Raw genomic sequence first — 144,179 nt, 5'->3', positions numbered from 1 at the left:
TTTACAACGGTTTGTATGATATGTGACGCCCAACAAATCGCATTGCTTCACGTAATGTTATGTACATAACATAATATTACGTATTTAACGTAAAGTTACTGTGGTTAGGGTTAGGAAAAGAAACCACGTACCTTAAAGCAGCCCAAAGTTCACTCGTTTTCACATGGGGCATGTTCACAGTTCTCACAGGGGAAAGTCCTGTGTTTGTTTGACTCATCCACTGCTCCAACCTGCCTGCTTATGCAGACTTTAGGTCTTTGTACTACCTCCTTCTTTTACACATTGGTCTTGTGATTGCAGCCTTCACGATTACGTGTGTTATATACAAATTGTGGTGCATTACTTTTCACAGGTATATGTACAAACATAGCATGATAACAGTGTGTTTTATTTTATTATCTGTATGAGCATAGGCACAACTTATAAACCTCGACTACAATTCTACAGCCCAGTTTCAGACCAAAGATTCACAACAAGATTAGTTGACATAGGCAACTACTTGCAACGCACCAGCAACGTTCTAAAAACCTACCAGTTCACGCCATTACAACTAGATGAGACGGTGTATCATCTCTAGTCAACAACTCTCTGTACTTCTGATCTGTAACGTTGACAGGAAGTGACCACCATGAGACGGTGTATCATCTCTAGTCAACAACTCTCTGTGCTTCTGATCTGTAACGTTGACAGGAAGTGACCGCCATGAGACGGCGCATCATCTCTAGTCAACAACTCTCTGTGCTTCTGATCTGTAACGTTGACAGGAAGTGACCGCCATGAGACGGCGCATCATCTCTAGTCAACAACTCTCTGTACTTCTGATCTGTAGCAGCGACCCATCGTCTGACACCGGAACACCGTGAGGACGGAAACAGAGGGCTCAGTGGGGACGGAGCACCTTCTGTGATCATTTTGACTTGACCAGCGGACTTCACTACAAGCTGATTGGCTGTTGAAACAGGTGACGTGCTTTATAACCAGTCGCTGGTGATTTGACCAGCTGAGCTGCAGGTGACACCATCAGCCGGTTTGAGTCGAGCTCAGAACGGCCACACTGCTGCAACTTTTCTCTGCAATGTTCTAAAATGGTTTCCTCACATCGTGAATCTTTGGTCTGAACTGGACTTAATGCACGTGAGGATGCCGACAGCCGAAAGAGAAGATCACTCATGTAGGTTAAATTAGTTGACATTAGTTGACATCTTGCTGGTTTTGTCTTAGAGCTGAGTCCAGATCAGCTGGAGGTCTGTATCCGTCCCACCCAGAGAGGCAGAGCCTGGAGGGGCCTCCTGGGCGTGAAGGGTCTCACCATAACAAAGCACATTCCCACAGTAGCACTGGCAGCTATTGTCAACAGGTCGGGGGATTGAAGGCAAATCCTGCCCTCTTTGTTGTAGTGCTGGTATGCGCTGACATCTGGATCAGCACACCCCGGCTGGGTGGGACCGGCTCGGGCCACTGCTCACCTCCCACGGGTCTTAAGACCAACAACAGGCTGCAGGCTGAGCAGCTGCAGGTGCACAGAGTCCTGCAGCCGGCCTCCAACAACAAACACACAGATGAGAAGGGATCCCACCTGATCACCTGCAGAACAGTATCCATACGTCCTTCAATGGTGTGAACTAAGTCTGGAGGTCTTCGAGGTAAAATGACGTCAGTGCAGGATGAACTGGATGACATCAATGTTTTATAGATCATAGAAAACCTAAAGTGTTTAAAATTAGTAAATTTAGTAGATGATTTGTAACGTGAGGGCACAAATGACTGATTTACTACCTTGAAAAAATATCTGTCACACATCTCCTGACGTATTGTGAAGACCTCCAGTGAAAATCAAGTTTCGAGCAAAATAATCAATCAATACATCGGCAAAACAAGAGATATCAGACGACTGTATAAAAAGATGGATAACTCGTCTCCACTTCCTCCCACTGTAAAAAATGAAGCCAAAACGTCCCTGATATGGCCGCTGTCATCTTGCACTGGTGATGTCATTTGGAGCCAGAGTCTGTAGTGGCCTCTCTGGTATCCAGTTACCGCCCAAACACACGTTCAACAGATCGCAAGCAGCAGCATTGATTGTGAGCACACCAATTGTCAATCATGATGTTAATCCCTTTCTATAGCACCAAATAATGAATTAAAACCAAACTTAAAAGACAAACGATCACTGGAGCACACACCAGCGTGACAAAAAGACATGTCCTTAGATTTTTAGTTTGGCTCATGCCCCATCTGCTTACATGGAGGGGGCAGGGTTTACAAACTATTCTGCAGCCAACCACTAGGGGGCGATTGAGATGTTTTGGCTTCACTTTTTGGGAGCTGTCCAAGCCACCAGGAAGTGTGCTGAGCTTTGGAGCCAATTTTTATGTTAGCCAAACGGTGGTGCTGCAGTTTCTGAGGTCCGTCACGTGATGCAACTGAGCCCAAAAAGATTTTACAGTGGGAAAGAGATGTCTTTTTTTGAGCATTACAACATAGGAGTGCACGATAATGTTGGCACGACATCGTTATCGGTAAATATCAGTATCAGCCAACTTGCTTTTTGTTATTTTGCTCAATGAATTAATATCACATACATTGAAAAGTATTGTATCTCATGTCTCCATCTGCTGGTGGGCCGTCACGATAAGAGTATGCATGTATAATTTGATGTTAATTCCACTACAGATGAGACTGTAGGGAGGAGAACAAAGTGCTAAAATGCCTTGTTTTAATATTAAGATTTGATTCATGCGGTCCGATAATGGAAAGTCTAGAAGAGCCATGTGATTAAATCATTTGATCTACATTCAAGTTAACGGAGCGCTAAATTGGAAGTCAGGTGGTGGAGGTCGGCCTCTCAGCTGAGCCCGGCCATGGTCGGTGGCCATTATTATTCTCTGGCACTGGTCTTTCAAACAGGGGAAGCTCACTTTAAGTTTACATTATAAAACTTGTCATATTGTAGCGAGGCAGTAACTTATAAAAGGAGCATTTAATTGAAGCTGTTTTTCAACCACACTCCATAGAACCACAGCAAAACACACCTCAGAGATTTTCAGATGGGTTTAACGGTGAAAATGAGCTATATGGCTTATGGAAATAAGGAACTCTGGACGGCACTCTGTCAGAAGACTCCACTCGCAAATATCCGCATGGGACTGAGCTCGAAATGCGAATCACTGTCAGTCACAAAGGGGTTCTATGGGGTGCCGTTTGTAAAGTGGCTCATGCTGAAAATAACATCAACATTTTGCCACATTTAGCTTCAAACAATGTTTAAAAAAGTGTTGTGAATTTTTTAACGTCACCTTTTACCACATTTACAGCAATATTTGTTAACTTAGAAATATATTAAATAGTTAAATCTAAATATTAAATGTGGCACCTAAATGTTAAATGTTAAATCTAAATATTAAATCTAAATGTTAAATCTAAATATTAAATCTAAATCTAAATGTTAAATCTGAATATTAAATCTAAATCTAAATATTAAATCTAAATCTAAATCTAAATGTTAAATCTTAAATCTAAATCTAAATCTTAAATCTAAATCTAAATGTTAAATCTAAATGCTAAATCTAAATCTAAATGTTAAATGTTAAATCTAAATGTTATGGGTGAACATACATTAGCGTGATAATAACTACCTAAAATAACAAAAAACATATTTGGAGAAATTTTATTTGACGTGTAAGTTGTTAGTGTCCCTTTGGATGGAATCACCTTGTTGTTTACAAATACTTCCGGGTAGAAAACCAGCAGAGTTTAGCTACATATATATATGAATATCTCACATTTTTCACGTTGTAATCATAGTCATGATGTTAAACGCATCCTAGCGCACGTTTAATGCAATGTAAATTCTTATTTTAATGTAAAATCAATAGTCTTCTATGAAATTTTAGAGGAAGTTCAGCCTCCCTTGTTGTCTCAGAGTGATTGCCCCTGTTCTCTGGCGCGCCTGCCCTATGGGCCCCACAATGCTGAATATCTGGGAACTCTCATACAGCGGAAGTTGAGCATTTTCGACTTCATGAGCCACCAAGCAACTTTTATAGGAATGAACGGGGGCCCGCCTCTGACACTGTATCCAGGTCTCTTAATACATCCATGGAGCTGTTGTGTCGTCCATCTTTATCACACAGTATATGGCATCAGAAGAGAGGCTGTATTTTGCACGCTGAGTTTTATTATCACTTCAGAGCAAACAATTTAAAGTCAAAGACAAACAAGACAAACAGGATCAGAAAACATACAAACCCAAAACCAGAAGGGCACTAGGAGAGCGCAGAACTCCGTAAAGACCAGACGCTCTATCTTGCAATGTCAACGAAAGGTGAAGAATAATTTGTGTATCTGCCCTGTGATTCAGATTGGATACTTCCTCGGCCCATGGTACACACTTCCACCAAATTTTATGAAAATCAGGGCAGTTATTTGTCTGTTATCTTGCTGGTAAACAAACAAAACAAAATGGATTTTCCCAGTAGGACTCGCATCACGTTTCCTGTGTGGCTTTGTATTAAATTGATTTTATTTCAGTATATTTTTTGTACAGTTCTGTCACCTTAAATTTACTGTGAAACTTTAACTATAAATGACCAGACGCAGCCTGTTTACATGTTAAATGCAGTCAGGTTTCATCAGGTTTTTTTCCAGCCCCTTCCGTTGTTGACTCATGCAAACAACTCTTCACACCACGTCTTCATCACGGTGACAAACTGACCCTCGGGGGACGAATTAGCACCCATTGAAGCCGGACTCATACACTGATAAATAAAGTCCTCGTGGCGGGCTGATAACTCACAGCTCCTGGACAGGAAGTCACTGCTGCGGACTTTCACATGCTGTCAACCACTCACCAATCATCCACAGACATCTCGTCAGCGAGTCAGATCATCGGGAGGTCAGACAGCAGCGGGGGGTTCTTGTCTTTACTTCCTGTCTGGAGGTGAAACAGTGGAGATGCATGGCAGCAGCAGCTACCTGTTGAGACGTGACTTTAACGCCACTTTAATTTACGTCGTCTCTTTGAGGTAATTAACAACCCGGCTGTTTGGTGACCTTCTGCCTGCTGTCAGTGTTAATGTGAAGAGACGTTTGTGCTCTGATTTAATGACGGTGTTTCTCAACAGGAAGTCACAAGTTCTGTTTGTACATACTTTTGCTTAGTTTTGAATGCTTGGCTTTTACTTATAGCGGAGGATTTTCACAGTGTTGTATTCGTACTTTCACCTCAGTTGAGGATCTGAATACCTTCTGTCGGCCCACCTGAGGGCTCACCTCTCTGCATGATGTCACCCAGCAGTGAAACGCTTTTTTTTAAAAAAGCCTGAACTTTAGTAGAACCCGAGTTCTTCTCCTGATGATAATGTGTGTTTTCAGTTAAGACCGGGTCAGTAAAATATTCCCATTCATGCCCTCAGTGACTCGTACACCACCCCCTTCACCTCCACCCTGTTGGTCCCTCCATGTTTCCTTCCTCTCCTCAGGATTTACTCGGATCTCCTTCAGAGCTGGTAAATCTAAATGAAATCCAAATGGTTTGTTTGTGTGCAGACCCTCTCTGGCTCTCTGTGTAAATGTCAGGAGGAGGTTCAGCCGCAGCCACCAAACACTGCTCTTTTCATTGTGGACTCTTTGTGGCCTCCATTAGCGGTGGGAGCCAGTGGCGGAGGACCGAGCCGGCTGTCATCTCTGATTGGAAAGAAACAGGAACAGCACTTCGTGTGGAAAGTGAACGCACGTCGCTCAGGAAATGAGATGTTGAAGATTTCACTCAACAATTGGTCAAGTTAAAGCTACAAATACACAAACCTCGAGGTCAATTTATGAAACACTCAGAACCGAGCGCTGCTGGAAATGTTTTGATATTCGAGTACCTGAATGATACTTTTCAGTCCCTTACTCTTAACAAAAGAAAGTTCTCAAATATTTAAAGGGGACCTATTACGCTAATGTTTTAGGTTATTACTTTTAGGTTTCAACACACATGTCAACATGATTTAATGGTCAAAAAACACTTTATTTTTCTCATACTGTCTGTGCTGAAACTCCTGTATTTGCCCTCTCTCTGAGACGCTCTGTTTTTGCAAGTTCCAAATTCAACGGTGCTTTTTCAGTGGCTTTTGAGCCAACAAACGTGGGTGTTTAAGCCAAAATACAATCTTTGCCTAACCATTACCAAGTGGTTTTTGTGCCTAAACCTCATCGTCCAATAATCGTCCAATCAGATGATTCGAGGCGGGCCTTCTGTGGTGGTCATTACAACAAGTTTACAGTTGGTAAACAATGGAGGAGAAACTGGTGGTAGTGGTTGCTGGATACCCAGAGCTATATGGCCCGACGATAGAGAGCAGGTTGTCAAACTGGCCCTGAGTCATCCTTAGATACGCCTGGAAACGTCCATCATGGAGGCGAAGCTCCTGGACCAACTGGTGGTACTCCCCATGATCCAGCCGCTTTTTTAGGGTCTCATGTACTGAAATAGTTATTATTGAATGAAAGAAGAAAAACAGCAATACAACAGCTGAATAATAACTTTTCAACTGAAGTGAATGTCACATTTCAGTAGCTCTGATGCTTAAATTCTAACTGTGACAGTGCATGTTATTATTTATTTCCTTTCTTGATGCTTCCTTTTGATTTTTGTATTTAATATGAGCTTATATTTTGCTCAACTTGACCCTTTGGACCTTAGAGGACTGGATATAGATGTAGACATGTGATATGTAGATATGTGGACATGTGTTGACCAGAGTCTTTGCAGAAATCAACACAATGACTCATACATGTAATCCCACTTTCAGTGTAGACAGGAAGTTAAATGTTTCTATATATTCTTTATTGGGAACTTACATAACAGCCAGTTCATTACGACACATTAATCATGACCCATTTCCCTGATTCATCCTTAGAGGAGTCAGATCTGCATAAAAACACAGTCTGGACATTTATTCTAAGAAACGAACATTCAACTTCATCACTGATTTAGAAATAAAAGCTTGATTATTCACACATTAGAAGATTTTGTAATTCTCTGGTTTGTTGAACATCAGATGAGCCTTCAGGGCAGATGGCTCATCCTGTTTGGCTTTAGCATTCAAGTAGAAAAATATGCTCAAATAGATTTTCTGAAAGTAAAATTTTAAAGTATTTAATCACTTAGCGCCTTTGACTTGGTCAGACTGCAACTCGTGCTATGATATGTTTATAGATACATCTTTTTTTAGCTCCCAGTAAACAGCAGTACACTACATGTTTAGAAGTAATGTCCACAAACTAGAATCACACCTTTTGTTTTTACAGTGCAGTCACTGCAGATTTCCCTTTGCAAAATGTATTCACATGTTGAGGCCAAAAATAAGCTGTACAGGAAACAGTGTGCACAGAGCTGTGAGCATAAACTGCGATAGCTAGTGTGGCTAACATCAGCAGTTCACTTGTTGTACATTTTGCATTTCTTTTTATCAGTACGATCACACACTGATAGCCGAGGCTACCACACATGGTGCCACCTGCTACTCAGTGAGCATTCACATGCACCAATGGAACAACCATCAGGAGCAATTTGGGGTTCAGTGTCTTGCCCAAGGATACTGCGACATGCAGACTGGAGGAGCCGGGAGCTGTCAATCTTCCGATTGGTGGACAACCTGCTCTACCTTGAAGTCACAGCTTAAATTTGGTTCTCCTTCTGCTCGTAGTTGTTTGATGCTACAGTTGTGCACCCTCCACCTCCCCATCATCACCGAGTCTTCGCAGATTCATCAGCCACATCAGCCCTCAGTCTCAGAGTCATCATCCACATCAGCCTTCAGTCTCAGAGTCATCAGCCACATCAGCCTTCAGTCTCAGAGTCATCAGCCACATCAGCCTTCAGTCTCAGAGTCATCAGCCACATCAGCCCTCAGCCTCAGAGTCATCAGCCACATCAGCCTTCAGCCTCAGAGTCATCAGCCACATCAGCCTTCAGTCTCAGAGTCATCAGCCACATCAGCCTTCAGTCTCAGAGTCATCAGCCACATCAGCCTTTAGTCTGAGTCATCAGCAACATCAGCCTTCAGTCTCAGAGTCATCAGCCACATCATCCTTCAGTCTCAGAGTCATCAGCCACATCATCCTTCAGTCTCAAAGTCATCATCCACATCAGCCTTCATTCTCAGAGTCATCAGCCACATCAGCCCTCAGTCTCAGAGTCATCAGCAACATCAGCCTTCAGTCTCAGAGTCATCAGCCACATCAGCCCTCAGTCTCAGAGTCATCAGCCACATCAGCCTTCAGTCTCAGAGTCATCAGCCACATCAGCCTTCAGTCTCAGAGTCATCATCCACATCAGCCCTCAGTCTCAGAGTCATCATCCACATCAGCCTTCACTCTCAGAGTCATCATCCACATCAGCCTTCACTCTCAGAGTCATCAGCCACATCAGCCTTCAATCTCAAAGTCATCATCCACATCAGCCTTCAGTCTCAGAGACATCAGCCACATTAGCCTTCAGTCTCAGAGTCATCAGCAACATCATCCTTCAGTCTCAGTCATCAGCCACATCAGCCTTCAGCCTCAGTCATCAGCCACATCATCCTTCAGTCTCAGAGTCATCAGCAACATCAGCCTTCAGTCTCAAAGTCATCAGCCACATCAGCCTTCAGTCTGAGTCATCAGCCACATCAGCCTTCAGTCTCAGAGTCATCATCCACATCAGCCTTCAGTCTCAGAGTCATCAGCCACATCAGCCTTCACTCTCAGAGTCATCAGCCACATCAGCCTTCACTCTCAGAGTCATCAGCCACATTAGCCTTCAGTCTCAGAGTCATCAGCAACATCATCCTTCAGTCTCAAAGTCATCAGCCACATCAGCCTTCAGCCTCAGAGTCATCAGCCATCGCCACCAGTGAAATGGTCATGTTTAATTAGGTTTAGGCAACAACTTGGTTAGCTTTGATAAAGATCATGGTTTGGGATAAACTTATGTACAGAAGTTAAAATAAGTCATCAACCTTTGGTGTCACGCTGGACACAAACAGCGGTCTCCTGGGTGAAAGTGTTTGTTTTACTTGTCTATTCACCGATTCCAAGTGTTCTTTGTCACTCTTTATGCTACATCACCTACACATTACTTAAACAACCCAGTAATATGCATGCTTATTACTCAAAACAACAATGGGCATGCAAACTGAGGTGATGACATTGTTGTTTTCCAAATGCTCCGTCTTACATCCAAGATGAGAGTCCCAAATGTAGAGCAGAATATCAGTTTACAAAAATATCCGTAGACATGTGGACAAGACCTGTGACTCTCACATCAGGTATTTCATCATCAATCAGTTTTGAGCCGTGCAAACGTTTATCTGCATCATCCTGATGCTTTAAAACAACCTTTAGGTCACAGACTTCTACACATGAGTTATATCAGGAAAAAACATCTTTGTGGCCTTTTTCTGTTTTGACGAGACTGAAAATGAGCTGCAGCTGTTTGTGAGGAGGTTTCATGTGAGTCTCACACAGAGCCCTTCAGTCCTGCTGCTAACAGCCATGTGACATTTGGAAGTGAGTGGAAAAGACGGGGCATGTTGGAAAAGAGGGAAGCGTGAAACGGGTTTGATCCTTGTTTAGTTTTTCTCGGAGATAAAGGACTGGATGCTGCCAGTCTTCTTCGTGCTCTCACACTTTCATTTACACAATGAGGCTTCTGTCAGTTTGTTCCATTCAGACTTTACTGTCCTGGAAAAGTCTTTAGGTTTATAAAAATGTTGTGTGTGACAAGTGTCGACGTTTTTAAAGCGTTGGACAGAACAAACACGCTGATGCTTTTATCTATTCTTAGGGTTTTGATCATGGGATCAATAAAAGGATTCATACTTTGAGGAATGAACTTCCAAAATTAATGTTAAAAATCTGCTTTGCAAAAGTTTTCAGATGAAGGAAATTCAACACGTGCACACACACACACACACACACACTGTGCGTGACATAAACTCTTGAGCCTCCATTAAATCAGGTGTGCAGCAGGTTTAGTTAAACCTCAGGACACAGCAGCTGAGTTCAGACTAAAACTCAGATTTAAAACTGCAGTTTAAACCTGAGAACACGGCAGAAACAGGTTTTAAGAGACCATGTGAACAAAGGTTTAAACTAAAGCTGATCGTAGAGCATCACACCAAGTTCAGTTAAAAGTGTTTAATTCTTGGCTTCAGTCAGTCGGAGTTTTCAAACTTAAAGCACCTCCATTTACTCCAGTAGAGAACTGAAGAGCAGCAAGTTTGTTTTTCTGAGTCAGTCTAAGTGATGAGTCAGGAAATAACTAATGATTTTTTTTGTCATGCTGGAGTCTCTACTACCTCTTTCCCTTTTCAGTATTTGCTCTGATCCCAAACTGCACATTGATCTATGTTTCCCTCTTTTTTCAGCAAGTGACATTGAGCTTGTTTATACCTGGTATTGAAATGTGTCTTGGACGATCAGATCACAAATGAACAACGCTAAATACAGGTGTAAAACAACCACCAAGACGCATTGTGATCCAGTCACTAGAACCATTTAAAGAGATGCTCTAGGACGCATTTAACCACATATGTTTTGTAGTGTAAATGCTAAAGCGGGTGGCACAGTGGTGCAGTAGTTGCCTCACAGCAAGAGGATTCCTGGTTCGTCCTTCTGTGCAGAGTCCACGTGTCAGCATGGGTTTCCTCCAGGTGCTCCAGCTTCCTTCCGCACTCCAAAGACATGCAGGTTAGTTGGTGACACTAAATTGTCTGTAGATGTGAATGTTCCTGACAAGGAGTAAGTCATCAATGCAGGGCGTGGTGGATGTTTTGGTTTCAGCACATTAACACTCTGTAACTTGCTCATTTTATGACGAGTTGGACAAAGTGTCGAGTGACCGTCAATCATTTTGCCCTATGGAAGGAGACGTGTTGAATTCTGATGATGGGGACATCTCCAACTGTACGGACACAACTGCTAACATGACTAGCTAGCAAGAGTACAGACGTGATAAGCTGGTTTAGATGGAGATAAATGATAGACACAGGTGTGAATGGCGATGTGTCACGGCTGCCCACTTTTGTTCGATTCACCAAAATGCATTTTGATACCAGGTGTTGACAGGCTCACAGTTTAAACACAGAAACAAAAAAATTTTTAAGCTTAAAATTTGCTTTAATTGTAGTAGAGTTGTCTTACCAGCAGTAGACAAAGGACTGAGTGTTGTTTGAAAGATTTCACGATTTGCAAATGTAGATAACAATACTGGAAATATACTTTAGGTTGATTTGAGAAATATAAAACAGAAAACAATCTTTGTTGTTTAAAGAAAGACCTTCTTGGTATATCGTTTGAATTTGTGAAGAAAACTCTGTTTCTCTGTGGTGCCTCCAACTGTGAACGAAGAATCCAAAAACTGAGAAAATTCTTGATTAACTGAAGTCATAGGGGCCCACGTTTAACAAAAGCAAAACTATGTCAAAACATCCATTTAAAAACACTCACAACTCGTGTTGGCCAGTAAACCAGCTGGGAGGTGGAACTTGAACGGAATGAAATGCACAATATTCCTCAGGTGCACTACTTGTCTGTGCCTGATACTGTTTATGTTGGTGTATTTTAAATAGTAAGGTTTTAGTGGAAATGCATGTGTTTGGGAAGTACTGAGCACATGACTGCATAAACTTAAACTGGAGAGAAATTATACTGCACGAGTTATGTGAGCATTTGTAAACTGATTTTTTTACATAGTTTTGCTGCTGTTAAATGTGGATCCCTATTTTTGCAGTTTTTGGATTCTACGTTCACCGAGCATGCAAGAAAAACAAAGCTGTCTTTAGGAATTCAACAAACACAGGGTGAGGAATTATTATACAAATGATCATTTTGGGGGCAAAGTTTTCCTTCAAATGTCTAAACACAAGCAGATGAACTTGTCTAAGTAATATTTTGATTTAACTCACACACTTTCTCACACACAAGCCTGGTGCTGCAGACACATTTTAGTTTTACCGTTAGATACCCAGCCCTACATCTGACTTATCTAAGAGTGAAACTGGTTTAACTCCACAGATCTCTGTGAGAGCAGCGTCTGATCTCTGAAGGCAGCAGCCAGTGGAAAAGACAATTTCTCCAGCAGGACCAATAAAATCTCACACAGCGTTTTTCATCTCATACTGTAAACAGAGCCCGTCCATCAGCTCTGCACTGATTTATTACTGCAGGAGAGAAACTATATATATATTAGGTCATTTGGCTCAGGCGAGGAATCCCATTTAGCAGCTGATAAAAGCATTTGGGATGAATGCTGGAGCCCCGGGGCGGCTTGGAGGAGTCCCTCACCTCATCTGGGTTCAGTCATTGAGCGCTCTCCACGGAGCCGTTTGAGACGGCCGGTTGGACGGCTGCAGGGGAAAAGTGTGGGCAGACTGGGACACGCGCAGATGAGCAGGATCAAAGGTTCTGCTGGCCGGCGTTTAACGCTGGAAAAACCATCGCAGGCTGCAGAAGAAAAGACAGAGAGAGGAGGGGGAAGTGGAGGTGGTGGTGGTGGTGAAGTGGAGGGTGGGGGTGTATTAATGGTCCACTTTATTGCTTTGTACTGTTAAAATTAAGAGCTCAGATTTCATGACAGCACTTCAACCGTACATGCTCGACTTGTTCTTCCAGCGCTGGTTTCAGTTTCAGTCGTCAGCGACCCGAAAAGACGGAGTCCACCAGACGGCTGCTGAGTGACTGAAGCTGGAGGAGACGACAGGTTTCACTCCGGATGACTCTCATTGTGTGGCACAGTCAGTACATCACGTACAGTCAGCGCACTGAGTACTGTGCAGAAGTGCTATTTTAAGGTACTTTACTTGAGTATTTCCATTTGATGCCACTTTATACGAAGTTTATACTTCTGTTTTACTGCATCTAGTACAGGCAGATATTGTACGCAATATTACTGCATTTTTCTTACTAGTTACTTTTCTGAAACACAAGCCCTTTTTTCACAGAGATCTCGCAATACTGCTGCAACGAGGACCCTTCGTTATGCTGGCTTTGCCCTCCCAGTGGTGGCAGTGTGGACAGCCGGAATCAGGCCACCTGATTCTGCCCGATTCTGGGGCACCATTCACTCCAAAGTTGTCGAAATCCAACACTTTGGCACTGACTTGTGGCGTCAGGGTGCATGTAACATGCAGATTTTGACACAGTGTCCCAGAACATCAACAACCAACAACAACCGGGGTACCTTGCATGTCATATGTGGACGTGGAATGTCCATGACCAAACCTCAATATGTGAAGAGGTCAGAGTGAGAATGTGTTGCCGACCCGGCCTGGCTAATTTAATCAGGCATGCCAAGTTCTGACTGATTCTGGGCTGGGTCGTTTTGGCTAACAGCACTGGCATAATGCTGCCTTAGAGTGTGAGTGTGTTAGATAGCATGGATTGGTGACTGGTCAGAGGATGAGGTCCTGATACCACGGAGACTAATCCAAATGATGTCACCAGTACAAGATGTCAGCAGCTGCCGCTGGGATATTTTGGCTTCATTTTTGGGAAGTGGGAAGAAGTGGTGATGCAGCGTCCACCTTTATAAACAGTGATTGGATGTAATGTGTACCACCACGGCGTCAGCCACTAGAGTGAAATATAACATACGGGTCTGGCAGCACTTTCTGAACTATAACAATGACACAGCACAGCAATAACAATTATTTACCTTCCCTATTAAATGGGGGTCCTCCGCTTGAAAGGGTAAGAAGCTCCTGGACCTCATTGTTTTCTAATCTGCGGACATTTTCGGCTGCTGTTCTTTGAGTTAGTTAGCCACTAACTGCTATCAGCTGCTTTTTGAATTTCCTGTGGTGGGTCGCACTTAACACGCCATCAAAACGTCACATCTGTCTTGCCAGCTGTCGTGTTTATGCAGACACCGTTTGGGCACTATTACTACCTCCCGTGGCATGGGACGTCATGGGAGGTAGTAATAAGCTACCTCGCTGAACTGAGAAATACAGGGGATTGTCTGTATCATTTAAATCCATGTTACTGTTGTCAAGATATTTTACTTTGAACCACAAATGTCAACCTCACACTGGTGCTGGGACAGAAGTCAGGAAATCACCGAAGTTATTGGGATTCATCCTCTGGGTAGACTCACAAGTCAGTCTTTAGACGCTTTGCTTAACTAAAGACTGATGTCTTTCTCCGTGATTTTGTGTTTAGATGGGCGGATACAATTTCAGAGTTTAAAAAAAACTCCCTACGTTGCAGAACCAATAGTAAATCTGCAGGGCGGTCCTTCGGTGGCTCGCTGAACTCTTGTGCTCGTAAACATAGTCCCACTAGAAACACGTGTAGCAGTACAAAATGGCTCAAGTCGCTGTAAGTCCTTCATTTCCACAATCTTGTGGACTGAGCAAACGTTTGATAAAACAGAGTTAAATCTCTCTGCATCCATTTTCAAGCTCTCTGTGTGTTTGTTGCTTTGCGGATGAGAAAAGGGGCAGCGCACATTTCCAGGAGGGCGTGTCCTTTTCAAAAATGCAAGAGGCGTTGCTTTGTTGCCGGCTGTTTTCTCCAGTGTGTTAGACACACTTTAGAAAGGAGTGTCCCCAGACTATCAGAAGGCGGAGATCTCTGATTGTCTGGTGGTGAGACTTATCCTCTGGGGATCATGAATGTGCAAAATTTCATGGCAACCTTTATAATAGTTGTTGAGATGTTTCACTCAAAACCACACATGTGAACTTAGTGGTGGCGCTACAAATGAAGTCAGATGTTGACCAAAGTTAGTAGAAGCTATCCTCTGGGAACTTTGAATAGCTACATGTCATGGCAATCCATCCAGTAGTTTTTGACATATTCTGACCAAAATTGGTTGAGCTAAAACCATTTTTGTGGAACACTTACATTGTTTGTAAGATGTGTAAGTATTTATGAATCTAGTTTGCAATGCTTTTTAAAAAAAATTAAAGCAGGATTAAAGAAGAGGGAGCAACAAACGAAATAGATCCTAACTAAAAGCAACAATTTCAATAGGTGTCTGGAGACATGTTAAGTAAATGTTTTAATCAGTATTTTTTTGATGAAAATAATTTTTTGAGTGTGTGGTACAAAATATATTTAAATCTTTTTAAATTCAGGATGAATGTGTTTCAAAATCATACTTGCAAACCAGTAATATTCCTCTAAATTACATTTTACATTTTTATTTTTATTATATATTTTGTTGTCCATTATGAGCAAAAAATAAGTGCCAGATGTTTTTTGCTCATTATTAAATAAGCATTGCATATTTGTTTTTATCAGTATGGAATTTTTCTTACTTACAATATATTGTTTTGCTCAATTTTAGTAAGTATTTTATTTTATTTTATTTATTTGTTTATTTGTTTATTTATTTATTTATTTATTTGCCATTTGTCTTTTCGCTCTTACCAGTGTATTCATATTATTTATTTGCAGTTCTATTAAGCAAAAATGATCCAGCATCACTCTGTGAAAGGAAGTCACCACCAGCTAAAACCTAAAGTGCATCACAACAACACTGAGGTGAATTTTAACATTAAATCTTAATATTTTACTGTATTGGAAGTGTGGAAATATAGACTGTATTGGAAAAAAAGCACTGTGAGTTTTATTTTTCATCATTTTACTGCAGTTGTACTGTGACAGCGTTTCCCCCCTGAGAGTGATGTCCATGCCGGTCGTGCCCTCACTGCTGTCTGACAGTCAACTTTTCACCCCAACACCTGCCAGTCATCCCGATGAGCTGAGAACAGAGATTTAAAAGTGTCCAGAGGTGTTAAAGATTCAGACAATCTGCAATAAACAAGAATAAACCTGCTGCTGGTGACTCAGACACGCTGCTATAATCAGACAGCTGTTAAAGGTGTGATTTTCCACTTCTGATGGAGCAAGGCTAAAAGTTTCCCCCTGCTTCCAGTCTTTGTGCTAAGCTAGGCTAACCAGATCCTGGACATAGATGAACCTGACATCCTTCCTGTCACTGACTGACCTCTGACTGAAACACAGCTAACATGGGGATTTCTTAAACTTCCTTTTTTGCATTTGTATCGTGGCTGAATATGAAAGATGATTTCTCTGCTCTTCATCTGTCACAGCTCATGTAAGATGAGCCGCTGCTGGACTTCTTTCTGCAGCTTCCCAGGTGACTTATCAATTGTCTGTTCCGTAATCCCGAAAATCTCATTTCCTAGAAGCTGGTCTGAGCCCCCGCAGACAGCCGGGAGCCTCCGAGCTAATATCATGAATATGTGGAACACTTGGACAGGTAGCCAGATCAGGAAGAGTGCAGCGTCTTTACTGTCACTGAAGCCAATAAGTGAGTGTGAGGTGACACTTCCCAGACTCTGTTGACGAACTGTCGCACCTCTTTAATTTTGACCCGGAGCGAGGCACGTTCGTCTAAATCCGCCCACGTCGCTGGTTTTCACATCAGTCTCCTCATCGTCTTCGTCCTCAGAGACACTCTGAACTAACGGACACTTGTGAGTCAGATGGAGAGTTTGATCATGTAAAGGCAGGGCCGGGTCTCAGGGGAAGGTTTATTCATTGATATGTTCACGACAAATTGAGGATTAAAAGAAAACATTTTATGGATCCTGCACGTTGCAGCTGCACAAACACAGGCAAAGAAGAACTATTTAAATTAGATAAAAAATAAGAAATCAAAGAAATTAGAGAGATGGCAAGTGAATTTTGCAAATATCTGTTTAAACAAAACCCAGTAGAAAAACTAACCTGGGGCTTCCCTTTATGATTATTATTATTTTTTTCCGGTACAGTGTGTGTTAAAGTGCATATGCCAGCTTGAACAGGTGAATTCTGGGATGGGATGTGAAGGATGTTATGCTGTCAGACTGTCGGATGTGTGGAGACAGGGACTTCCAGAGCCTGGGGGCAGTGCAGCTGGGGTTTATGTGGGGTTCGAATCAAAGAGTGCTGTCCAGGATGACACCAAGACTTTTGACGTGGCTGGAGAAGGGTACAGGGAAGCTGTCACTGATGATGTGTAGGACTTGGGTGCTGATATTGTTTTTGGCTTCCTGTCATTATAACGTGAGGCAGGGCTGTCTCTTAAATGTGAACTACCATTTGAATGCGTGCGGGGGAATGATCTTATTGAAATAAAAAATCATGGTGTATAACCGCGACAGCTGGGTGTGCCTGGTACTCACCGGCAAGGCCTGTTTACACAAGCAAAATCAATTCATATTAATGGTGTGGGTTAAGTAAATCCATGGGAGTTTTCACATGATCAACTCTGATAAACCGACCCCTACCCTGGACATCCAGAGTTTTCGCGAGAGCACAATTTATCACTCTGGCAATCAGTAATGATGCTCATTACCTATGCCCATGAAGCCGAGCTGCACCAATCACATCGGTGTATCTGATATAGGCGGGCCAGAGGCGAGCTAAACAGATGACGACAGCACTGTGACGACGAAGTCCGGAATCAGTCAGTAAACATTGCAAGATGTTGTTTGAACAAGTTAGACTTGGCTTTTTCTCTAAAAGAGGAACAGAAGACGGCGCTCGAGTCTTTCCTTTGCAAGAAGGACGTTTTTGGTGTTTTACTGACTGGATACGGCAAGAGTCTAATCTACCAGTTAGCTCCGCTGGTAGCTAAGTGTATACGTCACCACGTGTATTGTTCTGATTGCTCGTAGTGTTATCCAGTTGCGTGCAGTGATATTTTCAAATGCATGCTTGGTGCCCCTCGAGTTGGGCCATTTGCATTACTCATAGCCAGACCCTAAATCTTTCTAGATTTGGGTCTGGATTTCCAGGTTACCCAACCCCCACTAAGGTTTGCAAATGCTTCATTGGGGCTCGTGAGGCCTTCTTGATTTTAAGGCATGTAAGACCAACCCAGTCTCACTCCAAAGTCGTGGAAAACCAGCACTTGGTCAGTGGCTCCCAGTGTTAGACACAAAAAAGCCGTCCTTTCATGTCGGCATAATACGTGGCCGGTCACTGTTATTGTTTAACGGTGCCCCGCAGCACCAGGGGGAAACACGATGGAACAACAATGAGTTAACGTGGCAGAAGTCCAAGCAGGGCAGGCAGGAGGGGTGGTGGATGGGTCCAACAATCATTGACTTTCACTAGGGAGGCTGATGTTTGCTAAACCCCTACCACACGTGTGTGTGTTGGGTCAACGTAACCACGTGTGTGTGTTGTTTAGGGAGAAAAACATCCTTTTACGACGTTGTACCAACGCAGTGCTTTTATTTTGAAAGAGACTGTATGCAAACTGTACATTTCCTGTGAAAACAGAAGTGTATTTTGAAAGCAGACAATGCATGTAACAGGCAGAAGTTGACATGGTGTCTTTGTCCTTGGACGTCGTATCTCGATGTAGAAAACCCATGAGCAAAACAAAACTGAAGTTAAACTGATATAAAAGTAAACAATATAACTACCATCTCCTGATGAAGGTCACAAGATGGTTAAAAGCTTCCAAAACAGAACATGAGTCTTGTGTTGAACTTTGTTTTGATAAATTTCTGTTTCCAAGGTCAAACATAACAAACTTGTCATAATAATAAACAACAACATCAGGACTGGTGTTGAAAACATCTCCACATCGTAACACCTTCCTGCTTTTTATTGGTTTATTCTTCTTTGTCTAAACTGAAACAGCAGCTGAACGTCTCAGGTGACAAAAAGGTGAAGCTAGGGAGTCGAGTTTATTATCACATAATCTTTCCCTCGGTGTGATGGAGGAACAATCTCAGAGTCGTAAACACTGAAACCACATCAGGGTTTGTTTCTGAGGGTGTGCAATGATGGACTGTTTTTCCCTGAAGTTGATGGTGGAGGAGCTGCTGGACCGTGGTGGACCAGACGCCGTCTGTGTGGCCACATGGAGTCCCTCAGCCGGTTATTTTTCTTAATGGAGCTCCAGCTTTTAAACACAGCGGTCCTCAGAGGTCGGAGTCCTTTCAACACACAGGAAGAGATGAACAGAGGAAGACGAGGACCGACCTGAGCCTCTGAGATACAAAACTGTCTTTCTTCCTGTGTGTGTCACGGCTCATCACACTCTCCACCTGGAGGAATATTTTCAGAGGGGAAATACCTCAGAAGGGGCTCATTCATCAATAAGGAGCTAAATTTAGTTTGACATGACATCACCTCCACACTGACCCGGGACCAGCGCTGCGAGAGGGACTCCACTGGAACTAAAGTTAATGAAACCTGGAGTCTACCAAATGTGGAAATTTAAATTCTGTACAGTAATGACTTTAAATCTATCAGTGTAAAATACTGTATTTAAAATGAAAGTTTGCCATTAAATATTTAAACTTAAAGCTGCTCTGTGGAGTTTTGATGTTGTGTTTATATTCAGTGTTTCTCACAACATGAATCAAACATGTTTAATGCATTGCCTTTGTCATGAAACATTTGCAAAGCTGATTGTTGAAGTGTTTCAGATCCTACAGTGTGGATGGCCATGTTTACTATCTTGCAGTCCTCTTCTTCACTGCGTTTGTTGCCGCATTATGCCAGGGCCACACTGCCAACGAAGTGCTGCGAAGCACAGCACACCGAAATTCTCGCGCGAGCCCGTTCACATCAGACGCGCATTTCTCCACGCTGGTCGACAAGCGCTTCTGCTCCCAGCTGTTGTCTCTGCCACATTTGGGGCTGTTTTTCCATCATGGGTATCTCTCTCTGTTTGCGTGTGTGTGCCCCAACCCCCACCCCCTATAGCCGGCCCTCTCTCTCTCTCTCTCTCTCTCTCTCGTGTGTGTGTGTTCATCTCTCTTGCGCTCTGTTTAGATACCACTGACTAATATGTATATAAACACACACACATATATACATTGCATTTGTCAAACGGGGTGTTTTATTTTGAAATTTGTTTTATTCTGAAAATTGACCAGATGCTGTTGTTGTTCCTTTGTTTGACTTCCTGCCCGGCTTGACACGTTTGCTTGCGGCTCGCACAGAAAATAGACGCTGCGCGGCACGGCCGGTGCGGATGACACAATCGGTTAACATGGGCGCCGAAAGGAAACTGGCTTCACTTCGCAGCGCTTCCGCGTCCGGTGTGGCCCTGGCGTTATCATTACCACATTATTTGATATGATGTTATATTGCTGTACTACACTAGACTATACTATTAATGTTACATTGCACTTCATACCAGCTTATTCTATACTGGAGACTGTCTAATGCTGGGATCACTCCAGTTGCAATACAGCGATGGAACATCTTCAGACATCATGTTTGAACTTGGCCTTCATTTTGATGTCAACTGCACATTTTATGACTGCATCTTGCAACGCTGCGACGTTATCACAGTAAGAAAAAATAGTCCACAGACAGACAGACAGACTTATAAACCATGTACGATGCAGTCATAGTTTAGATAACAATGAAGGTCAAGTTCGAAGATGGGCGTGGTCAGAGCAGTGGTGTTGGAAGAAGAGAAAGGTCCAGTTTCCTCCAACTCTATGTCACTGGCCCACATTTGTTTTAAGTCCTGGATTGCTGCACCTCTGCCTGAGGGTTCCCATCACAAGATGGTCTCTAGTCTTTAAAGGGGAACTATACCCACTTTCAAAATTCATACGTTATTCCTATGGTTCAAGACAATTAAAGAGTTTTCTTGTAAACAAACAAATTTCTGCATTGTTTAAATCCAAGTTTACTCACTAATGGACATAGCTACTGTGATGTCACCCACTGGGTTGTGGGCTGCTGTTTTGAAGTCTTGAATTTGGCAACGTGGTTTTTTGGAGCGCGACGTGAGCATATTTGGATGAGAGGGTGAAGCTGTGGAGGAGCGAGGTGTGGACTAGTAGCGACGCCTCACAGACAGCTTGTCAATCCAGCGGCCTCACCTTTAAATATGTGTAACTTTGGGCCTTAATAAAATGTAAACTGGTGAGTTATGAAACAAAAAAATCACCCCCTACAGTTCGGACTGACTCTGTTTTGGAGCCAGCCTCAAGTGGACATTAGAGGAACACACTGGCTTCGTTTTTGGGCCTCGGAGGCTGCTGCTTGGCTCACAGTTTTCGTCCTCACTGCGTTTGTTGGTGCGTTACTGCAAAACCTAACAAACAAAATGGGGACAAAACAAACCACAGCACTACTAAAGGTCAAAAACTCAGTCTCAAAAATTATTAATCAATTTTAAAAAAGCTACTATGCAGTGATGTTTATCTAAAAAACACAGTTTTTAATATATTTTATGTAAAAGAAAATCTGGCAAAACAAAACATTTCACAACTCACCATGACCTCCCTGAAACCCCTGTTTTCTCTACGGGCTTCTGACATTGAGCTACTGTACACACACACACCTTAATTTGATTGGCTTGTGACTCTTCCAGCGTGCTGATTGGCTGTTGGACCCCCAGCTGCCTCTATTCCCAGCGCCCCCCAATCAGCAGACAGGAAGTAGAACCTCTTGATTATTACGGCTCTCTCCGCTGCATGTGGTTCTGATTTTGGACATGAGGCAAAGTGTTTTCATTGGCCGGTGGCGGCGCTCAGTTTCCTGTTACAGACACTCTTTTGTGCCTCGTCCTCTCCACTTTTATTTCCTTTAACATGGAGGTAAGAGGCCGCTCGGCTTTTCTTCATCCAGTTAATTGGGAGCCACTTTACCCCCCCCACCCCCCTCCCCTCTCTGCTCGTTATGACAGGGTTAATGGCTTTAGTGAGAGGGTACTTTTTACTGGTCCTGCTGGTTTCTGCTGGGCCTCAGAACCAATTACAGTAATCAAAGCCAATATGCGGACGCAGAGAGAGGAGCCACATGTGGTCGTTCAGGTGTAAACCAATCTATGGAGGCTTTCTTCTGCAGCAGAATAACTCCTTGTTTAAAACATATTTACGCTGCCGTGTGGCTCATTTTACCCCCACGTATGTAAAAACCTCCGACCAGGAGACTTTCATTAATACTTGAAGAGCTTCATGAAATAACTTCTTGGCATTACGAGTTAAAATAACCAGCGTTATAACAATCCAACCATCAGACAGAACATTGATATTGGACGACAAAGCGCTCTCTGCGTCGGCCCTGAATGTTGGTACTGGATGTAAACTGTGACTTGTGGAATCGTTAAATATGAACACAATCTTTAGTGATAATGAGCTGAGAAATGTGTTCACGATTAACCTCTTTAGCTCCGATTCTGTTTAAACGTCCCCCCTAAGTAGGCTCATTTTGATCCACAAGAGCGGAGCGGCTTTAAGGGTAGGTTTATGCTTGATCAGAAGTGGTTTGTACAACGTGTTGTTCAACCGCGTCAGCAATAGTGGAAGAAGGATTCAGGGGCCAGTTGCACAAAGCACCTTAACTTAAGATTTTCCTTAAAGTCCGAGTGAAGGTTAACTTAAATAAAATTGGATGCACTAAAAGTTCTCAAGTCTTCTCATTAAGGTTTCCTTAAAATGTTTACTCATGGATTTAAGTCTGTCTCCTCATCTTGGTCCCATATTTAAGGAATTGCTTAAAGTTTGTTGCACAAAGAACCTTAGCAACCAAAGTAAGGACAAAAGCATTAAGTACCTCTGACTCCATCTTAACCGCAACATGGTTGAGTTAAAAAAATTATTGAGAAATATTAAGGCATCTCGAGAAGAGTGACTGCAACCGGGAGAACGTGAAGGACACGCAGGAACTGATTTGGCTCTTTAAATTTTACCAGAAGTTATTTATGATTGTGACAGTCTGGGGTTGGACCACTCAACTTTCCAAAGGTGTGCTCTTTCAGCGCCTTAAAGTAATTCTAAAAGTAGTGTAATAAGTAACTTATTACTCTACACAGAGAGTAATATTGTAAAGCAACGTGTTACTTTTAAATTGAGGTAACAAGTAATATGTAACATAGTCCATTTTGAGAGTAACAGGGAACCCTTTTAATACACAATGAGTACTTTTACACAAAGTACTTCATGTCTCTGATACATTCTTTTACTTAACCCTTTGACACCTGGAGGGACATCACTTTTCTTGTGCTGCTTTCAGACGCCTTTAAACCTTTGAACCCTGAAAGCAAATTGGCGCAATTTCTTTCAAAAACATGGGGGAAAAGGCACCAAGCAACTTTGTGAGAAATGTCCCACAAACTGCAAAAAGAAAAGAATAGATTTTTAAAATAAGTAAAAAAATGGGAAAAATGAAAAAAAGCTACCGAAAAATATATAATTATTGTTATTACATATTCAAAATGATGACACAGTATTATTGTAATTTTTAAGTATGTTTTATCAGGTCATTTTTTTCTTGTTCGTTAGTTTTTAACTTTCTCACTCTTTTTTATTTATTATTTTTTTTCTAATTTTATCATTATTATTATTTTTTTCACAGATTTTCTTGTTTTTAATTTTTTTATTTTTTATTTTTAACTAATTTTATTTCCCATGTTCCATAAAGAAATCAAGCCAATTTGCTCAGGGTGCAATGGGTTAACCAAAGTGACCTCAGAAGAACTGTTCGTTGTCTTTCCCTTCTTCCTTAAATATCAGTCTGTGATAAACACGGAAAAGTTGATCATGTTAGTGCAGGGCTACCCAGAGCTTTACATCTGTCCCACAGACAATAGGCCTACACACTTATAAACAGCTCCTGGAAGAAAATAAATAGGTAAATAGGCTACTGCGCTTGTTGAGGTGGCTTAGCACCTCAGATGCAACCTGCTGCTGCACTCTTGAAAGCTGGCATAGAAAAGGCACAAGCGCAGCACCCAGCGCCTGATCTCGCGTTCTTTGATGGTTAAAGTCGCGGCATGTGTACGGCCCCTTAAACATGCTAAAACTTGCTAGATGTGTTGTTTAAGGTTCTGGTGAGACATGAAATAAAATCAAGGTTTGAGTGACAGGTTTAACTCATAGATAAGATTTTATACCTTTATCACAGTGACCATCATTTTATCTTTCATCACGACGATCGCTCTACAAAATAATCTACTAGGAATTTGATTGGCCACGACAGCAGTTTGGTTGATGACGCTGCGGCAAAAGTTGCGCCGGATTCAGCCTTTTGCCGATGATCCTGTGATGTTCTGTTGGAGCCGCACTGACTCCATGTGAATTAATTAGCAGGCTGCGTTCCCCCAATTTGTATAATTCACAGTGTAAAGACTGAAACTGCTGCACTGACAACCTGTCAGCTTCATCTCCATCCTCTCAGCTCAGAGTTCCCACGAATGACATTCGCACAGTAAAACAGTGCCAAGTCCGGACCTGCAGCACAGATGTTTATTTAGTCTGTCAGGTTTATTTTTAGACCACAGCGGGGTCAGAGGTCAACGCAATGAGGCTTATACCCTCAACATGTGTCAGGGAGAGGAGTCTGGAAAACCAATCAGAGGTGAGGACAGACCTCCGAAACCAAACAAACATCCTGCAGAGAGAAAATGAACTTCTTCTAGTGTTGTTTTGATCCTTCGCAGAACTGATTCTACACACAGAGAAGACACAGCTTCTATTTGCACTGTAAAAGCATTATTAAATTTGTCTCTTCAGCTCTGTTGGAAGATCTGCGGCTCTTCTTTGGACCACAGTTACTGGTGTATTTTGTTTGCAGACTGTTGGAGCCTTGTGTTGTGTGTTTAGACATCACTTAATGTGTAACTGTAACTGGACGACCCACTGACAGACCTGCGTGGCTGAAGACATTAAAAACATGGAAAAATTTGGTTTAAAAAAAAACAGAAAAATCCAAAAGCGCAACTGAAAATCAGATTATAGAAATATCTCTGTGGCACAAACACGCTGGAGATGAACTCTCGCTGATCTGCTGCAGCTGCTCCACCTTCATCTTTTACAGCGTATTCATACTCAGAAAAAACTGTGTTTACTGAAGACAAAGAAAAAACCTGCAGAAAGTTATTGACTCATATTTGCACCTACAGTGAATATCTGATACAGCAGCATGGTGGTATATATGATATATATATATACATATATGTTCCACATCAAGTCAGATGCCTGTGTGTTGTTTCCACGTAGCTGCAGCAGATCTGTGCAGAGGAAACTTTGTGTTCTGGGAAAGCCCCCGACCCTCTGACACATGTCCCCCTCCTCTGTAATTGCGCCAATTACTTTTCCATAACAGCCCTGAAACACTTATGTATGTGGTTAGAATAACAATTTCCACATGAAACACTTGTTCATTCATAAGGTCCAGCAGCGGAGCAGAGAGGGGGGATCCTCTGCAGACGTCACGGGTCTGAACGCCGTGCCGTGGAGACGAGCTGCAGTTACATCAGATATTAAAGCTGCTGCTGCTGCACGATGATGCTGATTGTTTCCTGAAGTCTGATCTGTGATCAGTGAGCGGCTGCCAGCCTGATGACCACCACTGCAGATTTGAGGCTCAAAGTCCTGAGTGTCTCTGGATAAAAACACTTAAATTTGTGTTAAAATTATTTAACAAAAACAAGCTGGACCAACATGAAAACTATTGTTGATGTTTCCGCTCTTTAGCCGATGAGCTCTGATGTCTTTGGCGACCCTCTGACCTCTCCTCTGGCACCAGGACAGGACAGAACTTTCACTTTTACGCAAGAAATACATGTGGCTGATTACTGTGAAATAAAGTAAAGTGGTGGTTTCAAATCTGAGGGTCAGACTTCACCTTAAAGAGCTTCAACTTCTTTCCGCTCTTCTATTTTAACTGCCATGTGTATGTTCTGTACACCACTTCAACTGCTTTCACTGCTCGAACTCCAACTGAATCCCAGGCATAATGCATTACTCACACTTCAACTTTTTCAGTCTTTTGTTTCAGCTTTTCTACTGTAACTGCTCTATGTGTGTTTTGACCACCACTTCAACTGCTTTCACTGCTTGAACTTAAACTGAATCCCAGGCATAATGCATCACTCACACGTCAACTTTTTCAGTCTTTTGTTTCAGCTTTTCTACTGTAACTGCTCTATGTGTGTTTTGACCACCACTTCAACTGCTTTCACTGCTTGAACTTAAACTGAATCCTCAACTTGATGCAAGACTCACACTTCAACTTATTTGGTCTTTTCACCTTAACTGAAGCTTTAACTTGTTTTAGCTCTTCTATTTTAAGTGCCAGGGGTGGGATTTGTCCACCATGTCAACTGCTTTTACAGCTTGAACTCAGATTGAGTGCCAGACTTAATGCAGCGCTCTTTTCACCTTAATCTTCAGCTTCTTTCAGCTCTTCTATTTTAACTAAAGTGTGTTTCGACCACCACTTCGCCACTCAAACTTCAACTGAATCCTAAACCTAATGCAGTGCTCACACTTTAACTTTTTTGGTCTTTTCACCTTAACTGAAGTTTTAACTTGATTCAGCTCCTCTATTTTTACTGCCATAAGTGTGTTTTGACCACCTTTTAAACGCCCCTCAGCTCCTCTATTTGAACCACCATAATTGTGTTTTCACCACTTCAACTTCTTTTGACTTTTCCATTTTTACCTCCATAACTGTGTTTTCACCACCACTTCGACTTCTTTTGACTTTTCTATTTTTACCTCCATAACTGTGTTTTCACCACCACTTCAGCTTCTTTTGCATCTTCGATTTTAGCTGCCATACTTGTGTTTTGATCACCACTTCAACTTCTTTCAGCTCTTCTATTTTTACCTCCATAACTGTGTTTTCACCACCACTTCAACTTCTTTCAGCTTTTCTATTTTTACCTCCATAACTGTGTTTTCACCACCACTTCAACTTCTTTCAGCTCTTCTATTTTAATCTCCATAACTGTTTTCAATGCCACTTCAACTTCTTTTGACTTTTCTATTTTTACCTCCATAACTGTGTTTTCACCACCACTTCAACTTCTTTCAGCTCTTCTATTTTAACCTCCATAACTGTTTTCAATGCCACTTCAACTTCTTTTGACTTTTCTATTTTTACCTCCATAACTGTGTTTTCACCACCACTTCAACTTCTTTCGACTCTTCGATTTTAGCTGCCATACTTGTGTTTTGATCACCACATTAACGCCTTTCAGCTCCTCTATTTTAACAGCCATAAGTATGTTTTCACTGCCACTTCAACCCCTTTCAGCTTTTCTATTGTAACTGCCACAAGTATGTTTTGACCACCTCTTAAATGCCTTTGAGCTCTTCTACTTGAACCAACATAATTGTGTTTTCAACACCACTTCAACTTCTTTCAGCTCTACTATTTCTACCTCTGTGTTTTTACAGCCATTTCAACTTCTTTCGGCTCTTCTATTTTAGCTGCCATAATTGTGTTTTGACCACCACTCAAACGCCTTTTCAGCGCTTCTATTTTAACAAACATAAGTATGTTTTCAACGCCACATCAGCTTCTTTCAGCTCTATTTTAACAGCCATAAGTATGTTTTCACTGCCACTTCGACTCCTTTCAGCTTTTAAATTGTAACTGCCACAAGTGTGTTTTGACCACCTTTTAAATGCCTTTGAGCTCTTCTATTTTAACCACCATAAGTGTGTCACTGCCACTTCATCTTCTTTCAGCATTTCAACACTTTTAAACATCTCAACTGCGAGCCAATGTTGACTGTTTTTGTTTTTTTTAAAGAACTGGAAATGGTTTTACAATTTCTGTTTTCATTATCTATAAGATTTTTAGTTGAATAAAGTTTACATTTCATTTCAGAACTATTGATTTTTATTTGCTGCCTTCTGTGGAGCACTTGGGTTTCGAAAAGTGCTTTATAAATTATCAGTAGTAGAAGTAGTAGTACATAAGCAAAATGACTTTTGACTTGAGCTCTTCAACCTGTGTGCAGTTGGCTGAATTCCCATCTGAATTTATAATTTTTTATGTGACAGGTCACTTCCATGTGTTCCCCCCTCACTTAAATAGAGATGAACCCTTCTTGTCGTCGCTCGGCATCTAACTGTGAAACATCCCATAATAAATCTTTAAACACCTGCATGTTTCCTTGTTCCTGCTGCTCAGTTTATATTTAGATCTTTGTTGTTTAAGTAAGTAAAAAACTGAACCAGCTTTGGTCCAAATGGGTCGCTGAGTCCGAACACGGCCCTGATGTCTGCTTCCTGTCAACCTGTTGCCACCTGTCCACTTTCACCCCACGACCGGGAAATGATGTCAGCGTGTTGTGGCATGTGGAAGGAGTTACATAAGTCTGTCATTTAGTAGGTTAGTGCAGCTATAACTCCTCCGTCAGCCTCCACCTCAGGATGTTTACAGAGTCCAGGTTTAAATACCTTTATTAATACCCCTCTGTCAGGATGACATCACTGTAAACAATCTGATTTGATTGGTTGATGAGGTGATAAGGCGTCTATTTATACTTGTCCCCTGTGCTGCTTCTTATCATTGTGTGGTGACAGCTGAGATCACACACCCATCTGAAAACACGGTGAGAGGCACGTATGGCCGAGTTACACCTGCTGACAGAGGGGAGGTCAAAGGTCACAGGGGTCATTGTCTGTCTGTAGCCTAGATCAAGATATCTAACCTCAATCAGGTTTAATTAGCTTTGTGAATGATTTATAAAATGTAGTGATTAAAGGAAAACAGGAAGTGAACAAAGGATGTTTCATTTGGGATTCTCATTGCATTTCAGGAAATTATTTAAACTATTAAAAATATTTACAGCTATGGAAGAAGTTCATAAATCTTAATGTGACTTTTTTTTTGTTTATTAGTCTGTTAAAAGGTTGCTTGTACGGTATATTGGGCATGAGCAGTGGTACTGGACAGGGCAATAATAACAATGCAAGGACAAGGGTTTATTTTAGTGATCTATGAACTAATAAAACCTCCAGTCTACAATGGAAACCAGAACAAACTGTTGACAAAGATCTGTCATCATGGTGAAATCAGAGGAAATAATCAGTCTTTGAATCATACAGCTTGTCCTCAGATAAGCATTTGTTCTGAGGCTGAAGATACATCGGAGTTTTTACCAGAAACCAAAGTGATATTCTGGTAACAGTCGGGGGGGTGGGGGTCCATTAGTGAGGAGCGCTGACAGACTCTTCCACCCAAAACAACCGAAGAACTCTATCTAAGCTGTAATTTCCAAATATATCCTCGCTGTCCTCCTGATGAGCTCATCTGTGTTTTTATCTCTGATCTATTTCTATTATTAACCGTGTCTCTGATACAGAATCTGTCTCTGCATCTTCTCCTTCCTCGGTTCAGTCTTTAAGATATTTAACAAACGAGCTCAGAGACTTTAAACTCCCTCAGTTTTGACAACAGCACCGAGAGTGAAGACAGAGCACTAATTGTCCAAAGAAAAAGAAACTGTGTTCTTTGGCGTCTCTCCCCGTGTGTTCAACGCGGTGTAATGAATCTGTCTGTATCCCCGTCCAGCCCTCTCCTCCACCCGTCATAACTCTTCTCCAGAAGCTCTCTGATCTGTGAATTATTCACCTCAGCTCTCGTATTTTATTTTGAAATTCCGGCTCTACCTGAGAGCAGGAAGAAGACTGGGTCCAGGATTTTCGGCAGCAGCGAGGGCACAATGAAGTTTTTAAATATCGTGTGTTTTTTTTACAAAAAAAGGCTGTTCAGAGATGACTGTTCACACGGGACTCGTATTACCAGGGGACCTCATGTGATGTAAAAATGAAGCCCACACAGTCTGTTTATCGCAGCACATTTACACGGCATAAGCAACGTCTGTATTTTACTCTAATTTACAAATATTATTCCCCGAAAATGATGCTCAGCATCATTTGTACAGTGTTAATCTCCTTTTCTACTTATTTTTAATGTTGGTTCAAGAACCCATTCTGCCAGACATTGCATCGGCATCTAGGGTGACCACATTTTCATTTCCAAAAAACACTCGGCCAGCCACGACATAGCCTACTTAAATGATACTCGCAGTTTACTCAAAGATGCCTTATAATTTTAATATATTTAAAATTTACATGTATGGATAGAAAATTCAGTTATATTACAAAATAATATCTCTCAAAGACAGAAATTCAGATAGGCCCCAATAGGGACACATACACACACTAGAGCGTGGCGATCCGAGCCCGATGGTACCCAACGGGTCGGCCGGGTTTGGTCAAAAATGTAGCTATAAATTGTATTCGGGCTCGGGTCGGATTTGGTCAGCTTTCAGTGAAAATGTAGTTTAAAAATAAATAAAATCCTATTGTCTGTCCTGTTTATTGCTTGGGCACTGTTATTTACGTGACAACACTGAACATAACACACACAGACAAACATTGGCTGTTTGTTTCTACCTCTCTCCTCGCTGGAAGTCTCGGACCTCCAGCCGCCCGCCTCCGCCTTGATTAAATGCTAAAAATAAAATAAAAGAGGGAGACAGGTTTTTCCTATTTTATCTTATTTTGTTTTATTTCTCCCTCTCCTCTCGCTAGAAGCGTCGGACCTCCCGCCGCCCGCTCCCGTCTCAAACACGGAGGTCTCCCTCTCTGCAGCTGAGCACCCACGGCGCACGCCCGGCCTGTTAAATAGCCTGTAACCGTAACAACTGTGTGACACAAACTCAGTGCTTTGGTCATCAAATAATGTCGGGCTCGGTTCGGGTTCGGACAGAAATATGCTGCCCGTGCCGCACTCTAACACACACACACACAAACACACGGAAAACCGGACATTATCATCAGTTTATAAAAACCCCCTGGACGCCCCGGACAGGACGTGAAAAGTGGACATGTCCGGGCAAAAGAGGATGTTTGGTCAGCCTATCGTCATTCATCTCATCAACTTTCGAGATTTCACTCTGAGGGATTCGAGCTTGTTCTGTCTGCAAATGGGTCCACATGCTGTGTCGCGAGAAAAGCCTCCTGCAACCAAAATGCAGTCGAAATTGTCATTTATAATTTAATATGCCCAAGCGCCCAACCACTTTTCAGACATAAGGCCTAACAAACGTGGCTTCTGTTTAATCCCTGATTCATGTTTACGTGATACTCACACGTCAACCAGCAATTATTTTCATTGCTAATTCACCCATTTTGAATATTATCAGCCCATTAAATGGACATTATCAGTTCTTATCATTACCATGACAATGCTTCAGATGTGGCAAACTGCACCTACCAGTAGGCCAACATTGTGAAACAGTCACAGTTGTTGTAGGTTTCTTTTTTGTTAGGTTTAGGGGCCAAAACTCTGTGGTTAGGTTTTGGAAAAGATCGTGGTTTTGGTTCAAATATGTATGTTTGTTACATAGTACATTCAAGTTGCAACTAACAAATATTTTCATCTTTAATTCACTTATTTGTAGTATTATCAGCCCATTAAATGGACATTATCAGTTGTTATCACTACCAGTACAAAGCTTCAGACGTGGCAAACTGGCCGACATTGTGAAACAGTCATAGTTTAATTAGGTTTCAGTTTGGTTTGTTTTAGGGGACAAAGCTATGTGGTCAGGTTTTAGAAAAGATCATGATCAGGTATTTTGTTACTTAGTTACGTTAAATTTTGGTTTTACGCAGGACACGAACAGCCGTCTCCTGGGTCAAAGTCCTACTTTTTTTTCCCACTTTTCTACCTCCTCCCTACTTGGACTTCGTTGCTCTTTTTACTACGTGACCTGACTTCCCCCTTTGCTCCCAACGTAATTACTAGTGGCTGCCCTACAATGAATGTAAAAATAGAAGGTAGAGTACAGCCATTATACCTCAAATCTGTGTAACTGATAACAGCCATTTAATGCGCTATCACTATTAATCATTTAAATCTATAAAATGTCCAGATATTGTGAAAACTGCCCAAAGTGAAATCTTTGGAAGTCTTGTTTTGTCCAGCAATCATTCCAAAAATCAAAGATATAAAGTTAATTTTGATATGAATGTGATGCTGTCATCAGAGAGTGTCCAAATAAGTGCAAATGCTTTGTATCTAAATTAATTTTAAGTACAACAAGTCACTGCTAGTGAGCAAAAAAGGATAATACAAGATGTTTGTTTGATTGTTGAAGAAACTTTCAGGGAAAAGATGATGCACAGCTGTTTGTAAATGTTTAGTCTCATTTTTTAAACATTTGCTGTCGTCTGTAATTAAACATCGTGTAGTGACAGATTAATTCCCTTGGTTTGGATTAAAATACAAAACAACTGCGAGATGAATTTAGATAAGATCTTAATGTGAGTTGGTTCGATTGAATCCACCAGCAGGACCCACTGGTTTAAACTAATCCCACTTTTGTTCAATAAACTGAACCAGTAGATTCTCTCTCTTATCTGCACGTTTGTTTTCCTGCAGAGCTGTAATGAAACTCAGTGTTGGCTCTTGCAGCCGTCCTGCAGGCTCCAGGACGTCGAGTGTGTGTGTGTGATCCACCCCGGCTCGGGTTACTCTCTCTGGGCGTGGAGCTCCGTGCTGAAAGCTCCTCTTCCTTGTTGTGATTGTGAGCAGGGAGAGGCTCGGGGTCCGGCTCCAGGATGCTGAGGCTCTGCTGACTTCTGACAACATGTCATCATGTTGTTCCACAGAGTACGAGTGGAGCTGCATGAAGACAGAAACACGACTTGAGAGTTTAAAGTCCTGAAGACTGATGAGGGTGGATTAAAGATGTCGGGTTTCTGTTGATCAAACGACAGAATCATATTCAGATGAGTCCAGACTGCAGTCAGGGTTCATGTTATTGCGCAAAACTGCACAGAAAATTTAATAAGATAAGAAAATGTAACTAAAATCTGCCTTTTAGGTGATGCAGAATCCTGTAAGGCAAAGCTGACATTTTGTCCTGAAGGTGGCGCTGTAGAAAGCTTGTGCAGAGTCCAAAATGAAAAGGGTTGGTCCTCTGAGGAGCGTGAATGTGCTGTGTACATTACTTACAATTCTGCACCGTAATTTTGGAGACACCATGTTGTGGAGCAAAGTGTTGATCGAGGAAAACTTGTCTTGATGGCGGCACCAGAGCAAAGTTGAGAGATCAACAGAATCATCAGGATTCATCCTCTGGAGATCATGAATATCATATACTCCACTGCAGAGGTCCCACATTAGCGAATGTTTCCAGGTGTTAAAGGAGTTCTGCATGTTTTAAAAGTAGTATAAAGCCTTTGGTGTCTTCAGAGCATTAGTGGCACAAGGCGCTTGCGGACTTTGTAAAATCCAAAAGTCTAAATTAATTGAAAAAAAAGTAGACGTAATAATTTCCAAAATCCACAGCATGTTTTTATGTACTGAAATATTCTGCTTCAATCCATACTTGACAGCATTCAGTCTTTCAAAAACAACTTTTTTATTCCGACTGTCGACGGTCGAGCAGCAAACAGCACCATAAATTACATGAATCAAAGAAATTTGATTTAATAAAAATTAGACTAACTAATTTAATCCGATGCATCACTCAGCCTTTAGAAGTATGCTGGACGTTACAGCAGCCTACAAGCATGCTGTGTCAATAAATCAGCTCAGACACTGTTAGAAATGTAGTATTTAGCCTAATAACATCATGCTACAGCAGTAATAACGTCAGCTTTAGTCAAATGGCTCTAGCTCTCCCAGTAAATGTCATCACTAAGAAGGAGTTGTAAGATCGAGCTGACCCACTCTTAACAGCAGGACCACCAGGATTACAGCGCCCCTCCAAGCGCCGCAACCGTCTGCCAGACCGTCATATCTAACTTCATTGTCTGCCCTTGTCAGAAGCACACAAAAATTTCCGAGAAGTTATGATAAAATAAAAAATATTACAGACTATAGAATAGGACTGACAACCTCTCCAATGTTTCATGTCAGTTAATTAACACTATTTGTCGTCTTTTTATAATGCTTTTTTTTTTTTTTTGCTGCTGCGCTGCTGCTGCACAAAAATCAAATTTTAATCGTGGCCCATTTTTCGATTTGCTATTTTTGATATGAGCATAAAATCAAAAAATGAAAAAACAAACTTTTTTGTTTTTTGATTTTAAATTGAAAATGGAATGAACGAATGATACACGGACCTGTGACGCTGATTTGAGCACATCCTAAATGTCTTGTTGACCAATCAGATTGCTTGGTCGAAATAATATAGTTTTGTATTTTTCATTACTTTTTATTTTTATTTTGTTTTAAATTTTTGTTTTCAATTCAGTTTAGTTTGTGTTAGTTTCCAGAGTGGGTTTGTTCCTTTCAGTTTAGTTTTTACTGTGTAAAAATGTTTAGTTTTGGTTCGTTTCAGTTTTAGTTTCAGTATTAGTTTATATTGTAATATGGCGTTATTCATCAGGGACAAGAAGTTCAGAATAAGTTTTATTATACAAACACAACACATTGGCAGTTGATTCACAGTTACGTAGACATCCCATCTCAGTAAACATATGCACCAATGCCTCCTCAGGCTTGTGTTGACAAAGTTGACCAAATTAATTAAGTCTAACACTAAAGATATTTCCTGAATGTTTTATTCTCCCTTAGGTAGTTTATTTTAAGTACACAATATTGTCTGTTAGTTTTTGTTTTGTTTACTTTTCTAAAGTTTAGTTGTTGTTTTTTTCCAGGTAACAACAGTAGCTATGTTTCCATCCAACAGTGATTTGAATCATTGGGAAATGTGCATTAAAAGAAATATGAATCCTGTGTGTTTCCATTAAATATACGGACTTTGGTGAAAACTACGAACTCGCGCGAGTTTTCCGCAGAACCGGAAACAAAACAAGTCTCGCATTCTTCTTCTACATTTTCTGGCGGTTGGCAACCAGCTTGGAAATGCATTACCGCCTTCCCGACCCGGAGTGTGGATATCACCATGGAGAGAGGTGCGCTACGTCAGACTCAGTTCAAACATAACTGTTACCATCTCCCGTTTTGCAAATCAACATTTTTTTCAAATCAACCAAAACCCGGCTAAAGCGAGCATATTTTAGTTTGTGCGAATCAGGGGATTTTAATTTGAATTTTGGCGTTTCCATCATAATTTTCCGATGCGATACTTCTAGATGCGCATCTAAACAGGCTGATGGAAACATGGCTACTGTTTTTTCACACCTAGTTTTAGCTTTAAGTTTAGTTTTACGTAACTATAAGAACCTTGCCCCAGAGGGAGCTGTGTGAAGTCAGCATCAGTTAAGGGGTGAAGAAAAAAAAAACACGTATCGATGTGTACGTTTTTTATGCAGAAATCTTTACAAATTTTAATTTGTAAAGTAGCCAACGGTGTCAGATAACAGTACATTTCCCTCTAAGGTGTACGTAGCATGAAAAGAAAAGGCTCAAGTAAAGTAACAGTATTTTAATGTTGCCTCCATGTGATGTTGAAATATCAAAAAAAAATTGTTCCTGACCAGGAAAATTCACGAGTCAACTCTGAAAGTTTGCGATGGTTTTGGTGCACAATTTGCTGTCTTTGACGTCATATACACAGAAAAATGGCAGACGAACACAAATGTTTGGTTGATGATAAAAACCTTATTATTGAGTCACGTATTGCCTGTCAATGCTCACATCATTTGTAATAGAGTATTATGTTATTTGCTGTCTATGAGGAGTGACCTGGATTAGTCAGAAAAGTTATTTATTTGTGTTAACCCTGATAATAATTCACATAAAGCAGTATTTCAATGATTTTAGTGAAAGTACAGCCATCAACATGTTTAAATGCTCTGAGCAATAAAATACAACATCCTTCTCTTTGTAGAGTCCGTGTTGTTTCCACATTACAGCATCAAAGCTCATCAACACACTGAAGTTGGAAGCACAACTTCTGAACTCTGGAACTGGGAACCATCTGAGGAGCATGAAATGAAATTTGAAGGGTGTGTGTGTGTGGTGTGATGTGTTTTTTAAATACTGGTATCTTTCCAAGCTTTGTCAGTTTCCAGTTTCATGTCTGACTTTAAACTAAAAACACTGAATGTATTTAAGATCTATGAACTCAAAACTGTGAGATCTGAGTCACAGACAAGATACCATGCTCTCTTGTTTTCCCTGCAGACCAGTGAAAACCGTCCACTATCTTTAAAAGACAGAAAGATAAAGTATTTTTGTACCTTTGTTCCATCAGGCAGCAACACAGGTGAAGTGATTCTCTGATTAACACCTTCAGTCAGCAGCGAGGAGCTCATCAGTGGAAACAGCTGCTGGAGCTTCAGTAACCAACACACACTGATACTGATGTTGATGTTCAATAAACTAGATTAAGATTAAATTTTGATTTATGATGAAAAAGTGTCTTCTTGGAACTTTTTTATCTGATAAAGTGTCTTTTTAAGATGCACTTTATTTCTGAGACCTCAGCACAGATACAGAATCACTCTCAGCTGGTGATAACAGATTGTTTTAATCAATAAGATACTGAGGATATGAATTAAACACCGTGCCTTTCCTTTTTAAACTCGCAGCCTTTGAGCAGGTTGGAGGTGTTTTCCGTCCTGATTTGTGTGCGGGCTGCGGCCGTGAGAAAACTCAGACTCGTGTGTAATTATTTCCACTTTTACCTTCCTCAAATTATTTTCTTCATGTCCTCAGACACACAAAGCTCCTACAGTCAGAATTCCTCCCACTTCCTGTCACTGGATGTGTTTTACAGGATCGCTGCAGGATGAATGGCTTGTTTCCGTCCTTCATCATTTACCCACAGGGAGGATGTGGAGGGCCGGCGGGGCCACAAATCCAACATCGGCCATTACACGAGGCCCCGACCTGGTTAATGATGACAGAAGTGATCTGAAATCAGTCAGGATCAATCAGCAGAGTCAGGATTGATGAGTTTGTTCTGGTTGGAGACCAATATGTCAGACTGACGCTGGCCTTTTATGAGCATCAGTCATCACACATGTGGTTGAACTGCCAGTGTGACCTCAGCTACAGTAATATATTCTGTTGTAAACAAGGTTTTCTTTGTGATTTTTTTTTCAGATATCTGTTTGATTTTTTAATTTGACAGTTTTCATTCTGCCTGACTTTAATAGTTTGCCAAACAACAACAGTAAAACACAAAAATATGGTTTTTCTGTCATTTCTGGGACCTTATTGGTACCAGAGGCTTTAACATTCACTACACCCTAAAACATTAGCACTGCATGTTCACAGTTTAAAAAAATAATAGTGGCAGATTTACTGTCAAAAACTTTTGAAACAACACTTTGAAATCTCATTTCTGTCAAGCCCATTCATGTCATTTGCATGTTTTGTCAACTGGAATGAACTGTCGCTAGCTGATTTTAGCGAAACTTAGCAAGTTAGCTAATGAAGCAGGCTAATGGACGTGGCTACAAACATGAGTCAGCTAAGTATTACTATCTGTGGGGTTACATGTATGTTAGAAAAATACTTTTTCAGGGTAGACACGTAGACTACATCTGGTGTAAAAACTTGCCCCAGGGATGACGTATTTCTGTACGCTGACGCAGACGTTAGCATCATGGTTCCCTCTCAGAAAGCCTATGGGATATTTCCATTGGATTTTTGATTATTGCCAGGAAAATAGCTTTGTAGCAAACAAATGTTCATGATACTTCCACATTTTGTTCGCATAGATCATCTTCACAAATGAACACCACTTTTATCATCACAGGAGCCTAAATATATATTTTTGCTGAATGTTTGTCATTCTTTCATTTTGTACAGCACTTTGGTCAACTGCGGCTGTTTTTAAATGTGCTATATAAATAAACTTGATTCGATTGGATTTGATTTAACATGACAAGACTGTTACTGTGCGTTCATGAGAAGGGTCCATATGAACGCCCCCCTGTTGGGGTATTGAAACTTTTGGAGGGCTCTGAGTTCACAAATTCGTGTTCATGATTTCCCCTCACAAGTTCCATTTGAGCGCAGCATCAGGCCAATATTTGCTCAAATATCTAAAAAAAAAAAACTAAAATTCTGAATGTCCCAATGAACTGACATTAATGTCCTCACTGAGAAGATGCGGCATGTGCTCGCAAGCTAACGAGTAGCTTGCTCACCAGCAAACACGGTGTAAATATGGCACCTGTATTTTTTCCCAAAATTTACGTGACTTTGTGACAAGCAGCACTTCGTTTTAGTTCTTTGTACCACAACTACGTCCCTTTTTCTTTCTCATTTAGTCCGACAATCATGATGGAGTTTTGGGGTAATTTCCGCCCTCACTGTGTGTAAAATACAGACTTTAAGATACAAACTTTATGCAAATGAGCATCACTGGTCAGTCCTGCATGTTCTGGTATTGCAAAGCGATTCCCTCGTGTCCTGATTGCACGGTGAAATACCTACTGCTCTAAGTTCAAACTACCAGAGGTGTTCAACACAACCTGCAGTCTATCCTTCAGACCTTCATCAGCTGTGTGAGTTCCAGTGTTGAGAGGATGATGAAATGAAGGGTGGACAGTCTGTTACCTCTCATCCTTTTTTTCTCTGAGGAACAGAGGAGTCCATTGAACTGTTGTTCTGTTGTTTCTCTCAGATGTTAACACCTCACAGTCCAGTCGTGACTCTCAGATGAACCTTCTCTGGCTGAAGAAATAAAAATAAAATCTCATGACAATAATATTGAAGCTCAGCAGGTTATAGTTGAAGTGTCCAACGTGTGTAAAAACAAATCATAAACACTGGAGCTTTGGCTTTACTTTGGCTCTCAAAGCTTTAAAGGGTCAATCAGTAAATATTTTATCATAAAAGTTTCAGGTGGGATTGTGACAAGAAAATAAAACAGTTTTTATGGTATCGCATACATGGTCAGAGGTCAAGGTCACTGTGACCTCATCTGTCTCATCCTTATGAATGCGATCGCAGGAGCACTATAAGGGATTTCTTTTTTTTTGTAATTCAGCACAAACATCTATCATCTATCCAGAGTGAACTGACTAGATTTTGGTGGTCAAAGGTCAATGTCACTGTGACCTCATCTGTCTCATTCTTATGAATGCAATCTCAGGAGCACTGTAAGGGAGTTTTTGTTTGTTTTTTCTCAAATTTGGCACAAATGTGACCTTACATCTGTGACACAAAAAAGATGTGGTCACATTTTTGTTAATGTTATTACCTACCATAATAGTTACTGTATAATTATTCCAGCTCTTGCTGGTCTTAAGACTTTTATTCAGTCTTTATGGACTTTTCTTTTGGGGCAATACCCAAAACCATCAGTAGGTGGCAGCAGGGCATCGGGCAGCTGTCTGCAACTCTGTATTGTACTCTTGTAAGCTCTCCCGTCGTTCTGCTACGAGAGGTCACTGTAGCAACAGCGTAACCTTGTCCTGTCTGCTCATTTCATCCTTCATATCAGGATAACTGTTAGTGTGGTCGCATGCCTGAGACCTGCAACACATCCGTCTTATTCTTGTGAACGCAATATGTGAAAAACACCTCCAGGTATTTTTTTTTTTTTTTTCAAATTTGGCACAAGCATCCACTTGGACTCAAGTATCATGTTCAAACAAATGATCACATCTTAAAAGATGGAACCATCTAATATTTGGCATTTATGCCTCCGCACTGGCGATAGCCATGGCCAGGAACATAACGTTTACAGGTTGCTGTTCCATCTGCCTGTCTCGTAAATGCTCAAAAACACTTTGAGGGAATTTCTTCTCTTCAAATTTAGCCCAAACGTCCACTTGGACTAAAGGATGATCTGACGTGATTTTGGTGGTCAGAGGTCAGCGTCACTGTGTCCTTGCATCCATCTCATTCTTGTGAATGTAATATCTGAAGAACACCTTCAGGGAATTTCTTCAAATTTGGCACAAACATCCACAGGGTGAATTGATTCAAATTTGGTAGTCTAACGTCAAGTTCATTGGATGTAAAATTGAACAAAAAAAAAAAAAAAAAATACTGACTCACTGTTGGGACTGTGGTGCATCAGCAGCTCATTTGTCTTTTCTCCTCATTTTCACTTTTCGTCACTGGCAGCATTTTCTGACCTTTTTAGTTTTAAAACAACTTTTGGGTGCTCTGGTCTCCAGCAGGACTGGAAGCACTGGGACTTTAGGAACAGCATTACACACAACATCTCTGAGGAGCCTCAGAGTCCCTGCAGGCTGACGTACAGATGATATTTATAGCCTGTGGTTTGGTGAGCTCAGATGAGTGTGCCTGTGATGAAGAAGAGGCAAGCTGACTGAAAGCTCTGGATGAAGTGACTCAAGATGACACAGGATTTGGCATTTTGAGTCTAACAGTAACCCTCTCTGAAGAGCCAAAATCTACATGCACACTTTCTTCTTTCTTTTCCAACTGTACCCTTCACCTATATTGGAACTGGTGGTCCTGGTTTCGGTGTTGAGTTTTCGGCCCACAGCTGGAGGTGCTGCCTTCAGACAGCAGGAGGTCCAATCAGGAGCCAAATTTGGAAACTGAGAGCCTTCACACTACAGGACTGACGGGGGAAACAGATTTTGAATGTGACATTTGACACACAGAGATAAAATACATAAACAATAAAGTCACTCTTAAAGGTTGAAGCCTGTCATGTTATGTAATGATGGAGTCGACTGTCCATCAGTGTGGGCACTGGCGTCATCTCAGCTGTCAGCTCTCTGTTGTAAATGAGCTTCTTCTTCAGTCTGTTTGTGTCTGTTGCTTGGAGAGTTTGTGCGAACGTCATGAGGAAGAATCTGCATAACATCTCAAAGCTGCATTAATAGATTTTTCTTTGGTCTCTCGGGGGCAGAAAAACTGCACAACAAGTTGACAAACGGTCCTGACATCAGTGCTGTCACTTAATAACTGTCTCATGAGATTTGAAAATTTCTAAGAACCCTTTTAGCGACTTTATGTGCAGACATGAGGAACATTCTCCAGGTGCACGTAAGAGCACACAACTAATGCTGCACAACAGACAAAAGAAAACATTATATTCCTGTTCCAATGTCCAACAAAATCAAACACAAACCATAAAAAGCTCCACAGTCTGAGAGCACAGAAACGCTCACTCATTGATTTGAATGAGCATCATCATGTTATCAGAGTCACAGTTACTGTACTTTCATTTTTATCTGCCAGGCGTAAGTCTGGGGTGGATCATGTGTTTGGTTTGGCTGTCCGCAACTAATCTCACAAACTACTGGACCAATCAGCCTAATATTTTGCATGCACATTTATGACCATATGCCCTTACAGCTCTTGTAGGTTTGGTGATTCAGAATTGTTGAAAAACCTGTTTTATTGACTGTTTTGTACCATCATTGACTCCTCACTCCTATTAACCAGCCGTTATGGGTATTGAGTCCGTAATTTCTTTTAACATTGTTTGTTGGTTTGGTAATCTGAGCCTATAAAACAAGAACAAGTTGGAAAAAGTGGTCAAGTTGTGCTGTAGTATCACTGGTGTTACTTTTAATGACCTACAGCATCTGTATGAAGAGAGGATAACCTCTAAAGCTCAGTCGATTGTCTCAGACTCTCAACATCCTCTCTATGTTGACTTTCAGATGCTTCCATCAGGGCGGAGGTTTCGCCTCCCTAAATGTAGCAGTAAGCGTTACAGATCATCCTTTGTCCCATCTGCTATCGCTTATCTTAACCAGCAGTGACAGCTAATTGTCCATGATTTACCCCTGACAGTGTGTGATACTGGATTCTGTGTTATTTATTGTATTGTCTGTTTTGTTGTAGTCATGACTACTGTCTGTATCTCAAATTGCCCCTCCGGGACATTAAAGTTTACCTTACCTTATGGGCTGCAAGTTTTCTGGAAATCTTCTTGGCTAAAAACAACAAGCCTTACCGTGTGTTTTCAGACACATTTTGGCCTTCGCTGTCGCTCAAAAACTGAGATCGTTAGAAAAGTTTTGTCTCATTTTGAACCAGAGCATCTGCTGATTAGTCCTATACCCGGTATCTTATGATCCAATAAAGTTGGGCATGATACGAGACTACTTCCTGTCAACGTTACAGATCAGAAATACAGAGGGTTGTTGACTAGAGACGATGCACCGTCTCATGGTGGTCACTTCCTGTCAACGTTACAGATCAGAAGCACAGAGAGTTGTTGACTAGAGATGATACACCGTCTCATGGTGGTCACTTCTTGTGAACCGGCAGGTTTTTAGAACGTTACTGAACAAAGCATTGCAAGTAGTTGCCTGTTTCAACTCGTCTAGTCGTGAACCTTTGGTCTGAACTGGGCTTTACACTGAAGAAAACTTAAAAAGATTCTCAGGCAATTTCTACAGCGTGTATTTTTCCATCATTTCTAAGCAGAGTTGTGGACCAAGAGACTTACATGTGTTTGTGTCTTGGTGTTTGGCCTGTAGAGCCCCACAGTCACACAAACATTCATTTAAGGTCCCCTGTCTTTAAAAATGAGTCTTTAACTTTAAACCTTGTCTGCAGGTCCTGATTGTCGCCTTAAAGCAGGCGGAACATGTGACTGATGAGTTTTATTGCAGGATTTCTTCATATTTAGTTTGGTTTATCCTCTCACTGATTACACGGCGGCCTATTTGTGTACATGGACCACATTAGCTTCTTTTTCTGTCTCCATGATCTAGTTTATTTTCTCTGAACTCCGGCGTCGGACAGCAGCTCTGTCTTTCTTCTCCCCATGGAAACTGTCCTCCACAAATTAGCTATCCAAACATCATTTCCAAAACGGACAAATTGAATAATTCGGCCCCAATTAGCAGAACAAACACACACTTTCACGCATGTTAATGGGATTAACGAGCTGCACTTAACCGTCTGTTGACATTTCCGTCTTTAAACCAACATCCTCTCCTGTAACGAGGCTGCATTGATTAACTGCTAACGGCACACACACGCTAACAGAGCTAACTGAGCTAACAGAGCGGGACACGTCCAGCTGAAGTCCCTCCAAGAACAACCGGTCAGTGTTTGAAGTGCGAGTGAGCGTCCGGCAGACCTGAACAACAACACAGACATTTCCAGGCCACCAAAGAAGAAGAAGAGGCTTAAACGGGCTGGTCAGCGTGGAAGAATCAGAGGAGAGCAAATACAACATGCTGATTAATTTACACTTTAAGGTGGAGCACTTAAAGGGGGAATTACTTTACTTCTTGGCCTGGAGTCCAAAATAAAAAAAAGAGAGGAAAGTCCTGAACACAAACTGCTTCTGTAAGACACAGTAATCATAATTTTTAGCCTGTATGTGTTGACATTTAGTCACCGTCCCAATTAAAAGTGTGCTGAGTTAGCTATTAGTAGCTCCTCTTTGCAAATACTCACGAATGTACAGACAACTAGCAGTGAATCACTTTGATACTAAAGAAAACTTAAAAACATGATGATTTCCAGGCAGGTCTTTTTATCAGTGATTTCTAAGCAGATTCATGGGCATTTATTCTGGTTGGACATCAGATATTTTGGAAGTGTAAGTCACACTAAATGATATCGATATTCACGCCAGTGTATTCATCGAGGCCTAGTCCACACCTTTATGGGTATATTTGAAAAGTAGCTTTGAGTTTGAAGGATGCTGCGCTTTAGCCAATCACAATGGAGGAGGCGGGGCCGAGACGTGCAGGTATCCCCAGGAAATGTGTACCTACAGAAACAGCAAGCTCCGCGTCCATGGCGACCGCTCCACCCAAAACGCCATCTCGTCAACGTGAAAAAAAATATTTTTTCCAGCGGATGTCTTAGTTACAACATGATTGAGCTAACTGGAGTAGTTTCATGTCGTATCCGACAACAGGAGGCTTTTAACAGATGACGTCCTGATGTTAGCTTTGCTGCTGCTGTTAGCTGTCCCTGTCAGCTGCAGCCACTGATGCTTTCTAGACATCGTGATTTCCCAAAACTGAATAAATACCACACATAGCAACACAAAACTGCTTTGCTAGCTCAATCATGTTGTAAGTAAGATATCCGCTGGAAAAAATATTTTTTTCACGGACCGTTTATTGAGTTACTGAGTTACTACAGACAACGCTAACGGGGCTAACAGCTAACGGTTAGCCCAGCTAATCTACGATAACCATGTTATTAATTACAAAACGTGCACACAGAAATAGTATTGTTCTATCATTGTGTTTATATGTATATATATATATATATATATATATATATATATATATATATATATAGCTAAACTCTGCTGGTTTTCTACCCGGAAGTATTTGTAAGCAACAAGGCGATTCCCTGGGGGCATCGCCGGAAGTGAAGGGGTTGAGCGATCCCCGAGGCCCCTGCACTTCTGTTAGTCGAAAAACTACGGGCAGTAGTTTACTGATGGATTTCCAGATTGCCCAATAATAAACATGAAAGTGGCAGAGGACTTTTATTTTTGACTAAATTTATTGCATTTACACCATAAATTGGTGTATAAAGATTCATCAGAATGCTGAAAATTAAGTTTTTGGTGATCAAAGTTTTCTGGCAGAGGACTCCCAAACCCTCCCGTGTAAAATGTGTCCCCACCAATGTTGAAACAAAACCTACATCCTTGCAGAGGTGTTGGAATGAGCTATGGAGGTCACTGCTCCAGGTAGCCTTTTGGTAACAGCCTTTTTTCTTAGGCCCCTGATTGGCCAACATCTTCTTTGTGTGGCTGTAGAGTTACGATTATTTTGTCTCCTGTTGGTGTGGCATGCTCTGGACAGTGCTTCAGTTTTGTTTGGTTTTAGTTTGTTTGTTGTTTTCATTTGGACAGACATTCATAACTATGCTTGTGTGGCTTGGATTTTTTTTTTTTTGAGAACAAAGGAGGGAAAAAACCCTTTTTCAAGAATATACGTGTCCGCGTGGACTAGACCTGAATTAAGAGAAGGAGTGCAATAATCCACCTCTTTGCCTTCCCTTCAACTCTGCAGAGCCCCTTTGTTTTGTCTTTTTTGTTATAGGATATATATATATATATTTTTTTTTTTATTATTCTGTTTTATTTTGCCTTTATCTCTTATCTTTAGCACTAGCTCTTTAATTCTGTGTTTAAAATTGTATTTCCAGTCCTTTTTAAAACTTAAATGTCTGTTAAGAAACTGCCTCATGTACGAAATGCATGTCTTTTGTGTCAATCCGCTAATGTTAGCATGCCAAACTAAGATGCTGCACATGGTAAACATTATGCTTTGCATCAGCATGTTATTGTGGACATGTTAGCATGCTGATGTTAGCATGGCCCCAGACTTTTATTTTTGTTTGTTTTTTATAATTTAGGTGAACTGACCCTTTAATAGTACAAATGCCAATTCTAAAATCATTTACGTGCCTCTGTGTTTCATTTGGTCTTTAACACAGTTGCAATACCAGGTTTTGGCCACCAGATGTCACCATTCCGACTGACTGTAACGCTATAAAATAAACACTTTGTGGCACAAACGGTCGAGTTCTTCAGAAAGCTTTGTTTCCTGACTTTCTGCACAGAAACAGCAGAAAATGATTCACCTCTCATAACACCCTGTGTGTGTTTCCATCTCTTTATAAAGCTGGCCTGTAGCTGGTCATGGTGATCCTCTGTAAAAGCTGTTAAGGGTTTGTTGATCTTTGTGATTACATGTCATCTTGGCTCCGGCAGGTCCGACGATTCGTGGGAGGTTCTGAGAAACATTAATTCGAGGGAAAGTGTTTGGCTGGTGTGAACGGAGCTTTTAGCACATTCCACTGCAGCAGAACGTAGACGTGGTCTGGGTTCAGTCCTGGTTCGTCCCCGCTCCGCTCTCCTCCTGCAGGAAAACTGGGCAAACTTAAAGCCAGTCAATCAAATGCTCTGAGTCTGAGTCAGCAGGTTGTGGATTCTGCCATGCTGCTGATAGCTGAGCTGGCTTTTACTTCTCACACTGAAGAAGAAGAAGAAGAAGAAGAAGAAAGGTAGTTTTGTGTTTGAAACATGCTCTGTCTTTTTTCTCTGGAAGGAACCCGTTCGGGGAAAATCCTGAAGTCCAACTGTTGACTGAGTGTTTGAAAAAGATGATTTAACATTTAACAGCAGTTTCAGACCTCGACTCTATTTTATGTGACGAGTTTCTTGGTTGACCTTCTTTCTCGATTTATATAAGACTCATTGTGACAGAGAGGAAACAAAACTTCAGGGCTCCAGTTTGAATTTCATTTTAATTCATGCATTCATTATGATTATTTGTTAATTTAAAGGAATACTTCACCCACCAAATGACCATTTGTATATCAGTTAGTCACCCCTCGTTATGTTGAATTCATAAAGAAAACTTTGTTTTTCTTCATATGCCTCCACAGTGAACTAAGAATCCAAAAACGGAGAAAATTCTTGATGACTTGAAGTCATAGGTGTCCACACTCAACAAAAGCAAAACAAGATCGAAACATCTGTTTATAAACTCTCACACAACTTGTAAAGTATAATCCAAGTCTCATTTATCCAACCATATGCTCAGTCTTTCCCAAACACATGTAGTTTTGCTGAAACAAACTGAACTGAAAGAGAATCCTATCCTTTTTCTCTTCAAAGCAAAGCTCTGTTGACAAAAACAGTAATTTTTTTTTGGATTCACCAAAATCACACAATAACACAAAGAAACTATCTGATCAAGGCAGTGGTAGAGCAGTCGCTCCTGTGTTCAGTGCGGTAAAATGACAGAGGACAATGGAGTCTGGCTTTGAAGACAGCATAGATAAGTTTCACTCTCCATTAACTTCCCTGTCAGAGAGGGCTGTCTGTTTGGGAAGTACTAAGCATACAACCAGATAAATGAGACCTGGAATAAACTTCACGACTTGTGTGACAGTATGGCCCTTTTCACACAGAGATGGTGCTATAGAGGCACTGCTTAGTCCCATCTTTATACGTCTTTTGCATTTTTACACAGAACCAAACGATGGTGGCATCATTCCGAACCAGTGTGTGATTTTAGACAGCATGCTGGCATCGCAGAGCCAAAAGAGGTGTGACGGGCTTGACGTTTAACACAACAGCATCGGCCTTTTGTGTGACATATAACATAAGTGTCAGCAGCACTTTATAAACAATAACAATGGTATTAACATGGCAATAATAATCATTTACCACCTCTGTTATATGGTGGCTGATCAGGATCCTCCTGGGCACCTCCTGTTAGAGGTGTTCTGAGCACGTGCCACTGGTAGGAGGCCCCGGGGCAGACCCAGAACACGCCGGAGGGATTATATATCTCATCTGGCTTGGGAACACCTTGGGGTCTCCCCGGAGGAGCTAGAAAGTGGAAAGGAGAGGGGGCTTGGCCTGCTGGCCCCGCAACCTGGACTGGGATAAGCGGATGAAAATGGATGAATGGATGGATGGATGGATGGATGGATCTCCTCCTCTGCTCAGAGGGTAAGAAGCTCCTAAACCTCATTAATTTTCGAATCTGCGGACACTTTCAACGGCTGTTCTTCGTCTTTGAGTTAGCTGCTAACTGCTATCAGCTGCTTTTTAAACCTACTGCGGAGGGTCACTAGGGTTGAGTTGGTTCTCAGTAATACCAGTTCGGTTCGGTACTCCGTCTTGGACTGGGTTTTTTTTTTTTTTTTTGAGACCCACCGGACCGCATATTCGGGCAGAACGTACGCAGAGCTGACGTCCGCAAGCCCTGTGCGCGCAAAGCACGACCGCGTGGATTCCGCTCTGTGCACCAGTGTCACACAAAAGACTGCTCGGCATGTATTTTTCACAGGCCTCTACTCGAAGAAATCAAAGAATGCGCCACTATGGCAACACTTTGGCTTTGAGCCAGACGAAGGAGGCAACCTTTGTTTGCACTGATTGAGTAAGCTGCAAGATTTATTTATTTTACTGTCACTCTGTTGTCCTATGGTCATTTTTTTTATTTTAAATGAGTCAATTGCGCCCCCGAGTGGCAAAAATCGGGTATTACCGACTTGATGCGGTTTTTCACGAAAAACGGACTGTTTTTTTTTTCTCATACCGACCCAACCCTAAGGGTCACACACATAACAAGTCGTCAGAGCACCACAGCCATCCTGCCAGCTGTCCTCTTTATGCAGACACTGTATAAACACTGTTCATTTAATTCAGTTCAATTTTATTTATACAGCCCAATATCACAAATCATAATTTGCCTCATAGGGCTTTACAGCATATGACATCCCTCTGTCCTTTGGACTCTTATAAGGAAAAACTCCCCAAAAACCCCTTTAATGGGAAAAAATGGCAAAACCTCAGTAAGACCAACTTGAGGAGGGATCCCTCTTCCAGGACAGACAGACGTGCAATATATGTCATGTGTACAGATCAACATAATAGATGTACAGCAATTCATACGACAAAACTACCGTCCGTAGCAGCTTAAGGCAAGACAACTCTGTCTCCCCATACTGCAACTGTACCTTATATATAGAGCGGCGAGGCGGCATAACAGCGTGGTATTCCAGCCCTGAACAGGCAGTGTAAAAGAGGCATGGCTGTTATGATATATTTTTGCTGTTGTTAAATGTGAACCCCAGTGATTTAAAATCATCAAGAATTTTTTTTAGTTTTTGGATTCTTCGTTTGGAAGAAAAACAAAGTTTTCTTCCTGAATTCAACATAACACGGGGACAGTAACTGATATACAATTAAAAACTGGGGGCGTGAAGTATTCCTTTAAGGCATTAATAAATTTGAGATTTGGGCTTTTGTCTTGTTAAGTATTCAGGTGTTTCTAAAGGTGTAAAATGTACAAAATACATTGCAAATACCCCTAATTTGTACCCCACTCAATTAAGATGTAATTTGAGTGGTCAACAGCAAATTTGGTTGATGTTCGAGGTGTCCTATATTTTTACAGAAACCACTTTTATAACTAGTATTCAGGAAAAATTGTGTTGAGTGTCAGGTTTGTTTGTTGTTGTTTGTTTCCAGTACTGTGGTTTTCTACTTGCCCTGTGGCTCAGCAGTGGAAGAAGTACTTTGGTTTGATGTTTTACTTTAGTAAAAGTATTGGCATTTTACTTCTCTTTAAAGGTCCAGAGTGGAGAGTTTAGGGTGATGTACTGGAAGAAATCGAATATAATTTTCATAATTATGCTTTCAGTAGTGTATGATCACCTGACACTAAGAATCATCATGTTTTCATTACTTTAAAATATGTTCTTCATATCGACATAGAGAGCGGTCCTCTTTCGCGGAGCCCGCCATGTTGTTGTACAGTAGCCCACAGCAGACAAACCAAACACCGGCCCTAGAGAGGGCCTTTTCGCGCTTTTACGCCCTGACTCTGGTTCTGAGGGTTGGACCTGACCATAGTCTGCTCTCAGGCTCAGCCAGGTTTACTGTTCTGTGGTCTGAAGGCTTCGTGCATCCTCCGGTCTTCCAAGAAACTCTCCTTGGGCATCGAGAGGAAAAAAGCCTCAAGCCACAAAATCCACAGGGCATAAAGGCTCTTAGTGTCGGAGCTTCAGGAAGCAGCTGGCAGGTAGGGATGAGGACAGGCCGAGTTCAGCGTGGTGATGGAGGTGGAGGAGGTGGAGGGGATAACTGTCCTGAACAAGGGAAAAGGTATTATTGAAAAACCCACTCTGAAGATGTTGTGGTGGCAGCACTGAGAACTGAGTCCTGACTTCTGAAACCACTGATGAGAGACGGGATGTCTGTGGCTCCTTTTAAACCCTGAAAGAGACGGTACATTTAAATTTGAGGGAACTGTCTGTAGAGTCTGGAGTGCATCATTTATCATATTATTTATATTTATTTGTCGTTTTACAACACGGGGTTTCACAATAACATGTAGGTTTTCGCCCCTTCACGCCACACACACACATATATAGAGCATAAATATTTAAACTCTCTGACTGCAAATACAGTCAGCCAAAACATTTAAACCACTGACAGGTGAAGTGAATAACATTAATCGTCTTGTTACCACGCAATGTTTTAATGGAAAACCTGCTTCTGGCATTCATGTGGATGCAACCTGATGTGCACCACCCATCCAAACATTGCAGACCAACTACACTTCCCAGAGGAATGTGACAAAGACCTCAAACCTCCCAGATCCCAATCAGATCAAGCATCCGTGGGACATGCCGGTACCCCAGAAGTCCCGTGTCCACACGTTGACAAGTCAGAGCCGAGTCAAATCCACGGTGGGGCCACTGATCTGTCGAGGCGTGAACATGGGGGGCGTCCTGTGGTTTCTGGCTCCAGAGGTTAGCGGCAGTTCATTTGAGTCCTGTGGGCTGTGAGGTGGGGTACTGGAACATCCCATGGAAGCATGATCAGATTGGGATCTGGGGAATTCGGAGGCCAGGTTGACGCCTTGAGCTCTTTGTCACGTTCCTAAGGCCATTCCTGAGCAGGTTTTTCCCATGTGGTGTGGAGCACTGTCCTGCTAGCGAAACAACTGCCATTTGAGAGTGCCAGTGCCATGAGGGAGTGTAGTTAGTCTGCAATGGTGTTTGAGTGGGTGGTGCGTGTCAAGTGGCATCTACATGAATGTCAGGGCCCAAGGTTTCAGGGCGGGGGTGGTCATCCAGAAGGAACAAAGAGAGGTTGACGAATGCAGTTTGAATGGTAAAAATCAAGCCACAGAGATCAATGTCTGATGTCAAGAGAATTGTCTTGTCCGCAAAGGTTTGAAGGAGTATACCAGAAGCTGAAGCTGTAGGTGAGTGATCTTGACATATTAGGCTCTTGACCTGGGGAAAATGCCTTGAACATTTAACCTGGAAAAAAAATTGCTGAGAACATAAAACCGTTTGAAAAGTCTCTTTAATGTGTCATATTAAGAGGACACTGAGCTGGTAAGCATAGAATCCTGGGAACATACACTCCTGCGCACTGTTAGTTAGCTCATTAGCTTGGTGGCTAACGAGGCTAAGATGACAATATTAAATTTTAATCCATAAAGTAACTAAAGTTAAATGTAGTGCAGTAAAAGGTGTGGGGATATACCTGGCCTGACTGTACATCTGTATCTCTAGAACACATAGCAGGAATTTCTTCAAATTTGGCACAAACGTCCACTTTGAGTCAAGGATGGACTCATCTGATTTTGGTGGTCAAAGGTCAAAAGTCAAGGTAACTGGGACTAACTGGGTATCTCAGAACATCTTGAAGGAAATTTCTCAAAATTTGGCACAAACGTCTTCTTGGAAATAAAGATGAACTGATTAGATTAAGGTGGTCGGAGGTTAAAGTCACTGTGACTTTACATCAGTCTCATTCTCGTGAAAACGATATCTCTCGTACAGGTAGAGAGAATTTCTTCAAATTTGGCACAAACGTCCACTTTGAGTCAAGGATGGACTCATCTGATTTTGGTGGTCAAAGGTCAAAAGTCAAGGTAACTGGGACTAACTGGGTATCTCAGAACATCTTGAAGGAAATTTCTCAAAATTTGGCACGAACGTCTTCTTGGACTTAAAGATGAACTGATTAGATTAAGGTGGTCAGAGGTTAAAGTCAGTGTGACTTTACATCTGTCTCATTCTCGTGAAAACGATATTTCTCGTACAGGTAGAGAGAATTTCTTCAAATTTGGCACAAACGTCCACTTTGAGTCAAGGATGGACTCATCTGATTTTGGTGGTCAAAGGTCAAAAGTCAAGGTAACTGGGACTAACTGGGTATCTCAGAACATCTTGAAGGAAATTTCTCAAAATTTGGTACAAACGTCTTCTTGGAAATAAAGATGAACTGATTAGATTAAGGTGGTCGGAGGTTAAAGTCACTGTGACTTTACATCAGTCTCATTCTCGTGAAAACGATATTTCTCGTACAGGTAGAGAGAATTTCTTCAAATTTGGCACAAACGTCCACTCTGAGTCAAGGATGAAGTGAGGTGAGGTGGTCAAAAGCTTAAGATGCTGGTTTCACAAATGTGTTATGAAAATATATAAAATGATTTTAAAAATTATTAACCAGTTTAACCAGTGTTTTTGTTCGCGCTGATGATCTCAACATAGATTTTTTTGGTTTGTTTTGATTTCTGTGGCACCAAACGTCCATCAGAGACGGATCAAGTCTTTACTCCGTCACAGCAGGAGGTTATTATTCAACATTTTCTCAAACATCCTCAAAAGCTTTAAAGCAGAGTGTTCATTTCTGTGTGGCTTTGTGTACCTCATGAAACATATTTCTTTCACAGAGGGACGCCTACAGTATTTCAAACATTTAATGCCGGGCAGCCAGTTATATTTAACGGCCTCTGACTTGTTGGCGATACGGCGCTCACAATGAGCTCCACTGGGAAGCACTAACTTTAACTTTCTGTGGAGTCAGAAAACCCTGAGAACGCTTAAACGTATTTCTTTTAATTCCCACAATAAAATCGCCGCAGTGTATACTGAGCTTTTTTGTATGGAATTGATTTCTGAAGCTGTAACCTGTTTCCTGTCAGAAGTGCTCTTTAAAGAGCTGCTCACAAATAATGGAAAAAGTTGCAGCTAAGCGAGCGCTAATAGTTGGATCCGGCTCATAAACATGCGGCTGTATATTAGAATTTAATTAACCATCAGAATCACCAGTTTGAGTCCCATTTTTCTGCTGTTTGCTTTGGAGTGAGCCTCACATACCGAGCAGTGAAGTCAGCTCAGACTTCATGTATTTGTAATGATTTTACATGTTTATGACTGTGACTCATTGAAAAGAATGTTTTCCATCACTGAGTGAGGTCTTTTGCTGCAGCCACCCACTGCTCCGTCTCCTCCAGTCCACACACACCCAGTTAACTCCCAGTACCTCCACCTCCTCTACTGTAACTCCAGTCTGCTTCCCAGCATGTCGCCTGACAGCATTACTATAACAAGCTTCCACTTTTTAACTGAAAACTGCAGGTAAGAAAACATGTTGGCACAGTTGGGCAGAATCCAACTCATAACTTTATTTATACGCCACCTTTGATGCATGTCGGTGCAGCTCAATACTAAAATCTGCTTTTAAACTCATCGTGCAGCAGCACTCCAGTTTGGGTCTGCAACCAACAATTATTTTAATATTCAATATAAAACATCAGAAAATAGTGAAAAATGCTCATGTTGATATCTTCAGATGTTTTGTTTCAGAGAGATTTAATGAATTATGTTCAGACTAAAGCGGCAAATTATCACATCTTTAAAGATGGAACCATCTAATATTTGGCATATATGCCTTCGCGCTGGCGATAGTCATGGCCAGGAACATAACGTTTTCAGGTTGTTGGTCTGCCCGTCTGTCTCATTCTCGTAAATGCAATATCTCAAGAACACTTTGAGGGAATTCAAATTTAGCCCAAACGTCCACCTGGACTGACGGATGAACCGACTAGATCTTGGAGGTCAGGGTTCAACGTCACTGTGACCTTTTGTCTGTCTCATTCTTGTGAACACAATATCTGAAGAACATCTTCTAGGATTTTCTTCAGATTTGGCACAAACGTCCACTAGGACTCAAAGATGAACTAATTAGAATTTAGTGGTTGAAGATCAAGGTAACACTGACATCTCATTTTCATGAACACAATATCTCAAGAGCACCTCAGGTCAAAGTCACTGTTACCTTACATCCATCTCATTATCATGAACGTGATATCTCTAAGACACCTAGAGGGAGTTTCCTCAAATTTGGCACAAACGTACACTTTGAGTCAAGAATGAATGAATTAGAATTTGGGGGTCAAAGGTCAAAAGTCAAGGTCAGTGTGACCTCTTTTGTGTTATCTTTGTGAACATGATATCCCATGAACGCTGAGGGATTTTCTTCAAATTTGGCACAAACGTCCACTAGGACTCAAAGATGAACTAATTAGAATTTAGTGGTTGAAGGTCAAGGTGAGATTGACCCCCTCCATCTCATTTTCATGAACACAATATCTCAAGAGCACCTCAGGTCAAAGTCACTGTTACCTTACATCCATCTCAAATTTAATGAACGTGATATCTCTAAAACACCTAGAGGGAGTTTCAATGTGAGATCTTTTGTGTCATCTTTGTGAACATGATATCCCATGAACGCTGAGGGATTTCCTTCAAATTTGGCACAAACATCCACTTGGACCCAAGGATGAGCTGGTTAGAAATGGTGGTCAGAGGTCAGCGTCACCGTGACTTTGCATCCGTCTCATTCTCTTGGACGTGGTATCGCAGAACATCTTGAGGGAAATTCCTAAAATTTGGCACAAACGTCCACTTGGACTTGAACTGATTAGAAAGGTTAAAGTCACTCACTACATTTCCATGCACAGTTAGGTGGAGCTACAGCTACAGCTCGAATAGGTCATTTAATTGTAGGGAACTGATTTTTTGACTGAAGTATGTCCGACCCCTCTACGATAGATGGAGATATGCCCCCTTTCAGCTTGTTAGTACTGGACCTTTTTCAGGTTGATCTATTACCTCACAGACCAAACAATGGACAAACAAGTTAGCCATGTATTTTAAAATATTTCACTCTGACACAGCATGAACTGTGTCTCCTCGTCCGTCCAAAAAGTCACGGCTCTGGAGGTTGATTTCACTAAACTGATCATCAGATTAGTTCCCAGTAACTGTCTGTTCATCCACTGATCGATTATTTCACAACTTAAAATGTGTTTTTTTTTTTTTTTTAATCGGTGGACAAATCAGGAGACCTCTGGCGATTGCATAAAACACCTTAAATTAGATTCAATGTTTGGTGTATCATTAACAGAACTTTGGGATTATTGTTTGATAGCGACATAGAAACTTTTTTAAGCAGCTAGGTTTGCTGTACTGTGACATTTTGCCATATACATGGTTTGTTTTGATCCTTGCTTCAGCAAAACTCCTCCAGACACTGATAAAAACGCCTGAAACATCTTCATATCTGATGCTGCAGCTGTAATGATTCCATGTCTACATGTGTGGCAGGTATAATGTTCACCATCTTACACCATGTGCTAATCAGCAGGTAACAGAGCACAGCTGAGGCCGATGGGATGCTTCGACACCACTCACTGAACTAACTGGTGTCACCTGTGTGAACTTTGTTTTCTCCATGTGCTGCTTCACCTTCATGTGTTGGAGAATGCTACCATCATGTGGAGAGATGGTGCAACAGCAGCAGCACAGTTTGGGTGAACACTCAAATGATATCCCTGTCAAGGTAGCGATCTTATATTCAGAAGGACACATAATCAAATGTGCTCAAACGCTCCTCCTCTCACCAATAAATTGATTTAGTAAATAAATAAATAAATAAATGCTACAACAGACAACCACGCACTGCTGTCTCACATTATCATCAGCACATGCAATCGTAATCATAAAAACAAACATTGCCATAACTATCACTTCTGATTGGACCCCATTACCCCCAGTTTGGTCTCCCAGTTTGTTCACCCCATGGCTTGGTGTTGATCCCTATAGAGGGGTCAAAGGTCAGGTTGTATGGCGATTAGAAGCTGCCAAAATTTACTTATGCAATTAAATGTACCAAATTTAATATTTTAAAATAAATGTTAATATTGATCAGTTGATATGATGTGACATTTAGATTTGTTTTAATTTGCTTTTGTATTGATTCCCTTATTTCTTTACCTATTTAAATTTTTTAATTGTAAATTCTTAAATGCATTTTTTTTTAATTTAATTTTTTTTATTATTTTTTAATTTATTTATTTAATTAATTTCTCAACAGCTTAAACGGAGTGGTGCAGGGATGACATTCATTTGCAGGTAGCATCTCCCGGGTTCATTCAACAAAAAGCCAGTGTGATTTCTCCATCAGATTTGGATTATTATTATTACTACAGGTATCTAAAACAAATGTAAATGAGTATGTAGTCTTTCAAAGTAAGTGGGGCTTAACTTTTTTGTACAGTGGTTGACCAACGTCTGAGCACATAGATCACTTATGATGACTGTTAATTTAACTGGTGACCACTAATATACCTGAAAACTACAGCTACTTTTATGTTAGACACTGTCAAACCTGAATTTAACACAACTAAAATCACAAATACAAATATTTGGCCAGTGCAGAGGTCAAGGATGAAATTAAAGTTGATGAAGACACCATAGTGATAAAACCTGCATTTATACTGATCCCTTTTGCACAGGAAGTTGTTTTTTTTTCTTGCTAAAGCATCACATTTAAGATTATTTGATTTCTGGTGGAAAACAGGTTTCCAGATTGAACAGGGCTTTTTCACAGAACTCATTTTGACTCGTCACAGGTGTGTGATGAAATTAACGATGGCTGAATTCTATTTAGCTGCTTCTCTTGGTGCTGTTCATGCTGCTTCACTGAGCCACCATTAATGTTATTAAATACTCGTGTGATTTTCCTACTGTGACAAGTTTAAAACGTGTGCTGTGAAAAAGAGCCTGCTGAAGAATGTCATCACACAGTGTCTATTAATGTTAATCTAACGAATCTTATTAGGACGATGTAGGTTCAATAAATGTATTTTAAATGTGTGTATGTAACGAGGAGGAAGATCATAAAAAATGAGGCAGCTTTGTTTCCATTAGATTATTTTTATTTCTTCCCGCAAAAAATGAAAAAATGCTTTTAGTAGAAGGTGTTTGGTCTCTTGGTGGTGAAGCGGGGTTTGTGCTGGCGACGCAGAACCCTGTGAGGCAGAGGGAACTTGATCTTGGAGTCCTGCAGGAACAATCAGAGACGACATACTGATCAGTTTCAGACAACACACATGTAACCAAACAGTAAACTTCCTGTTTCAAATCTGTCGCCAGTTTCAGAACCGCCAGGTTTGAAGATGGAAGCTGGAAATCTGGAAGAGGAATCTGGCTTTTTGTCTGGCGGGTTTTTAAACTGGAGCTGACAAACATGGAGACAGTCCAGAGAGAGACCCGCTGACCACGCACCCACACAGTCAGGTTCATATGAAGACAGGAGGAGACTCACGTGGAACTGCTTGATGGCAGGTCTGCGACACTTGTTAGCAGGGATGACCTGGACCTTCATGATCTGGATGGAGTGGGCGCGAGCACGGTGGCGAGCTCCCATGTCACGGTCTGATGGACAGAAAGACACGAGACGCTTTAACACAACTGGACCTTCAAATCAACATGGAAAACCAGCCATCGACACGTACAGTTACCATGACGACCAGGCACTTTCATTAACAGCTGCGTCCTGTTTCAGTCTTAGTTTTGAATTAATTGGAGGACAAATAGCCAAAGCTCCAACGAATGCTTTTTAATCTTTTTTTTTAGTTAAACAAACAATAAAGTGCCAGAAAAATAAGTAAAGGGACAAATCCACAGCACAGACTCTTCTTTCAGCTGACTGTGTCTGAGAAATGGCTAAAATTCTCAAATTAGCTTTAGTGAAGCTCCAACAGTCGACAAAGAGTGTGATACTTATTAGTCAAATTGGGGCTGGGTGATGTGGAGAAAATCATATCACAATATTTGATACCACATACATCACTGACAATATCGCAACGACATTATAGTGTTGGCTACTGGTGCTTTCACCAAATATTTACACAGATTATTTTATGTCTGTGTTAAGCTTCTTCTGCTCTGTTTAGTTTAGTGAAGCTTAAAAGAATACTTGACCAGCAACTGCTCACCATGTTACCCTGAATTCATGAAAAAGACAAAGTTAACTGCTGAGATGTGGCGTGTCTCGAAAGTGAACGAAGAATCCAAAAATTGCAAACATGCTTAATGCACAGGGGTCTGCGTTTAACGGCAAAACTACATCAGAACATACGCTTACAAACTCACACACAACTGGTGCAGCATCATCCAAGTCTCATCTACGCAGTGCTTCCTTAACACGTGCATTTTTGTTAACGCGTTAGAATATTAACCCCTCTGCACATCAGGATGAAGCCACACAGGAAACTGCACAGGCTCAGACTTGTTTCTGTATTTTCAAAGGCTCAGAGGCAGCCTGTATGAACTGAAAATGTCTAAAAACCGAAATAGTGGTGTGACTTAAATCAGGTAGGGGAGTGAAATGTGGTTTCATTAACTCTAAAATTTCTTGCCCAGACTCGTTTACAACAGCCAAACTGATCCAAGTTAAGTTGAAATTTCAGCACAGTGACCAAATACTGAATCAAGAAACATTATCGCCCCTGGAGATGACTTCACAGACCCCTGATCAGCTGACATTTATATCAGTTTCTTTTTAAAAATTGCACACCTTGATTCTGCTCAAACTGATGCTGCTTTGCTCTGTTGTCTCTACCTGGTCAGATGACCTGTTTCTCTCCCACTACCTGCAGTAAATCTGTGTTTGATGATGTGTGTGAGTGTGTGTGTGAATACTCACAGCACTGAGTGACGGCTCCAGAGGTGGTCAGGTCCCTGTACTCTCTGTACATGTTGTGGGTGCCGCTACGAGAGTCATAACGCAGCCAGATACCGAAGTTCTTCACCTTCAGAGGGGTTTTCTCGTGGACCTGAACACGTTCAACGACAACAGCAGGACGTCAGTCATTATTCAAAGTACACAGAAAGATAGGGCATCAAATTGTAGTGCAGCAGATGGGATGTAAGATGTCATGTCGTCTGTGTATGTGTGGGTTCCTAAAAAGTGACTGTCCACTGCCAGAACAAAAAAAAAAGTAAGCATGGGCAACAAATGAATCCTCACACAACTTTGACCACGTAGTCTTGGCACTAATTTTGATATGATGACACTGAGAAGACCAAGAGACTGTGTATATTTTCATGTAGCATATGAAAGTCAAAAGGTAGTAGAAGAGTCAAACATTTTTGGTGGCATCATGTTCCCAATAAACAGCCAATTTAATCCTTTAAGAACAATCCTGAGCCTCCAGACAAAGTTCAGTCTGACGAATTATTTCTGAATGAGTGATGCCAGCATGAATTTTTCTACCTGAACAGGTCGTGTTTGGGTGAGCAAGTCCGAAAAAGAGGAAGCAACTTTGTCCAGGGAGTTGGAAACTGGTCTTGTCACATAAAAGTTAATGACGTTATTAACAGAGACATTATTTGTTGACCCCTGAATTCACTTTCAAAGGCACTGCAGCGTCAGAGAAAGGCGACAGGGATCAGTTTGCTGTTTGCACACCAGACAAAATCATACCACTGACATGATATGGCCTTTGGGTTTGGGTGCAGATTGGTGAAACAGGAGTGACGTTACAATCCTCTGTGGATTTAGGAGACTGACTGTTACATTTCTGTTGCATATACATTTGCGTGTGTTTCAACAGGAAGTAAAGTGACTTATTTCACAATCTCTTTTCATTCATAAAGTGCACGTGCTTGTCAGTATGTGCTTTTTGCTCTAAATGTGACATTTGGTAACTTTAAACGTGTGTAACTATGTTGATAATTTTACACTTTGAAGCTCAAGTTTGAATTATTTTCATTTATAAACTGAAGTAAGACAGGCGACGAGGAACTTAAGCCTTCAAGAACAAACCTGAGTTCAGTCTGGCAGAATTTCTAATTGAGCAATGACAGACTTAACTCAGAGAAACAGAATACAACCTCGTCAGAAATGTGTCTTCATAAAGATTACAGATGCTCTGGTGTCTGAGACGGCGTCAGTGCGGACAGCACAATGTGACTGATGCACGTTAAATACACTTCATTTGTCACTGCCATTGTAAAAGTAAGACTTTATAGCGCCACAAAATCCCTGACATGTTAGCTTTTATAACAATGATTCCAATGACTCCTGTGCTGAGATGTCTACACTGATACCTGATCGTGAGCAAGGCTGCAAAGATTCACGCTGGAGACCGAAGAATTATCAGGTGATGCTTCAAACGGCAGGGTTAAAAACTGGTAAGATTTGACCACCAGTACAGGCCTGACGTCTGTGTGGTTCAGAGACCTACCAGGCCACAGTAGACTGTCTCTCCAGATGCCTTCTTCATCTTCCTCAGCTGGGAGACGAAGTACCAGAAGCGGGACTTGGCGACGACATGGTTGGGCGCGAAGATCCTCATCCGGTACAGAGGAGGGGCAGGGTTCTTGGCAGAGGGCAGCAAACGCCCAACGACTTTGTACTCCCTAAGCTGTAATCAGAGAACAGTGTGTTAGGATGCGAGTACATAACATGAACATAACGGAGGCGTTCAGAGATGATCTGTTGACCCTTGAATTCACTTTCAAAGGCACTGCAGCGTCAGAGAAAGGCGACAAGGATCAGTTTGCTGTTTGCACACCAGACAAAATCATACCACTGACAGGATATGGCCTTTGGGTTTGGGTGCAGACTGGTGACATTAAACTCCTGTGTGGAGTAAGTGAAAAGTTATTTTTAAAAAGTTAAACGACAACACTTCTGACATGTCTTTCCTTCTTTTCTTATGCTTCTATACGTGTTGAAAAATATAAATAAGATATATTCTACAACAAGAGAATTAACTTTTGTTTTATCATAAGTTCAGCAACTGTTTTATCAAGTCTCGCGAAAGGTGCACACGTTTTGCACTCTACTATACATCTTTGATCTGTGACATTTACTTTACACGAGTGAAGGTTTTACATGTCTAAGCATGTTAGCAACGCCAAGTCTTCTGCAAAAACTAGCATCCCTACCAAACTAGCCTGCACATAGACCAGCGTTAAGGTGCTTTTCAGCTTTAAATGCTTAAAATAAACGGTATTAAAAAGGAAGCATCTCAGTATAACTAGCCAGTTGTCCCATGTTAAAACACACGGCACCGGGAAACACACTTAGCAGCTAGCTAACGTTAGCTTTCAGTACGGCAAAGTTATCTAAACGTCCAGGCTAATGGCTCATCGCGCGCTGCGTTTAACGGACAGTTTGGAGTAAATACGAGTATAGTTAAGAATTTCAGGGAGTTTCGACTTGTCTTTTACAGTCAGTGAACATGTACGACATCATGCAGGGCTCTGTAGCCGTCACACTTCATGCCACCGCTGTCCACATGGTGAAGGGGACGCCATGTTGTAGCCGCAAAACTCACCGGCACGAAATCACTAAAATATCGCTTTAGGTTGGACATTTTGAGAACGTTAGTACATAAATCAGACAAACATGACGTTATACAGCGACATCGGCTCAAACAGCCCGTTTGTTATAAGCAGGTATCGGTAAATAAATGGTTTTACGTACGGTGCCAGACGCCTTCATGGTGTCTCTCGCTCGCTGCCACAGTAAAAGAGGAAGCAGTAGGGCGGAGACTGCGCACGTCAAATCGACGGAGGGCCGCGAGGAGGCGGGACTTCCGGTTACAGGGCTGCTGACATCATGAAGATGGTTTCAGATTCGTTTACAACGGGACAGTGTTATGTCCATAATTCTGTTATTTATTATTTATTCTATAATGATAAAAAACACAGAATTACTTATGTAGCTGTGTCATTTATTTATTGTATTATTTATATTTTATATAATTTTTTGTTTGTATTTTTAACAACTTTTTAATACATTCAGTGTGAAAAGGTAAAATACAAAAGTTTGTATATTGTCCATTTTCAATGCAAAGAAACAAGCAGCAAATGTAAAAATAAATACACATAGATTCATTCAAACAAATAGATATGTCTCTCTCTATATATATACCTTGTTATTTTGTTTGAATGAGAATCCGTTTTGCAAAAAAAAAAAAAAAAAAAAAAAAAAATGTTTTCCCGTTTCACTGTTTTACCAGAATCAGAGTCGACTTTATACGCAAAGTATGAAAACACGTGCAAAGATTTTGCAAGTGTAAGTTGCTCTTGAATGTATTTACACATACATAGAAATACAGCTGAAAATAAAAGGCCAACTACTCCGTACTAAGACTGGAAAAAATAAACAAGAACTGTTACATACTGTTTTTATTTTCAAATTTTAATTTGTACCTTATTGTCAGCCAGTTATATTTATAACAGTAGTATTAACCTAATAACATTTCCAGCAATGTGTACATTTGGTTTTGATAATCTTTATTGTTTATGTTTTAGCTTGTTGTATTTTCTTTTTATTGCACTTTATATGTTTGCACTCTTTCCTTCTTTTTACTGCAACTTTTAGACAATATTTTCCCTCTGAATGAATATAGTTTTATCTTAACTTTAATACACTTATATTTGACACATGTCCGCAGTAAAGTTATTGCTGAGGATCATGACAGATTAATGGGAGGGTGTAATCCAAAACAGAGCTGAACAGGTCATGTGTCATGTAGATGTTAAACTAGTACAAAGAGTCCAAAGGAATAAATATTAAATGAGTACAGTGCAGTGTGTGTCTAAGGAGTGGTTTAAGGATTTTAAAATTGTATTAAGGCTTTTACTTCAATGTCGAGCGCCAATTTCGCAACTTTAAAGAGGAGTAACAACATTATTAGTCTGAGAAATGTTCCTTTCATTTTACGACGAATCAGAAACTAACTTCAGCCTCTAGTGAGCTAACTTTAGCAGTTTAAAAATAGCAAATATTTGTCGTCATGGATATGGCATAAATAACACGAATAGCACCGTAGATAACACTTATAACATGACTGGGGTTGTTATATAAAATGTCATATTTTCATAATTAATATTTATATTTTTACACCAACGTATGAATCACTTCCGGTGTGTGTGACCCGGATGTTAACGGAGTGGACACGCCGCACCGCTGCTTCTGTCGTGTGAGTCCGGCCGACATGCAACTGATTTCTGGATGATTCTCTGCTGCTCCGCGATGAGTTGACGGGGGAGGAGGAAACGTTGCCCGATTGAGTTTTCATTAAGGTGAGTTTTTGATAATGTGCTGTTTGTTTTTGTCGCGTTTATAGCTTTATAAAAAACGGCTAACGTCAGCGGAGTTTGTCATCGTGAGATTTTCGCAGCGATGATGTGATTGAGGTAACGTTACCGGAGCGTGCTAAACAAGGAGAAAGAAAAAACACGTTTTAACTGCTTTTATTTATCCCACACTGTCCGTGTGAAGGTTGGTGAACGCTTCCCGGTGTCGACTTTGGTTTTAATGCTTGTTAAAGTGTCAGGATTACATCAGCAGGCGGGCGAGCTCAGGAGCTAGCATGCTAACGCTAGCTTGAGTTAGCAGCAGTCAGCTATTTTGTATGGGAGTGAAGTTGTTAGCATGTAGCACTGCGGTGGGAACTTTTTGAGGAGTGGTCGGACTGTCACCCACAGCCCAGGTCATACATGTCGCCATTTAACCGCTTAAATGTTCAGCTCGTGTGTTTTTATTAATGCTATTGACGTGATAAATGTGACATGGAGGCTCAAAGTATTGACGCTGTGTTGCATCGTGGGATGAAGATGAGCTGTCAGGATGTTTTCTTCCTCCTCTCCATCCTCTGTTCACACGTACTGTGATGCAGGTGAAAGGAAACAGCAGCTGTCAGTGGTGACTCGTCATGTTAGAGGCATTTGTGGCATCAACACAAACCAGTGCCAATTCACTCCATCCATGTCAGTCAGCTCACCTGGATGACACTTTGTGTCACGCAACCAGGTCACAGCAGCCATGTTGTCCACCTGACACTTCATTGACTTATCTCCAGGGGTGGGAGAAGTATGTAGAGCCTGAACTGAAGTACCACACTGTGGAAATACTCCAGTACAAATAAGTCCTGCATTCAAAACCTTACAATAGATACAGCAATATAAGTTTTATGGTATGAAAACTGCCTCAGAAATATAGAATTATTTTTGACCCAAGGCCTTTAAAGGAATCTAAACAGACGGGTTTTGGGGGTTTGAACAAATACCACATTATAATTTAAATGTTACCCAGTTTTTGTAATTGAAGTGTGTGTAAAAAGTCTGAAAGACAGTTGTGGAGAAATCAAGATGTGTGCGCACAGGTGAGAAAGGCGTGTCTAATACATATATTAATATATTTTATAGATATATTTTGGCTTTTTGCTTTTATTAGATGGGACAGTCTAAGCATAAAGGGGGGAGAAAAAGAGGTGATGACATGCAGTTAAGGGCCACAGGCTGGAATCGAACCACGGTCGCTGCGGCAAGGACATTGCCTCCGTATAGGGTCGCCTCCTCTACCTGCTAAGCCACCGAGTGCCCTGTCATATAATCTTTTAAGCATTGGCGAGTGACTTCTGTTTTTAATTTGGGATTAGGGGAGGTATGCACATTTAAACTGTTATATTATGTGTTTATTTTACAGCCACAGCCATGTAAAACCAGGAAAAGTCATGGAATTTTACAATCACATTTTTCAGGTCTGGAAAAAAGTTAAAGTAAAGTTCCACTGATTGTCACACACCTGAGTGTGTGAAATTTGTTCGCCGCATTTGACCCATCCCCTGAGGGAGCGGTGAGCAGCAGCGGTGCGGTGCATGGGAATCATGTGGTGATCTAACCCCCCAATTCCAACCCCTGATGCTGAGTGCCAAGCAGGGAGGCTTTGGTGTGACCCAGCCGGGGATCGAACCCACGACCTCCCAGTCTCAGGGTGGACACTCTACCACTAGGCCACTGAGCTGGTCATGGAATTAGTAAAAATCTCTGAAAGTTAGGAGTGAGGGGGAAGAAATTTGATACAGCTTAGTATCGCGATATTTTTGTGTGGCAATATCGTATCGTCACACAGTGTCAAGTATCATTTTTTTTTAATTATATACATTATTAAAGGTGCTGTATGTAAGAATGTGGCCAAAACGGTTACTGCACTCAAATTCAAAATACTGCCGCGAGTCGTGTCCGCTCCCCCTCCCCTACAGATTCGAGGTTGCTGGACAGCGGCACGCTGGAGACTGATTTGTTTGCCCACGGGCGGCTGCCGTGGCAGGGCCGCGTCGCCGCGTCCTTGATCTTCGGTTTTCCAGCGGACCGTTCGAGCAAGTCCGGCTTCTCTGCTGCTAACGCCGCTGCCAGGATACAGCTGAGGAGGAGCCGGCTGCTAATGCTATGTACCGGGACACTGCTAATGCTAATGCTGCTTGCCGTGCTGCTAATGTTTGTTTCTCAAAAAAAAAACAGTCGGGTCGATGACCCACCTGCACATGGGCTACAATGTATGATCGAAAATGAATAACAGTTGAAAGTATTCGAAATGTCCATCCCCGTCTAGCTATGATGCTAGTTAGCCAACTTTGGCTAAAGCTTACCTGTCGAGGAGAAGAGTAGCCACTTCGACATCCGATTTCAAATTCTTCTCCGCTTTAAACCGTCTCCACCGTTCAAAAGCATCTCCTATATAGACCCTCGCTTTGCCTCGAGTTTTGTCTTGGCGTTTTTGGGAATCATAACGAGGTCATTTGGGTTTAGTCGCACCGTCAGCCATTGTAGCTCAGTCGTAACTGTAACTGATGCTGAGACTCTACTGACTGCGTGACTGGTAGACGGCGGTGGGTGGCGACAACAGGCCAAAACACAAATTCAAAACATAAACATGATTTGCAGACCGTAAAATTTTTTTTTAAAATGCGAATATTCTGGCTGTACTATTGTTGTCGGTGAGATCAGTATGTTATATGAACATTACTCCTTAGTCTCTGCGACATATTAGGAGGATTTTACGACTATTTGCTTTAGATTTCTTACATATAGCTCCTTTAATATTACAAATACAAATTAAACTTTAGGTAGCCAACTAGAATAATATCATCAGTCGCTTTATCAGTCCACTAGACACAGTTTGCTGCTACAAAAAAAAATGGCTGAAGTGAGATGAACAAAGTGAAAACTTTTATCTTATTAGATAAAACAGATGTTGACAAAGTTCATCTTTGGGGACATAATTTACAGTTGGAAAAAGGTAATAAAAAGCAATATAATTTATCACAACAGTACTCAGCATATCGCAACACATTTAAAATCACAGTAATATTGTATCGTGACTCAAGTATTGTGTTAATATTGTATCGTGGATCCTCTGGTGATTCCCACCCGTACTGAAAGTCATGGAAACGTTTTTTGTGTGTACTGAAGTTAGTACAGTAATCTTTCACGGATAGTCTTCCATCTTATGTAACACATGCATCGATTTGTGATATTTTGCTCACCATCACCTGTGTTTCTTGATTTTCCCACCACACTCCGTCTCTCTCTTCATGTACGCCGACTACCTGAAACCAGCCTGTGTTTGAATTGAGTTTGAATCTGATATGTTTGAAAATCGCCCGGCAAGTGGCACAAGAGACACATTTGTCATTAAGGGTCCTTGAAAAGTTTTGAAATGTTGTCAGTTAAAAAGAAAACATGCATTTTTCATTTAAAAATCACCAAAATTACAACACATATCACAGACACTAACTGTAAAAACAGAATTGAGTATTTGATTTTCAAATTTCTGAAAATGTACAATATTTCCCTCTGAGATGTCGGGGTGTAGAAGTTTAAAGTGGCATCAAGGGAAAATACTCAACCTTGACTTTGTACTTAAGCGAAGTACTTGAGTAAATGTACGTAGTTACATTCCACCACTGCTTATCACACTCTTCTTTGAATAACTGTAAGCAAATGTTGGTCTTTATTCAGCACTAGTATCATGTTGAATTAGCCTCTCATGCATTAAGTCACACAACAAAGCGTTAGTTTTTATGGCAGTCTTTAAAACATCTCGTAGGAAGTTAAACCCACCGTACAGCTGCTCTGAAGATATTTCCAGATTCCTCAAAGGCTCCTCTAACCATCTGGGTTAAATAATGTTCTGTTTACTGAACGATGAAATATATTTTTAACCTTTCAATCAGGTTTTGACTGTTAAACTGTCGGGTGGAGGTTACCTGGAGGGGAAACGGTCCCAAACTTGAGAAACGGGTTAAAAATGTGTTTTGTGTCGGGATGAGAAGCAGATTTTTTGAGGGTTTTTGAAATACTCTCAGAACAGCGGGAAGTGCTGCTGAATGATTTTCTGTTTTTCAAACATTGTTGAGTATTTGTCTTTTAGAGATACTGATGTGAAGTAATGTTAATACACAAACTGGGGTATTAATTCGACCACATAATGTTCCCTTAGTTTGAAAACCTCAGATGAGATGTCACGTCGCTGTTCTTCATCTGTGAATTACACTTTCAGTGGTGGTGCTGTGATTCTGCAGGTGTCTGCTCTCTTGCTGTTAAATAAGTCGTGTGTTCGGGGTGAAACCAGCATTTAAATCCAACATTTTCACAGACTGCATGCTAGTTTCACCCCCGACTAGGACGGCTTGATTACAGCAAAAACACAGTCACAATTATACGATGATTAAACAAAATTACACTGGTAAAAGGTTGTTTTTTTTCATTATTTTTGTTTGAGGTTAACTAAACATGATGCAGCCTTGTGTAGAGTCAGTTTGGGCTTTTAGGACAGAAAGGGGTGCACTGGAAGAGAAAGCGAAAGCATTGTTGCAGAAGAGAATGGGATGCAATAATTGTTTATTAATCTCAATTATCTTGTTTTCATAATCGCTGGAAGCCAAAATCATAGTGAAAATAAAGCTGGATTAATTCCCCAGCTCTACCCCAGACTAACATTTTCTTATTCAGACAGATTCAAGGAAACTGTAAACATCTGTGGGATTATTAAAATATGGTTGAAATTAAAACCTGCTGTTACATAACAGGTAGAAAAATAGACTCTGTAAATAAATTATTATTGTGTTGTCATGATATATAGCATAGCAGACGTAGCAGAGATGAATGCTCTCGGTATATTTCACCTCCGTTTTTTTCCCCGTCTTGTTCCCAGATGAGAGAAATCTGTCTGCCAGCAGCAGAGAGCAAAGAACCAGCCTTGGAGGAAAGCTAACCCACGAATGGCCTGCCAGTCTGTCGCTGCAATCATGGACGAGCAGGCCCTGCTGGGGCTCAACCCGAACGCCGATGCCCGCTACAGGCAGAGGGTAGGACGCTGCTGCATTACACTGTTTGGATTTCTTTGTGTTGAAGCAGTGAGCCACAGGCCGAGGGCCAGTAGGGGCCCACGAAAGGGTTAATCTGGTCATGGATGGTAGTTCTCTGGAAGTTCTCTAAGTTTTGGTCTGTTTTCACTACAAACTACAAATTCAAACTACAACAATGGTGGACAGTAAGGTGTTAAATTAATAAAGATAACTGTATTTAAATAATTAGCTGCCCTTGTTTGAAGTGATGTAACACATCGGTTTTGCTCTCAGACCTGTGGTAACCCTGATTGTTTGTGTTTTTCTGCCACCAAAGGAAAACAAGTTACTACACATACTCAGAATGTTCTACTCCAGTATTTGACATATCGTTGACTTCATCCCCAGGCGTGTTTGTTAGAGTATTTTAAATCATTGCTTTTTCCTATCAACTGAGGAATTTAGTAAAATTAAAGTTGTTTTTGTTTTAAAGGAGGGGAAAAGTTCAGTTTTCAGTTTACATGCAGACAGAGCTGAGTGTGAAAGCCTTTTTCACTGAAGCCAGTTTGACTGGTCACAGTGGGAAAATCCCAGGTGTTGCTGTTAGTGACATTAAAGGTCCTGCACACCTGCACAGTTTCTGTGTCTGAGGCTTTGTTTACATGGATACCGATACTAAAAAAAAGGCCTTTTATTTATCCCGTCTAAAAAAAGATTCTGGGTTTACACGATCAGTTGTGAAAACGACATCCCTGTTTACACAAAAACACAGAAACAGCAACTTTTTGCTGCAATTAGCATGCCAGGCCAGTAGGTGGCGATATGCCATATGGCGCTAGTGATAAAAAACAATGATAAACTACATTTTAGCCTTATGTAGCATAGTTAGCACTTACTAATATTTGGCACAGCAGATGTCTTTGTGCGCCGATGTAGCGGTGGTGTTGATGCAGCAGTGCTAAGTTAATTTGTAATCTCGTAAGTAGTCCCAAAAGTGCTAACAAAACGTAAACAACCCAGCACATATCCGCCATTGTTGTTGTGGTTCCCGGGCGCCTAATGGGCATGCGCGAACTGGGTTGCAACGTCATCGTTTTCCAAAAACTGTGTCTATCCTGTTTACACTTCTCCATAGAAACGGATATTTTAAAAAACTTTCACTTTGGAAGCCGTTTTTGAAAATCTCTGTTTTCTTCGAGGAAAAACGCAAAGATAGATAACCGTTTTCAGAAATATACGGAATCGTATGAACAGGGCCTTAAACTGAAGCAAGTGGATGGAATTGACCCTCGGCTAAGTCCCGCCCCCAGAGGCAGACTGGCCAATCATAATGTAGCATCAGGCCGGCTCAGACCAGGGTCCGTCAACAACACAGCTGTGCTCCATCATTTCAGATTTCCTTCATTTTCAGGCTGGTTTTGTGGATTTGGAGTTAAGTATTGTGCCTGGGGCACGTCGTGTATTAATGATACTCGTTACCTGGAGAGGTTGGAAAAAGATATACGTTTCTTCCCTGTTCCAAAACCAAAATCAAACCCTGAAAAGTGTAGGGTTAGCTAGCTAGCTACTGAAGATATAGCCTGCTGAATGTACACACATGCTGCTTTTGCTTTGTAATGATTATAACAGTGAAACAAAGACCGACCCTGCTGTACAGGAACCAGTGAAGGGAAGCAGGGAAACTTTGCTCATATTCAACCAGCTGTGTGTCATCACAGTGTGCGCAGATGAATATTGATGCAATTATAGAGATTATATAATGATGGATTTGACAGTGAAATGACTGTATTTTATTGATGTGTGTGTTTGTTCAGGCCATGGCATACTTTGAGCAGCTGAAGGAGTCTCAGGACGCCTGGGAGGTTTGTGCAGAGGCCCTCGCTAAAGGGATTTACAAGTGAGTGTCACATCCACGACACAGGCTTTATAATTCATATGTAAAGCTGAAATCATTCTTGCTGCTTCGATACAGAATGATTTGACTCTCGTACAGTTTCAGATGTGTTAAAACTATTTCATCTGTGTATTATTTCAGTGATGACCATGTGAAGTTCTTCTGCTTCCAAGTTTTGGAACATCAGATCAAGTTCAGGTGAGGAGGAGGAGGAGGAAGAAGCTCTGGTTCATGATCTGTTCTGCAGAAACGTGTGTGATTTATCTGAATAATCTCAACATTCTTACTATCCTTTGTTTTTTGCAGACATGCTGGACTGAGTGCAGTTCAGCAGCAGCTCATCAGAGAGACTCTGATGAAGTGGCTCCAGTGTCAGGTACGACACGACACGATATGGTGGAAAATACTTATTTCCATTACCAAGATTATATATATTTTAAAGAAATGATCAAATATGCAGTTACAAACTTCTGTAATGTTGTACCAAATAAATGTAACTGAATAAAAATATATGATTATTTGTAAGATACCTCAAAATGAGAATCTCCTGCCAGCTTTTGACGTGTTTCGGTCCCTTTTTGTTGACTGCAGCTGATGAACGCCCAACCTGAGAAGCCGTTCATCAGGAACAAGGCCGCCCAGGTCTTCGCCCTCACCTTCGTCATGGAGTATCTGACTCTGTGGCCCAAATTCTTCTTCGACATCCTGTCCCTGGTGGGTCTGAACCCTCACGGTGTCGACATCTACCTGAGGACACTAATGGCCATCGATGCTGAGGTGGTGGACAGAGACATCCTCCACTTACCTGACGTAAGATGTTCTCTGAATACTTGGAGAAGTTGTAATTTAAGCTGAGAGACTCTTCTGATTAATCGTACTGAATCTTTCCTTCAGGAGACTCGTAGAAACACCTTGATCAAAGACCGCATGCGGGAGCAGTGCATCCCCAGCCTGGTGGAGTCCTGGTTCCAGATCCTGCAGACCTACCAGCACTCCCACCCAGAGCTCACCTGTCAGTGTCTGGAGGTGGTCGGAGCGTTCGTGTCATGGATCGACCTTAACCTCATCGCCAACGACCGGTCAGTCACCTCAGTCAGAAACACAAGAAACAAACTGTGGGGGTTGATTTGAATAAACAGACACAGCAACACAAGATTTATTCAAGTGATTATTGATTATTTTCCTGATTGATAGAAAAATCATTTTCATAGTCCCAACAGATCCACTAGCATCACTGGCCATTTTTGAAACACTAGATTTTCTGTATTTGTCCAATGGAGGTGTAACAATGTATGAAATACTTTTTATTAAGACAGTTTTACACTTAAATCATTTCATGAAGTCACATGAAGAAAGGTGCGTACTAAAGCTACTTTAAGAAAGTTGCACAAAGGAAGTAGCCTAAAAGATGTGAATCAAAGTCGTTCAAAGAAGCTTTCATACAAAAGTCACACAAAGAAAGTTGCACACAAGAGGCACCTATAGAAAGTTGAGTAATTAAGTGGCATATAGAAAGTTGCACACTGTAGTCGCAAAAAGAAAGTAGAGTACTGAAGTAAAGATACTTGTGTACAAAAGTTGCATAAAGAAACTTGCGCACCATAGAGTTGTATAAAGAAAACTGAGTAATAAAGTCATATAAAGACAGTTGCACACTATAGTCTCATCAAGAATGTTGCACACTAAAAAGGTGGAAAAAGGAAATTGCATACCAAAGTCACATTAAGGAAGTTGTGCACCAAATGGGTGCATAAAGAAAGTTGTGCACTAAAGTTGTACCAAGAAAGTTGCGTAATAAAATTACATAAAGAAACATGCATACAAAAGTCGCATAGAGACAGTTGCGCACCATAGAAGTGCATAAAGAAAATTATTTATATAAAGTTGTATCAAGAAACTTGCACTCTGTAGTCTCATTAAGAAAGTTGCGCACTAAAGAGGTGCAAAAAGAAAGTTGCATAACGAAGTCACATTAAGGAAGTTGCGTAAAAAAGTCACATAAATAAAGTTGTGCACCAATGTCGTATAAAGAAAGTTGCACAAAGGAAGTAGCATAAGAAATGCATACCAAAGTCACACAAAGTTATGCACCAAACGGGTGCATAAAAAAAGTTGTGTACTAAAGTCTAACGAAGAAAGTTGCGTACCAAAGTCACATAAAGAAAGTTGTGTAATTAGGTGGCATAAATACGGTTGCGCACTAAAACTGCATTAAAAAAGTTGCACAAAGGAAACAGAGGTGCATAAATAAAATTGAATAATCAAGTCGCATAAAGAAGGTTGTGTAAGAAAGTTGCACAGAGTCAGTAGCATAAAAGATGCGTACCAGAGTCGGAACAAGAAAGTTGCACACTGAAGTCATGTGAATAAAGTCAGGCGGAAACACACAGTGTTACAGCCCAACTGTGGAAACTAAATTCTGGTGTTTCATGTGTGTTTCTCATGTTTCACTTTTCATTTAATCTCTCCGTACAAACGACTGACTGACATCAGTTTACAGTTTTTTATTGGTAATCATGTAGTGTTTTCTGTGTTCTCAGATTTGTGAATCTGCTGCTGAGTCAGATGTCAGTGGAGGAGCTCAGAGAGGAGGCCTGCGACTGCCTGTTTGAAATAGTCAACAAAGGGATGGACCCTGTGGATAAAACCAAGCTGGTGGAGTCTCTGTGCCAAGTCCTGCAGTCTGCTGGATTCTTCAACGTGGAACAGGTTCGACCTGTCAGAGCGCCGCTTTATTTCAAATATTGGTAGTGACATGAAGACTAGAGAAGAAGAAAAGTGGTAATGAGATCAGCTGGTGTTGTGTAATAATGAGGAATGACATGATGATATCTCATCATAATGTGAAAAGGAGCGTTAATACAGAGTCATTTCATACAACAGTTTTTGTAGTTTGTGTTTGTAGCTTAGTGCAGATACGAGACAGAAGGAGTCCAGGTTTACTTCAGAGCCACATGTTTACGTTCACACCCAGAGTTCACATGCATTTCCTGATGCCGTTTATTTCCCTCTTCCCGTCCCGTCAGGAGGAGGACGTGGACTTCCTGGCCAAGTTCTCGCGGCTGGTGAACGGGATGGGTCAGAGTCTGGTGCTCAGCTGGACCAAACTGATCAAGTCCGGTAACGTGAAGGACGGCACGGAGACGCTGCAGGCCATAGAGAACAAAGTGCCGCTGCTGCTGCAGCTGCTGGTACACGAGGACGACGACATCTCGGCCAACATCGTCGGCTTCTGCTACGAATACCTGCATGTCCTCAAACAGGTGAGGAGGCAGTGTTACTCACCCTTAGTTAGTCCAGTCATCTGAGATTGAGCTCTCTGTGAGTTATATTTGAAATAGTTATTGTTGTTGTTTGTAGAAATATGTTTAACACATGTGTTTTGTTTTGTTTTCGTAGCTCCCCCAGCTGACCGACCAGCAGAAAGCAAACGTTGAGGTGAGTCTTTGATTATAAACGATGCTGTCAGGTATTTAATCGTCTGTTTGAGGTTTAGAATAATTAATACCCCTGTCTGTTCCACCTCAGGCGGTCATGCTGGCCGTCATGAAGAAACTGACGTATGACGACGAGTACAACTTTGAAAACGAGGTGAGTTTTATTCTCAGCAGCTGACTGTCGTCCGTTTTTCCCTGAGGACATGAAAACAGCAGCAGATCTTGTGATTGTGTTTGTCAGGGCGAAGACGAGGCGATGTTCGTGGAGTACAGGAAGCAGCTGAAGATGCTGCTGGACCGCCTGGCTCAGGTGTCTCCTGAGCTGCTGCTGGAGGCCGTACGGCGGGTCTTCACCAACACCATGCAGTGAGAGCACACTTCTATTCATTCGTTCATTAAAAGGGAAGAAGAGTTGCCAGTGGGTAAAGAATGTGGTGTTTTGTGTGTCAGGAACTGGCAGACGGCTCCGTTCATGGAGGTGGAGGTGGCCATCAGGCTGCTGTACATGCTGGGTGAAGCCCTGCCTGCATCTCACGGCGCTCATTTCTCCGGGGACACGGCAAAGACGAGCGCCCTGCAGGACATGATGAGGACGGTCAGTCACATCACTCATTAATTCATGTTCTGTTCATTATCAGCTGCGCATTACCACATTATGAGATCCTATGTGGCCAAAACTAAACAGTAACAGATGTTTTGTCTTATTGGATCCTCAGCTGGTGTCCTGCGGCGTGAGCAGCTACCAGCACAGCTCCGTCTCTCTGGAGTTTTTCGAAACAGTCGTCCGATATGATAAGTTCTTCATCGTGGAGCCTCAACACATCCCCAATGTTCTGGTGAGTGACTCCAGGTGTGCTGTGAGAGTAACTGTCACCTGTGTGTGACTGAACACGTATAAAGCTGTGTTGTGTTCACTGTCAGATGGCATTTCTGGACCAACGAGGACTGAGACACAACAGCCCAAAGGTCCGCAGCAGAGTGGCCTACCTCTTCTCCAGATTCATCAAGACTTTGCAGTGAGTCCAGCTTCAGTCGTCTCACACTCACTAAGTGGTGTGACTGTGAGTGTGAATGGTTGTCTGTCTCTAGAGGCCCGTTTCCACTGAAGAAGTTCCTGGTACTATTTGGGGGCAGGAACTACTACAGGAACGTCCTCTCACTCGGCCCTCTCAACCGCCGTGTCTCCACTGAGAGAGCGGAGTAGGAGGAAGGTTCCTGTAAAATTACTGGGCTCTGGATGTGATGTAATTGTTGCGCGACCATTTTGACCGGGGCGACGTAGGGGCGTAGGGACGCCGTTAGCCGTTAGCCGTTAGCAGTGTCTGTAATAACTCAATAACTCAATAAACGGTCCGTGAAAAAAATAATTTTTCCAGCGGATGTCTTAGTTACAACATGATTGAGCTAACTGGAGTAGTTTCATGTCGTATCCGACAACAGGAGGCTTTTAACAGATGACATCCTGATGTTAGCTTTGCTGCTGCTGTTAGCTGTCCCTGTCAGCTGCAGCCACTGATGCTTTCTAGACATCGTGATTTCCCAAAACTGAATAAATACCACACATAGCAACACAAAACTGCTTTGCTAGCTCAATCATGTTGTAACTAAGATATCCGCTGGAAAAAATATTTTTTTCACGGGCCATTTATTGAGTTAATGAGTTATTACAGGCACCGCTAACGGCTAACAGCTAACGGTTAGCCCAGCTAATCTACGATAACCATGTTATTAATTACAAAACGTGCACACAGAAATAGTAATGTTTGTTCAATCATTGTGTTTATAGACTTTACAAACACCAGATTAGTCCAAACGGTGATAGTGACGTGAAAAATGTGATATATATACATGTATATTGCTAAACTTTTTCACAGTTGAACAATAACTCCCTTCCGCTGCACGTCGGGGTTCCATTCCCCTGTCAGGAGTTATTTTTCAACAGTCACCGGCTCACTATACATTATCCCTTATGGAAGGAGCTGAGGTGGTTGCTGTGTTTCTGGCGTGTCTCTTCGTTTACATGGCGGAGGAAGCTATGAATGAGCTAACCCTCATCCGCTGTTGCCAACTCCTCAGTAAGAAAAGTAGCTATTGGCTGTCCTAAAAGTCGCTAGAAGTCACTAAATGACATCATTGCCTAATTTGCATAATTGTCCATATGCATGTAATTGTAATGGCTGCTGTAGGAATAACGTCATGGGAGAGACAAAAACTGAGTAAAAAAACACCCTGAATATGTTTAGAACTACAAATGAACCTTCTTTCAGTGATTTATATTAGACAAAGAAAATTTTACATTTACGTCCCGTCCTGACTGTAAACCAGGTTGGGATCAGCCAGCGGCGGTTCCTCGCATGCGCGATTCACTTGCAGTCTGGACGTGGATGGGTTAACATCTCCTTCTCTGACTGCTGCTGGGAGGGAGGACTGGGCCGTCTGTGAGTGCTTTGGGGCGAGGGAAGGGCCCACGGCAGCATCCGCTGCTCGTTGAGAAGAATAAGAATGATACGTGCTCTCACAACAGAGTCTCCAGAAGTCTTCAGTAACATCAGAAAAAGTCACTAGATTTGTCTCTAGTCGCTTTTTTGAGAAAGAGTCGCTAGAGGGGTCTGAAAAGTCGCTAAATATAGCGACAAAGTCGCTAAGTTGGCAACACTGGCCTCGTCTGCTGAGTTTTAAAAATGCCGGCTATTTTGTCGCTTTCTGTTGACGTCACATCCCGCCTTGAGTATATCCAATCAGCACCAAGTAATCCCCAAGCCCCAGCCAGGAGTCTCTCGGGGCCGTTCTGAGTACCTACTCCGAGGCAGGGACTTGTTTAGCCCCTGTAAAAGTTCCGGAACTCTGTCCTTCGGGGGTGGTTCCTGCGGTGGAGACACGCACCAACGGCCCCGGCCCCGTAAAATTACCCCGAAGTTCCTGCGGTGGAAACGGGCCTAAAGTCTGAGCCCTGTGATAGTCTGGTGGCCTGTCCAGGGTGAACCCTGCCTCTCACCCAGTGTCAGCTGGGATGCGCTCCAGCCCCCCCAAGACCCCTAGCAGGATAATTAGTCATAGCAAATGAATGAATGCAATTCCAATTTTGTCCAATCACCACAACTTTTCAGTAAGTATGACCAGTCGCTGTAGTTTCCCGGGAGTTTCTCCAGTCATAGCAGTCCCCCAAACTCACTTCCTGTTTTTCTGGTTGTGAAGATGCAGACATGTACGACACAAACGCCTCACATATGTAAGCGTTACTGCTAAAGGTCGAGCAAGGCAGTTCCCTGATGTTCTGCATGAAAGTGGGGGTGAACTGTTTTGTACTGTGTGCAGCGTTGTGGTGGAACACAAACAAAAGTCATCAGTTGACAAAACACTATGATGGAGGCTGTTGCATATAGAGTACACATGCTGAAAGAATCAAGGTGAGTTAGATTAAATATGTTTAAATCACAAACTCAGTGCAAACAAACAGTGCAGTTTCATTCATACTGGAACAAGTTGCCTTCGGTTTGTAATGAATGACACCAAAAAAAACAACTATTTGTGCAGTTTTCACAAGCTCTTGCAGATGCATTGCAAAAAAACAAATCATGCCTAAATACAGAGCAGCATGCATTAGAAAAGAAGCAGTGACATCAGACATTTGTGGCCACAACAATCCCAAAAAAGACAGCAAAATCCTGAAGGGACCACGCACAACTGTAGTTTGGATTTTTAAAGATTATCAAAAGTGTTGATTCAATTTTATGGTCATTTTTCTTATTTTGTAATTCTCTTTTTATCGGTTTATAAAAGCAATATGGGGGGTTCAAATTTAATTTTGATTAAAATAAAAACTTTAACGAGTGATAACGGAAATAAAAATGACACCATAAAATAGGGAGAGAGAATAAATAGCAAAGAAATGGACTGTGCTAACAAGGATGTTGAATCAAGACATGCATGTAGGGACAGTACAGGGCTGCTAATCATGCCACAATAAAACCAGGTCTAATGTTTGAGACACATATTAAGCATTTTGTTACGGTCATTTTTAGAGTTTCAACAAGATCAGCTTCAACAAATTTGTATAAACTGCACAGCTGCTGTATGAAGCCCCAAAACAGTATTGTGCACACAAGATAATAACTGCATGAAAACAAAATAATTTAATATTCTGATGCCAAGATATCTTGTGTGAACAACATAATAACCTTTGGGCACAAAATAACAGGATATATTAATAATAAGATGTCTTTTGTGAGCGAGCTAGTAACTAATGCGCACAGGATAACAACCCAGGTTTATCTTGATATTCAAATTTCCTATGAGCAAAAGAAAATGACGTAGTGTCTTTATCGTACAAGATAAGTTTGTGTGAAGAAGACTGTAAGTTGTTCACACTGAGTTATTATTAATCTTGCTAGATTTTGTGTAATAAAGACAAGATACAATCATAATCTTTCTTTAGTGAGCCAAATGCGACAGAAACATTTGTTGACAGCAGTGAAGGATCCATTGAGATGATTTAGTTATTTTCCTGACTCTTCTGGTCTTGACGTTGGTGATGTTCTGTCAACAGTAAACACATGAATGCCTTCATCGAGGACATCCTGACCAGGATCCAGGACCTGCTGGAGCTCGCTCCTCCTGTAAGTATCAACATGTCAGCATTGATTCATCCACTGAGTGCTGTTCGTCCTATCTGCATCATCGATGTGTTTCCCTGTCCGTCCAGGAAAATGGCTTCCCAGCGCTGCTGACCAGCGACGACCAGCTATTCATGTTTGAGACGGCGGGCATCCTGATCGTGAACGGAGAGAGTCCGGTGGAGAGGAAGCAGGCGCTGATGAGGGGCCTGCTGCTGCCGCTGATGGACGCTTTCCGCCTGCTGCTCGCCAAACTGTCACAGGAGACGGAGGAGGAGAGGCAGGCCGCCCTCGCCGACTGTCTGAGCCACGCTGTCGGGTTCGCCAGGTGAGGATACAGATCTGATCCAGACATTTTAACTGATCGCTCAGAGATCTTTACCACAATGTGTCTCTGCAGCACCTGAAGGTTTGCAGCATCAGAAGCTGAAAGCAGATCATTTACATCAGTGTCTGAGAACAAACGGCTGAACTCTCCTCTCTGTCTGCAGTCGCACCAGCAAGGCGTTCAGCAACAAGCAGACGGTGAAGCAGTGCGGCTGCACTGAGGTCTACAGAGACTGTCTGCAGACCTTCCTGCCTGCACTCAGCTGCCCCGTCCAGCGGGGGACGCTGCGCAGCTCCGTCCGCTCCTTCCTGCACCGAATGATCATCTGTATGGAGGAGGAGGTGCTGCCCTTTATTCCCGCCGCCTCGGAGCACATGCTGAAGGACTGCGAGGCCAAAGACCTGCAGGAGTTCATCCCGCTCATCAGCCAGATCACCGCCAAGTTCAAGGTACTCACAAGAATCACCGCAGAGACAGTTACAAGTTTATAATCTGATAACCAGCTGTGAGGCCGCAGGGTGATTTAACAAGCCTTTTGTCCTGTTGCCACGGCAGCGGCAGGTGTCCCCCTTCCTGCAGCAGGTCTTCATGCCGCTTGTGGTCGCCATCTTCGAGGTGTTGGCCCGGCCGGCGGAGGAAAACGACCAGGCGGCAGCTCTGGAGAAACAGATGCTGAGGAGGAGCTACTTCGCCTTCATCCAGACCATCACAGGAAGTGGGATGAACGAGGTCATGGCCAATCAGGGTGAGTTATATCCCAATCACTTGAGTGTTTGTTTGTGGTGATCTGAGGTTTATTGTGTGCTCTTAATGTGGAGCTGAAACTGCAGAACTTCTGGTGTCCATTTAAAAAAAACCAAAATAACATTTTAACATTTATAGTTAAAGAAAATAGGTGGATGTTGTTTCCCTCGGACAGAGTCAGGCTAGCTGAAGTCAGTTTCCACTTGCTTCTATACCTATTGTTTTATTCATAAGCGATTATTAAATAATCACAAAGACTAAAGTTAGTGTATGAAACTTGACTTATCTTTGAAAAATGACCCCATTTTATCTGCCTTGTTCTCAAACGCACAGCAAACTGCACAGTACATTGTCACAGTCTTGTCCACATCCTCTAACTCCACCCATCTACACTGAAAACGCCCGCTTGCCTTTCAGCTCATAAACGTTGTCTTTACCTGCCGCCATCTTCTCACAAGTGCCTTATCAGTACTGTGCATGTGCAACTCTCGACAAAGATGAGAAAGAAGCAAGATGCCCCACTCCTTAGCCACCTATATCATCAGCTCGGGAAAATACAATGTGTTTAATCCTTTTTTTACGACTTACCTGATCAGGCAAGTGACTGGCTAGATTTACTAGCCAGATGTAGCATTTTACATTTTGCATTTTACACCAGGCGATCGAGTCATGTTCTAGTCTTTATGCTACGCTAAGCCAACCAGCTGTACAGACAGCATCTAACTCTCGGAGAGAAAGGGAAGATGAGGATTTCATAAGGTATCAGAAAACTGTTCATGATTTAATTTCTATTATTACCATCAGAATAGTAGTCCACTGTAACTTAGAATTATGCAGATTTTGAAATTAAGTCTAGACCTGCTCAACCTGCGCCTCAACGACCTGAGCACCCACGACGAAGATGTGAATTTTTTTTAGAGGTTCTTAAAGTTTCAAAATTCTTTTTTTTTTTTTTTTTAATAAATTTTAGGCCTTAAAAGCTTTTAAATAGTCTCAGTTTTGAATTTGTGAGGTCTTAGGGCCTGTCCCAATACCCACACTTCCCCCAGAAATACCCATTTGCACTTGGTTGTGTGCGTTCATGTTTAGGCTAGTGGTGTCCTAAAACAGAATTGAGGTAGTTTGACTGTTTCCAACACTTAAAACCTGCCCTAGATTCCAAGGGAGCCCCGACCTACACTTTCAACGAAGTGGAAGATGAAATTTCCCAGAACACCTTGCAAGTCAGCAACTTCGGCAAGTTTTGGAAAACAATTTGTTACTGTACGATCGGAATGTAGGCTATACAAACAACAGATGGTTGGACTAGCGTAAACTCATCAGCAACTCTGTTGAACACAGCGTCAAAATATCGACTTAAGCTGGAATTCCACTGGATGCGTGTCCGTTGCGGAACGGCAGCGCTGGTTATCTGCTGCGTGCTCCGCCATCCGTCAACACCCACCGGTTGCGTATGCTGTGCGGAGCGGTGCAGCTCCGTCGGAAGACATCTCGGTGCACCGCCATGATTAACATCTCCTCATCCATGGTGTTCACGGGGTGAAATGACGTCTGAAAACCTCTGACCTGTTGACTTCAGGCCTGTCTCCGCCCATTATGTAGTTTTCCAGGTGTAGTGCAGGGAAATATGATCCGTGTGAACACTGTATTTTATTTTGAAAATTAATCGGGTGTTTTATTTTATTTCTGTGCACGACTTCCTGCCCCGCACGATCTGCTCTGTGCTGAATTGCTGCGTTGTGCTCCGGCGTCCAGCAAAAATAGAAGTCCTGCGTATCTGTTGCGGAGGGCTCTGGAGCGCCGCAGCTGTGACGGAGCTGGAATGCAGCACAGCCACAGCTGGTGGAAACACACACATTGATTAGAACTGAATCCTATCGGCTCCGCTGCCGTGCCGGAGCGCAGACGCAACCAACACGCATCTGGTGGAAATTGGGGGTTACCTGAACAAAATCGATCAGAACTATAAGACATCGCAGGCGCCTCCTGTTTTCAGCATTTCTTCTCTGTTGATTCATCAGACGGAGAAGAATGAACATAGCACACGCCACAACACAAGCGCTGGAGCTGGCATTTTCATTGCGTCGCTACTATGCGTGACGATTTGCATGAAGTGCTGTCTCATTTCTTAGGGAAAGATCTCCACCCTGATATTTCTCACTTCCTTCATCAAGGGTTATCTCACAAACGAAGGCACTCAATACCAAGTGGAAGATTGAAGGGGTAGAAATGGGACAGGCCCTTAATCACATCTTACGTAGTATCTAATTTTGTTTTTGTCAAATGAGTCGAGCTCTTCTGTGTCAAAGTCCTCATTTCACTGAAACCTAATACTGTCTCTTTGCTTTATACCTGCACTGACCTGTTGGCCTAACTCACTCTAATAACCATATTCCTACAGTAAAGCTACATCCTCACGAGGCCACTTGCGTATATATTATTTACCTTTATACTAAAATTGCAGTGATTGATTAAGAAAAAGATTTGTCCAAAAATCAGTCTTAAATCTGGTTTAAAATGATCTTGAAAAGGTCTTAAAAAGCATTGGATTTAAGTGTCTGACACCTGTAGACACCCTGTTTCCTCTGCAGATTAATTTAACTGATCGTCAACATTCTCGCCACAGTTGGAAGTTATTTGATGTCATGTTGAGTGAGCGTTTCGTTCTTGTTTTTCAGGAGCAGAAAACATCGAGCGAGTTGTGTTCACCATCATCCAGGGAGCCGTGGACTTCCCCGATCCCATCGCGCAGAAAACCTGCTTCATCATCCTCTCCAAACTGGTGGAGCTGTGGGGTGAGAAGTCAAACTGGTGGCGATGATTTTACTTTATTGTCCCCGTCAGTGTGTCTTTGTTTTTACGTTTTGTTGTCCTCTGATGAAACCTGCAGGAGGTAAAGACGGCATGGTGGGATTCCCTGACTTCATCTACAAACACATTGTTCCTGCGTGTTTCCTGGCTCCTCTCAAACCGACCTTTGACCTCTCGGACGCTCAGACAGTCCTGGTGAGTTCCTCTGCCAGAGTCCAGCCGACAAACACAGGATTTTGATTTTGTTTCTCACGTCTCTTGTTTGTGTTTCAGACGCTGTCGGAGTGTGCGCTCACGCTGAAAATGATTCATCTCAAAAGGGTAAAAACAGTTCTGAGAAAAGAAAGTAGAATAATGTTGAAGTATTACTTATTTATTTGATATATGAAGGAGTTTGTTCCCAGTTGTTGAGTTGTATTTGTTCTTTCAGGGGCCGGAGTTCATCCAGTTCTTGCAGCAGGAGTATTTGCCCTCTCTGCAGGTGTCACCTGAAATCTCACAGGTAAAACATGAGACCACTCGGGGGAAAATCAGTGAATTATCTTTCTGATAATGCGCTCCAGCTTGGGGGCGTCATATTGACCTGACAGATATCAGACTGGGATAGAAACTTCATTTAACTTGTGCTCTTTACATTAGTGCTGAGTTCCAGAACAGAACAAACATGGCCGCCGATAAGGGGGTAAAAAGGGAAAGCTTTCAGGGCCCCAGCCACCAGGAGAGGCCAGCAGTAATAATGATGGTTCCAGTTTCTTACGTTGTGAACTTTATTACAGGAGCTTTGTCAAGTGCTTCAGCAGCCGGACATCAAAGTCCTGAAAAACTACATTAAGGTACGAGTGCATTTACTATAATCAATAAAGAGATTGATTGATTTTCAGCTTTGATATTTGATTTATCTATAATCCTCCTCTGTCTGTGCAGGCGTTCTTTCAGCGAGCCAAGCTGTAGGAAATAAAACTGGAAGTTCACGTTGGACTGAAAGGACACTCACAGGAAGTGGATGCACTCGCCACTCACACCAACAACAACAAAAAAAAGGACCTTAGCATAGGAGCTGCTTTTGCACTTAAAAAGTGAACGCATAACAAAATCTGTCTAAAGTCGGGACGTGGACAGAAGCTTGGCGGACGGATAAATCCCTCCTGCCGCTGATGAGACGAGCTGTCCACGAGGACTAAAGGAGCTCGACTGATGATCAGACACGTGGAGATGTTTTGTGGCGTCGAGTGGAAAGGGCTTTTAGAGGTAAACACAGATCTGTGGGAGAGGACGCGGCCTGTCCGGGAAACATTTGGTAATTATCCTGAAAACCATCTGAACACCTGAAACGAAGCTTTACCCGAAGTCGAACCTTCACGTAAGAAACCACATTTCAAAACTAGAGTTGAGGTTTATTTGGATGTTGCCACAGAATGGACAGAAAATAAGGGCTGAATTGTTTTATTTTTATTAAAATGTGGCATGAGTTCTTTTCTTTTTTTAATGTGTTGAGGATTTTATGTTTGAAGTGAAACGTTCATACAGCCCGAGTCGATCTGCCTCTTCCTTTCAGGTTTAGTTCAAAACAGACTTAATTTTCCCTCAAATCTTAATTTAACATGAAATATGATCTCAGCCACTCTTTATATTTGTGACCTGATGGGATGTAGATACTCACATTTCAGCCCCTTCATGATGAGTTTGTGTTGAAATGGAAGACTCGATGAAGTCCACGGAGTATTTTTGTTTCCTGGAAATACGACAAATATTTTTCAGATGGAAATGGACTTAAAATGGAGGAACAAAATGTAAATAAGAGAATAAGATGTTAAAAAGTGTAAATAAAGTTCCGAGGTCTGTTTTTTTTTTTAATCTTCATTCCCATCTGGAAACTAAATACGGAAGATCATTTCTGCCGGAAAATGAAAAAAAGGAGTTAAAGTTAGAAATTGTAAAAATACTCATTGAGTCAGAAGTATGAGACACGACATCAAAGTTCATATACGGCACATCATTTTGATTTTGTATCGCACAAATTTGACTTACAGACCGAATAACAGTGACGTCATGTCAGCAACAACAAACACTTCCGGGTAGAAAACTGGCAATTCATTACAATTGTGAAGAAATGTAAAACTTTCGTCGCAAGCCGTAACTGTAACATTTAAAGATATATAGTTAAACATGGCGGTGCGACCTTTGTTATCAAATTTGATAAACCAAATCTACTGAAGCACACGAGCTAAACAATATCCTGCTGTAGACGAGGCAAAACGTGTTCTATCCATCTAGAAATTCAATATCTGTGTGAGTGTATGCTACAACTGAATATTTCGTCTGCTTTACCTTATATACAAACCAATTGAGGCAGTGATGGACCAGCAACGCAGTCTTTGTAAATTGACCGTTTTAGTCGGTGGACTCTGGTGGATTCGATATAACGACTAGGGGTGTGTGATATATATCGGGACGATAATGGGACATTTTAATAATATGCATTATTCTGCTAATTAGAATCGTAGCTGATAAGCGTAGGCCATTCAACAATACCCCAGAAAATTTACCTGTTTTTCACAGCCTAGTTTTGGTAGGTATGGAAGAGTCTGAACTGTTAGCAGTTAGCGTTAGCAAGTGATGTCAGTTTGATTTGGTTCGGTCAGACCTATGGAATAATTAATCATTCATATTTTCTCACTACATCTTTGCCTTTCTTATCCTCAGGTGATATAAACTACAGGTTATACACTTATTTTTAAAATACAAATATGCGTAATTATCGGTTATCGAATCGGTTGAAAAATCCATATCGGTGCATCCCTAATAACGACCTCAGTTACTGGTCGGAAAAGACTAATATAATATTCTAAATGTAAAGTACACTTGAACTGATACTGTTTTTTTTGTGAGCTTTTTTAGGTGGCTAAAAATTAACTTATTGAGGCAGAGTTTTCTCAGCACCATTTCATTTTTAATGTACGTGATGCAGGGGTTTTCTACCCGGAAGTTATTGTAAAAACACATTGGGATTCGGTCTATTAAGGTGAAATTGTGACTTCAATAGTCACAATGTTCTGTTCGTATCATTTTTCTGACTTGCTGGTATTTTTGTTTATCATAATTTATATCTTTTAAGACCATGCAAATCTCAATTGTGACTTAAAAAGTGAAACTTATTTTCTTTTTATACTTTAAGTTTTCATACTTTTGACATAACAAAATTTAAGTATCTTAAATTTTGACCCTAAATCTAATTTTGACTAAAGTTAAATATGTGTTACATAACCACAGAGTCAGATTTTTTTATTTATCACAATTTTTTCTATAATTCTTTTGACTATTTTGACCACATAATTTTTACTAAAAGTCAGAATATCTTTTTTATATATATTTTGACTTTAATAACTCATAATTTGATTCTTAAAAAAGTGAAGTAAGTAAAAAAAAGTTGTATTTAAAGGTGTTGACTTGGTCGAACTGAAAATTGTGACACAAATTGTGACACAAGTCAAACATTTTAATTTGAAAAGCTTTGACTCATAATTCATAAATCTGACTTTAAATGTCATAATTTTGATTTATTATATCATAAATGTGACTTGTTTGAGTATTTTTATTCATCTACACTTTATCTTTTTTCTTTTCTCGGCGGTGATGAGCTTCCATATGATCACATGAACTCATCGACAGGACTCATCCGTGTACAGCTCGTGTAAAAACAAAATGAACTTGCCCGTGTACAGAAGCAGCTCGATTTAATTTTGTATTCAAGCATTTGTGACAATTCAGGACGACCGACTAATTGATTATGCAAACACTTCACTGCGATCAATACTGTGAAGGAGCTGTAAGGAAACCAATCAGTGTGAGATGACGAGATCCGACTGTAAAAACTCCAAAAACTGTGTCTTATAATTTTTTTGCTATTTTAGCCGTTGACTCTGTACAGACGCTTCTGTTCTTTAAAACCTTTGGATATCGTGATGCCCCGCTTGTTTCGGTCTCGTCAGACATCTCAGTTACAGGAAAAGATTTACTGGTTCCACTGTTAAAAACAGTTTGTGACGTTAAGTGCATTCTTTGTTATTTGGTTAATCTGATTTTACGATGTTTCTGAGGCTTTAAATTTCTTCTATTTTCCCCCAAACTTTGGAGAAAGTGCCTGAAAATTTTGATTTTAATTATAAGTGACCAAACAGGTGTAAAGAAACAAAGCTAGTTTGGAGTGTTGTTGTTCTACTTTTTTCTAATTGTCAACAAATTACACTAAAATGGAGGCAAATCACAATTATATAAGTTCATTTATTTTTCTTTTTAAGGCTCAGTAATTTCCTTAAACAGCTGGTCACAGTAATTTTTTTTTCTTCAAATGTTACTGTAACCGCAGGAAGTAGGGTTTTTGCTGGGGACTATTTTAAGCAGCGGATTAATCCACATTTGGATTTAGACATTATTTGTTAGCAGTTTGTTTGGCTCTGTACATGGGTTTTGTTGATAATTAGAAATATGTAAAATATCACTTAACTTAAATGAATTTAATGATAAAGGATGAAATTAAGAGAAGCTCTTGTTCTGAGGGAACACAAACACAATCTGACATTAACTTTAATCTTGACCTTGGAAACAGTAGTTTGACAAAATAAAATTCATGTCAAGGTCCCCTGCCTGCTAAAACTCCTGACAAAGTTAATAAGTGGACCTTTACTTGAGACGTTTTTACCAAACACATTAAGCTAATGTTACGAAGTTATGTGGACATCTCGTCTTATTTTTGGTATTTCTTTGAGACTATTTGGTTTTATCTCTTTGGTTTTGTATCGATCAGTTTAGCCTAGCTTAGCACAAAGACTGAAAGTCGGGGGAAACTGCTAGCCTAGCTAAAGGAATAGTTCAGTATCTTGGAGAAGTATCTCAGAATGAGATTTTGAATTGGATGTCAATGTAACGTCTGTGTGGAACTGGAGCCAGGACTTGGTTAGCTTAGCGTAGCTTAGCATGAAGACTGGAAGTGGGTGGAAACTGCTAGCCTGGCATCATCAATAGATATAAAAATCCAACTTCAAACAACTCCAACGCAGTTTGATTTATTGAGCTAGGACTTGGTTAGCTTAGCTTAGTTTAGCATAAAGACTGGAAGTGGGCGGAAACTGCTAGGCTAACTTCATAAATAGAGATAAAAATCTAACTTCAAACAACTCCAACACAGTTTGATTTACTTGTGAGTGCTATATGGAGTTAGGACATGGTTAGCTTAGCTTAGCATAAAGACTGGAAGTGGGTGGAAACTGCTAGGCTAACTTCATCAGTAGAGATAAAGATCCAACTTCAAACAACTCCAAAGCCATTTGATTTACATGTGAGTTCATTAAGGTGCTAGGACATGATTAGCATAGCATGAAGATTGGAAGTGGGTGAAAACTGCTTTCCTAGCTCCATTTTAAGAGACAAAAGTCCACCTTTAAACAACTCCAGAGCGGTTTGATTTACCTTTCAGTTAGGACATGATTAGCTTAGCTTCACTTAGCTGAGAGACTGGAAGCGGGTGGAAACTGCTAGCCTAGCTCTATATAAGGAGACAAAAATCCACTTTCAAACAACTCCAAAGCTATTTGATTTACGCGTGTTCAGCATGAAGTTGGACATCTTTAGCCTAGCTTAGCTTAAAAACTAGAAGCAGGGGGAAACTGCTAACGTAGCTTTATTTTAAGAGATAAAAATCCACCTTCAAACAGTTCTGTTTGATTTACAGGTTGTGTTTAGTACGTAGTTAGGAGAGGCTTAGCTTAGCTTAACTTATCATAGCTTGAGAGTATGAGTTTAAAAACAGGTCACTAATAAGTTCTTTATGCCTCATTTTTGTAGTTGTCGTTTGTTTAATTTTTACACAAACAGAAATGTAAAAGCACAGTGTGAGGGTTTAGGCTGACAGCTGGAACCATTTTGTGCTAAGCTAAGCTAAGCTAAGCTAACTACATCCTGACTCTCATCCTGACAGCAGATTGATATGCATCTGAACAACAAAGGTATATTATTATTGTTGTTCTGTTATACATACTTAACGCTTTAATATTTTTCCCAAATCTTGAACTATTCCTTCTAACGTCTCTTGAGTTTTGGCTCAGTTTGGACTCCGTACGAATGCTAATCTGTAACAACACTAAAGCACCGACACACACTGGGCTCAGGATCAGCACTTCCCCGCACTTAATTCACCTGTTAACTCCTATAAATCAACTTGAACGACAGACGTCCCCTCATAAACACCTGAAGTGGTATTTTATTGTGATTGTGTTCCTCATCGTACCGTCGTAGTATTCACTCAGACACTAGAAGTCTTCTTCCTCAGTAAACCCACTAAAGTAGAATCCGCTGTTTTTCAAAGGACGTGTTGAATGAAATAAAAGTTATTGATGAATTTTCAGATGGTTACCGCCTGGTTTTATTTTATCTTCAGCAGGCCGAGGGGAGAAACTGAGGTCTGAGTTTCTTTGCCAACTTTGCCAGATTGATGACTTTGTTCATTGATGGTGAAACGTGTTGATCTTGATTTTATTTTTTTCATATGGAGATAAACCTTCTGTTAGAACATCTGTTAGAATCAATAAAGTGTTTACTAATCATGAGATATCAGACTTCTTGTTTTTATTTATTGATCAACAGAATTCAAGGAACATCCATGGTTCAGAGATGGTCTTCTGCAGACCTGGGTTGTTTTATTCTTCTCGTCCCTCTCCTGCGCATCTGTTTGAAAACAGATGTGTGACATACTCCTTCGTTTTAAAATGCACCACACCAACATTTAGACTTATTTCTAGGCATCACGTAATCAAAGTTAAGTTGACCAAGCCAAAACTCAGTGCACTGTAATGGAGTACAATGGTGTTTTAAGTGACCATCTTTATTCAGATCACAGATTTGGCATTAACACAAAAAAAAAACATTTTTTCAGGTTAGAAATTAAATTTTCTTTTTCGATCTCATTTTCCCATCAACATAAATTCATTCCAAACCAACACACACACCAAAAAAAAAAGCAAGAATCATCTGCTTTTCAAGATCCCTGTCCAGGAATACCGGACATCATGACATCCTCCCCGTTTAGTGTAAACAGTCTTTAAGCGTCGAGTTGTGCAGCTTCAACCTTTAATCACGGCGATTGGTCGCAGTTTGATCGCCTTCTTACTGATGCCAGCGTCGTGACACGTGTTGACAACATCCGTCACATTTTTGTACGATTCGGGCGCCTGGAAACAAAACGAAACAACTTCAGATAACACCAATCCTTCATCGTCTACATACAGATGTTTAGTGCCAAATAAAAAACTTAAAATTGACTCAAACAGGAAGATTGTTCGCGTAACATCCGAAATTTAACAAAACTGTTGCCATGAGCCAAAGTATTAAAAAAGCTTTAGTATCAGCGCCACATTCTGAGCGTAAATCCAAAATATCTTCCTCACCTCCTCCATGACCAGTTTGGGTGAAGCCACCCGGATGGCGATGCCCTGATCAGCCAGTTTGTCCAGGACGTCCTGGAAGTCCAGGTTCCTGCGGGACTTTGCTCGGGACAGAGCGCGACCCTGAAACAGACGAGGAAGGAGTCAGGAAATAATTATATATTACGATACGATACGGTTAGGGGTGGGCGATGTGGCCCTAAAATAATATCAAGATATTTCCGGGTATTTTTGCGATATCACTTCTCTACGTGTTGCTGATCAGGTGTATTAAAAGGATGCTAAGTTGCTCTTTAATCAGAACAATGATGTCATGTGACTAAAATAAAACCTGCAGACTGATGACTGTAAATAAATAAATTTAAAGACTCGTACCGCTCCGTGACAGGTGGTGCCGAATGTCTCCGTCATGCCTTGTTCTGTCCCGGTGAGGACGTAGCTGCAGGTCCCCATCGTCCCTCCGATCAACACCGGCTGACCTGTGAGCTGAAAACAACGACAAACTGTCAGTTCAGATCTACAGCGGCACATTTAAAGCCTCGTCACATGACACAGTGAGGAGGTGTGTACCTGGTAGTCTACGGGGATGAGTGGGTGGTGTGGGGGGAACGCTCGGGTGGATCCTTTGCGGTGGATCAGCAGAGTCTTCTGCTTCCCATCCACGATGTGCTCCTCCACTTTGGCGATGTTGTGAGAGACGTCGTAGATCACGTGCATGTCAAGGTCGTCCGGCGTTGTGCCAAACACTTTGGAAAAGGCCTGGAAATAATTACAGTTACATGTAAAGCTTCCTGCACTGAATAATTACCCGTCAGTCAGGACTCATGTCTCCAGGTGTGTTTACCTGTCTGGTGAGGAAGGTCATGGACGAGCGGTTGACCCAGGCGTAGTTTCCTGCAGCGGCCATGCCCTTCAGGTAGTCCTGTCCTTCCTGTGACGTGATGCGAGCGCAGGCCAGCTGACGGTCGTTCACAGTGATCTTATCTCTCTTCATCGCCTTCTCCATGGCAACCAGAGCGTCTGTCAACGACATTTATCCATTTAATTATTTCTTTTAACAACATCTGGACCTTTTCAGACTTTGTAAAAACCTGCAGAAACCCTCTTTGTCTTTGTGAACAAGCTTCTCTGACCCCTTTAAAAACTCGTCCTCCAGCAGGTGTGTCTGTACCTGTGGCGACCTGGTGTCCGAGCCCTCTGCTGCCGCTGTGGATCATCACACACACCTGGCCCTTGTGGTCGATGCCCATCTTCTTGGCGGCGTAGTCGTTGTAGATCTCGTCCACCACCTGGATCTCAGCGTAGTGGTTTCCTGCTCCCAGCGTCCCCAGCTTCAGCACAACAGGGGAACACGGAGGACATGAATCAGGCTGCAATGTAACCACTCTGTCCGAACCGTCAGTTTTCGTCCACTTAAGTGTTTGTTTTTGTCACTGACAGGCTCAGATTGTTATTCTAAGTGTCTGACAACATTATAGAAAGGATCCCTACAGAGATAGAGCTTTGTGTTTAAGAGTAAGATTCTTTAGTTTAACTAGAAACAGCCCTGAAATCACCATCACCAAACCCACCAGACTCCATTTAAATAAACAGTGATTTAAGTGTGTATAGAGGCAGCATGTCTTCACATCTAGCTGGGTGAGTTAAGGGTTAATTTCAACCAAACCAGAGTTGATCGTTGTTGGAAGAGTGGAGAGACAAACCAAGACAATTTTTGTGAGTTTTATTTTGTTTCTGTCGACTTTAACTGAAGTGTGTTTTACTGTGATTAAATTACTCTTTATTTAAATGGAGTCTGGTTGAAAGGAGATCAGGACTGTCAGATTTGCACATTTTTATATGCGCCTGTGTCATTTTTCTTGTGTTTTGGATTCCTAGCAGCTTTATACTTTGTTAAATTGACAATATGAGAAGTCAGACTTGTAGCAGAGTTTGTGCTGAAAAAAAAGGACACCATACAAGCGGTGTCAAGTTTAAAATGTGCTAAAGAAAGATTACTATTAATAGATCAAAAGATGGCAAAAATTAACTTAAATGAACCAGCACTCTGGTCTTACAGACTTTTTCAGACTTTGTAAAAACCTGCAGAAACTGTTTGTTTTTCTGTTTCCATGTTCGAACGACAGAATACGTTTGGTGTAAATGAAAACATGAGCCCCAGGGGCTGCTGGGATACCTGCGGCAGGCCTCTCTTCTTGGCCTTGGAGGACACTTTATTGGGGTCAGCCTGCAGCATCCTGCCGTACTCCTCGCAGTGCTCCTTGTCCTCGGCCCAGGCGTAGCCCTCCCTCAGAGACCAGTCCACGCCCATCTCCAGAGCCTCCTCCAGGTCCCTAAGGACACACAGGTGAACAGGTAACACAGGTGAACAGGTGTGAGAGGGTTTATTCTGTGGTCTCAATCCCGGAGGATCCCTCCTTACTTGGCCCCCATGGGGATGACTCCCTTGGATCCGACGCCCACTGGGATGTGGTCGAACAGCGACTGGGCGAGCTGCTCCTTCACCGGCTGAACGTCTCCCTCGTCCAGGTTCGTCCTCAGAAGACGGACACCGCAGTTTATGTCAAAACCGACACCGCCTGCAACAAAACATCACCAGTTTGATATAATTCCCTCTTAAGTCTTAGAGACTTTTTAATATCTAAAACAAACATCAGATAAATTTAGAAATGTTTCTCGCACCTGGAGACACCACAGCATTGGGGTCGCCCATGTCGAAGGCCGCCATGTTTCCGATTGCAAATCCATATCCAGAGTGAACGTCAGGGAGACCGATGGATTTCTGTGCATCAATTAAACACAGTGTGAACATCACAGGTTTAAAGACATGTCATCTTCAGTCTGAAGCTTCTGCTGTCCAGTTACAGCAAAATGCAAAAAAACATCTTGCAACCTTGAACACATTTTCACTGATGAATCTCGTGTAGTCATATTACTTACGTGTACGATCCCCGGCAGCGCTGCCACGTTCCCGATTTGTTTCATGGCTGGAAGGAATCCTCCCACACCTGAGGAGACACAATACATAAGGTGAAACTTCTGGGATGATTTCAGTGGGTTAATGAGATCAGGTGAGGCACAGCTGACCTCCCCCTCGACAGGCGTTACGAAGCTCCTCAAACATCAGTTTCTCCAGAGCGTCGTTCACGTAGAAGTTTCCCTCAACCTGAGAGAAGATGAAGAAATCAGTTATGTGTTGGTTTTAAATGTTCATGTGGACTGGATGATTGTTGAGCTTCAATATAATAAAACCTGTAATGTTAATATGTCATTTTCATGGTCGGTCCAGTTGAAGCTGCATTTCATTCATGAAATATATTACTTATTTACAAAACAACATGTCTGCTATTCTTTGTATAGGTTTTACTCGTGTTTTTGAACACAAATCTTTAATAACCAAATGTATGTCATCCTTATCACATTTTTTATTTATCTTCAGTGTTTACAAAAAGATAAGTTTTCATCTCAAAAATAAAGAATCCAGTCTTTGCTGATGTCAAACCGAAAAACTGTTAATTAATATTTAAGATGCCTACATAGCCGTATTATATGTTATATGCTGATTTACAGTACAGGCCAAAAGTTTGGACACACCTTCTCATTCAATGCGTTTTCTTTATTTTCATGACTATTTACATTGTAGATTCTCACTGAAGGCATCAAAACTATGAATGAACACATGTGGAGTTATGTACTTAACAAAAAAAGGTGAAATAACTGAAAACATGTTTTATATTCTAGTTTCTTCAAAATAGCCACCCTTTGCTCTGATTACTGCTTTGCACACTCTTGGCATTCTCTCCATGAGCTTCAAGAGGTAGTCACCTGAAATGGTTTTCCAACAGTCTTGAAGGAGTTCCCAGAGGTGTTTAGCACTTGTTGGCCCCTTTGCCTTCACTCTGCGGTCCAGCTCACCCCAAACCATCTCGATTGGGTTCAGGTCCGGTGACTGTGGAGGCCAGGTCATCTGCCGCAGCACTCCATCACTCTCCTTCTTGGTCAAATAGCCCTTACACAGCCTGGAGGTGTGTTTGGGGTCATTGTCCTGTTGAAAAATAAATGATCGTCCAACTAAACGCAAACCGGATGGGATGGCATGTCGCTGCAGGATGCTGTGGTAGCCATGCTGGTTCAGTGTGCCTTCAATTTTGAATAAATCCCCAACAGTGTCACCAGCAAAACACCCCCACACCATCACACCTCCTCCTCCATGCTTCACAGTGGGAACCAGGCATGTGGAATCCATCCATTCACCTTTTCTGCGTCTCACAAAGACACGGCGGTTGGAACCAAAGATCTCAAATTTGGACTCATCAGACCAAAGCACAGATTTCCACTGGTCTAATGTCCATTCCTTGTGTTTCTTGGCCCAAACAAATCTCTTCTGCTTGTTGCCTCTCCTTAGCAGTGGTTTCCTAGCAGCTATTTGACCATGAAGGCCTGATTGGCGCAGTCTCCTCTTAACAGTTGTTCTAGAGATGGGTCTGCTGCTAGAACTCTGTGTGGCATTCATCTGGTCTCTGATCTGAGCTGCTGTTAACTTGCGATTTCTGAGGCTGGTGACTCGGATGAACTTATCCTCAGAAGCAGAGGTGACTCTTGGTCTTCCTTTCCTGGGTCGGTCCTCATGTGTGCCAGTTTGGTTGTAGCGCTTGATGGTTTTTGCGACTCCACTTGGGGACACATTTAAAGTTTTTGCAATTTTCCGGACTGACTGACCTTCATTTCTTAAAGTAATGATGGCCACTCGTTTTTCTTTAGTTAGCTGATTGGTTCTTGCCATAATATGAATTTTAACAGTTGTCCAATAGGGCTGTCGGCTGTGTATTAACCTGACTTCTGCACAACACAACTGATGGTCCCAACCCCATTGATAAAGCAAGAAATTCCACTAATTAACCCTGATAAGGCACACCTGTGAAGTGGAAACCATTTCAGGTGACTACCTCTTGAAGCTCATGGAGAGAATGCCAAGAGTGTGCAAAGCAGTAATCAGAGCAAAGGGTGGCTATTTTGAAGAAACTAGAATATAAAACATGTTTTCAGTTATTTCACCTTTTTTTGTTAAGTACATAACTCCACATGTGTTCATTCATAGTTTTGATGCCTTCAGTGAGAATCTACAATGTAAATAGTCATGAAAATAAAGAAAACGCATTGAATGAGAAGGTGTGTCCAAACTTTTGGCCTGTACTGTATATTTAATGTTGTCATATCAGTCGGATCCACCCTTTAATTCGGCTAACCATTCATTGCTAATGGTTGCATCACTGAGCTACGTCAGCAGATTTTAACTTTAGTTTGCGGCTGATTTCCTGGATAATATGTATTGATTACTATGACTTTATTATTGTAACTATTCCAGAAGGGAGTTCCTGCCTGGTTAAAGTCCACATAACTAGCTAACATGTGCTAACTGGCTGCACAGTGAGCTGTAAGCTAGCCGTTAGCCACGTTAGCAGCTAAACGTGTGTCCACAGTCTCACCTGCATGTTGGGGACGAAACCTTTTTTAATCCTCCAACAGTTGCTGCTGATTTTATCCAGATACTGCAGCTCATCATTATAACTGCGGCTCATCGTTCCTGATCACAAAAGCGTTGATGTTTCGGGAGTTTAACGCTGCGTTTCACCGGTTCTTTGATGCAAAGTGTCAGCAGTCAGAGCAGTACGGACGCCGGCAAGCTTTCTGACAGCAAAACGCGCATATCAATTTGGCGTGACGCATTAAAATTTCACTTCTAACTTTAAACGACGATATATATAAAGTCTTGATAATATTTAACTAAATATGGAGAACACGTAGGGTGATTAGTGTTGTCAGAGTTATATTTAATACCGTAATATTTAATAAGTCGGAGTTTAAAAGTAAGCTGCTCGCTTGCCGTAGTTGTAGTTAAACAAGTTTGGTCAAGTTCAGCAGAGACATTAAAAAGAGCCGGACGTTTGGCGGATGGATTTCAAAACAAAAGCATTAGCTCTTTTCTGTTTTATTTTTAATGAATATATTTACACGATAATTTGTTGACATGCCACATGATCACTTGTCAACAAAAAAAATAATATAGTAAAAAATAAAAAACAAAATAATTATAATTAATTTTACAAAAAAGATCTCAAGATTCACTTAGTTTTTAATTGAACCCATTTACAGTGCACTTTGTTGTTGATATGTTTATTACAATGTCAAAAAATAAGTCATCACACAGTAAACAATAAACCGAAACAAAATTATGCAAATTAGCAAAAGAAGAGTCTTATCTTAAGATCGACTGTATTTTTTTTTGTTTGTTTGTTTTGTTTTTTGTGTCAGAAATACCTTCACTGCCACCTGTTATCACCTGACCAGAATTAATTGATTATTATTATTAAATTATTATAATTAATTGATAAGGGATCTAAGACAAAATCAAACAAAATGCGTAGCAAGTATTGATTTATATTTTAACACCTTTTTAATTTGCCTTTATTTGATTCTTTTAATTCTTATTTATTTATGACTTTTAATGTGACATATGTTTCTTTTATATTTTGTCTGTATTCATTTTTGTGCGCCATGTAAAGCACTTCAAATTGCAGCGTTCAGAATCAGAATAAGATTCAGAATCAGATTTATAGGTCAAGTACATGAACACATAGGCCTGCAAGTAATTTGTTGCACTCAATTTGCAAAAGAAAAAAACATAAACATTGAAATACTATGAATATAACAATTGTATAACTTATAAATACAGACATATGGTATATAAAAAAATGTAAACAAGAACACAACTGTGCCATGGTGCAGAGTGCTGGAATAAATATGGTATGGTAACACGATTAATGTAACAGCTGACTTAAAATTATATGTTATATTAGAAGGTACTTTACAAATAAACTTGGCTTGTTTGGGGAAATTTCACCAGTTATTAGCAAAAGTATGGGGTCAGTATTTTCCCATTTACTTTTTGTCCCATAAAGTTAAAAAAAACAAACAAAAAAAACAATGACTGCTAACTTCTGTAGTTAAAAATCCTTACTCCTTAAAAATTCTCCATTCATATAAGATTTATCCATGTATTAATAAAGGATTTTTAATTTAATTTAATTTTGACACATTTCTAACATGGCTTTTATTTTTGAAATTCTTCGCTTTGTAAACCGGAAGCTATCTGTTACTAGCTGTGTCGCTTTGACGCTGCTGTCTTGTTGCTCCTGTGTGTTTACAGTCGGGACTCATCAGAGAAATGTGATAAAACCAGCTGGATATTTTCACTGTAATTCATCATGTAAGTGTTTTTCTGCTCTCTCTGCTTTTATCGTTAAAACCTTCGTTGAATATCGTCTCTAACTTCCGGAGTTCACAGTTTGTTAACTAGCAAAGCTTCACTGTTACGCAGCAACTTATCAAACGTTAGCTAACGCGCAGAGCAGAAACGAAAACGAAACGCTTAATTTCTTCTTAAATAACAAGCCAGATTTGACGCCAGACCTGTGGTAGATGTCTTAAATCATTTTCTGTGTAATTTTATTTATTTCGCATTAATGTGTCGGTGGTTCTGTCCTGTGTGAGTGTTTCCTCCAAACTCTGAGGTCCTGACGTTTGTTGAGGGAAAATTAAAGTTACTTAAATCTGAATTTGGTGCTGAATTATTAAATACAGTTTGGTGTCACGTTAACACAAGGCTACAGTAACGTTAACTGCTTCACAGCACCGAAAACAGCCTTAATGACTCATCAAAAAATGAGCATCTTTCCACCAAACCCCATTAACTTTTCACCAATTTTTACTGAAAACTGTCACTTTGAGCTTTTCTGTTAAAGACACTAAGAAGACTAATAACAGTTTGTTTGTCAAATAGATGAAGGAATAATTCGGGTATACTATCTGGCCAAAAGTATGTGGACAGTAAGAGCAGCAGGTCATAAGAAAATGTGATGTTGAAGATGATGTAGAAATGAGCATCTCTCCACCAAACTCCATTAACTTTTTGCTAAATTTTACTGAAACTGGTCGCTTTGAGCGTTTCTGCTAAAAACACAAAGAAGACTAATTTCAGTTTGTTTGTAAAATTAGTCCATACCCATTGAGTGCACAGTTGCCCACGTATAGTTACACATAGTGTGTGTTTGGGATACAGCTCATAGGAAATTGCAGATTAAATAGTCAACTGAACCCATTAAGAAGAGCAATGTATTCAGACAGAGTGTTTGTGAAGTTGATAGTACGACTGCAGACATTTTTCTGTTGTTATAGCGCCACCCAGTTGCCAATTGATGTAATATTGCTTCATTGGCATCCTCCCATGACCCTCTACCACTGTGCCAAATTTCACATGGATTGACCAAGTGAGTGAGGAGAAAAACGTGGAAGACACACACAGACAGAGTTTTCGTCATTATATAGTCAGACCGATGAATGTATAATACGGGCACACTATCTGGCCAAAACTATGTGGACACTCCTGTCAAGTAAGAGCAGTAGATCAGAAGAAAATGCACACATGTTCTGAGATGTTCTTGTGTCGTCCTTCCAACAAACATGGTGGAGGGCACACACACATGTCCAAGCTTTAACAGGTGCTGGATGAAAAGAATCAAACTAAAGCAAGAACCAGAAACAAGAGCCGCACGCTGTTAAACTGTTGAAAGCTCCCAGGAGTTTTAATTGTGCTTCTTTCCACCAAACTCTGTTAACTTTTCACCAGATTTTAGAATTGAAATGTGTCACCACGTTTCTGAGCTGTACTTTTATAAATACAAATATGACTCAGTTTGTTCAAACAGTTAAAAGTTTAATATCAAGTGTGTCATAAAGGCCAAAAGTTTGTTTTCCATGGTTTGGTCTGTGTCTCTCTGGAAAATCTTTATTCTTTTTCTGATTGTTCTTGTTCGGAGTAACGACCTCGTCTGTTAACGCTCATGTTTTTGTCTCCAGCATGAAGCTGCGAGTTCGGATCAACCGACAGACCAGCAGAGTGGAGTTACTGGGAGAGGAGCCCAGTCTGAAGGAGCTCTCAGACCTCATCCAGGAGACGCTGTTATCTTCTCATGGACTCAGGTCAGACACCACACCTGAGGCTTCATCAGCAACAATATTTATTATTTATTAAGTAATGATAAATAAAAGTTTTTGTTTTTATTTCCTTCCTCCTGACGTGAAACGTTGTTCTCGTTCAGCACAGACACAGAGTTCAGTTTGTCCCTGAACGGCTCAGAGCCTCTGTCAGACTCCGGTCAGACTCTGGCATCCTGCGGTATCGTCTCTGGAGACCTGATCTGTGTCGTCCTGCCTGAATCTGCAGCCAACAACGTCACCAGCTCCACCAGCTCCACCAGCTCCACCAACAGGACGACCAGCAGCACAGAGAACCAGAGGCAGCAGCAGAACCAACAGACAGCACCCATGACATCCAACCAGGTGAGCGATTCGTCTGTGGAGCGAGTTCATCTGTTCAAATCAGCCACTCACACTCGCTGAAGCGTTTCTGTCTCAGAGTGTTTGATCGCCACAGTCTTGTTGTCTTGAATAAACAGCCCAGCAGCAGCAGCAGCAGCAGCAGCAGCAGCAGCAGCGCGAGTCCTGCAGCAGCAGCTGTGACACAGTCCAAGGAGCTCGCTGAGACGTTGGACTCTGAGCCGTCGGTCCCCAGCTGGGAGCCGATGCTGTGCGGCGAGGCGGAGGAGGGTCAGGCTCCTCTCTCTCTGGAGCTCCTCCACCACTCGGCTCAAACCACCAGTCCCAACGACGCCATCATGGTGGCCGGACACCTGCTGATGCTCGAGACTGGCTTTGTTCCTCAGGTGAGACGACGGCGAGGCTTCTCTCTGAATAACTGATGTAACTCCTGCAGGTGATGTTAGGAATCAGTGTGTGTGTGTGTGTGTGTGTGTGTGTGTGTGTGTGTGTTCAGGGCTGTGAGCTGAAGCCTGGTGAGATGCCCGCAGGGTGGAGGTCAGCAGCTGGAGTCTACAAACTGCAGTACACTCACCCTCTGTGCGAGAACAGCCTCGCCATGGTCGTGGCGGTAGGCATGGGTCCGCTGCTCGTCATCAACGGTCAGTTTATCATCACTGTTTTATGATGTTCATCTTCTCTGTGTCTCTAACGCGTCTGTTCTTCCCGCAGCGACTCTGAAGGAGAACGAAACCGTCAGCGCGGTTCGTAAACTGTGTGTGAACCCCTCCAGCTACGTGACCGACGAGTGGCCAGGTAGAGCTCCGATTGGTCGACTGGACACCAAACATGCATCAGAGCCTCTATAGTGACGTTGATGATAATAAGATGTCGTGCGTGTGTTGTTTGTGCAGGAGAAAGTGCAGCGGCAGCTTTTAGAGATCTTAAAAAACTGTCACGAATCTTCAAAGACCAGCTGGCGTACCCGCTGATCGCCGCCGCCAGAGAAGGTACAGACTCTGATCACACGCCATGTGGAGGTCTGATGAGATTTAAACATATTAATACACAAACAATGTAACATACAGGGGTTCAAAATACTGTACTATGCTAAAGTACTTAGTTACTCCCAACACAGATTTATTTCTCCTCTCGACAGTCACACAGTTAGAGACTAATAAATACGAACACGTACAGTGAGGTTTGACGATGATGTCACTGTGACGTCACTGTGCTGTGTCTCCAGCGATGGCTCTGCCTGTGGCGTTCGGCCTGGCCGCTCTTCCTCCCGAGCTCCTCCTCAGAGTCCTCAGACTGCTGGACGTCCGCTCCGTGGTGAGACTGTCGTCCGTCTGCAGACACTTCAACGTGTCCACAGCCGACTCCACGCTGTGGAGACACCTGTACCGCCGCGACTTCTCAGGTGAGACACTTAAACCCCGAGGCTACATCCACACTACTACGGTTCCGTTTTAAAACACGTGACATATGATGTGATCGTTAATAAGTGAATAAACTCGTGTGTGTTGTGGTTCAGATCGAGATCTCAGCAGGCCCAGAGACACCGACTGGAGAGAGGTGAGAAACAGATTCTTTTATTTATTTATGTTATGTCAAACTGTTTTATTCAGTGTTTTCACCGGTTTAAATCAGCTGGTTCGTTTGTTTCGGAGAGGAAGAGAGCTCTGTGGATAATTCAGCTCCTGAACAATGAACACTGAAGGAAATTTAACCAGGAGAAGTTTCAGCTGGTTGCAGTGTGCAGTCCTCACCACTAGATGCCACTAAATCCCCCTAAATCTGATGCACTGTACCTTTAAATTCACTTGTTAAACACTGAATAAATAATTGAACTCAATTTATTTACTGTTCAGTTAATTAAAAATAAGTAGTTTTAGATTAAATATCTAAAAAATACTCATCACTATTAAACCCTTAATTAATTTACCCACTGATAATGAAGTTTAAAGGGACAATTTAAGGATTATCATATAGTTATTTTTATGGATTATCTCTACAGTTTATGGGATTTTAAAACTCCAACAATTCATGCACAAAATCCCTTATAAATAACCCCTTATATACAGCAAATCCATTAATAAATTAATTAATTGAACTTCTGATTTTACAGTTTGATAGAAGATAATTAATATATTGTTTTTAATTGATTTTTAATGGACGGTTTTAAGGGAAAAAATAACACAAAAGTCCCTTAATTTATACCTTAAAATGGTGGTACATTTTTAGTGATGCAATCATGCTTAAAAATCCATTAAAACCTCTCTATATTTTTTTATCTTATTAATTTCTCCCATAAATAACCCCAGATTTTGGGTCCCAGTCTGAATGTATGACGTAAGGGCATTCATAATAAGAATTTTTACTCTTTAATCTTCAATGAAATGTTGTTAAAAACCTGTAATATCTCCCAGTCTGTTCATTTATTGAATGATTTATTAAAATAAACATTTTTAGTCCCAAAACTAAAATGATTTAATTTACAGTGAGAAATATTTTTGCATTGGCTGTAATCTCAGTGTCGTCACCAGGAGGCAGACATGTTCAGATTTTAATATTTAAATATTCATATTCTGAGAATTCAGATCCAGAGAACTCAGATTTAATGTTTTTCTAGCTGTAATTCTTTAAATCTGTCTTTCCCAGCTTTACAAACAATTCTATAAGATCCGCAGTGAGCTCCGACACGGGGCTCGTCACCGCTCCCTCCCTCCTTTCCACTGGAATCCCCGGGACATCTTCAACCCTGTCCCCATCCCCCTCCACCCCCCGCTGCCCGGCATCATCGGGGGGGACTACGACCAGAGGCCGAGCCTCCCCCGCGTCCTCCTCCCTCGCCATCGCTCCGACCCCATCGGTCGGCCAGAAGACGTCATCGGACGACCTCCGAGACTGCGACCGATGGGAGGACGATCTGCAGACATCCGGAGAGGATTCATTTGAGTCAAGTTTAAAAACATGTTTCCTGCATTAATATCTAATTATTATCTCATCCTTACTTCCTGTTTCCTGAAGCGGCCGTGTCAAATTAATTTGTGCTGCAAAGTGCAGCAAAGCTTTTACTTAAACAACAGTATTTGATTCAACACAGAGACAGTGACCAAATATCTTTTTTTTTTTACTTATGATTTCACAAAAAAGTCAAACCTTTGTCTCACTATCTCAAAACGATGACTGTTACATTGATTATATTTGCAGGACTGAGAAGGACTTGATGTTTTCTGCTCTGAACACTGGAATAATCTGCAGAAAGAATTTAAACTGATGAATCTGAGTAAAGTTTTTTTGTTGTTGTTGTAAAAGACTTCTTTGTTCAATGGCTCTTATTTCTTTTTTAATTATTTAATCACCATGATCTCCAGCACTTTACTGAGACTAAATAAAGGTTAGAATTATACAAATTCTGACTTATTATGTCAGAATTTTGATTTTTGAAGTCTTAATTTGTTTATCTTTTTTTAATCTTTTTGTTTTTTCTCACGTCACACTTTTCAAACTGTTACTTTATAACTTTGATTTTAAAAGTCACAATTTTTACAACATTTTACAGAGACCCCAAAGTCCCAAAAGGTGATTATTTCATTTTATTTTATTATTAATATTTTTTGTACACACATGATAATTGTCTTGTGCCCGCAAAATATCACCTTTTGGGACATGGCACCTTGAAAGTGTTTTATTTTTTTATTTTTAGGGGTTCATACAAAGATAGCATTACAGTTGCTTCTTTTGATCTAAGTGCAAATGCAGGTTTTAAAGAATTGTGAGTTATATTTCCATGCCAATATTAATACATCACAATTATGGACATTAAGTCAAATTGTTAACTGTATTTTGCCACATGATTTTGCTCAAGACATGTTTGACTATATCGCAATTTAAATTAATGGTTAAATATGTGACAGACTTTGATTTATTGTATTAACCTTAACTGAAACACATGGTGGCTGAAAGTCCTCCATTTTGCGAGTCAGAAACAATCAAAATACACCTTTACGTCAAACTTAGAAGATAACAGTCACATATCAGGTTATATTGTATATTTTAATGTGTTTTTAGCCCTGAAAAAACCATTAACCCTCACATAAAACCTTATAAAAACCCTTAATTCATTACATCCTTACACTGATCACGTGTTGCTGTGGTCACTGCTGCAGGAGGACACGGACTGAATAAACTTGATGTGTGGAAAAACGGGGGAAATACTCGATTTTGTTTCCACGGCCAGGAGCGCTTGGGACAATGACGTCATCTTTTGTCTTGAAACAAAGGGTGCACTCGTTTAAACGACCTCAATTCACCGGCGATGAGGTTCCCTCTGTGTGGGCGGAGTTTTCCGCGGTGAAACCCCGGTGTTACGAAGAACTCTGTCACCCGTCAGATCCTGTGACCTGATTGAAAACCACATACGTTTGTATTAACATTTAAATCGCACTTAATTTAAACATTTAAATCGCACTTATAGTAATTATCGTCCTCAAACTGTCAGAACTACGGAAGCCTTTAAGTGACCGCGTCTGTTCAACGTACCAGTGGCTCTTTCTGTAGAGTTACACAATTTAACGGGTCACACTTTCCGCTGTAACACCTGCTCCAACCGACGGAGGACGTAAACACTCGGTAAATACAGCCACATTTAACGGCCACATGCCTCCAACGGAGTAACGAAACTCACATGTAACAGTTCGTACACTCATTCCGTGATTTAAACGTAACGTTAAGTAACGTAGGTAGACAGGCTAACTTACAGAGTTCAGGAGTTAGTCGCAGCCAACGGTAGCTTTAGCCGTAGTTAGCTTGTTAGCCTGATGCTAACTAATACTTCGTTTGAGATAATGTGAAGCTTATATGTGATTTAATATGTGCTAATTACACCGTTGATATCTATTGTCCATATTACTGAGACCGCCCAGGCTACTTTATTATCACCCCCCCTCCGCCAGCCGGGCGGGGACTGTCGTACTCGCGCCTACCGCCTAGCAGCAATGCTAGCAGGGGTGCGTCTGATTCATGAGCCGCTTTGCACCGGAGGACAACAGACCCAGATACATGCAGTGTAAAAGCTAATGAAGAATGTTAGCTGTATTTCTGAAGTACTGACATTATTTCTCGTTACATCGCAAATTGGCAAATAATTGTAATAACAAATGAAAGTAAATATATATATATTATATTTAATATTTCTACCATGATTCATGAGATACGATGTAAAAAGGGGGAGAAAAGTCAAAATCTTGACTTTCTAAGTTATAATCATGAGCTAAGTAAAAGTTTTGACGTATCATCTAATTATGTAATCCATGTTAAATATACTAATGGTCATGACAAGTCAAAATTATGACATAGAATTAAAATTTTAATTTACTAAGGGAGTGTTCTTTACTTATCAGAGGAGAGAGGTGGCTGTGGTGTGACTTCGTTGTTTTTTATTTTTGTTTTTTGACCCTCTCTGAAGCTTCACATATTTTTCTCTCGAGCCTCGAGGCAGAAAATGACCCTTTCTCCTTTTTAAAATTTAGTCTCTGATGTTTGAAAGTTAAAAGTTGAAGATGAAAGCCTGGAGTTTTTTGTTTTTGTTTTTGTTTTTGTTTTGTTTTTTTTAAAAAAAGCTTTGATTTTTCACTCTTGTCGTGCATGCTGGTTAGTCATGGATTAATTTTACTTTTTTACTTTACTTTTAAATGAGATGTAGAATAACGTGATTTTGATTAATCTAACTAGTTTTAAGCTCAGATTTGGTTATGTGTTTCTTTTTTCTGGCACAAGGTTTGATGCACATGATGAGTCTAAAGACTGTCAGAAATGTGAAAATACAACATTCATTTTGGTTTTTACAGTTTCTGGCTATGATGAATGATGGAATTTTGGCAAATTGGCGTCTTCCAAAGCTGCCAACAATGTGCTGTAAAACTAAATAAATACAAAATACGACCATTAAAATGTATATGCCCCTCTCCTGAGCCACAATGAAATCATAAATCCCTCCCCAGTGCTTTAAAAAATATTTGACATGCCTCCCCCGGCTTGCATCCTTGTAAGTAATGAACAGTCCCTAAATCAAAATTATGACATTAAAAAAGTCTAAAAAAAAAATTTCCATACAAAATTTACAAACTTTATAAAAATTATATTAAAACAAAAATATACACACAAATGTTATAATTTATTTTTTAAACAACTTCATTGTGTATTTTGTATTTCAGATTTGCTTTATATAATTTGACTGTGATAAAATGGAAGTTATACATATTATTATTTTAATAATGTCCTGACCGGGTCACTGAATGTGCCGGTTGACAGTGGTCTCTGTAACACCTGTCGGTGCTCCGCCGAGTGTGTGCGTGTTTGTGTGTGTGAGTTGTCTCCAGGTGCGCTGTCCCTTTAAAAGCCTCGTGTTGTTACAGGAAGTGTGAGGGGTGTTTCCAGCTGATCTGCACAACAGAAGGACCAGAGTCTCCCTCAGCAGCCCGACATACCTGCTCCTTTCTCCGGCACCTCAGCAGAGCAGACCGGTCCCTGCTGCAAGTGTGCACCGCAACATCATACGGATCTTACTCGGGTTAATCTGAGGACGAACCGGGGGGATCCTCGGTGTCCCCCACCCCTGTCTCCCTCCTTCCCTGCTCCTCTGCTTCTCTCTTAGCCGTGTGTTAGCTACCGTGAACCGGTGCCGTCGGTAGCAGTTAGCCCGGACTGTCATGATCCCAGCGCGGAGATGGCGTCCTTCCCCGGTTTGTGTAAGGCTGTCGGGCCAGCGGAGGAGGAGAACGGAGAGCTGGACGGCTCTCTGCAGCAGATGCTGAAGGCCATCGCCGACGAGAGGAACCGACTCAACATCCGACAGGAGATCAGCGGACTCGGTGAGCTGAGCCCTCCGTTATGTATTTACCGTGGCCCTGAGAGTGTGTGGTGGCTCCCTGCATGGTTATACACACTGATGCAGCCACCTCAGTGCACATTATACCATCTAATGTTTATATCTTTACACACAGCAGCATGTTTTAATCACAGATACCTGGATAATTACTTTACAGTGGGGCCTATGATCTGCAAGATTACCCACAAGGTAAAGTAGGGCCCCAGCTCTGCAGGATGTCTCAACTGTTTTGTGGGAAACAATTGTTTGGAAATGTGCACACGTAAACATCAATATCACCTGACATGATAAGATCCTTTATCGTCAGTGGTGGAGGAAGTATTCAGACCCTTTACTTAAATAAAAGTCCTCATACTACACTGTAAAAATACTCTGTTACAACTCAAAGTCCTGCATTGAAAGTGTTCCTTTTGTAAAAGTGTGCAAGAAAATCAGTAAAATCTAGTATTGAAAGTATAAAATGCCCTCTGTGACATTTATACTTTGATATTTAATATCAGTAGATGACTCTGTCTCGTGCGTTAAAGGTATACTCTGCAGTCAGTTACTGTTTGTGAACACGCTCGCCAACCAAAGTGAAAGTAAAAGTCAAAGCTCACCTCGGATTCACTTCCTTTGCCGTTAAATAGTGAGAAATGTTCGTGGCTATGACCCAGAGCCCAAAGTGACACCTTCATGTTCTGTCCAACCAACAGTCCAGACCTCAACGTTATTAATACATAAAATTTGTAGCGACTACTGTCAATGAAAAAGCTGCTAAGAGGCTGAGTAGGCTGGTAACTGTGACTCGTAGGGTTGGCAATATGGCCCTAAAATAATATCACAATATTTCAGGGTATTTTGGTGATGAAGATATGAATAATTAGTGAAAAGAAAAACAGTAATGCAACAAAATAAGTGGTAAAGTTTTACAGTTTGCTTCAGAAATGGTCTCTAATTTCTTTAGTTTGTGAACAGTAACTTAGAGCGAGATTCAGATTCTGTTACAATATTAATTCAACTTAATCAAATCTACCACTAATCACACATTTAAACAGCTCCCACATACAAAAAGTGTTTATTTTTTCCCACCTGGACCTTTATGCTCTGCCATTTCTCCTCTAATCATCACGCTGTAACCTGTGACAGGCTGTTATGATCCCACAACTACCACACAGTCACATATATTGAGTTTTTACACGTAGGTTTACGTTACATTACATTATATTATAAAGGAGAGGGAGAGACGCTGTGCTGCTGCCAGAGGAGCCGCTGAATGAGTTCCCTCTGAGCAGTAAGTCACTAAAAGAGTGTGAGAAGTAAAACATTCAGTACGCCACAGTTTATTCCACACTGCTGAAGCTGCTCCTCTTTTTGGAACCACCGTGGAGTCGGTAATAATTCTGCTTTCAGCCATGTTCAAGTCCACATATCGCGAATATGTAGATTAAAAAAACAAAAACAAAATGAGATGCAACATGTCAATCAGTGAGCTTTAGAGCCAGGCTAACAGTTTCCCCCTGCTTCCAGTCTTTATGCTAAGCTAAGCTAACAACAGCCAGACTCCAGGGCTGCGGTTGAGTAGTCCTTTTTGCTTAGTAAGGTTCCTAACTGAGTGAAATGACCTGAAAGTATCCGAGCAGCAGCTGTGATAAGAGCTGGTTGACTTCTCTAAAGAAAAGGAGTGTCAGTGTTTACTTCCTTATCTCCGTTAGCTTAGGAAACACTGGATCAACCTTAAACTAAGGATAGCAGATAATGTTGTCCCACAGTTCCTAGGGCAGCAGCGTTTAAAGTGACACAACATCCGGCCGTTCTTTGGCATATCAACTGTTTTGTCAAACTATACATCCACACTTTGGATCAGCCCTAACAAATTAAAAGCACAATCAAGTCAACATTTCAAGGTGTTAATTAAGTTGCCTGGTGGTTCTTACAGTACTATATGTAAAGGCTTATAATCACAGGGTGTCTGCAGGTCCTTTAAAAAGTCTTAAAAGTCTTAAATTTGATAAATATTAGGCCTTAAAACAGCTGTACATTTGATTTTATGAGGTCTGAATTGCCACAAACATTTGCTCTAGTTTAATTTATCCATCTTGTAAATTCTTTCAGTCAAAATGAATCAAGCTCGTCTGTGTGAAACTCCGAATTTCTGATGTAACAAATCTTTGAACCTTTTACTAAACCTAATAGTCTTTACCTTACACTTGAACTGAGCTGGTGGCAAAATGTAGATTAACCCGAGTCACTCTAATAATCATATTCCTACATAAAACCTGCCTCTGCACAGGACCACATATATACTAACCTTTATACTCGGATGATTTCTCCAAAAATCCATTGTATACTTGGTTAAAAATTGTTTTGAAAAGGTCTTAAAAAGCATTACATTTGAGTGTCTGATACTTTTAGGCTGTTTTTAGGCAGATGATGTGTTTTATTTAACATGTTTTAAAGTTAAAATGAAACGTTGCTGATTTTCAACCAGCTCTGTGTCATCACACTGTATGCAGATGAATGGTCTTTGCCATAACGTGGCCAGATCTCCCCGCTCATTTTCAGTGCACTTACATAATGCATTTCCTGTCACTGTGACTTTTGCCTGCAGATCGATGGGGAGCTACGAGCGCTTGCAGCATGGGGGGGGGGGGGGGGTGCAGATGCTGTACACCTGCACACACTGCGATGACACAAAGCTGGCAGAAATCATTAATGCCTGATATCAGACAGAATTGCCAACTCGCAGTGTCCATGTTTACACTGTGTGCATAATAAAACGTGTTAGGAACGCACGGGGTGAAGTATCTTAGATCTGCTTTTAGTCATCCATCTTTAAAACAATGTAGTTTCACCGCAGCAACCCACGTCAATTATGGTGCTCAGTGTAAGTACAGTTGGACTGTCTTAGCACTGTGGTCGCCCTTTCCTAAGTCCTTATGAATTCTCCGTCACATATTTCATTGACCTCATGAAGTTTTATCACTAAGGTTAATGGAAAGTGGTCAGGAAAAGATGCCAGATGCAGTTTGTTTTGTCTATTTGACTGCTGCCCAGCTTTGTACTGCACAGACATGACGGTGATGTCCATCCAATTTCCGAAAACTTTTCCTTTAAACATTGAATTCAGTTTCCGTCATCTAGAAGACTTTAGTCACATTTTTATCAGGTGGATTCTGCATCTTATGGTTTTTTTTCATCAGACTATAAAAAGATGAATGGCAGCACAAGACGTGAAAATGTGGGTAAACTTATCTCCATTAATTGATACTCCTACATTTTTGCATTTATAATTGTATGTCATTGATGAAGCCTGTTTGGAGGTGTTTAAAGACTTCATTCATCAGATCTACCTTTGATTACAAACAGTCCTGAAGACCAGTCAGCTGATAGAAAGCTCCAGCTCTGCAGTTCAGTCTCCCGCAGTGTTATCTGTGACTGTATCCTGTGTACGTCAGGTCTGCAGATACAATCAGAGCCTCCGTCAGATCACAGCAGATCGCCGTGGTGCTGCTGCAGTTTTTTTGTGGGTAGTTTGTTCTGATGGAGAAATCAATGGAGCTCTGTTCAACATCCCATGACTTCATCACAGCACACGGGCCTCTGTTTATCGCCCCAGCTACTTCAGCTTTGTTGTCATCAGTGAACAATGAAAGCAGTGGAAGCACTTGTGTGTTGAAGTGGTTAGTTTGAGGTATTCATTAAGGTAAACCTCAACTATTCTTCAGTTCCAGATTCTCCAGTGTGAATGTTATCTGTATGTCCCCACTTTCATACCATCGTAAAATGTATATCTGTTGGTCAGACAGAACAAGATATTCAAGGACATTTTTCAGTACTTTTTTTTAAACATTGTATAGACTAAACATATAGTTAAATCATATTCAATTATGAACAGTAACCCCTAAAAATGTATGTAACTGCTAATCTAACAGTCCTAACAAACTATTGATATCTTATAACAGTATTTACATTTAGGGTGACTGGCCTAGTTTGAGTTAACAAAGTTTTTTATGTTATATTTTTTAAAATATTGTGCTGCTAAATGAATCACTTGTATGCCGAATTAAGCAGAAAACTAATAATAAATTAAAACCCAAAAGTCTGTCTTTCTTAGGTCTGTAATTTTATGTATGCACAAGATCGTCTTAAATGAATACTTTTTTTAATGGAGTCTGTTTTGAGAGGAGACAGGTGTTTTTTTCCCCAAGAGGGTTCTGCCTAGTTCCACCATACTGTGCTGTGATTGGCTAATACCAACCTTAACATGAACTCTGTTCCCTAACCATAACCTGTGCCCTAACCCTAATTGTTTTAGACTTCAACGCACCAAGGTGACAAACACTAGCCAATCACAGCACTGCAAGGGCGGGACTTGGCAAAACACTCTTGGGGAAAAAAATGCGCAGAAGGGACTAGTCGTAACCTTTTGTCTGACATTTTTTGGACAAATTGATCGATAACTTTAAAGAGAAAGTAATGAAACAAGTAATCACAATGAAATAATCTCCAAAAATACCTTTAATAGCCCCTCTGGAGCTTTTGATAATATCACATGGTCTTCATCAGCTGTTGGAGTTGTTATAGACGTTCAAATTTCCGAACTTTCAGGTCACTCTAAAGCAGTGGTTCCCAACCGGTGGGCCATGGTCCAAAAGTTGGTTGTCAGTCCATTCTGAATGGACAGCAAGCGACTTCCAAATGTGTCAAGTTTGTAAAACAAACACTTTATTTTGAAGTACAATGAATTTCCGGCAAAGAGCTTTTATTTTGAAGTGCCATTTTCTGCTGTAGAGTGAGTGACCAATGGACAGCTACTAAACAGAGACAGCAAACTAGATTGAGGAAATGGCCGAACACAAATATGATGCTAAATGTAAAAACTGTGTTGACCTTGAACTCATGAGTAAGGAGAAATCTGGACCCCATGACTGGACCATTTAGGCACCACCGCTCTAAAGGACTTTTTGTCCATTTTGGCTTAAAACCGAGGTCCAGTGTTGATCTTGAAACAGCAGTTGATTAAACAGTCTCAGTAGGGGTTCTTGAGCTTTTGATCATGATATCTTTGTTTGGAGAGTGTTGCGTTGCAACATTTTTAACATTGTACTTTGGTGGTTGGTGTTGCATTACATAGTGGAGGCGTGCTGCCTTGTCTGAAATATGAAGTGCCTCTGCTAATGGTATTTTAGTATTACCTTTCCGATATTGTCTGAGGATGTTAACGATGCCCACGGATGAATCCTAACGTTTGCGCCGATCCTTTTGACTTCTCCCTGATTTCCTTAAGATTTTCTGTAATTGCAGCCGATCATGAGAAAATGTATTTAACCTGTTGTTTAAAGCAGGTTTGGGTCGTACCTTCAGGTCATTGACCATCCTGTTATCACAGCCAGGTGTGGTGTTGTGTCTGGCAGCTGTGTCACTAGCTGGTGTTTCTTTATTCAGAGTCAGTAGTCGGTGTCCTTGGATGGTCCTCTACAGGCTGCTGAGTGTGAGTCAGGTCTGACCGTCAGCATCAACAGTGACTCAGGTCTTTACTCAACTGGAGACTAAAGGATAGTTATGGTTTATCATAACTTGAGGCTTATTATGGTAGTTTTGTTTGTCATTTTGAACAGTAATAATCTGTGTTTTTCTTTTTAGTGATCTCACCATTTAAAGGAACTTGATTAAGAATCGTTTTATACGTATATGTTGGTGTACATGTGAGGTTCTGAGCAAAACATTCAAAGTTATAGAAAATTTGAGTTTATTCTGACTTTTCTTACGGAAGTCTAGACAACAGGAGGGTATGGGCATTTCAGTGATGTCGAATTAAAATGATAAAAGACTGATGAACCTCAAAAAGCACACACAGCAACAAATCCATGTGTTGTACGTTGCAGTCACTCAAACATGGTACACCTTGTAAAAGAAATCGAGGAGACCCACAGCCATAAACGGTTATCTGGCATATCTGGCAGGCTTTTCAATCAAATGGAAGAGTTACAGGAAGTGTTATGAATCTTTGACAATATCTTAAAGGAATACTTCACCCACAGAATGACCATTTGTATATCAGTTACTCACCCCGTGTGACACTGACTTTGTGAAGAAAATTTTTTTGTTTTTGCATGCCTCCATTATGACAGAAGAATCCAAAAACAAAGAAAATTTTTGATGAATTGAAGTCATAGGGGTCCAGTATTAACCACAAAACTATATCAAAACATCAGCCCCTTTTACACTGCCAGATTTTCGGTGAATGTTGGGCCGTTTTGCCGGCAAGCTGCGAGCGTTTACACAGACAGAGCCGGATTGGCGAGTTGATCCGAGGTGCCCAATTTTCTGCCTTGTAGAGTAGACATATTGGCGGAACCTTTTTGGTTTAAAAAGAACAGGGTGCCCTTCCGCCACAGGAGGGGCTGTTGATGACTTGTGGGTGGAGCTGTTGATGACGCCGCACATGCGACCCACTGGCGGTGGATAAACAGGAAACAGCTGATAGCAGGAATTAGCGAGCAGCTAGTAGCAAGAGGGAAACACAAACCTGACAGACACTGTAAAGATGAGCAACTGGGGAGACAAAAAATTGCGCGCCCTCCTTGTCCTCGCAAAAGAAGAGGCCATTAACCTTCAGATGACGGGGACGACTTACGAGAGAATCGCCGAAGGACTGACCAGCCGCGGCTTCCCTCGGAGCAAGGCTGTTTACGTCAAGATAATTAGTTAAAAAAAAATAAATAAAGGGAAAGTTTAAAAATAAACAAACAAGGCAATGACCTGGAAAGAGTGCCTGAATACTATAATAATTCTGTAACATAATTTTAAAATATAATAATAATAAAAATTATAAATATATATTTTTCCCCTTTTTAAAAAAATAATTTTCTAAACCCATTATTATTATTTTGCAATATGTGGGACATTTCTTACCAAGTTGATTATTACCTTTTTCCCCATGTTTTTCAAAGAAAGGTGTCTGAAAGCAGCACAAGAAAAGTGATGTCGCCCCAAGTTTCAAAGGGTTAACATGTAAAAGATTTAATACCATCTTTGTATTAAAGACAAAATAATTTGTACCAATTCAGTTATATGATTTTGAGATATCAAAAGGAAAGTGAGGGTGCAGAGAAAATATTAATAACTCCCAATGATTTTCATATAGTACAGTCCCTTAATGAAATAAAACAGTATTGGTTAAAAAAGAGAGGAGTATAGGACATAGGACATGAAGCTGTTGTAAATATGCGCTACACTAAATGTTCTGTACTAAATGTAATTCATTTTTCAGTGTTTCCTGCAAGTTATATATTTGTCTGTGTCGTTTCGTACAATTTAACAGCAGTTTTTATTGAAAAATTACAACATTAATTAAAGAATATATCGTGCAGTATAAGGCGCTCAGTTGAATCTTCAACGGCCTTTATGAACCAGTTCAAACAGGCACAGACACAGCAGAGTTCATTCAGACGAGACCGAGAGATGAACATCAATGATTCAGGTTTAATTACCTCCCGAATACACCAGCGTATCCCTCCACAGCAGAGCACTGCTGCCTCGCTATAAATACACTGACATCAGTACACAGCCTTTAATGTTCGGCTGCAGAGAGAATAGATGCAGATCGATCGATAGAAGCGGGTCGAGCTCGGCCCTTCACAAACTGCATGACGTGACTGAGTGCTGTGTTACTGTACAGTAAAAATAGCTGAGTGTGATCTGACTGTGACTCACGCTCTGACAGACAAATCATTACAAATCCTGCTGAATATTTAATGCAGGTGGTGGTGTGGCTGAGCTGAAGTCACGTCTGAGTCAAAGTTAAACACCTAAATGCTTCATAAAGGCCGGTTTCTAACACGTAGGTCTGTCTTCAGTACAGTTTCCCGTATTAGTATATGCACATATTGCATGTGTTTGTGTATATGACTGCAGGACATTGCAGACAGAAGGAGACCACAGCAGGATGTCTCCCATCTGTTTACATTGTACAGTCTGTTTATGTAACAACATTAATGTGTTCAGACTGGAAAAGGTGATGAAGCAGTTTGCAAATGTTGTTAAAGTGAACTCTAGAGGGATCCATCCATACCGTATTTAAACAAAACTAAAATTAAATGGAAAGATAAGTGAAATAAAAGGCTGAACCTGGTGGCCCAGGAGTTAAAACAACAAAAAAAGTCATGATTAAGTTAAAAACATGGTAATAAATATAATTAAATAATGTTAAAATGGACATGTCAGCAAACCCAGACACCCCTGATGTTGCAGCCCTGCCTCTGATTTGATTCAAAGGATCAGTTTCCCCCAAATGAAAGGATTTCTCACATGCCTCCAGCGTCACCAGTGCAGGATGTCCCAAAACTTTATAAATTTTAATGAGAATCAAACAAAAATTCTTATTTGCCTCAGAGTGCTCAGAAGATCCAGGAGAAGTACATTCTGAATTGTTTTGTCCAAAAGTACAAGAGTCTGCAAGAGGGAAAAAGTTACTGCCATAAGTGAGGCAGTTCAAGTATATTGGGGTCTTGTGACTCTTGAATGAGGGTAGAATGGAGCGTGAGATGGATCGGCAGTTTGATGTGGCGTCTGCAGTGATGTGGGCGCAGCGCCAGACCGTCGTGGTGAAGAGAGAACTGAGCCAGAAGGTGAAGCTTTCAATTTACTGGTCCACCTACGTCCCAACCCTCACCTATAGTCATGAGCTCTGGGTAGTGACTGAAACAATACAAGCGGCCAAAATGAGTTTCCTTCGTGGGGTGGCTGGACTCAGGGGAGGGAGAGGAATTCGGACATCCGGAGGGAGCTTGGAGTAGAGCCACTCCTTTGCATTGAAAGGGGTCAGTTGAAGTGGGTCAGGATCCTCCTGGGCGCCTCCTGCTAGAGGTTTTTCTGGGCACGCCCTGCTGGTAGGAGGCCCCGGGGTAGACCCAGAAGACGCTGGAGGGATTATATATCTCATCTGACCTGGGAACACCTCGGGGTCCTCCAGGTCCTTAAAAGTGAGTCTAGGTTTTGGTAGATTTGCCTGTCTACATTTTAAGATACCCAACTTTGAAAGAAATTAATCTGCAACAAGCAACCGTGGAGCATTGTTGCAGTACTTCACCTTGGACTTGAGGGACTTTTATAGGGACTTTTTTGAGACTCTTGTGTGTTTCGGAGAGTTGGGTCTATCGATAACCTCTGCTGCAATTGAAGGTCAGTTATACTCCAAATTATCAAGTCAATATACTCTGAGATCCGCAAAATGTGTCTTTAAAGCATTTTTCTGATGGCACCACAGGAAGCATTCACCCTAGCACTTTTATATACCACACAACATAGTATGATGGGACAGGAAACAAATGGTGAACACCCTGTGACCCAGCTGAACGCTGAGCTGCAGTGAAAAGAGGAACCCTTCAGTCTGAAGGATTAGTCAGCGCTGTGAGGAGGAAACCAGCTGTAGGATCCTGTAGGGAGACTCTGACCCATGTGACGTCTTCACGTTAAATCCTTTCATCCAACCTGCTGCGTGTCGTCACTTCAAACTGCCACGTCTCTCTCATCACATGACATAATTCATTTGTTCCACCTGAACACATGATGGAGATGACACGGAGACAGTCACATGGGTTACAGTTATAGCAGAACCTCCTCCTCATCATCACAGTTCAGTTCAAACTTTAAGGACAATTCATAAAATCTGCTGTGAAAGAATAAGGAACAGTCTGGAATACATGATGAGACATAACAGGTCATTTCAAATTTGCAGAAGCTGAAAATTAAACTTAGAGATGAGACTGAAAAGATTCAGTATTGGAGACGTTGCTCAGATCTCGAGGGAGTCCAGTTATTATGAGTACAAGAATTAAGGGGGTTGTATGTCAGTGGTTCCCAATAGTTTTGCCATATGGCCTCTTAGACATACAGAAATATGTACTTGCACCTTTGTCACCAGTTGCACATGTCTTTGAGTTCAAGTTCATAAAGTTTGTCACTCCAACTATAAAATCCTAAAAATAGTTTCATCAGATCCAAAATATAAAAAGTAGCGTCACCAGAAGTTATTTTAACCTTTTTCTTTAGTGTTTTCAATATTTTTTAGAAGCTCAACGCAGTAGAAACTGATATGTTTTTCAAGGAAAAAAAAAAGAAAGTGTTAAAGGAAGTTATTTTGTGTATCCTGTATGGCTGCAATTAATGATTCTTTTTATTGCTGATTAATCCGTCGATTGTTTTCTTGATTAATCAGTTTGTTATTTGGTCTATAAAATGTCAGAAAATGGTGAAAAATGTCAGGCAGTGTTTCCCAAAGCCCAAGATGATGTCCTCAAATGTCTTGTTTTGTCCACAACCAAAAAATATTTCATTTATTGTCATAGAGGAGGAAAGAAACCAGATAATATTCACATTTAAAAAGCTGGAATCAGACAAGTCTGACTTTTTGTATTTCTTTAAAAATTATTCGAATCGATTAATTGATTATTAAATTACTTGGAGATTTATTTAATAGCTGACAACTGATTGATTTACTGTTGCAGCTCCAGTATCCTAGGAATCATCTTGTGACCTCTGGGAAGGGTCTCGACCCCAGACTGGGAACCACTGCCCTTGGTAGTCCTCATGGTCACTGAGAGTCCTAAAGGAGGTGTATCTAGTGATCATTTGACTTTAGGATTCCTTTAGCTTTTAGCACTTCCGGTTCTCTCGTCTAAAAGTCAATGCGTTTTTTGAATGGGATTTTGGTAAAATGCCTCAAATAAGGTCTGTCGTTAACAAAAGCTTAAGCGAGTTTCAGGTTTTGTTCTACGACATAAAACACGTCAGTAAATACCCTACTTGTGAATTTTGAAGCTTTTACATGTTGTAAAAAAGGCGGTTGCTAACAAGTTGCTCAATACGACTACAAACCCCGTCGGGGACATTAAACGTCATCACCCCCGAACAGGCGAGAGTGCTGGCAGTCCGCCATTACAGCTTCTTATTTAGCTTAAACAGTCCGATTTCCCCATTATACAATGTTTTTAAAATAAAGCGGCCGAAATCAGTTGAAAGCTTAGTGGCGGTGACGTCGAGAGTCATGCGACCGCGGAGTAGTCATGTAGTCCGTTAAAGCCTAACATTAGCTTTTTACTTCTGGCGATCGCATTTAAGCTTCAAATGCGGTATGAAAGATGTTCATATGTGAAGATTATCTCGCTGAACAAAACCTGTAAGTATCATAAACTTGTGTTAGCCACAGAGCTTATTTTCTGACATAATCCAAAACGCAAAGCAAAAATCACATTCACTTTCTCTTCCGGGAACCAGCGCGATGCTAAACTTCCGGGTTTTGACGTCAGCCCTGGCACACTCTATAGGTTGTATTTTCCGATACCCGATCCATCTGTTTTGATGATATCGGGGCTGATATTTGATCCAGATATTGGATCGGTGCATCCCTAGTTTGCTACATATGAAACATTTTATTCACAGAATTTATTTCCAGAAAGGTACAATGCCAACATTGATTCTGGCAATTGGGTTGAACTTTCTAGTGTGCTCATTGAGGAGGTTCTAGTGGTTCTTAGATTGGTTGTAATGGTCATTGAAAGCAGTGTAGTGGTCATTAACGAGGCTGTAGTGGTTCTTCAGGAGGACGTATTGGTCATTAGGTGGCCCTAATAGTCAGTGGGAGGCTCTCTGAGTTTTGTAAGCAGTGCTTGTAGTTGTTGGTGAGGTTGTAGTGGTCCTTGAGGTAGTGCTAGTCCTTTAGTTGGTTTGAGTGGTCACTGAAGTCCTTTTGGTAAAAGTGGTCTTTTTTGCTGGTTCTTGTGATCAATGTGAGGGTTTAAGGGCATCTGTAAGGTGGTTCTAGTGGGCCTTAACAAAGGGTTCTTTAAGTGGTTGGCCAATGCTTCCTATCACATCATCAAAACACACGAGAAAGAGACTGAATTTCAGTTTATATTTCAGTGAGCATGTTTCAGTCTCATATTTGTAACGCTGACAGACACTTAACTCCTGAAAGTGTGATTTAAACCTTTAACCTTGGGGTTTCAGTCAACACTGAAAGTTTCTGCTCATCCATCCATCCTTTAGTTCATCCTTTCATTCGGGTCACTGGAGCTCTGAGCATCACTGGGCTCCCACCAAGTGTTATATAACTGTCATGAAAAATACAGCAGGCTGAACATGGCTCATGATATTTCTCCCCGCCGCCAGCAGAGATAGATTTTTTGGTGATTCAGCTCACTTTCATCAGATGATGAGTGATAGTGCGCCGGGCTTCATAACACAGTTGATGTATTTTTAAAATGGGATACGCAGCTATAAATAGAGCAGGACTTTTGTGAACGTCTCTCAAGAACTCTGCTTTACTCTGGAATAACAGGAACGTTCAGAGATGAGCAGCGAAAATATAAGAACTTTTGACTCCTCTTAAATGAGACTGAAATAAAGACACAAATGACTGTAACAAGACAGGAGTGAGTGTCAGAAATATTACAGCTTTTAAAATGAAGTTCAGTCCTCACAAACTTCACAGTCTTTGACAAACACAAAGCTTCACGATTCTCTTGGTGTAAACCATTTTATAATCTGTTGCCTCAGAGTTCAGGAGTTCACAAAGTGTCAGTCCCACAAATGTTTTTTTTTATTTAAAGAAAAATCCATAAAGTCTCAGTTCATCACTTTTAAGGTCTTGCAAATAATCTTAACTGTGTTTTGTGATTGTTTTTGGGAGGGATCATCATTTGAAGAACTCTGGCTAGTCTCTTGTTTAGTAAGCTAGCAAACCCTCATGCTAACACCTGTGGCAACTGTTGGCCAGTCAGTAAAGCTAAGCATGGTGCATAGGGCAGGTTAGGAAACTATTTTAGTGGCATAATTGTAAAGATCTTGTACCTTTTTAGGCATAAATGTTTGTGGAGAGACAAAAAGCTGTTTTGGGGGTAGCTGATTGGTTGATTTATTATTGAAGTGTCTGGTATTGTAAAGCTCTGATGATCATATTACAATGGGGCGTCCACTTCCTTATATGAACTCCAGACAATGCTCAGAGAGTCAGGTACAAACATTGACTGGAGTTCAGGCATGTAGCGCACTACAGGAGATAATCTGTGCTGTTGTACACACCTACTGGAAATACTCTTTGGTTTAGGCGAGCAGTGGCACCTGGGTAGAGTGTGCAGGAGTCAGGACATGACACAGGTTACAATGCAGTCACGTTGCTGTTTCGTAATTTGGTCATAAACGAGTCTCTTTGGTGGTTTCACCACTATGTTTGGAACAGGAAGTATCCAATGGCAATGTGGAAAAGTTTTGCTCCTCTGCTCAGAGGACCAGGGTTTGATCCCTAAAGGCCCGTTTCCACTGAAGAAGTTCCTGGTACTATTTGGGGGCAGGAACTACTACAGGAACGTCCTCTCACTCGGCCCTCTCAACCGCCGTGTCTCCACTGAGAGAACGGAGTAGGGGGAAGGTTCCTGTAAAGTTAACGGGCTCTGGATGTGACGTAATCGTTGCGCAACCATTTTGACTGGGGCGACGTAGGGGCGTAGGGACGCCATTAGCCGTTAGCGGTGTCTGTAATAACTCAGTACCTCAATAAACGGTCCGTGAAAAAAATATTTTTTCCAGCGGATGTCTTAGTTACAACATGATTGAGCTAACTGGAGTAGTTTCATGTCGTATCCGACAACGGGAGGCTTTTAACAGATGACGTCCTGATGTTAGCTTTGCTGCTGCTGTTAGCTGTCCCTGTCAGCTGCAGCCACTGATGCTTTCTAGACATCGTGATTTCCCAAAACTGAATAAATACCACACATAGCAACACAAAACTGCTTTGCTAGCTCAATCATGTTGTAACTAAGATATCCGCTGGAAAAAATATTTTTTTCACGGACCGTTTATTGAGTTAATGAGTTATTACAGACACAGCTAATGGGGCTAACAGCTAACGGTTAGCCCAGTTAATCTACGATAACCATGTTATTAATTACAAAATGTGTACACAGAAATAGTAATATTTGTTCAATCATTGTGTTTATAGACTTTACAAACACCAGATTAGTCCAAACGGTGATATAGTGACGTGAAAAATGTGATATATATACATGTATATTGCTAAACTCTGCTGGTTTTCTACCCGGAAGTATTTGTAAACAACAAGGCGATTTCCTCTATAGTGAGCCGGTGACAGTTGAAAATTAACTCCCTTCTGCTGCACGTCGGGGTTCCATTCCCCTGTCAGGAGTTATTTTTCAACAGTCACCGGCTCACTATACATTATCCCTTATGGAAGGAGCTGAGGTGGTTGCTGTGTTTCTGGCGTGTCTCTTCGTTTACATGGCGGTGGAAGCTATGAACGAGCTAACCCTCGTCTGCTGAGTTTTAAAAATGCCGGCTATTTTGTCGCTTTCTGTTGACATCACATCCCGCCTTGAGTATATCCGATCAGCACCAAGTAATCCCCAAGCCCCAGCCAGGAGTCTCTTGGGGCCGTTCTGAGTACCTACTCCGAAGCAGGGACTTGTTTAGCCCCTGTAAAAGTTCTGGAACTCTGTCCTTCGGGGGTGGTTCCTGCGGTGGAGACACACACCAACGGCCCCGGCCCCGTAAAATTAACCCGGAGTTCCTGCGGTGGAAACGGGCCTTTAGCAAAGGGTAGACCTGAGGACTGAGGAAGGGGCATGTCCAGTTTTATTTTTGAGTGGGTGGTGGCTGTTTGATGGGGTGACTGAGGTGGTGGGGTCCCGGTCAAATCTGTGGTTATGGTGGGGGTGGTATTGGATTGTGATATTGGGTTATGGTAGAGTTGTGGTGGCTTACTGTCAAACACCAGAATAATTGTTGGTACTGGAAGTTTCTGCAAACCACAGATTCATTACAATTGTATGTTATTATGTAGAGGATACGTTCGAATTTTATGTTTCTGTACGTTTTAACAATGCTGCATTTAGGTGTGGTTAGGTCGTTGGCACAAAAATCACTTGGTTAGGAACTATCCCAGCAAGAAATGCAGTGATGGCTCAGTAAAACACAGCAGCTTTTCATGGCACTATCGCGGCAGAGAACACACAAATGTCTCAGAAAAAAACAATGCACTATCCTGGCAGAAAATGCAGCAGTGTCTTGGTATAAAACAACTACTTTTTGTGGCGCTATCTTGGCAAAAAACTCAGGGATTGCTCTCCTGAAAAAAAAAACAACTACTGCTTATTATGACAGTTTCTCTGTCAAAGAGGCAACGATGGCCTCATAAACAACACTTTGGTTATTTGTTGTTCTCAAAGAGTGGTCTGCAGCTTGGCAGGCATCTCGCCTAGGTTTAAATTCGTCCACCTCCCAATGACAATGTCAATTAATATACTGCTTCACTTTAGAAACTATGATACGGTTAAGATGTACAAATGTAACATATAACTGATTTGCAGAAACTTACAATGCCAACATTTTCTTCTGATGTAGGAAACAATAGTCCAGTTTCCTCTTAATAAAGAATTTCTATGATATTTGGATCGAAGCCAAAAGCTCCTAAAAGGACTTTGAGTTGAGGTTTTCCTCTGGCAGGGATGGGGTTCCCTGTATCTCTTCAGATGTGATGTTGAGTGGCAGCTACAGCTTTCTGGAAGCTTCTCCTGCTTTGTTAGCCAGCACGTTGTGTTCACTGACTCACCTCTGTCCGAGAAGATCTTTAATGCCAGAGTCTGACTGGACGGGGGCCAGAGGTCGTTGCTCCTCTACAGGCAGAGCTGTGGTTGGCTGCGGGCCTGAACACAGAGCCGTTGTGTTGGGTGAGATGTGAACAGCTTCACTGCAGCAGCCTGACAAGCTGCTCACAGTGCTGATCGATGGGCTCGTTGGGTGGAGCATCTCCAGTTTCAGTGGGGTCATTAAAGCCAAGAGGGTGTCAGGAAAGTCATCAGTAAAATCTGTCTGATTAGGATTTTATATCTCTTAAGGAAGGAAAACAGAACATATTTGTGCTGAATGTGAGGGTTTGTGGTGACGACATGACCCTGGATGCAGGTTTAACTTATTGACATTTTGTCTGTATGTCAGCTCAGGTGTTTCCACAATTAAATCAAAGCTCGAGCACGTCAAAGCAAACAAGGTTAATCCTCACAGTCTTACATTAAATTAACCTTTATTCAATTTCTGCCTGTGAAATTAAATCAATGCCAAGACACCATGTTTGTGTTTCCATTATAGAGCTTAGTCTTTTATCTCGAAATAGAAGAGCTTCACTCACAGTATGTGTGTCTCTTTTCTATATAAGCGAAGGAAAAGTGAACTGAAATCTAAACTCAAGTGACCCAGAGCTGTTTTCATTCTTTGTGCTCGCCACGTCTCGTCACGCTGAGCTGCTGTTGGCACATCTGATAGAATAAAGTTAAGTCTGACAAAGTCAATTAACCCTGACACAGTGCAGCTAATCCCGACGAAGGCAATCAGAGTCTGGATGAAGTTTGGTCTCATCAGTCTGATGAGTGCCACGTACAGTATGTCTTAAGAAATGTGTTCAATTCTGACATTTTAGGATGAAAGGGATTATGTGCAGTTAGGGGACTAAAAAAGAAAAAAAAGATTTGCACTCCTTTTGTTATGGAATATTTGCAGGAAGTCTCAGGTCGTTTTTTTGGGTGAGGAAATCTTTTTTTGTAGATCCCTTTTCATTTGTGAGGTGATCACGGGAAGCCTCAAACCGCCACAATAGATTATAAAACTAAAGGAGTAGTTTAACATTTTCAACATTGGGGATGGACATTTGTGAGATGTTCAGATGAAAAACCTCATGTCTGTGTTGAATCGTTCAAATGAACAGTCCTGACATATTTAAATATGTCGTATCATTTATGTAACTTTAAGTACAGTTTACAATTATCAAAAAATATAACCAAGAAAATGAAACCTCCCTTTTTTCTGGAAATTCTAAAAAAATAAATAAGAATAAGATTTATGCTTATTTCTCCATAGAAATTTGTCCAATAACTTTTCCGTTTCATAAACAATGGGGAAGAATGTACCAAAAAAAAAAATAGATGAACATATTAATAAAAAAAGTGTTGACATTTAATTTTAAATGTTATGTTCAATTTTAAAATAGTAATATTCTTATATTTCAATATAAATTCACTGCAATGTTCAGCTTTTTCATTCCTTAGAATTCATTTTATGATATAACATATAATTTATATATTTAATATCCAGGACTCTGCTCTTTCATTCATGTGTTGAACCATTTACTTTCCTATATTTGTTTTTATTTTTGCTATTTATACTGAGCTAAACCTTTTTGTCATGATGAATAAAGGTCTGTTTTATCTTTTAAATGCTGTTGCTGCATTTCAGTTCTGCAGAACTTCACAGAATCAGACAAAGAAACAGACTTTGAATATGTTTATATAACAATAAACTTTATTTATAAAGCACTTTTTAAAACAAAGTTACAAATTGAAGACAACAGCAGATGAAGTGCTCATGTGGGTTGCAGTATCATGGTATCCAGGAAGGTGCTCTTTGGTCAGGAAGTGTAGTACATCTTGAAAAAAACAAAATCCAAGGCAACTCTTCTCTGGTGCAAAAGTTAAAAGGCCTTTATTAAATGGCTAGTTCACGATGAACATTAAAATCACCAACATGTGATTGCCCTGATGAAGGCCAATGAGCATGGCCGAAACATGTTGGTGATTTTAATGTTCATCGTGAACTAGCCATTTAATAAAGGCCTTTTAACTTTTGCACCAGAGAAGAGTTGCCTTGGATTTTGTTTTTTTCAAGAAAGTTACAAATTGCTTTACATGGTTGATCTTGGATTTAAAACAAAGCGGGATTCAAGCAAATAAAATAAGGCAATTTCAAGAGAGATAAAGAACAATAAAAATAAAATAAAGATAAAATATTGTTGGTGAGGCAGAAACGCAAAGTTGGCAAGTCAAACAATTAGAATACAACAACCAAAGACAATACATGATAATAACTTGGGACATAAATAAAATGAACAGTGTGCTGAAATTAACAAAAGGCTTTTTTGAACCTCGACTGCAAAAGCTTGGTCACCTTTAGTTTTAAATCGGGACTGAGGAACAGCCAACAGAGTCCTGCCTGAGGATCTGAGGCTGCGACCTCAGCAATGTCACTGGGGGAAGCCATGAGGTGCTTTAAAAGTGATGTGTAAAATCTTAAAATCAATTCAGGTATAAAATACTATGCTTCTCGCCATGATTCCAAAAAGATGATATTCTTACTGAGCTGTTTAAAGGGCTAATGAAATAAAAATCCCACTAATATTCCTGTTTAGATGCTGTAGTTGAATATTATTGTGCATGTAAACATAGTCATTGCCAAAGTTTGAGTGAAAGCAGATGGATGCTGCTGATTGGAGCGTCCAAATCAGCAACAAACCAATCACAGACAGGAAGAATCCCTGCAGGCAGCCAATCACACAGCTGGATCGTCTGTGATGAGATTTAAAAACTCTCTTTGCTCCATAGGTCTGTGAGGAGCAGCTGCTCTTAACAGGAAGTTTAACTTAATGCCATGTCATCCTCTGCCCGGTTGCCTAGCAACAGTTGCCGGGCGCCAGGCAGGTGCCTCGGCATGTAGAAAGGTAGTGGAGAACCCCCCGAGGTGATGGAGGGGGGCAGGTGGTCGACACCATCAGTGCGGTGCTCATCGACATCTTTCATGGCGTTCTGGTCATTTTTTCAAAATAAAAGACAAAGATTGAGCGTCATGAAGTGGCGGCACCAGAGCGTGAATAATTAATCAGCAGTTTTATCCGTCGTAAAGAGAGAGATTTCCTCTGATGTGAACAAAAGGCAGGCGAGAATAACGCAGTGATGCATTTTAATAAAGCAGTCTGACCACAGAGCACGCCGCAGGGTCGTTTATAGAGCTCGCAGGGAAACTCCACTTCCTGTGAGGTGGTGTCAGACATTAAACACACACACTGACTGTTTCTACACAGTGTCGCTTTAATTCCTGTGTTTTATGTGGATCAGTTTGCGTGTGTGTCATATTATGTTTTAGATTTTTATGTTTTTTCAGCTTTTTGAAATTGTGAATTTTTTTCCTTATCTTTTTATATGTTCACTTTTCCTATCTCTTATTTTTCACATTACAAAAAAAAATTTAATTTAAATTTTCACATGAATAAATTATATATTGTATTTAAGGAAACCCATGCCATCATTGGGATTTTGGAATCTTTTGGGATTGTTGGATTTTTTTTGAACATAAATATGTGGAATTTTTTCCAATCGAAAAATATATATTTTAAGTATTATTCACCTCAAATTTGGGCTTAATTATGATTGATTTAATGGATTTATAGTCACAGATTATCTGTCCACTTTAGAGTCTTTTGTTTATTTTTTTATTTCTTTCATTGAATTTACTTTTATTGACTTTTTTTAACTGTTTTTATGTTTATTTCTCATAATCATCTGTCCTCTTTCTAATGTGTTTTTGCACTTTATCTGTTGTTTATTTTACCTTAATTTTTTTCTTGCTTTAGTTCGGCATTACCGTTTGTGGCTTTATCGTTATATTGCCTCTGGGTATCTTGCATCTGCTTTTCTTTATTTGTCAAAGCATTTTGTAGACACTGTTTTTAAAGATGCTATAAAAATAAAGCTGTTGTGACGAAATCCCCTGAAATCCATCAAATGATATTAACTTTAAAAAGGAAAAGGAGAGAATAAAAAGATTAAAAAAAACTATTGGTAATATAAAAACATTTTAAATGAATACATTCTCTTCATCAGAGAAAGAGGAGGTGGTGTAAATATTTATATTGCTGTCAGGTTGTTGCCCAGTAGTTCCCACAGTAGATGACGGTGATGTACAACGCTGCAGTGTTGTTTCATCGTTTTTATCTACCGTTTCTGTTTGTGTATTTCTGCAGGTTGTTTTAAGGATGACCGCATTGTGTTTTGGACCTGGATGTTCTCCACGTACTTCATGGAGAAGTTTGCTCCTCGACAGGACGACATGCTGTTCTACGTCCGCAGGAAGCTCGCCTACGTCAGCGCCGACAACACCGAGGGCAAAAAGGTGACTGAATTATTCAAGGATTTATTAGTGTTTCACATAGAGTTGAAACAGTTGGTCTAGTAGTCTAATAGTTGACGGACAGAAAAGTAATCTGCTGCTAATCGGCACAATTATTGTTTTTTAATTGTTTTTTTCCACCTTAGCAAATGCTTTAGTCCCCTTTTGTTCTGTACCGCTTGAAATCCCTCCTTAATATGTTATAATCAATTTGTGTTTACATGAATTAACCTCAGAATGGGTCACGAAACCCTGAATTTGCTCCTTAAATTGAAGACTAAGATAAATTAACCCAGTTTTGCTTGATATATTAAAAGCCCATTAACCATGAAAATAATCAATTAAACCTCCTTAATTTATTATACTCATTTTTATTAACCCCAAATTTGTGAGATTTCCAAAAAATGTCCTAAAAATAAAACCCTAAATAAACCTGACTGTTGTTTTAAGGTGATATAAAAGTCCTGTAAAATATTATTCATTTGCACTTTTTCCGCACCAGATTTGCAGATATTTTTGTATCCATTATTTTTAAACTTAAAAATGCTTCGCTCAGATGCTTTTAGATGTATGATTTTTTAAAAAAGAAAAGAAACATGAAAAGTATCTGTATCAAGATTATTTATGTTTTACTATCAGTCGATATATCGTTATCAAATTTTTTAAATTTCCAATTATTGAGAGGCAGCAAAATTCCAGCACTTGTCATTCTCATGTAAGTAAAATAATAATAATAAATAATATTAACATTTTAATTCTATGATGAGGCTATAATTCAAATGTCGACTTAAACCAAAATCTAGACAATGTCACTGACTCTGGAAGTAAAACATCAGATATCTTTATTAATATGATTGATGTTATATAGTATACGGCTTCATCTCCACAGTTTGTCTGTTTTTCAGCAAGTGATCACTTAAACGCCTGAATGTGCAAAAACACTGAAGAAAAAAACTCGTCTTCAGGATCACAGAGAAAACACTTCAGTTGTGTAACATTGATGTTGCCATGAGGATCCTTCAGTTTGACTCTGAGCTCTGCAGAGGAAACATCAGTGTGTTTAATGTATTAACACTGATTTCTGTTTTAAGATATGCACCTTCACAACTGCCTGTGTCTGCCGAGGCTTCAGTCTGAGAACAGGAGGAATTATTGATCTTATATTGGGATGATTATCAGGACAGAGGCCACAGCTCAGATCCTTCTGATAATTTAGAGATGATCTGTCTGTCCTTGTTGACCTTCTCTTCCCTGAGCATGTGAGAAAATAACTTAATCAAACGTTGAAATCAGGCAGAATAAATTAAAAGCATGTCTTTAAAATCTCAGCATCTTTTAAGGTTTTAGATTCAGATTTCTCATCTGTCTGGTGTAACAGACACTGCCGCAGCGCGCAGTAAAGGTGGAGGATGCTCTGATGTATCTGAGTCATAACAGGAAAAAAACATCATAAACAAGCTCCCAGTTTAAACGCTGTGACACTCAAACATCACTTGATCACAGAGATTAAACATGTTGATCTTCACTCAGTGGAAACACAGCAGAGATTTCAGACTGACAGGTGTTCCTATTATTTTGTCCACCTCATTTAAATCACTGAGGGCAGGCTGAATAACCTTCACTGCAGGACTGTTGTATCTGACGACATTAGGTAAAGTCACTGTAGGTGTAACTAATAAACTGGACTCCAAATAAACATCACAGCCACGTTTCGTTACAGGAAACGGCCTCCCCAAAAACTGCTGTTGAAGTGAAACAGAAATAATCTAAGGTTGTGGGGGTTTTTTGTCGTCAGTCTGATGTTTCTGTTTGTCTTCTGTCACGTTGGAGGCAGACGAGACGACACAAAAGTCACATTTAATAACACTGAATGAGACAAACGGCGCCAACAGCAGCCATCAATTTTCCCATCAGCCAAAGCCTTCAGCAGTTTGTCTTTTTAAAGTCAGAATCAAACTTCGTTCAACTAAAACTCACTTTATACAAATTAAACTTCACCAGATTGTCTTGATATAAAATCAGGGCAGAGATCTGGTGACTGTGGAGGTGATGATGTGAGCTTTGTGACATGGTGCGTTATCCTGCTGGAAGTAGCCATCAGAAGATGGGTACACTGTGGTCATAAAGGGATGGACACGCTCAGCAACAATACTCAGGTAGGCTGTGGTGTTTAAACCATGCTCAGTTGGTACTAAGAAAATCTCCCCCACACCATTACACCACCAGCAGCAGCAGCCTGAAGCGTTGATACAAGGCAGGATGGATCCATGCTTCCATCTGAATGTGGTTTTTCCAATCTTCTATTGTCCAGTTTTGGTGAGAAAACCCGTGTGAATTGTAGCCTCAGTTTCCTGTTGTTAGCTGACAGGAGTGGCACCTGGTGTGGTCTTCTGCTGCTGTAGCCCATCTGCTTCAAGGTTGGACAAGGTGTTGTTGCTTCAGAGATGCTCTTCTGCACACCTTGGTTGGAACCAGTGCTTATTTGACTTCCTGTTGCCTTTCTATCATCTTGAACCAGTCTGGCCATTCTCCTCTGACCTCTGGCATCAACAAGGCATTTTGGCTCACTGGATATTTTCTGATTTGAACACATAAGGAACACCAGTGGGAAGCTACAGTATGATGTAAACCTGGCCTCTGCTCCCTCTTCTTCTCTTCATAATTACATTTCACTCATCTGGACTCTCCGTCTGCTCTTTGTAGTTTGTCCTACATCCCCCTCCGTCCCCCGTTGCCACGGTTACGCTTCATTGTTCTGTGTCCAGGTCGGGTTAAGGGCTCCCATCATCTCATCTGACTGCAGCCTGGACACAACCTGCATTACAAAGACCGGAGTGTGTCCATGTGTGTTTCTGTATCGTTCTGAGGGCCAGCGTTGAGTCACAGTGAGGTCATTTTGCTGTCGGAGGATTCAGACTCCACCGGATGATGATGAGGAGGAGGAGGAGGAAGATGATGTAAATAAATAAATAAAATAGACATGTTATATACCTGTTTAGGAGGTAGAGCACCAATTCAGGATCAGTTTTGAATCAGTTATCTCCATCTGTTGAATGACCGACAGACGTTGACCTGTGTTTTCACCCGTGCTCCATCACTGCCCCTTTCAGTTTTTGTTTGTTTGTTTTTTCAGTAATTCTCAACAATCTTTCATTTTTCTCTTTGCTGATTCAGCCATAACAACAAAACATAACACCAGAAACTAAAAAAATCTACTCCTGGTGCCTTTTCACTGGCTAACGTACGGCTCACTGCCAAACTCTGACATCGGCTCTCCCGGTCTGCGTTCCGTAAAATGTTTCACCAGATTTGGAGGAAAGTTCAACCTGGGGACAGGCATCAAGGATTTTTGTCGAAGGAACCAAGGTTATGTGAATTTCTGTGTTAGCCTACAAATAAACGTCACCCCTGCAGCACTCTATTACAACATAACGTTAGCTAGCTAGCTGGTTAGCTGCCAAGGCATTCGCATACTTGTCATTTCTTTTTGCAATACTTGCTATAAAAAAAGAAAACCTTGGAACAAATTAAGCTAATATAATACTATGGTTATCTTAATTTTTAAAACCTTTATCAAAGAAAATACATTGGTGACGGCCATCTTGTTGATGAATTCTCAAATGTGGACATGTATGCAATTCGCTCACTAAGATGACTTTAATACTTACCTCTAAAGTTTGTCCTCTGGCTCCCTCAGTCAGTTCCACCCCTCACTCCTCCACAGCTCCACCCTCTCATCCAAAAATGTTCAGAAATCCAAGATGGCGACGGCCAAAATGCCAAACTCGAGGCTTCAAAATGGCAGTCCACAAACCAATGGGTGACATCACTGTGGCTACGTCCATTATTTCAACAGTCTCTGCTCATAACGCTTGGTTTGGAGTGTTTTGAGGGGCCATGTAGCCCCAACACTTCGCCCTGCCCCTCTGTCCCAACAAGAATCAGGACGCCCTGCCCCTAGACGTGAAACGGGGGGGAAGGGCCAAGTTGTCGGGGTAACGGGTGTATTGGGATTCAGCCTTAGAATAGCTTTGTAGAAATATCCAGTCTTCTCACTGATGGTCTCGTTTGCTTATTTAGGTCATTTAGAGACGTCAGTATTAATCTGAGAGAGTTTCAGAGACAGTTAAAAACAAAATCCTTTGAGTTGCTTTAATTGCTCAATATGAAGAAATCTGTAAAAATCGTTATGCAGCATCTTCCTCTTCCTCTCTCCTTCATTCTTCAGTTCCTTATTTTTGCTTCAGTGGGTCATGTTTGAGGCTCAGCGTCTTCACAGTTCATATCTGGTGATTATACCCACATACTGTATCTGTCGTCTCTGTAGCTGACGTTCAGGCGTCTCCCGCTCATCTCTATTTAAACAGACCCTGACGATATAAAGGTTTGTTGCAGCCGGTCTGCAGGGAGATACGAGGTCTCCACACGCCAGGATTCATATCACTCACGAGCCATGTAGAGCACAGGAGCGGTCGCCATGGTTACGCTGTGAAACGTGAAGGCGTTGGGAAATACCCCTTTATGGAGGCAACTGAGCGTTCTGTCTCGAACAACAAAAGATAACCACAGACAGACATCACACTTTATGTAACGTTTACATAACGCTCATTGTTTTCAGATTTCAGCCACAAAGTAAACACGTTTTATTAAAAGCAGCAGATTCAGTTTAAACTGACTTTATGTTTCAGTCAGATGCTCCTGCTTCATGTGACAGAAACATAAATACAGTAGGTGAAGCAGGAAAAGACATGCAAGTCCAGGTTGATGCCGAATAATATTTATTTCCTGAAAGGGAAATGTCTCTGTGGTCCGTGTGGATGGTTCCACTTCCTTCAAATGTTCTTACATTTCCGTGCTGAAGTTCACATTGTTCTCCATTTTGCCTTCAGCACACACATCAAAATGAAAACTGACCTTTTGCTAATAAGATGGCAAAGTCTCACAACTCAAGACGGTTGTATGATTAGAGTTGGTCGTGTGAAGGTTAAAAACATGGTAGGTATGGAGTGAAAATACTGCTCATATGATTTACACACATTTTTAAAAGAGTTAGAAATGTGAATACGTTTTTATAAAATGAAAAAAGGATGCTTGTATAAATATTTCTTTCTTTTGTTTCTTTGTGTCAATGATAGTTAAGTGTTAATGTCCTCAAACGAGATGATAATAAAGTCCCAATATCTTCAAACAACATGAATGTTACCATTTGATTCACTGTACCAAATTATAGCTTAGAGAGAATTCACATCTGCATCTGAAATAACTGATTTAGATTGTAGTGGTCAAAGGTCAAGGTTACTGTGACCTTACATTAGTCTCATTCTTGTTAACAAGATTTCTCAAGAATGCCTTGAGTGAATTTCCTCAAATTTGGCACAAATGTTACTTGGACTCAAAGATGAACTGGTTAGATTTTGGTGGTTCAAGGCCAAGGTCACCTTGACCTCGTCTGTCTTCTGTTGAACATGGTATCTCTCGAACACGTCAGGGAAAGTTCTTCAAATTTGGCATCAACATCTTTTTGGACTTAAGGATGAGCTGATTCGATTTTAGTGGTCAAAAGTCTAAATTCAAGATCACTGTGACCTTGCGTCCATCCCATTCTTGTCAACATGATAGCTCAAGAACACATTAAAGGAATTTATTCAACTTTGGCAGAAACGTCTACTCAAGAATTTATTTATTTATTTTCTTTAAAAGGGACCATGCATAGATCAAAACATAAAAGTTACCATTAGGTGCTCCGTACCAAATTATAGCTTAGAGCTAATTCGCATCTGCATCGGAATCAACTGATTAGACTTTGGTGGTCAAAGGTCAAGGTCACTGTGACTTCATCTGTGTCCTGTTAAACGTGATATATGTCTAGAACGCACTAAGGACTTTTCTCCAAATTTGGCACAAATGTCCACTTGGGCTTAAGGATGAACTGCTTAGATTTTGGTGGTTAAGGGTCAAAGGTCACTGTGACCTCACATATCACATTTTGAGGTTTAATTCAAGGTTTTCTGCGCTAAATATGACAAAATTTGACACAAATGTTTAACAGGATAAAATGTTAAAGTGATGACCTTTTATATCAAAAAAGTCAAAGGTCAGCTTCACTGTGACATCATCATGTTCTGCATAAAACAACGTCATATCTCAGGAACAGAAGGGGAGACATTTGGTTAGATACTGAATTGGTGAACTGTGCTGATTGTATAGATCTTCTGTGAGTGAAGCATCCATGTTTTCACTGGCATGGGTATTAACTGTAAGAAAAACTTGGTCTGCAGCAGCATATAAGTGTGAGGCAGTAATTCTAGTTAACAGTTATTTTTTGTCACTTCCACACCTCATTGCGATGAGGCCTGTTTGTCTCTCCTGGCACGTCCAGATTATCAAGCACCAAGTGGTATAGCTTCAGTCATAATTACAGCTTGTATGTTGACATAAACACTGTTTACAAGTCAAAAAAAAAATGTAATTACGATAACTTAACTGTGACACAAACCTGGCCCCACAGCAGTGGCTGTCTGATCCAATCTTTTAAACAGATGTGTGCCTTTCTGTTTTATGTCCAATCAACTGAATCAATTCCAATTAAGCGCTAGTGATATTTCAGGGATAATGAAAGCAAGTAGGCTGCACCTGAGCTCCATTTGCAGCATCAAAGGGTCCGTTTACTTATGTAAATGAGATTTATTTATGATTTTCTATTTTTTAATAAATTAGCAGACATTTCTAAAAGCATGTTTTGTGTTGTTATTATGAGTTAGTATGTGCAAAGAAAGATAACAAGGCTTGGTTTCTGGTCTTGTAAAGCAGAAACTGCACCTTAGACACAGAGCGATACCTCCATGTTTCATTTCCTTTTGATGTTGTCATAGTAACAAATCAATAGAGATAGATCGTCCTCACATAAAGGACTCTGAACAACCTGCTGCAGCTCATCCTTTATGTTTCTGCCCTTCTTTTGATGTCAAACTGATGTGACAGGAAGTCTCCAGAGTCCTGGTTCCTCTGAACACCTGAACTGAGCCTGACCTGCTCACATAAACACACACTGGCAGATGTTAATGTGTGTGTATGATGTCTGATGAAGGGGTTTTGACTGTGTGTTACAGGTGGAGGTGGAGGTTTATAGGAGAGACTCCAAGAAGCTGCCGGGCCTCGGTGACCCTGACATTGACTGGGAAGAGAGCGTCTACCTGAACCTCATCCTGCAGAAGGTGAAGAACTCTGAGCACTGAAACTAGAGCGTAAACTCGTACTCAGATTGATTAATGTGATAATATCTCATTAACAAATACTGTGTCATATTAGTTCATGATATATCTTGTTAGTGTCCTCTGGGACAGTGATTTTGTGTGTGAAGCTTTAACCCCATTAATCTTGCCGGTAGTAAACGGGCTGCGGCGCTAAATTATTAACGACCGTAGTATCGAGGAGTTCCAACATTAGTGTTTGAAAATGTCTAAACTTCAGCATCGCTTAAAAAAATAAAGTACCAGGCAGAGGTTAAAAAACAGCCGCCATTTTCAAACCAAAGGAAGGGTTTCTGGCCAGGCAGTCTTAAAGTCTTGCAGCAAGCTACTGTCCTTGAGCGGGCATTGAAGGCGTTGTTTTTGGCTTCAATCATTCATTTTTTACACTTTTTGTAGTATTGTCAATTGATATTTATTGGGGGGCCTTGGCATGCACAAGTTTGGAAATCCCTGCTCTGGAGAGGAAAGTCCAAGGGTCACCAAAACTATTAGGAATCATTCTAATATTTTAACTTGTGTTCAGATTATGAAAATGCTTCAAGTCTTATTTAATGGGTTCAGATTTTCTGTTAAACCCAACATGCATTTTCATTTATCACAACCTTTCAGTAAAAGAGGAACGTGTGTCAAGGTTGCCCTCCAGGTCCCCTCATTTTTACAATTAGTATTAAACCCTTTGCACAAATAATGCGATTAAATATTTAAAAGGCATAACAGTGGCGATAAACATAAAATATCTATGTATGCAGATGATGTGTTGTTAAATCCCAGATGTTTGTAATTTAACACCTTATTTGATACATTTTAAAAAGATTAAAGCTAATTGTTACAGGTATAAAAATCGTGGTGATGAACAAAATATATCTCTGTCTGCAGACGATGTGTTGTTATATCTCAGGGAAAAAAACCCTGACAAATGCACCCTTATGTTTCCACAAAAACCTTTTAACTGCATTTTTTTTCATAATATTTAATTTAACTTTTTTGCTTTCTTTTCTATCATAAACAGTTTTACCAAGTGTTAACAAATCAAATAAATGTAGAAGCACAAGAGGGAAGAGAAAAAAAGAAAAACCACAATAATGAATTACATAAGTAAGTAAAAAAATGTATTCCTACATAAATATGCACCACAATCTACTCTAATCTACACGCAGCAGATTAGCTCTCAGACACTGACATATAGCCTCAGACATAACTCAAAGTTAGTCGAGGTAATGTTTTTTAACTACAGTTTTACTATGTAAGTGCTGGACAGTATAATATTAACGGAAAAGAAAAATGTTTGACAGGATAATAAAAGTACAAAAGTAATTTCCATGCTTTCAGAAAATAAAGACAGAAAACAAAAACATTTAAAAAATGACAGAAAAGTAAGAAAATTGCCATTTTTTTCTAATGAAGTAATGTCCACAGTAATGATAAATAACTCTACTCTCTTGCAGTTGGATTACGTGGTGACGTGTGCTGTGTGCACACGCTCAGACGCAGGAGATATCCACATCCACAAGAAGAAGTGTCAGGTATGAAACCACTCAGCTCTGCAGCAGCTCACATACTCAGTCGTTGCACCAGAGCTGCTCCACAGTCAGATTAATCAAGCTGTTAATCTATATTCATTCTGTCTATGATTTTTGTTTTTTTACAGGAAGTATTTGCATCTCCCAGCAAACACGCCATGGACAGCAAAGGAGAGGAGTCCAAGATGAGCTACCCGAACATCTTCTTCATGATCGATAACTTTGAGGAGGTAACAGAGTCTCATCGCACAGATACAGATGCTCACTGGAACATTTGCAGCCTGTGAAATACGTCCTGAGTCCAAAAACTGGACCTGTATGAAAATAGTATCCATTAACAGCACACTCAAAATGTTTTATTCTGCAAACTGTAAACTCAAAAGTGACTTTATTTAATCACCATCCTGTGTGAACACACTACAGCGCCTGTGACGTGTGGGTATGTAGTATGAAGTTATGCAGCACCAGAAAGTAACATAAGGGCGTTTTCACACCTGAAAGTCCGAACTAAGGTTTGCATTTTCGTTGCCTTGTATATATTTGATCCAGCTACTTTTGGTTTAATATTGCAATTATTCGAGCGTACTAAGGAACTATACGTGTTCTCTGCTCTGATGGCCAGTGCACACTACGCACTGAGACATCACACTACTCTTATCACTTGACAGTGGCCTCTAAAACTTCCTATAATGGGTCCAAAAGTCCAAACCATCCAAAAGTTATTTTGTCATATCGAGATAAAACATGCAGTGATGCCATGAGCATGTAAATATAAGGGAGTGAAAACATCCCAGAGTTTAATTGAATTATTTTCTTGACTAAATAATAAAGTTATGTATAAAGTGGTCTTCCTTCAGTAATGAAGCCTTTCCTCTCTGCAGTCAGACCCCACAGAGCCCGGAAGTGTCCAGAGATCCTGTCGATGCCGTCAGTGTAATGAACTGTGACTTGATGCTTTTTCACTCCATTTAAAAACCAGCTCCTGCACTAACACCTGCTTTTATAGGTCGACTGGAGGGAAAAACGCCAGATCACACAGATTTCTCTCCTGGAGGGAAATCAATGAGCGAGAAAAAACTGCTTACTGTGTACTCAGATAAACAACCAGCAGTCACTCTGTTAGTTTGGCTCAGTTTCTAAAACCAAATCTCCTCACTGACAGAGAGAGATGAGGGAATTGTGACGCTCCCAGACCTTAGTTTATGATCATTTTAGGGTCGTGTGAAAGAATGAATGCAGGTAATGAAGGTATTTGACGGTAAATATTATTTTATTATGTGTAGGTGTTCAGTGACATGACGGTGGGCGAGGGCGAGATGGTGTGTGTGGAACTGGTGGCGAGCGACAAGAGCAACACCTTCCAGGGCGTCATCTTCCAGGGCTCCATCCGCTACGAGGCCCTGAAGAAGGTCTACGACAACCGGGTGAGACGCTGCTGCTGCTGCTGCTGCTGTGAGCTAATGCTAATGACAACATGCTAACGTGGTGTTTAGAGCAGTGGTTTCCAACTGGTGGGTCATGGATCCATTCTGAATGGACTGTAAGTGTAAATGTCAAGTTTGTAAAAAACATACTTTAGTTTGAAGTACAGTGAATTTCCAGCACAGAGTTTTTATTTTGAAGTGCCGTTTCCTGCTGTAGAGTCTCTAACTTCACTAAGAAATACTAATATAATAGAGTGCTATATATTTATTTTTTTGAAGGTTGTGTATGTAACTTTCAGATTGTCCTTGTTATTAGTGACACCTCTATCTGAGGCCGTTAGTGAACTGCAGTCTACATCCTGTTGCTCGCAAGCACCTGGGAATCGGGCAAAACACTGACGTGTCATCCACGAGACTGCACGTGATAGACCGTCATCGTGTTGATCGAATTTAGAGTAACGTTACTACTTGGACCAGTGGCTCCATGATACTAGCTAGCTTGCTGTTTGCAAATTATCAGCTAACGTTATGAGGTAACTAAAGGCATGTCCATGCAGCGTAGCTCAACAGCTAGCTGGATAACCTTAGCTTACAGTTAGCTACTGATGCCCAGCTAGCTGTAAATTAGCTGCGCTATGATTTGCAAACCAGCCCCTGGAATCTGATCGAATTAGTTGAGGTTACCCACTCAAGACAGTATTTTGCTATGCTAGCTAGGTAACAATATGTCCGGACTAGCTAACGTTAGCTGACATTAGCCAGCTAAAACTACAATATCACAATATATTTCATATGTCAGTGTTTTCTCTACGATTTCTTTAAAGCACCAGGGCCACTGAATTTAATTAATGTACCTTTCATCAGACCACAAATGAGACAAGAATTAGCTAGCTAGCATAGCTCGAGGTCCATGGCCATCAATCCTCGCTGCAATGAGATTATGCTGCGTTCAAAGGGTTCCTGTTAGCTATGTTTACAAGAAGAGACCATCTGCACTCCAAGTTCAGACTTTGCGTACACACCTTCCCATGTCGTAAACACAAGCTCACGAGCTCCTTATGAATGTAGCATTTCTTCCCTGGTAGGAGGTCAGACGGCAGCTCCGGAGACAGACCGTCAGTCAGAAGCTGTAGCAGCTCGAATTCAGCCAGTGTAAACCCAAAGTTAGGGTTTGTCTCCAGGCTGCAGCTGCAACATGTATATCACTGGTTTTCATTTCTACGCTAACATTAACTAGTGCTGCACACAATTGGCAATGTAGGGGAGTGCAAGGCAAGGCACAGACGCACATATGATGTCACATGGCGCACACATGATGTCACATCCTTTGGATTTATCCCAGAAAATGTGTCCCGAGTCATTTACATAGAAGTCAGTCCACAGGCTGATATCGGCAGCTGAGAAAGTTGGGGAACGTCTCAGTTTTTAGATTATGTTACGAACCGTCACCAACTGGCAATAAAAAACAATTTGTACATGTAGGAAGTTACATACAGAACCTTTAACTTTCACAACAAACTGTTTCAGAGTCAGAAAAGGTTAATTGTTGATACATTTTCCTATCAAAGCAATTTACAAAATGAATAAAAATCCTATTAAAAGATATATTCAATATCTTATCTTTTTTACATCTGTGTTTTCCCACATGTTGAGGCTCATGATTGTGTTGGTGCTGCAGGTGAGCGTTGCTGCTAAGATGGCCCAGCGGATGTCTTTCGGCTTCTACAAGTACAACAACATGGAGTTTGTGCGGATGAAGGGTCCGCAGGGCAAAGGTCACGCTGAGATGGCTGTCAGCCGGGTGCCGACCGGTGACACCTCCCCATGCGGCACCGAAGAGGACCAGGTGTCGCCCATGCACGAGAGGGTGAGGAGAACAAACACACGCTCACAAACACATGTGGAAAGTTAATACTCATAAGGACTTTACTTCTACTCCACTACACCTCAGAGGGAAATAAAGAGAAACCATAAATGTTCCATGTCTAGTTTATCAAAGACAGATTTTCCTGAAAACATTTCTTGGTATTTGCAGACTTTTATTTTGTAGGTTTCATTCTAAAAAGACTGAATTCTCAGTTTTTGATTCTTCATTTTCTTAAATTCTGTTTGAAGTCAAACCTGAGGTTGTATTTCAAGGCATCTTAAACCCCAAACAGACACTCTGAATTCACAAAGCAGGAACTCCAAACTTCCCATTTCATCAGCTTACAAGTTGTTTTGGAGTTTGGGTTCACTTCCTGTTTGTCTGCGAGAAACAGAACAGAAAACACCAGAAAGCTTCAGCTCAGCGTCTCCAAGTTGCCTGTGAGCGGCACGAAGCTTCAGTGAGCTCAGCACAAAGACATGAAATCAGGTCGTGATTAATAATAAATGCTGCTGGATGGATGATGCATCATTTAACAGTCTGTCCTCCAGATGTGTCTCACAGACGTCTGATGGAGGTCAGAGGTCACCATGAAATGACACTTTGATTTATTTATATTCTTACACACACACACAGAGAACAGAATAAAAATATTTACCAGAACTGAGAATCAGCTGACGTGGATTTAAACTTGGGTAGTTTGGCACCACTTCAGTCAGTATATAAAGAGTATTATGTGTATGTGAGTGATGATGATGACTCTCGTCTTCCTCCAGGTGACGTCCTTCAGCACACCTCCGACCCCAGAGAGGAACCGTCCCTCCTTCTTCTCTCCGTCTCTGAGACGCAAAGTGCCCCGAAACCGAATCGCAGAGATGAAGAAGTCTCACTCCGCCAACGACAGCGAGGAGTTCTTCAGGGAGGAGGAAGACGAAGGTACGAACTGGGACACAGACTGGTCACACTGGTTTGTCCTGCAGCGTCAGTCTTTATCTGTTTTTAGCTCAGTTATCAGTAAATCATCAGGAGGCTGTTTGTTCTGTTGTAGCTGTAATAAAGTCTGCAGCCTGCAGGTGGCGCTTTCTGAAAACATTTTCTTGAGTTTGCAGAATTTTATTTTCAGAAAAAGGCTGAATTTCTGCATTTGATTCCTGTTCTTTGAAATTAATTTGCATAAAATTTGAGGTTCTGAGGATTTTTTAAGCTTTAAATTAAAGGTAAAATAAAATAATTCATGTCAGGCGTTTGTTTTGAATCCGATAAAACATCAATAATTCTTAATGATATGATGATGATGATGATGATGAGTGTGGGTTTTTGCGTGTATTTCAGATCTTCACACCACTTCCAACCTGCGCTCTCGCTCTCTGTCGGGGACCGGTCGCTCTCTGGTCGGCTCCTGGCTCAAACTCAACCGGACTGAAGACTACTTCCTGCTCTACTCACACCTGACCTACGTCACCCTGCCGCTGCACCGCATCACCACAGGTCAGAGGTCATCACACACTCTATGGCACCAGTATTATGATTCACAGGATGCAGACTGTGTGTATTAGCCTGCTGTTAGCCGCCTGTTCTAGATGGTTTCCTCTTCTTCTGCTACCTGTGTGTTACTGTTTTCAGAATCCCTGTTGCAGACCCTTCTCCACACTTTGACGGCTGTGTACCTCCGAGCTCGCCACCTACATGCTCAAATTTCTTTTCAGTGTTTCCTTTTGCAGACATGTTAATGCCAGCGCTCGCCTCCTTATGTGTAAAATGTTCCACCAAAACAAGTTCCCTCCTGACACAGAGCACTGGCGCTGCATCCTGAGCTTAACTCTACCTGAAGCAACTGCCAGCGTATTTCTTCCTCGGTGCAGAATTTTAATGGGTTCAGCCGGATGATTCCTCAGCAAAGACAGTATCATCCTGCTCCCTTCTTGTTTGTGTTATTCTGATCATTTTAAAATGTACAAACATAAATCATTCATTCTGAGAGTTACTGAACAAATGACCTAAACATTTAAATGTTTTTGATACAGCCATTAAATGAGGTACATATACAGTGTGTTCAGGTGCTGATAGATTCTAATTTGTATTTGTTTTTCTCAGTACTTCAGCTTTTTTCATTACTTGTTCAGTCAGCCATCTGGTAGGCTTGGGCGATTGGACGAATATATCGCCCATCGGCTGAGTCCATCACGGTTGTTTTCATTTTTGACGATTTTTGTCATTTTATTTTGCTAAATTAATGGTCTGTCTCCACAGAATTCAACTCGGTGCATATAGTTCATAATTACTATGTAGAGCACATTTCAAAGTGTGCGCGTATTGAACTGGCAGCTTCACACTGAATTCCGACGAGTCTTTCACAAATCACGTCAGTGATGGCGGAGCTGAAAGTAACGTTAATTCATAAACCATATTTGAGAACTGCATCAAAAAAGATGTGCAGTTGTGCACCCCGATCGTTATAGTAGGACAGGTATGTTATCCCTATCTCCCACCTGTTTGCTCATTTAGAGGCTGTGAGCAAATGCGTCCTTCTGCAGCCGTCAGACTCTTTTTAAAATGGTGTCGGACAGTCGTCTTCGGCCCGTCTTTACAGCTTATTACTCAGCAAAGACCTCAAGGTGATTTTTTTTTTTTTTTAAATGAATAAGAGTATAGTCTATAGGCTGTATGTTTCAGTAAAATTTCAATTCATTAATTTTGACATTAAAGACCACGGTCAGAGGATAAGGCGCAGGTAAATTTATTCAAACAGAATAAACAGTTGGTCGGTCCACAAAAGTGACACAGTAACAGTAGCCTATGATAACAAATAAGTAAATATAAACGAAGGACATTGGAAAAATAAAGTGCAAAAATCACACAGTCATATAAAATAATAATGTCCTCTCCCTTTGCGCTGTCTTTATAACAATGCCGTTGCGGACGTGGCAAAAAAACCTTAAGCTGTTATAGCTGTTCTAAAAGGCTCTCGTAGGCTTATTGTTTGAATCAATAAATACAAATAATAATAAATATAGGCTCAACGAAGAACAATGGAAAAACATAAATAATAAAGTCCCTTTGCGCTGTCTTTAACTCAAAAACACAATGTTTAACATGTTTTTGGAGAGGAAAACGAGCATGCTAACGTTATCTGGCGTAAGCAAAGTGCGCATATGGTTAACAATGTTAGCAGCCGTGCTAACACCCTCTCTGACGGCGTGCTTGTTGCCGGTATGCACAGGTATTTCCGTGCCATGTTGGACATGAGTGGGCTCACAAAGCATGCTGCATTTTTTTGCTGCATTCATGTGGTAGCGGAAGATCCGAGTCATTTTTCGTTTATTTTCCGACATCACATGAATGCAACATCCCCCCTCTGTTTTTTTTTCTCCGCCACACACACAACTGCCGAATATATCGGCAACCGCCAGTTGATGGGCTGACGGTGGCCAGTTGGAAATTTTTAACATATCGCCCAACCCTACCATCTGGTTACTGTCTTACTTAGTTAGTTGGTTACTTAGTCATATAGCTTCTTAGTTACTTAGTAAGAGAGTTAGTTACTTATTTATTCAGTTAGTTTATTCCTTGGTCACTTTCTTTCTTTCTTAGTTAGTAACACAATCAGTCAGTCACTTATTTAGTTAGTTGGTCAGCCTACTTAGTAACAGTTAGTTTTTTACTTTGTCAGTTATTCATTTAATTATTTAGTTAGTTGGTTATTTATTTAGTCACCACCTTTCTTATTACTTAACTTTCTTAATTTCTTATTGAGTCAGGCGACCAGTTCATTACAGGTCGTCTTAGTTTTAGTTGGTTTAGTTGGTTGTTCACTTAGTCAGATAATTTGTTAGTTACTTTATTACTGTCACTTTCTCTGTTTCTTAGTTAGTTAGTTGGTTGGTTAGGTAGTTAAGTAGTTAGTTAGTTGGTTGGTTGGTTGGTTGGTTGGTTGGTTGGTTAGGTAGGTAGTTAGTTAGGTAGGTAGTTGCTTGGTTGGTTGGTTAGTTATTACAGTAGTCGGTCAGTTAGTAAGATTGTAAGTTTCTGACTTTGTTAACACTTGGTTACTTACTTTAACTAGTTCATTACTTATTTAGTCATTTTGTTTCTGTCTTTGTTAGTACATAAGTTGGTTAGTTAGTCAGATAGTTACTTTTTTTTTTACATTTTTAGTAAGTTACTTAGTGAAAGTTATTTATTTAGTAAACTGTTTTACGTATCTAGTCTTTTTCTGTCTTTCTTAGTACTTTCTAATACTTCTAGTCAGTTACTTATTTAGTTTGTTGTACTTAGTAAGATATTTTTTAACCTTGTCAGACAGTTAGTTACTTGTCAGTTACTTAGTTAGAGATAGTTTATTACTTAGCCCTATTCTGTCTTAGTAACAAAATTAGTTGGTTATTTATTGAGGTAGTTTGTTTTAGTCACTGTCTTAACTGACTTAACTTTTTTAATCCCTTATTTAGTCAGTTACTTTATTTCTTTACTTTCTTCGTTACTTATTTAGTTAGTTTGCTGCCTATTTAGTCACTGTTTTGTCAGTTCATAATTTTATTGATTACTTATTGAGTCAGCTGGCCAGTTAAATATCATACTAAGTTGGTTTCTTAGTCAGATAATTACTTTCTTACTTTTTCAGTTAGTCACTGAGTAAGAGAGTCAGTTACTTATTTAATCAGTTTATAACTTAGTCCCATTTTTTCTCAGTTACATAATTAGTTGGTTACTTATTAATGTTGTTTCTCACTTTGTCAGTTAGGCCTAGTTGATTACTTAATTAATTAGTTACTGTGTTACTTTGTCAGTTGGTTGGTTACTTTGTTAGATGGTAACTTACTCAGTCAGTTACTTACTTAGTCAAAGAGGTAGTTAGTTACAGGGTTAATTGGACTTGGCTATTCTTTCTCAAAACAGTTAGTTACTTACTTGTTTACTTATTTAGTTTGTTACTTAGTTACTTGAATACTCAGTCAGGTGATTAGACTTTGCTTTTCTTTAGACCTGAGTGATCAGTCAGTTAAACAGTCAGTCAGACTTAGCGTGGAGTTTATCAGTGGTTGAGCAGTGAAGACAGGAGAAGAGGCAGAAGTATGACATCCAGCAAACGTCCTTAAGGGAACCTGGGACATTATGGGGACGATGTGACTGAATTACTGTTAGTTATTTATTCATCATTAACCTGTGACGTTTGTTTGTGTCAGACATCCTGGAGGTGAGGCAGAAGCCCATCCTGATGACATAGCAGGGCTGGACTCCCTCAGAGCATCACTACCAAGTGCCTCCTGCATCAGGCCACTGAGACCACAGCAGCGCCCCCCGGTGTCCAGACCGAGACCAACAACCAAACACCTGCTTCACCCGGAGAGACCAGTCAGAGGAGACCACGACAAACCAGCCATTCAGGAAGTGCCTCTTCTTCTTTTTAGTTCCTGCTGTGTCCGAGGTCGTCTCCACGGAAACGGGCCCGGCGTTGGGATATCACATGACCTCAGTGTGAAGAGGCATTGGCTGAACTCTGACCAGAAAGTGAAGAATGTGTGTTTTCTTGTAAATATCCTGCTGCTTTACTCACTGAGACACCTCGACTTAAAGGTTCTGCTTTTAACGACACGTTCTGTTTCTGTTCCACCGTCGTGGTTTTCTTTTTGTTTTTAATATTATCTACGACGACAGGAGGTGAGAGGGACTAAAGTGTTTGTGTCTGAGAGGAAACTAGAAGAGTGGACGGCTTCAGCCCTGTAACCAGACGTAGTGTCGGCTCTGTTTGAGGTCACAGCGGGGTCAAATCATTGCTTCATTTATTAAGACAGGTCAAAATATAAAAAACAAATGATCATCACAGCTTCGACTTCATGTCGATTAAATGTTCTGAATGTGTTCAACGAGAAGAAGCACACCTGAGAACCTGTTACCAGCAAATATTTAACTTGTAATGATTATTTAAATGTTTCATAGTTTTCATTTGCTCAGCTTAATTAATAGTCAAATAGGTAAATCAGTCAATCATTAACTGGATTTAATCGCCCCTCCAACACGTTAAAGTTCACAGTAACAATAAGCAGAATACGATGTGATTATAATTACTTAAATAAAGAAAATAAATCAAATTAAAACTTCGTTATTCACTGGAAAAATGACCTGATTGATGATAAACTAAAATAACTCACAGTATCAGAATAAAATCATAATTTTTTAAAGTAAATTTATTCGTATAATCAAACTTATTTTTCGTAGAAAACTGTGACTTTACTCCAGAGAGTTATTCAGAGTTTTTTAATCATTAAATTACAACCAATTTCCCTCCAAATTTTCCAGTTCATCTTCGTCTTAAACGATAAATTGATGATTTCCTGTCACTCAGCGAATTGATAAACAGGGTTCCTGCACATTTAGCATTTCAGAGTTCAAATTTACAGACTTTGATTCGGCATTCGATTTTTAAACCATATTTGTCAGAAAAATAAATGTTCCCCTAATATATTTTACAAACGCCATGAAAAACACTCTGCTTGTGTCATCAGTTTATTTTTAGAAATTCTGAATTTCAGATTTTAGAAAACAGAGTTGGGGCAGTAGTCTGGAAACACAAAGATTTTTCCAGACTCTTTTCACTTTTCCGAACGTATTCAGACCTGGAAGGTCACTTACTAAAATCAAATCCCATACTGTGAAGGAACCCTGGATGAATCAGCTGATTGCATCGTCCTGACTGGGTGTTAAATTTGACTAAAACACGACCCGTCTGTCACATCTGTCGCTGTGAACTCGACTTTATAACCTCCCCGAAGACCACCAGCAACAGTTCGCTGCCGTATACAACAATTAACTGTAATAAAATTATAAATATAATTAATAAAATCTAAAAATCTTATATTTAAAATGACTTAATACATTGATTATTAAAAAGTTCCCTGTCTTTTGCTTTGCTAACTAATCAGATAATAATTTCAGTGTGTGATGTCATTATTCCTAATAGTCTGTAAATCAGATCTTTGACCTCACCACAGTTTCAAACTTGTACAGCAACAAATTATTATTACTGTTATTACGCAAAGTGCAAATATAAAAATATGAGATGTCATAGAGAAAAAATAAAGGTGCGCAGACAGTTTCCTAATTTGATTTAACAACACGTTTGGGATCAGTGAGACGCTCCAGAAATGATTTTACAGTGAAACAGTGTATAATATTCGTACGCATGGATCTCAAAGACGACACAACCTGAAGTAGCTGCACATACTGGCATTTCAGCCCAAAGTCAAACT

The 144,179-nt window shown here is 40.8% G+C and overlaps 5 protein-coding genes and 2 non-coding genes across 7 annotated transcripts; 3 read left to right on the top strand and 4 right to left on the bottom strand.

Annotated features, from left to right (window-relative positions):
- Positions 1–56,113: 56,113 nt before the first annotated feature.
- rpl18a (ribosomal protein L18a) lies at positions 56,114–60,821 on the bottom strand. Its single transcript, XM_033614292.1, has 5 exons — positions 60,698–60,821; positions 59,451–59,630; positions 57,908–58,037; positions 56,525–56,634; positions 56,114–56,260 (listed from the first exon to the last, which is right to left on the bottom strand). Exons 1-5 carry the CDS (start codon positions 60,713–60,715, stop codon positions 56,168–56,170), a joined length of 531 nt encoding a protein of 176 aa, XP_033470183.1. The 5' UTR covers positions 60,716–60,821; the 3' UTR covers positions 56,114–56,167.
- On the bottom strand, positions 58,592–58,723 carry LOC117249655 (small nucleolar RNA SNORA68). Its single transcript, XR_004500998.1, has one exon. It is a non-coding gene; the product is annotated as a small nucleolar RNA SNORA68 (small nucleolar RNA).
- Positions 59,700–59,831, bottom strand: LOC117249656 (small nucleolar RNA SNORA68). Its single transcript, XR_004500999.1, has one exon. It is a non-coding gene; the product is annotated as a small nucleolar RNA SNORA68 (small nucleolar RNA).
- A 1,340-nt stretch (positions 60,822–62,161) lies between the features above and the next one.
- Positions 62,162–82,739, top strand: xpot (exportin, tRNA (nuclear export receptor for tRNAs)). Its single transcript, XM_033614429.2, has 25 exons — positions 62,162–62,304; positions 67,220–67,373; positions 69,167–69,249; positions 69,388–69,444; positions 69,553–69,622; positions 69,838–70,056; positions 70,141–70,325; positions 71,787–71,955; positions 72,273–72,509; positions 72,646–72,684; positions 72,775–72,837; positions 72,925–73,049; positions 73,134–73,278; positions 73,400–73,519; positions 73,605–73,699; positions 77,230–77,299; positions 77,386–77,624; positions 77,788–78,073; positions 78,180–78,369; positions 81,047–81,163; positions 81,259–81,374; positions 81,453–81,500; positions 81,610–81,681; positions 81,956–82,012; positions 82,104–82,739. The coding sequence occupies exons 2-25, from the start codon at positions 67,287–67,289 to the stop codon at positions 82,128–82,130; spliced, it is 2,916 nt and encodes a 971-aa protein (XP_033470320.2). The 5' UTR covers positions 62,162–62,304; positions 67,220–67,286; the 3' UTR covers positions 82,131–82,739.
- A 5,039-nt stretch (positions 82,740–87,778) lies between these two features.
- On the bottom strand, positions 87,779–94,315 carry rtcb (RNA 2',3'-cyclic phosphate and 5'-OH ligase). The gene is made up of 12 exons (XM_033614430.2): positions 94,102–94,315; positions 91,703–91,781; positions 91,556–91,623; positions 91,298–91,397; positions 91,038–91,194; positions 90,792–90,948; positions 89,787–89,946; positions 89,460–89,635; positions 89,186–89,374; positions 88,991–89,101; positions 88,619–88,738; positions 87,779–88,402 (listed from the first exon to the last, which is right to left on the bottom strand). The coding sequence occupies exons 1-12, from the start codon at positions 94,192–94,194 to the stop codon at positions 88,295–88,297; spliced, it is 1,518 nt and encodes a 505-aa protein (XP_033470321.1). The 5' UTR covers positions 94,195–94,315; the 3' UTR covers positions 87,779–88,294.
- Positions 94,316–95,768: 1,453 nt separating this feature from the next.
- Positions 95,769–101,312, top strand: fbxo7 (F-box protein 7). The gene is made up of 10 exons (XM_033614321.2): positions 95,769–95,882; positions 97,532–97,654; positions 97,774–98,014; positions 98,131–98,397; positions 98,508–98,652; positions 98,723–98,806; positions 98,905–99,000; positions 99,237–99,413; positions 99,528–99,568; positions 100,655–101,312. The coding sequence occupies exons 2-10, from the start codon at positions 97,533–97,535 to the stop codon at positions 100,949–100,951; spliced, it is 1,470 nt and encodes a 489-aa protein (XP_033470212.1). The 5' UTR covers positions 95,769–95,882; position 97,532; the 3' UTR covers positions 100,952–101,312.
- Positions 101,313–104,415: 3,103 nt separating this feature from the next.
- On the top strand, positions 104,416–143,016 carry kiaa0930. Its single transcript, XM_033614816.2, has 10 exons — positions 104,416–104,868; positions 124,726–124,874; positions 131,981–132,085; positions 133,567–133,644; positions 133,770–133,871; positions 134,925–135,065; positions 136,744–136,932; positions 137,709–137,868; positions 138,265–138,420; positions 142,116–143,016. The coding sequence occupies exons 1-10, from the start codon at positions 104,724–104,726 to the stop codon at positions 142,154–142,156; spliced, it is 1,266 nt and encodes a 421-aa protein (XP_033470707.1). The 5' UTR covers positions 104,416–104,723; the 3' UTR covers positions 142,157–143,016.
- Positions 143,017–144,179: the final 1,163 nt, after the last annotated feature.

Source organism: Epinephelus lanceolatus, chromosome 23 (assembly GCF_041903045.1).
Source record: "Epinephelus lanceolatus isolate andai-2023 chromosome 23, ASM4190304v1, whole genome shotgun sequence".
NCBI lineage: Eukaryota > Metazoa > Chordata > Actinopteri > Perciformes > Serranidae > Epinephelus > Epinephelus lanceolatus.
The sequence above is the reverse complement of the archived record's forward strand: the minus strand, read 5'-3'. Positions and strand labels throughout refer to the sequence as shown.

Coding starts and splice junctions, on each gene's coding strand:
- rpl18a (XM_033614292.1), bottom strand. Junction 58,038..59,450: donor AGACAGTCTACTGTGGCCTG/GTAGGTCTCTGA, acceptor GAACGTGTTCAG/GTCCACGAGAAAACCCCTCT. Junction 56,261..56,524: donor CTGCCATCAAGCAGTTCCAC/GTGAGTCTCCTC, acceptor TTGTTCCTGCAG/GACTCCAAGATCAAGTTCCC.
- xpot (XM_033614429.2), top strand. CDS start 67,287: ATGGCCTGCCAGTCTGTCGCTGCAATCATGGACGAGCAGGCCCTGCTG. Junction 69,445..69,552: donor GAACATCAGATCAAGTTCAG/GTGAGGAGGAGG, acceptor TGTTTTTTGCAG/ACATGCTGGACTGAGTGCAG. Junction 72,510..72,645: donor ACCTGCATGTCCTCAAACAG/GTGAGGAGGCAG, acceptor TTGTTTTCGTAG/CTCCCCCAGCTGACCGACCA.
- rtcb (XM_033614430.2), bottom strand. CDS start 94,194: ATGAGCCGCAGTTATAATGATGAGCTGCAGTATCTGGATAAAATCAGC. Junction 91,624..91,702: donor TAACGCCTGTCGAGGGGGAG/GTCAGCTGTGCC, acceptor GTGTCTCCTCAG/GTGTGGGAGGATTCCTTCCA. Junction 90,949..91,037: donor GTCATCCCCATGGGGGCCAA/GTAAGGAGGGAT, acceptor GTGTGTCCTTAG/GGACCTGGAGGAGGCTCTGG.
- fbxo7 (XM_033614321.2), top strand. CDS start 97,533: ATGAAGCTGCGAGTTCGGATCAACCGACAGACCAGCAGAGTGGAGTTA. Junction 97,655..97,773: donor TTATCTTCTCATGGACTCAG/GTCAGACACCAC, acceptor GTTCTCGTTCAG/CACAGACACAGAGTTCAGTT. Junction 98,653..98,722: donor TCCGCTGCTCGTCATCAACG/GTCAGTTTATCA, acceptor TTCTTCCCGCAG/CGACTCTGAAGGAGAACGAA.
- kiaa0930 (XM_033614816.2), top strand. CDS start 104,724: ATGGCGTCCTTCCCCGGTTTGTGTAAGGCTGTCGGGCCAGCGGAGGAG. Junction 133,645..133,769: donor TCCACAAGAAGAAGTGTCAG/GTATGAAACCAC, acceptor GTTTTTTTACAG/GAAGTATTTGCATCTCCCAG. Junction 138,421..142,115: donor GCTGCACCGCATCACCACAG/GTCAGAGGTCAT, acceptor TGTTTGTGTCAG/ACATCCTGGAGGTGAGGCAG.